This window comes from Calonectris borealis, chromosome 2, assembly GCF_964195595.1.
Source record: "Calonectris borealis chromosome 2, bCalBor7.hap1.2, whole genome shotgun sequence".
Taxonomy (NCBI): Eukaryota; Metazoa; Chordata; class Aves; order Procellariiformes; family Procellariidae; genus Calonectris; species Calonectris borealis.
This window is the reverse complement of record NC_134313.1, coordinates 130,818,317-130,962,495: the sequence shown is the minus strand read 5'-3', so window position 1 is coordinate 130,962,495 and position 144,179 is coordinate 130,818,317. Positions and strand designations below refer to the sequence as shown.

Sequence of the window (144,179 nt, the reverse complement as noted above, 5' to 3'; positions counted from 1 at the left end):
AAGAGTCAGAGCAAAAGTCAGAACTGTAAAGAAAATTAATGATTTTTCTGTTCATGTATTTTGCTGGGGTTTTTCTTTTGCAAAGCATTGGGGAAGGATTGGACCATAAAAGCCTACCTTTTAGGTGAACCTATTAATATGGGCCAGGTAGTTGCTAGGAATAAATTAGGGAAATCCTGTGATAGCTTTTATCAACGTGTTGAAGAGTTATATTTTAACTACTTATTTGTTTTCAACCAAAGGAGCTGGTGTTAGGCATCAAATTTGGAAGAGGAAAGAAATCATATGCTAATGTAATTCATGGTCAGATGATACAAAGTCAAAAGAAGTTGCAAATCTGAGTGAAGATAGAAAAATTACAATAGGCTATAGAGAGGCTAGAAGCATCGGCAAAAACAGCATAAAAGGATTCAGTGTGAGGAAAAACAGTAGCTCAGATAGAACAATAGAGGCAAGTGATCCAGAACATTGAAATTCAATGGAAAGCAAAAATATGGAAAGCAATTGCTCTGTAAAAAAGGAAATGTTGTTACTGGGCAGTAATTAGATATGGGTTTGAATTGCAAATAAATCAGCCAAACAAAAAAAAAAAAAAAGGAGGACAAGTGCAATATCAGGCTGTATACGTCAAAGTGCAACATGAGCAGAGACAGTGGTTCTTAAGAAACTGTGTTTGGGTTGACCCTTCCTTTCTGAATGTCACACCAGCAAAGGAAAAAAAAAAATCCTAGCAAGTCATTAACTTCTTTGAGTCTTTTGTGAGGAACTTCAGATTTGTTTTATCTTTTATCCTCCAATGCCTTACAATCAGGGAGGCACTATTCCACTCTGATTTGAAAAATGCTCTTGCCCAAATTGAGTCCAACAGACGCAAATTTGTTGGACTACCCCAAGGCCTGACTCTCCCCATCCACATGCAAGCGTTGAGTGTTCTTCCAGGTACCTCTGTTATTAAATAACTTCTCTGCTGACATTCCGATACAAACCATTACTGAGGGTTTTTTCCTGTCTTGAAGAAATACACTAGTCTCAAACCAGTCATCTGCATGTTAAGCTGTATTTAGAACAAATCATTTTAAAGCAAAACAACAACAAAAACAACAAAAGAGCCATGCTGATTTTTTCCTAGATTTTTAACAAAATGTTTGATGTTGTAGAGATTTCCAAACAATTAATGTGAAATTGGGGATTGTTGTTCCCATGATTTATTTACCATCTATAGAGAACTCAGCTGTGGTGCTGCTGCTATTGCTACTTTTCCCTCTGCATTTAGAGTTGGAAACTGGTAAGCTCTTTGTTGGGGCATGTTTCCATTGAATTAAAGTGTGCTGGAACTGCAAAGTTCAAGCTATAGCAGCGTGAAACGGTCATTTCAACAAAGCACATGCAGAAGAGGCTGGCTTGGAGTCTTTTTTGCTTCTTTCCCTCCCTGATACACTGTGTAACCTTGGGAAGGCCTGGATTCATGTTTTTAAACATGACTTGTTTTTGTGGTAAGGAAGGTAGTGCTGTTCCCACATGAGGAACAGGCAGATCACCTGTATCCAAGGGCTGTTGCTCAGGGACACTGTTCTCCCTGCCTGTTCAATGCTCACCCCTTGCAGTTAAACAACTCATCCTCAAAGGTAATTTTGTCTTGTAGGCTTCACATCCCCCTCTAGAAAACTGCAGTAGTGAACTTGTGACATCCTCCATTTGTGTCTAAAAAGTGCAAAATAAAGAAAGCAAGGCAAATACCCAATTTTCTTTGGAGCACTGTGGGCTTGCTGTCAAAAAAGGTGCTTTTCCACAGAGGAAGAAAATGTCCAGGTTGCAGCAGATGCAAGGAGTAACTTGCAGGATGCCCTGAATTTTTGTGCTGTACAGCTTAATAGAAAAAGAGTTGTGCCATCAATGATGCATTTAAAGTGAGCTTAAATAGTGGGGGATATTTTCATGTCCCGTCTTAGCTGAATTGCTGTAATTTTGCTCCAGTAAACCATCTCAGCGGTGGAGGGAGGGAGGAAGGCAGGCTGGTTGCGGGTTCGTTGCAGACCACGCCGACCCTCCACCTTCACCTCCAGCAGATCCCCTGAGCCACTTCAGGCAGGAAATCTTTGCCCTGGCCTAAGAGACTTTTTCAGTTACTAGTTTCCTTACAACATGATTCATCTGGAGCTGTAAATGTTGAGCTGTTTTCACTGGGCTTTCTTTTCGAAAAGACAAATCTCAGAGGGCAGGGGTAGCCGCCGGGCCCCAGCTGCTTTCTGCTTGCGCCAGCCGGAGTCAGGCCTTCCCTGTCCACATGCTTGATAAGCACCTAAATTACCAGATTTAGTTCCCCCTACACTTTGCCGGTCCCCCGAGGGGAATCAGTTGACTGACTGGTTTCTATCTATATGTAGGATAGAGGGAAGTGATGCAAGGATTAGTGGCAGAACTCAATGGGAAGGAGGGTATTTTGTTTGTCTGTTCTTTCCTCAGCGAGAAAAAACTTTTTTTTTTTTTTGCCACTGCTACTAAGAATCCCATTTCCCCTGTCTCTTGTTTTAATACTGTAGGGCTGCTTTTAATGGTGGCAATGTAGCCAGAATTAGATCTAATAACAGCCATCGTATAGAGAATCCTAGATACAGCCCCACATAAATAAACCAGACTGGGTATTCTACAAAATTGTAAAAATGAAGTAAGGAAGGTGTGAAGTTAGGGGGTTGATTTATATGTGGAAAACTAGTGCCTAGAATGTTGTTATGGACCTGGCTCCTAGAGGCAAGATTTGTTAGCAGAAACTGTCTCTAAATATTTATGCTCAGCTAAATAATTGCTAAATAATTCCAGTTCTCAGCTGAAAATTCAGGATCAGGCCTAGCCCGAATGAGTGGCTGAGTAGGATGGTATATCGGTATTTTATACAGCAGTCCTCTCACTCAATGACACTTGTAACTTTCAGGATATAATTAATCTCCTTTTATAAAGTGCTCTTCATGGTCTGTCATTGGAACACTTCTTTTAAAGTATTTCTTTAAAGTAAATGAAGCACTTAAAAGCAATATATTCGGTGTTATTTATTTGGGAATTAGTGAAGAAAGTTGTGCTTTTCTGCTCTGATTGTGTACTCTGCTTTGCATGAACTCTATTTTTGTCAGTTAACAACTTTGTGTGTGAGAGTGAGATTATGCTATTACTGTCATTATTTAGGCTTCCACAGCTTAGGGACAAGATTTTTTTTAATGTTCTTTTTACCATGTTGGCTAATACTTACTGTGCTCAAGATTAATGGTGGGCTCCCTGTAAGGAGTTTTTTATGGAGAGACTCTAGAAGAAATTACCTCTTATGAACATACAGGGAAGAGAGAGCCTCATCACTCAATGCAGCTGGGAGACAGACATCTACAGTACAATATTCTTGTATTTTCCTCATCTCAGAGCAGTGTTACAGTGATGTGGCAAAGGGGACTATTTTGAGTTTATGATCATGAAACAAAGAAACATTTTAAAGGGACCTTGTCAAGATTGGGAATTCTGATATTGGTACAGGCCCTCCAATGGGCTGGCTTTTGGTTACCTCTTTCCTTTCCCCCAGACCATCCCCTCCTCCCCACATGACCCCTTCTGTAAATCTGTTGAAATACCCACTGTTGGGATTTATAAAAAAACTGGTCGCAGCAAAAGGGAGAAGAATTGCTTCTGGGCAGTTAGCACAGGACCGCCAGGGCCTGAGAAGGAGCAGCGGGCATCGCGGGCTATTCTACACACGTGTTGTGGGATCTGAGGGCTAGGAATACCAAATGGCGTGCTCTTGACATCAATGAGTCAATGGCTTAGTGTTTTCGAAAACCGAGCCCTTATCCTCAGAGGTGAAATGGCAGTGATCTCTCTTGAAAATCAGATGCTAGGAAGAAGATATATTTTTCCCAAATAGAGGCTGGGGGATTTGTCCAGGTTTTCACATGCTTTGATCTGTAACTCGCTGACGCCACCAGACTTTTGGACAAACCTGCCATGGTTTGCCACAATAGAACCAAAATCTTTCCTCATCTTCCCTTCTCTCAGATCCCTTTTCTAAAGCTCTGGTCTGCTAGAAGCACTCCCTCTCCGAAGGAGGGGGAGACAGTTCTGCAACATTAACAAATGACTGGTCAAAAAAAGCACCCTAAAAACTTAAGACTCTTAATCTTCTGGAGTCTAAAACTTTATTGGATTTATGGAAGATAAGGTATGTTGTATCACTTACATGTACAAAGCAGCACCTATCTTTTCAACTAGATATATTTCGAATATTTATACAGAAACAGCTCCTTTATGCATTTTCAAATGTTCCTGATCTAGTTTAATCAATTAAAACAACATTAAATGCATTTGAATATCTCAGCTCTTTCTCTTATCAATATAATTCTCAAATGTTTTCTTTTCAGAGCCCAAGGTGATGAAAAATAGATTCATTTACTCTATTACTTCTTATAATTGTGGCTCCAAGAATTTTTTTCCCTAATTTTGAAGCCACAAGAAGTCTTTATGTGGCTCTAAAACTGCTGTTGGTTTTCATACCACAATACTCAAGGGCATATCTCTCCTTCAGGCTGCTATTGTTTGCAATCTGGAGATAAAGGCACACTTGATAAAACTCTTTTAATGATGTTAATATTAATACTTTGGTGGAATACTTTATCCTTTAGTAATAGCTTTAAAGAGTTTGTTGAGATTTTGTCATCTCATACATTTTAATAGAAAATTAGGTTTGTGATTAACAAGAAAAATATATCTACCTGTTACTTTATTTTACTTACAGTGTCATATAACGGCTGCCAGTGGAATAATGTATACCTTTCACCATATGTAGCTCAGCACTCATGGTGAATACTTGATGCTTCAGACAGAAAGCAAGGTGCAAACTAGTTACGAGCATTAGCATAGGCCATGCTGTTCAGTGTCAGTCCCTCGGGAAGCTCTGCACGGAGGTAACCTGCTCTGAGGGCAGGGTGTGAAGCACTTTTTTCTGAAGAAGGGAAAGCTTCCAACCTCGTAAGTAACCCAGCTGCTCTGATACTCCCTTTGCAGGGAGAAGGTCATTTTCTTATCTGTAAGCCAGCAGCCCTGTGTACGCTCTGGAGCTAAGCCAGGAACTCGTAGTTTGTCCCTCTCTGCTCCTTTGAAAACTTATGCTTGAGGAAGTAGAAATGGCAGCTTGAGAGCACTTAACTGCAGGGCCGTGGTGAGGAGGGCAGAGGAGTCTCCAGCTGTGGAGGGTTTTGTGGCTGGAAACACCACCAGTAACTGTGTGTGATTGCAGTTGCTGAAGCCACGCAGTGCCCCCATGGAAGAAAGCTCAGGTTAGTTCCAGGGCAGGGAGATCCCACACTGGCTTCAGCTCCTGAGGAGCTTGGGCCGCAGAGCATGCCGCACAGCATGACATCGGGATCATTGCAGTGGTGTCCACTTTCATAAAAACCAGGATAAATAAACAGTTCAGGGGTTGCTCAGTGCTTAGGGACGTGTCTTTACTGCTGCATGTCTAACAGCCATGATGCATACTCTGCTGACTCCTTTGGCTCCCATTTCTAACCCACTTTTGCCATATTTGTCATGGATCTCCTGAGTCTCAGCCAAACCAGCCATCCTCTGGGCTTTCGGTTCAGGTAGTCACAGTCACTTTTCACTACACTGCCTGCTTTAGAGATAGGAATACTGATGACATTAGCTATTGAATCTGCATCCAGTTCTCCAGCAAGTACACAAGCAGGCTAAAGCAAAGGCTTCACTAAGGGGACTTAAGCTCCTACGTGAGAAGTCCTCCTATGTGCAGTAGTACTGCTCACTAACAGGGTTTCTTAAGAAAGCTGGAAGCAGACCTGCTTAAGGGAAATCTTATCGGGACATCAGCATCCAGTGCTATTGCTACATAACAGGAGGGAAGCAGCATTCTCCAAATAGGCCAGATTTACTCACGTGCGGAAGAGTAGGGGACCAACCTCCAGTCCCCTTGGCGGAGGGCAGCACTGCTCTGCCTGGCATGGGGCTGCATCACAGCGATGTGAGCGACACCACTATCCTTGTACGGGTCAATCACTTCAGATGCTATCGCATTCCCAGCTGCATAATTTATTGTGGCTGCCATGTGAGGGCTAGTGAAGACAGCCAGAATGAAGTGCTGTGCCAGTAACAGCCTTGGTAAATTAAGTAGTGATGGGGCTGAGCAGTAAGATTTTGATATGGATCTGAATTTTGAACAGCTCGAGTTCAAGGGAGCTGGGATCCTGGTTTTGGGCTCTGTCCCATTTAGAATTACAGCAAATGAACCCATCACCATTTTGAACCCAATGTTTCACACTGTGATAGTGGCTGTGGGAACATTTGATCAGCTGCTGTCAGTCAGAGCAATAAATTGGCCAGCTTTGTCAGCTGATGAAAATGCTGCAGGAAAAAGTGCAGGCTTTAAATGTCCTTTGGTCTTTTTACTCTCAGGCCAAAAAACAAAAGATCTTCATAATAATATAAATAAGAATGAATTCCCCAGATTCCCCTCTCTTTCAAGCTGGTAAAACAATCATCTTCTCTTCTTGCAATGCTCATCAGAGCTCAATTCTTTGTGTCGCAGCCAAGTATAGCAAAGCCACTGCAAATTAGGGAAAATAAACATTCTCTTCTTGTTTGTCATTTGAGGTTATCTTAACCTGATTCTAGCTGAATGCCACTTTGCAGGGCCTCATTACACAGCCCAACTATTTCTTCACCTGAAGGAACTTGCCTCCTCCTGAAAAACTTCTCAGAGAGGAAGAAGTTTTCATCCCTCACATATGGAAGGATTTTAATCTTGATACTAAGACAGCGTGCAGGACTCATGCTTCATAATGAGCTTCCACTGTGAATCAGGATGGGACTTTAAAGCTGTTAGGGGTGGTGAAATGTGTCGATGAAAGATAATCCTGCTTGGAGTTCCCTAAAAAGACATAATGACTGTTGGGCAAACCAGTAGGACTGACTGTGCTGGTAGTTCAGCAAGCTCAGTCTGTACGAGTCTTTGGGCTGTTCTGAGTGTGTCTTTTTATCTTCCAGGTGCATTATCCAGTGTGTAACTTCCAGGTGACACTTAAATGGTATGTTTAGCCTGAGAATAAAGCTTCATTGCAAAATTCAATATATGTTGGTTACCTTGCAGGAGTTGCAGGGAAACTCTGACAGGGGGTATAGCGCAACAGGAAGTCTTCAACTTGCATTAAGAAAATATGATATGGACTACATGGTAGCCTTCTTTTATTTAAGGAGGAGCTGGACTATTATTTCCACTAAGTTTGGTGATCTCAAGTATTAACAGTCTCCTTGACCCACATTAGGTGTCTTATAGTTATGTGCATGAGTACTAGAAATATAGAACTAACAAAAATGAGTGTTTTCTTGCTGAATGCCCAGTATTCATGACACTAACATTTTCCTTTCTCTTTCTGCTTGCCCAGGATTAATTAATACTATTTTCAAGACCTCTGTGGCTGGGGAAACTATTTATCAGTTCATTTATTGTTTGATTTTGCTATTCTAGATGTAATTGCTATTCCTGGGATTTTTTCTTTCTTTTCAATTTTTCTTCCAGCATCATTTCTCTTCCAGATAGTTCACATTGCCCAGTGTAACCTTGCTATCAAAGATAATGGACTTTCTGAAAGACTCTTTAAGTCCCTTCTTCTATGAATAATCCTAATTGCCTAAACAGCCCATATGGCTTCCATGAGATTACTTGTTTAACTAATGGTTTCTCTCTCTTGCCTTACTGTCTCTTTCAATCCATCTGGTAATCCAAGGCTATAATTGGTCACAAATACTTTGTTAATTTGTTTTTGCAATTCAAAAAGAAAAAAAAAATCACTGAATAAATGATTCTTCTTTGCTCACCTTGTAAGGCTATCACTCTTTGACAATTCAAAATTCTAATGAAAAGCTCTAGCAAAATTTTGAAATATTTTCATCTTCTCAGCTCTTCTGACTAGTATTTTTAAACTCCATTTTCCCTATTATGAATCTACTGGACTTACCTAATGCGTATGCATGACAGTAAGTCTGACAATATCAGACTGCAAATATGATTTAGTAAACATAGTTATTCTGAGGAGGGCATTTCTGTCTTGACAGTACCATCATGTATTGTGGTCCTTCACTGTCCTACAGTGCCTTTTAAGCAGTCACCTTTTTCCAGTATCAGAAGAACTTTTCAAGTGTGACGAGGTGATAATCTGTAATAGGATTTCTGCCTACAGAGTACTCACAGGGTTTTGAAGCTAATAACTTTAACTAAAGATATTAAGCGTTCTTGAAGGAAGCATGCCCAAAGAAAGAGTAATCTCAATTCTATGTAGAACAATAGATCACCAACTTAAAGGCTAACTGATGAGTGCAGATGTTCAGAGATCATGGCTAATTACATCAAAAGCTGGCAACCACTGGATTCTAAGTACCATATGTTGTTTCTCAAAAATAAGTGATGCTGCTCCTATCCAAGAGGCTGCCACCACTGTCAAGAAGCTAATAAAAGAGTTTGGGGTCTCAGTGGATCTGTACTGGAGCCAAGGATGTAACTTAAAAGCTGTCATTTTACAGATACAGCCTAATGTTTGTGTGCCCGAGACCTAGACAGCAGTGTGAGACAGTCACAAGTGTGAGAGTTGCTGTCTGTTCCTCTTGAGAACAGTCTTGCTTGCTAGTATTTGGTAGGAAATTTGGTAGGGAAATAGGGTGCCTACGGTAACGGTAAAATGTTACAACATTATTACAGGTGCTCTGCAAATACTTTAACAGTCCACCATTTGTTCTGTGAATCGTATCACCAATCAATATATGTTTATTCCATTATGCATGAATGTTTGGGATATGTCTTCCGTCTGCAGCAGCAGGGAGTGGATTGACTCTGTTGACCTCTGTACTCTTAGCTGTACCTGTCTGCAGGCAGGAGTTGCTCCTCCATGTAGTTTGACACAGTTGTACCTGCCCCACTGCATGGGCACGGCTGATTTTTCAGCTCAGTTTCAGCTCAGCCCAATTTTCTGCCCTCTCTGGGGGTGAGGTCTTCCCAGGCACAAGGGTGGCTTGTCTCAGCCAGGGAGTTAGGCAGGCTGGGCAGGTGGAGAGTCTGAGCTGGAGCACTGAGTTGGCAGGACAGTGTAGATATGTCCATGTTGGCTGAATTCCCTTTTCTTTCAGTGAATCTTGGAATGGACCCCTGGAGGTCTGTGCAAATAGAGGCGCGTGGGTATTAGCTGTGAAGGAAAGAAAATATTCTGCAGTAGTTTTACACTAATTATTTCAAGTAGCCCAGTCGCAATGATCTGTATTCTGAGAGAACATTTGTGCAAGCAAAATTGCATATTTGGTATAAAACAGTGACCATTTTTATTGTTGGTTGGATGTTCTACTTATCCATACTCACCGTTTTTGCCTCTTATATCAAAAGCTGACCATAGAAATTAAACACCTAGCAACTGTAGTGAAAAAAACATAGCGAAAAAAAAGAGTGGGTGCTAAGGGCTCTGAAGTTTCAGTTCCTAAACACAAGACCTCATCTTCTGTTTCATTACAGTAAATGGCAACTTGACCAGCAATTTGGGGAATACAGTCCTTATGAAATGCAATGTTAAACATCCATTTTTTAAAAGTTCTGTGCAGTTTTTATGATACATTATTTTCTCTGAATTTCATATGTCAGCTGTCTTATGAAGGAAACACTTTCTTTGAAATAGATCTAAATGGAGAATAAAAAAACGGGGTTTTAGCCAAGACCAGACATTGTAGAAGTAACTATACTTCAAGTCGGAGGAGCTGTTACCTGTTATAAATTATGACAGCAATTTCTAGCTCATAACATCTCACATAGTGATTCCTATCAAGAAAATCTTGATTTGGAGTGAGAGATGATTCATCAGGTGTGCTGGAGCACTTGCTACTCTTGCACCTTCGTGAAATTGCCTGTAACCACTACACTTACTATCCTGCTGTTTACTCACATTTAAGATTAAGAAATTATTCATTGTTTAATACAGCATGTAATGCCTCCCCTAGAAAACACCTCCTCTGTGCAAACATACCATGTATTTATTATGAATGAAACTCATTAATAAGTAGTGCAATCAATATTTGAGCTCTTGCAAATATCAAATTCTAGAGGTTACTGTTTGGCTGCTATTCGTCTTAATGTCAGGATTTGGAGAACAGGTTGTACTTCAGCAGAGGTATCAATTTCCATAAGTCAGAATGAGAAGTTGTGTCACCTATTTTGCCATCTACCTACTAAATCTTTCATCTGTCTCTTACACACACGTATACATGCTGCAGTCACTAGTTATGGCTGCAATACTTACTGGCTTCAGTTTTACACGACTTTTCCTCACTACTGTGTTTATGCCCGAGTCAGGAAGAACTTTTTCAATGACTCCCCATTCAATTGCCTTCTACTCAAATTGGTTTCCTCATTCTTAACCAGACTCTTATTGCCATCCACACTTCAGTCTAGTTCAACTCTCAAAAACTTCGGAAAAGTTGAAAATGTGAGTAGGACTGGTCAAATTTTTCAGTGTAAACTTCTGTGTATTCTTCTGTTGGCTGTTTTTCTTGCTGTATTTTTCTATTATGAACTCAGTGCATGGAGACTGCCTTGTACATCCAGACAAATCCAGACCTGATGAACAAGCAGGGCTGTACTGTGAGAGGTGAGTGAAGTGAGTATGAGTAAATGACTAAATCTGTAGGAACTGAGAAAGGATCCCACTGGCTGAGCTATTGGCAAGGTGTGAGATTTAGCATAATTAGAGAATGACTGCCTTTAAACCAGCTAAAGCCCTCTCTGAACATGGCTGGAGGTCTCATGGAGAAGAGCTCTGGGGGTCCTCAGACCATACCTGGTCTTTGCAGGTCACTGCACAGATTTTGGTCCCAGACATGTGCCCCGTACCATAGGGCAAGCAGCTCCTGTGGTGAGCAGTCCACTACCTTTCCTGTCCTCTATCCCTGACTCATCCTGGCCAGGCTGCTCGCTGCCCGGCTCTGCCACTGCCCCCTGCAAGAGCCCATCCTCTGATGAGCTCACCACAGGGGCCAAGTGCCTCCTCCAAAGACTTCTGCTGTGCTGTTTTTTTCTGGTGTAACCTTTCATGAAGAAATACTTGCCTAAATAAATAAGCTGTACAATTCGCAAAATGTTTCCCAAGTACAGCTCTCTTTACTATGGTCAGGACAAGAAATACTGTATACAATGCAAAATTAATTCAGCTGTTTTTCAGTGTTTCTTACATTTCTTCTGACAGGTGAGTCAGACTTTGATTGATGTCCTTTTGGGACCCTAAAAGATTCCTTTTTGTAACTTCTTCTTAACCTTTATAAGCTCAAATTTCTTTTCTTGAACATGAAATGACACATATTCTGTTCCTTTTTTGTTCTTTATCCTTACATGAATTCTTTTTAAATGCCTGTTCTACATCTCTTGTCTTTGTCTTTTCTTCTGAGAGAAGAAAACCCACTGCACCAAACCTTATTCTACATAAAGCTAGGCTGGAGCCATCCTACTATTTGTTAGGCTGATCTGTTCAGATTATTTATTTTATTCAGTTTATGAGCAATTTAATACCTGACCCATTCACAGGCAGACATCCAGGCATCAGGCTTCATAGCCTCACTACAAGTAGATATATAATACAGTAAAAACTAAGAACGTAGCAAGATCAAGAGTGTAACCAGAGTTCATAATGTCCAACTTAACTCATTAGTTGTATGAAGACAGATACCCCAAACCATCTCAGGAATATATATGCATGCAATTTAATTCTGTTACACAAATATTTTAAAATGTTATTGTGGCACTTTCTAAATTGAAATTTCAGTCTTTTATTTTGGGGCTGTTAAGCAGTAAAATACCTATGATGTGTTCCTGTAGGAAACATAGGTACAGATTTCCTGTCTCATTTTCTGCTATAGACCCAGAAACCTTTCCCCCTCCTTATTTTTTCAGATTTTTTTTTCTTTAGGTATGGAAGAAGCACATTTGCACAGCAGTCCAATACAGCCTGTGTAAATCAGTGTCACTCCATCCAAATAAGCAGAGCTATACTGATTTACACCAGCTGAGGCACCAGCTGAAGATGGTCGTAAATTTTGTGGTGGTTTTTGACTTCAGACTTCCTCCTTTTTCAAGGGTATGTGTGATGAGATCTCTCATGTAGACCATGGACAAGTGCACTCTGCCTTTCCTTTTGAAAAGGTGTGTGGGTTTGTGCTGCATGTAACTCCTAAAGGTGTTTTTAACTGTCCTTGATTGTTCTTTTACTAAGTCGGCAGTTAAGCATAGCTCTGAAGAGACACAGTTTTCTTACTCTGGCTATAGTTTTCCATGCTTTTTCTTTCTGAATATTGACATCCTTAATGCATAACATGTTAATTGAATAAATACTACTTCAAGCAGTGCATAGCTGAACTTAATTTTTAAGGAAGAATATTCTCTTCTCTTAAGCATCACTGAAAGCTTATACAAAGAAAAAAGAACAGTTATCTGCTGAACTGTATCAGCGTCCTCTGATATAGCCATCTTTAAAGCACTCCTTTGGGTAATAGTACTAATTAAATCCTGCAATGCTTATTCAGTCTTCTGTCCATAAAAACTCCCACTGATGGGATCTGAGATCCTCTGAAAAGCAGGGCTAACTTTATTTACGTGTATAGATATGGATTCAAATGCCTAACATTACACAGTCTCTTGGAAAATGTTGGCTTCCATGCTCAAGGACCACAGAATAAGAGACTTCAGAGCTGGACTGACAATCAAATAAGGTCTTTCTCAGCCTCCTACCAGTATAAACATGCACAGTAAACTACAGTGTATATTGCTGTGTAGAATTTCTTTCTTTCAAGGAAAAAAAAAAGAAGCATTGAAATGATAGAAAAGGAAATCAATAGTGACTGATTCCACAGTATAGAAGGAATTTGTGGGACATAACTTGAAGGTAATGCACAATTACAAGAATAAACTATTTCAACTACTCATACATAATGCTCTGTTCCAAAACATTTGTAACTGCTCTGGAGAAAATCTCTACACAAAGCTATCAATACCAGAAAAAGTGGTTTGTTGAAACACTGTTTTGATGAAAAAAAACACAGAAAAATGAACTATACCGTAATGTGAGCTGGTCGTATTTTATATGGATAAATCCTTCTTAAAATTTTGTCACAGTTGGATGAATGGCACATGACACGATGGTGATTCTAAACTGCGGTTTGTTCTCTCATATCTTTTCCTGTCCAGATTTCTGTGATTTGAGCAGTCAAGCTTTTTTCCTGACTGAAATAGATCTTGTTAGGAAGTGTTTCATGATCTGCCTGGATCTTATTAGGTTTTGAGGGTGAGTCCTATATTCTGCATTGCTGTTTAGATGCCAGGTCATTGTGAATGTGACCTTCTTCAAAAGGTCTTGGTAATTCCACTTAACCTTTACAGATCCTGGCACCCTTGTTTTTAAAAGCCTGATGGAAAGTCAGTGGGACTGTGACTCCTAAGACACAGATTTTCAAAACTGCCTGTTTACATTTTGATGATTTGGATTTCTAAGTCCTGAATGTTAAGCATCTAAATCCCTTTGGCCTTGCAAAGCTAAGAGGACTGAAGAGAAATGGGGATGGTTTCTGTATAGCACTTGGAAGAATATCAGGTAGTTTATTTTTGCCTGTTCATCCAGCTGCTCAGCCATTTACCATCCTAATAAGTCTAAGTAGGCAACCTTCTGTTTCCCTAAGGAGTCTAGATTGCCTGCGGCTACGTGGGTTGGTCTCTAATAGACGAAATATCCTATACGCAGAGGAGGTCGTGCTGGTGCATTGACATTTGCTTGGGGAGGGGAATTTGCCATCGCTGTCCATCTCCTCAGCTGTTTTGCAGGCCATTTGTGTCTCTTCCTCAAAGGCTGTGGATCCCGAATGTTAGCCCCCCACCACCTGCAGAGGTAAGCCTCTCCCCTCTGCAGGTGTGCGGGCACTGTCCTGTCCTGGGATGCGGGAACTCTGCACCCCGACGTGGGATCGGGGCCGATGCGGCTCAGGCATTGCCCTGGAAAGCTGCTTGGCATGCAGTGTGCCTGCTATGCTTGGCAGCCCAGTGTTTCATGGCTAATCAGCATGTGCTGGAGCACAGACAGCACAGTTTAGAGTGGAACTGACCCCCAAATGTCCCTTTTTGGAAAAAAGCAAGGGTCAGATTAAAGTAAATCTCATGACTGAGGTGGCTAGGCTGGAAGCTCTCTTTAGTCTTGCTCCTGGCTCCAGGTGGCCCCTAGCACAGCAAAGGCCAGCTGGGAGACTGCCCAAAGACTGGCTTTGGACCCCCCTGGCAGCTGGCCCCCATAGCCACGCTACCTCTGTCCACAGCCCCTCTGGGCTAGCTGGTGGGCTGGCAAGCCCGTGGGATGACCATGCTCACCCCTCGGCCTGCCACAGCTTCGTCTCTGGGGACAGCGGACATTTATCTGATGTCAGCTATATCAGTTTGACATTAATATCTCTAGCAATTAGTGCTTTTACAAATCAGTCATGAACTGCAGTTTTAAACTGATTTTAACAACCAGAGAACACTGCCACTAGGAAATGAAAGCAAGTTTTTCGACAGCAATATTTAAATGAATAGGAAAGAGAAACAGACTGTACCTGCTGTACCTGCACCTGAGTACCTTGTATCGTGTTTTGAAGAAAACAAGAGTTTTGTTGCATTTTCTCTTTTTTTTTTTTCTTAGTAGTAGAAGATCAGTTTTTCTGGCTGGACACAACAAAGGAGAGGAACTCTCAGGCTTGTAATTCCTTCAAACAGGCAGTGAGCTTGCAAAGCAATTATGGGTTTCTGTGGATTAGGTTAAATAACCTCTCTGAACTACGGTGTTGCTACATATAAACCCAAAGTATATCCTACAGCAATCTCTGCTGTGCTTTGGTCTAGCTTGAACCTGCCAAAGACTAACACGATATATGACTTTCTCATAAGCTTAGGAATAAGTAGACATATTTACAAAATTTCCAAACAATTAACGCAATGTTTGCTCTTCCTCACTCCTAAGGCACAGAGAAGCTCAGTGGTGCTGTTTTTTCCTGCAAGGAGGTCCAAGGAGACACTGTTTCAGCATGATGTTATGTTCTCACGAGCACCCAGAAGGAGCTGGACCTGTGTCTGGGGGTGGCGGGAGACTGGCAAGAGCAAAGCAAGAGGACATGAAGAATTCCTTTTCCAAATGAAATTTTGAAGGAATTTTAGGAAAACAAAAAACTGTCTCAAATTTCCAGGAAGATGCCAGGGTATGTGACTGACTGAAGGTCCGCTTGGATCTTAGTGGTGCATGGGTACCCAGATGTCATATCCTCGATTCCTCTTTATCTATGTGTCTGTCATGACATTGCTTTTATTCCCTGGCTCAGAAAGAGATGCGCCAGTATCCTCTTTCAGGCTTTTGAGGGATTTCAGTGGTAGGGGTAGGAGGAAGGAGCAGATGTCATGATTCAGTAGTCTTCAGGGGCTCCTGGCCTCCAGATAGTGAAATAAGGAAGCGGGAAAGTTAAAGAAGGCAGAGGATAGGGAGCAGCAGAACGCTCCTTACTGCACAGCTTTTCTCCTAGGATCAGGAGATCCTGCTGCAGGTGTGTAGGAATCCTGCTGCCGGACCAGGGTGCTTCATCTGAGCCCTCATCCACTTACCATCATTAAAAAAACCCACAATCTTTTAAATGAGACATGACTTAGCCATTACTTTCTGGTTATGTTCCAAATGAGTAATCATATTTTACACAGGTTGCACACTCTTCAGGGAGAGTTTTTGATCTATACTTAGGATTCTTACTATTAATAATGGGGACCTTTGCAGAGGCAGGTGATAGCTCATTAACATTCTTCCCAGGACCTTCTATGTTTAGATGTTGTGTTGATAACGCTGTCTTCTGGTACAAGTGCTCAGAAATAAAACTCTAATATAATCGGCAAATTAGCTGCAGAATAATAAGCTTCATTACAGCTAGCCAGCTACTCCAGCCTTCTGCTTTTATCAATGAATTAAAAGCTCTTCATCTGCAGTTATTACTGTAACATGACACGGCAGCAGTGCTGAACAGTTGAGAAGGCGATTTTGCTGCGATAAACATGGTCCCCCACAGACTCTGTGGTTCTGTAGCATGCATCCCTAGCCATGGGATTGTTCTCCATAATCAAAGATTTCATTTAAAAATAAAACTGCATTACATCCAGTGTGCCTGTAAAGGCAGCTTTTAAAATAGTCCTCCAGAATAGGACAGCGTCGGGATGTCAGTCTGAGTCTGCAGGCAAACAGGGAATTATCAAGCCTAATTCAGCCACTGCAATCCTCCATGTATTTTAGGCAGGGGACAATGAGAAAGTGCTCAGGTCCCTGCACAAAGAGTAACCGCAGTAGTTAACGTTTAGAGAAACCCTCATTTCTCTTTGGACTTCTGGATTCCCCAGTGGCTCTTTGTGGAGCATGGGATCTTCAGTGTTGTCAGTGTCCTTTTCTGAGGTATTTGTATTTGTCCTAGGTAAAGATTGTAACTTTCAATCCTTCTCCTTTCTGAGATTTCGAGATCCTTATGTTGACACTTTCTTTCTGTGATGGATTTCCCATGATGTTTGCTAGAATCCTATCTGACCTTTTAGGGCCGACATGACTAAATGGATGGAGACAAACATGTGATGAAAAACAGCTTGAAAAAGATTTTGAAAAATAATTCAAAAGAGTTGTCAGCTAAAAATCTGATTGGAAATCCCTACTGATTTCAGCAGAAGTTACCCCGGACTTACATCTCTCAGGTACCTAACTACAACTTTGCTCATTTTGGAAGGGATCTTGTCATTCTTTGGCTTTGGCAATAGCCAAACCCTGGCTTTTTCAGGTGGAAAGTTCTTTGAATGGTGGTCACCAGACACAAGGATACAAGGGCCTTGTGGGAGTGCTGGCAGAATGGAAGTCTTGATGCCCAGGCCTGAGAAACTCTAACTGAAGCAAGAAGACTGGAGAAACTTCTACCACATTTCTCCTATAGAAAGTCCTCCTGCATTTCTCCTGCTCTGGGCAATGGTGGCAGTGATACAGCATTGTGCTGGTTCTTCTTAAGGTTGAAAAATGCTGCAAGAAGCAGGAGGAGAAGGTAAGCCCAGAAAAAGGCAAGAGAGAGGTGTTATGCCGAGGCTGGACTGCAGCCACCCTCTCCCCACTGAAACTTTTCTCAGGTGTAAAAAAAAATAATTGCTAATAGCACACTAAGCAAGCGGGCATACAAAATCTTTTTCTGAGGAGGAATTTCTCTTAAAAACCTCATTCTCCCACACTATCTCCAATAAATTTAGTAACAATATTTTTGTTCGTCTTCTCCCCCTTCTTTCTTAAACTCTTCTGAAAGTGTTCCTGCATGGTACATTAGCTGAGGCACTGGAAACAGCCTGTGTTAGCTAAGTACAACTTAATACTCCCTGCTGGCACAAATAAAGGGTTGACACGAAGGTGTAAATGAATATCCAGCAGATGCTCTTTAGGCTGCATTACAGTTCAGGAAAAGTTGTATGTACTCATATGTTACGAATTTAAAACTTTGAAAAAGCCATCCCTTCAACATCTAGAAAGTCCTTCTTCCTTTTTGGAAGTTTCTAGGCTTTAAGCTTCTTTCTGCAAGGATAAGCATATGCACTGAGCGCACCCTATGGAGTCAAGAACTTGGAAGATTTTTACAAAGACCTTAAATCTTTTTTAAAATGAAAAACCTGAAAGCGATCTCAGCCTGAGTCTCAATGGCTTTTGAATGCTTTAGACACGACTATACAGTTCAGTATCTGGAAAACAATAGCTGCTTTTTTTTTTTTACTGAAAATTGTATTTCTGCAATAAATGCTTTTGCTGAATTTGATTTTGTGTATGTGAGAAAAAGCATCATTTTTCCAACAAAAAAGTTCAGCTGCTGTGCAAGAATGCTTGAAGAAAAAGATTTTTTTCTTTAGTTTGCATGACTTTTTTTGTGCATGTATTTTGAAATACCAGTTCAAAAATGAAATGCAATTTTGAATTTCTTCCAGACTTGCCATGGGAAAACAACATTTTTCTATTAAAACAAATATTTTTCCATTGATTTTTTTTTTGTATGAGAAAATGTATGGGGGTTTTGTTGTGTTGTGTTTTGTTTTGTTTTAATCAGCTTTAATAATGATTAATATCAGACATCACTTTATACCAAGTATTTTTTGGCACATGCCATAGATAGCACGATATATTATATGTTGGCTTCAAAAATAACCAATTCAATCCAGGTAACATTAGCCTTTGCAGGTGCTGATGGAAGGTAGGATGGGAAATGCTCTGCTCCTCGGACAACTTGGTTGCTCATTGCCAAGGAGCTGGTGCAGAGGGGGCCTGGCGTCGCCAGCTAGCCAAACTTCTCCTCAGCTGAATCAGTAACACTGCTGATATGCCAGCATTTGTGGGCTTCCAGGTTTTTGGTGGCCTTCCTGGTCACTGATATCCTGTGCTGGATGAAGGCCAGCTATTTTCATCCAGGCCAGGGCAATAGTTTTCCAAGTGATGGTCCATTCAAGAGCCAGTTAATATCTATTGTATTAACTCCTTCAAGGAATTTTTATTCGGCTTCATTGGGGCTGAGTGTTGGTTTGATTTCTGTTGCACATTCGCCTCTGTGTAAAGATGAGGCAGGACTATTTCTGCGCCAAGGAGAGGCCCATCATTGCAGGAGACAAGAGAACAAACATTCTCACAGTATAATCAATCTTATAGAGCAGATGGATACAGTAATTAGAGCAAAAACAATTTTGCCAAGAATATTAACATTTCAACAGTTTATCAGAAAGGGGGTGTTGACACCGGTCAATAATTTTCTGATTATTGCAAAAACATCTTAAGTTGTTGACTATTTTGTGCAAAATAGGACAGACTAATTTTGGCCTCCTGACCTTGTTTACAGCAATGGGAGGTAGCATTGCCACCAAAATCTTTTTTAAAAAAACAAACAAACAAACATGTGTTTTTCCATGATTTGAAGGTATCGTAGGCCATAAAGATGTATGGGGTTTCCAAAGAGCATATTTATTTATATTTTACTCAGTCTCATGATACTTGGGTGCATGTTGCAAAAAATTAAACAACTGTTGCCAACAGTTAGCACAAGTCAAGCCTACCCATTCCTCCCCCTCTTCCCATGCGTGGATGAGATAAACATCATGCCTATGAGCCCAAAAGAAAGAATAATAACAAAAAAGAACTTAGAAGAATCCAAGCCCATTAAAGTTTAAAACACTCCCTTCACTGGGGAGGAAATAGCTTCCTATTTGGTTTCTACAGCTGAGTGAAAAACTGGCAAATCTTTGTGAGACATGAGAGGAAATACTGGAATAAAATGAGTATAGATGAGGGGTGGGACATTTTACTGCCATTAGTGTATATTTCAGTCATCTATTTGTTTGTCTATTATTTCCTTTTTTCCCTCCTCTCTTTATTGTTTCTTCCATTTTTTCAGTATCAAGGTAATCCTTCCCATCCACATGTTTTCTCCCCTGTGCTGTTCCTCACCTGTCTCTGCTGTTTTCCGAGCGCACCTTCACCGGTAGGCCATTAACACGCTGTTACACAGCCCCAGCGGATCGGATCATGAGGCTGTGCTGAAGGACCCTCTCATCTGCTGGCAGGAAGGGATCCCTCCATGGGGCAGCAAGGTACCTTGGTGTAACTGCAGGTTACACAGCTGGATGTGAACATTTGAGAGAACTCAGCACAAATCCCCTGAAACAATTTCTTGCCCCTATGACCAGCTCTGTAGCTCACATTCAGGTATTGTGAAAGGACTGAGGGTGCGGATATGAATTCACTTTGTGTCTTGCTTTCTCTCAATGAATCACACGAGTCGGGCTTTAGCAGAGCCCAGGAAGGAGAAATCAGCAGAAGGAGGGAATTTCCTTGATGTAGCCCTCCAGCCTACCTGCCAGACCCAGAGCTGAAGAAGTGGATAAAAGACCACATGGCCAGGTAGAAAACTGCAGTGTCAGCTGCTCATCTTGCGTGTTGCATACAACTTCTTACTAGCAGTGATAACACTTTGCAGCTATAACTTCATAGCCCTAAACTATAGCAGTACAGATGGTTTGATACTGATGAGCAGTGCTTGCAGCAAAACCAAAGAGGTGTGGGGTAGCATTGCCTTAAATCAAGTATTTTTAGCCCCAGTCTCAGTGCTGGGTGAATATAAGGCCAATTCCTATCATAAGTCAGAGCAACACAAAGACTGTTTCAAGTTTTGCTTGGTGGCTCATGACCTCTGTGAGGCCACAGCGGAAATGAGGGCTCAGGTGGCTGCGCCAATGTGTTGGTCACACACCTTTTGTTGCCCAAACACAATCTTATCCTTGGGAAGCGAGGTGAAGAGGTACAGTCCAGTGGCCATGAGTATGTCTTGGAAAGGGTGAGGGTTAGTATCAAATCGCTTGATCCTTTTCAGTAGAATAACTATTTGTGACATGTGGCACATTTGCTCATTTGTTTTTCTTCTTGACATTATTCCAATGCGTTTGGTGAAGCCATGCCCCAAGGCAGCCAGTGAAGTTCAGGAGGCAGGTTTGAAAGAGCCTGCCATAGACCCTTGCTCAGCACGTAAGTTGAAAGCCAGGAGCTGTGGGATCCTGAGTCTGAGACTGCTCCAGGTATCTTTAGGTTGTAGGAATATCTGCCCCAAAGCCTCTTTAAGAATAAGCTGAGGTGTGAAAACCGACAGGCAGGCAGAGCTTTCCTGTCGTGTCTTGTGCCTCTTACTCATTTGCTGGCTGAGTGCAAGGTAGAGCTGCCCTAGGCTACTCTACATCATGACCACACTGGGTGGGAGCTGGCTGTGGCGTTTCACCTCCTTTCTTACAGCAGCAGTGCATTAATTCTTCATATTATGATGTCTAGAAAAGAAAGCAGTTTTTCCTTTTGCCCTAGCAAAGTAGCCAGAGACCATCAGGAGAGCGGCTCAGCAGCTGCAGTAGAAAAGGGGCAGCTGCTACTCAGAGCTCTTGCAGCTGCTCCATGCTGGACCCCGTGGGTTAAAAGTCTGGACTTAAAAAGTCCTTGTGAGAATAATTGTCCCATCTACTAGCTGTCTGGCAGTGGTTGTGTTCAACAGCTGACGTATTGATTAAACAGGGGAGACAATCGGTAAACAGATAGACTTATATTTGCAAAAATAAGAACATGCGAAACTGAAGCTAAATCACTGGAAATCTGCCCCTCTGAACCTTTAAAGGTCAGGAGTGTGGATCAGAGATCAAGTAGTGCAGGAAGTGGCAGGGGAATAAATGCCCTGAAGGGCCTGAAACAGCCTGAGTTTTGGCCTTCAAAGTTTGTGCAAAGCATCTCCCAAAAGGAGGTGGAAAGGAGGAGGGCAGTCTGAAGCCAAGCCCTAGGGCAGACGGTGGCAGATGCTGCACGCTGGAGCAGTGCTCCACGGGACATGATGCCAGCCCGAGGGTCTGCCTGCACAGGAATGATACATTGGATTAGGCTATTCACCCTGGCTTCAGGAATGAGCTGTATCAAACGTGAAATGCAATCACATTGCTTTGATCTGCTTTCCCACGGTGCTTTTTTTGTCCAACAGTGAGCTTGCAAGTGGTGTCATGCTCATGTGCTACACAGCGCCCTGGGGAGGTACGCCCAGCTGCAGTGACCGTCCCTCTGCTCGTGGCTCCCCAGAGTGTGTTGCAGAAAGCCCAGTAACCACTGGAGGACACCTGGGATCAAACCAGTACATTCCCGTGATTGTTCTCCTGGCCATCCCATAACGCACACTAAAAAGCTTAGCAGCAATGTCTCATGAGGGGATGATGCAAATATATACATCTTTTTTTTTTCCAGTCATCCTGGAAGCCCTCACTTACTTTTCCTCAGTGTGAACCTTTCCAGTGGGCTTTTGAAGAAGAGAAAGGAACAGGTCAGCTAAACCTGAATGAAAGTGGGATGTGCACAGGGGAGGCTGAAAGAAAGGTGATACCACATGATAAAAAATGGCCCAGTTTTGTAGACAAATGGGGTCAAAGGAGCCTTACTTTACTCTTGCTGCAGTTAGAGCATAGTTGTGAATAGTGACTGCACTGGTACCATGGCAATGACCAAAACGATTTGGGTATAAATTTTTATGCTGGCATGTGTTGGGAGGGAAAGTTTTGTAAATATGAGATGACCTACTCCTCAGTGAAATGATTCAGATCAGTTGTTTTAAAATCTGGTTATGAACAAGATAGGGAATAAAGTGCACAAACTGCATTTAACATACCTGACCAAGTACACAGTGCAAATTTCAACCCACTCAAATTTGTCTCACTTGTGACCATGAAGGACTCAAAGCAACCATGTCCCTGTCTGGACGCTGGACACTGTCCACATGGATACCATCACCGAGTCACAGAAAAAAACAGTATAGCGTAATCTTCACATGTTGTCCGGCACTACAGAGTGGAAAGCTGTCTTTGACCTCTTTAAAAGAAGGTCAGATCAACCCTTTGCTTTCACAAATTCTTTGAACTGTTTTTTAAGCCATTTGTGCTTTTGGTGTGAAGGGGTATATATAGCAGCGAGTTCAGCAGTGAAATGTGCAGAAAATTGCTCCCTTTTGCTGTGTTTTAATCCTGCTAGTTGATAATTTCAAACATTGTCTCTAGTTGTGTTACAAGAAATTTTGCATTTTCTTTATGTGTTCACCTTCCATGCACCACTTTAGAATTTGCGGGTATTTGCTAAAGAAGCAAGCTGCCACTACCTTTTTGCAAGCCTTCTCTATTTAATCTTTCCTCTGAAACAAGTCCATTACTCTGTTCACTCTTTCTGCATTTTTACAGGACATCCAGTATGTGAACCACAAAGTGCTCCTCACTTAGTTTTTCCTGGTGGCTAACTCAGTTCTCCTTCAATTTAAACTAGTCTTGCAATTCTCCAATCATCTCTAGGCATGACTGCCCCCAATAAGTTTTTATCTAGATATTTCTTCTCACTTTTCCTCCTTTTCTGCCTCCTTCAGTCTCTCAGCTGATATTAAATCCGTATTAGGCTGGGGATATAGCATTTTGCCTACTAAGGCAAGCCACAACAACACCTGTATTTATTTCCCAGTCCAAGCTGTCATGCTGGTAATGATAAAGAATCACTTTTCCTACACTTTTGAAAGGACATCCTTGTTTACCTTTCCCTGCCGTGGTTTGCTCTAAGGTAAGTTGTTTTCTAAATTGCTTTCCCCAGGTAAAAACGTTGACTGCGGATGAAGGGCTATGTTTAGATTGGTGATGGGAGAGTAAAGAAGAGTTAAGCCGTTTTGGGTCATGCCACATGCAGGGGAGCCCCCTTGAGATGGGGCAAGAAGGGACGCACAGCTGCAGCCAGTGATGCTAGTTACCAGAACGGTGTCCTGCTTTAATGTGGATGTGGGGGGGCAACAACATCTGTTGGGTTGGCCTGCAAAGGCTGTGCATTTTGTAATGCAGGTAACAAAACAGAGCTCTCTTTGCTTTAAATTCTGTTTTGGGAGAAAGTCCCCTGCAAAGTTAGTAGGACTCTGCATGAATTTTTCTGGCCCCAACAATTTCACATCATTGCAACTGATGCTTTAAGACAACTACAGCAGTATGAAATCTCTCTCTGAAGCCTCTTGGAACAACTTATTTGCCCCAAAACTTCAGAACTGTGCGTGCTTATATAACTCTGTGTGCCCACAGAGGTAGTGTTTTTTCTGTTCTCTTGCACTATGATAAACATCTGGGCCATAAAACATGTTTGATTTTTTTAACTCCTGTGGCACATCTGGTCCATGGAGGAGCAGGGCTGTAGGAGACAGCTCAGAAAAGTAGGTTTGAGGCTGCAAACGTGCTGCTTGTGGTTGGATGTGATCCTGGAGGAAAATTAGAGGTTTTACAGCCTGGATGTTGCTTTAGCATACTGTGTAGGCAAGCAAGTAATCTAGAAAGAAAGTTCTAACTGCAGCTGCCATGGTAGCTGTCAGTCTCCAGCTGATGAAAAGAATCCTGCATGTCCTACACGCAGGGACGGTACCAGAGGACAAATTGTTAGGGGACCTCTTTTGCCACGGAGGAGGCTTTTGTGTTATCCTGGATCTTGCCTGCCAAGGCAAATCCCATGATTGGAGACCATTGTACATTCAGGTCAGGAACATTTTCTATGGAGTCTTGGCAGTACTTTGAAGTATTTCCGGGTATCACTGTAGCACAGCTTGCAAAACGAGCCCGTTCCTCCATGCAAGGGTAGCTATTGTGGCTTTACTGATGCTCCATCCTTCTCTGGCACCTTCCTATTTCCTTTTCCTGCTCCCCTCTGGGATGCATGTCCCCTTGCTCCCTCTACTCCATCAGCTCAGGAACTACTTGCCTGCTGGTGGATTTGCTCCAGACAGCACTCTCTTTCCAGTGAAAGTGGCCTATTCTAGCAGCTCTGCAGGGCTCACAGCAGGAATGGTGAGGATAAAGGGTAGGTGACATCAGGTACACACAGTCCTTGCTGCCTCATATTAAACTGCGGCACATATACCTGAGTGCTGGCATGTAACCAGGAGACATGACATTTGGGCAAGATGACCCAGAGCAGGAAGGGCGCCTGGGCCAGGCCAACGTGAAACAATGCGGCATGGGATAGCGGGAGGACTGCCAGCAGCAGAGCGGGCAGTAAGGCTCCCGTATGAACCTGAAAGCAAACAAACTCGCTGCCAAGTAGCGCTACTCCTGCTCCAAGGAGGATCACTTATTGCAGTTTGAATTATTAGCTCATTTGTTGTAGCAAAAGACTGTGTGGACGCAAGGCGCTGTGAGGAGACCAAACTAAAATTACATCTGTGCGCAAAAAAAGGCCTGGGAGTATATTTATATCCCTGCTTTGCTATGGGACTGTTATTCAAAGCACAATATAAATCATTATGTAAAAATCAAAATACCTTTGGTCTCTGCAATGTACCTGACATCAAAGCATAGGTTCAATAAGTTAAGCAGAATTGCTAATAACTTGATGCTCAAGTAGATCTTCTGTGGTATCTAATTTATACTGCTCTTAACGTATGGGGCATTTGCTTTGGCAAATGAACTTAGCAATGTTTGAAGCTTTCCCAGCACACAACCAAAGTACTGACTCAGTAAATCACTAAAACAAAATCACTGGTTGGGGGAAGCTTCTCTTCTTTCTCCATTTGCTGCACCTTCCCAACATAATGAAAAAATTAAGTGGAATAATTTACTTTAAAACCTGGACATTTTTTTCTGCATCACCTGACCAATTTAAAGTAGCTATACAAAACACAAATCTAAAATCCTGCATTGTAGGGTAGGGAGTCTTTACAATGAGAAGCACCCTTTGCATGTGTGACTGAGGCTTGAGACTGTCCCCAAGCCATGGACTTCTCGGAATCTGGGGCCTCTTTGGTTTTCTTTCAGGCTTGAAAAACATACACTGGGGACTCTAGCATATACACATAAATCTTGTCAGTTAAATATAGATTAATGGGAATCAGCAGGGAGTAAAAATACTCCACTTTTTATGGTAAACACCATAAAACATGGTAAATACTTAACCTCAGTTTTATAGCAAAAACTGAGTCCTGCCATCCCCACCCAGCACTCCATTCCCTTTTTTTTAGGCATTTGGCTTTCTTTGCTGCTTAAATTTTATTCCTAGTAAGCAATACTCTTTCCCATACTTCCCTAAGTATGAAATACTCGTTTCGTACACCCTCAGTGAAGACCTACTCACCAGTGAGTTTTACTAACAACTTCCCAACTAATAGTGTTTTGACGTCTAAATTTGTGTTCTTTGTTACAGAAGTCCAGTCTGATTTCTTAATCTTTGCAGAAATTGAAAGTTTTTTGTAGGATTATGCCAGATGGGGAGAAAAAGGAACAGAAAAGGACATAAGGTAATTTTCTAGGTAGTCTAGCCGGTCCATGAGTCAAGGTGGCATATGCTTGTAGTAGCTTAACTCCTAACAGTATAAATCTCTCGCATCCACATAAAGTTGGGATCCTTAATACCCATACCACCTTTCAAAATGCTGCTAAGGATTTAACAAAAATGCTTTTGGTCGCTGAGGCCAAGTTAAAAGACTGTACTTGCAGCCCACCCACCAGGACACAAAGATGCACTGATTCAAACCTCTGTGCAGGTAATATGTGACTGCAGAGGCTGAACTACTTGGAAGATAACTTCAGCTAGGCTAGGAGAAAGGAAAACGAAGATAATGGAAAAGAAACAGCTATAATAACCATCTGCAAACACACATAGCCTCTACTTCAGCACCCATAAAACTTAAAGGATAAAAGAAAAGGAAATTGCTTTCAAAATAGCAAAGACAATTTTATAAACATTTCTTCTTATGCTTTTATAGGGTGTTGGACTTCTTGCCCTGTTTCTGGTATTAGGAGTGCTGCATGTATTAGCTTTTAGCATGAAGAGAGGTATATTCCAGGAAAGTCTTTGCTTTATTTTCCCTTCTAACCTGCATATGCACACATATTAAAGTTTTTCTTTTTTCTTAAGCAGCCCTATTGTAATGGTCACTTGGCACTTCAGCCAGCCCAAGGGTGCAGTGGTACTGTCCTGCACGTTAAATCAGCTTGCATTGCCTGGGCTATATTTCATCCCGTCCCACGGCTGTGAACAGGGATCTGTCCTAACACCAAGTGACTGTGTGGCTGTACAAAGCAATGATCTCATTTGAAATAAGTGAAGAAATCCAACAGTGACCACAGTGGCTTCCCTGGACTAGGCTTAGATTTTGCCCTTTTGCAACCAGCATAGCTTTGGGCTGTCCATAGCTTTATAGCTACTACAAGTCCCTTAAGCAAGGGCACAGTTTGACTGGCCTTCCTTTGGACTGCAATGCCAAATTACACATCTGTGTCCCTCCTAAGGCTTGTTTCCCTCCCAGAGCGGTACTAAGGCTCTTTTCTTTTAACTGGACTGGATCCCAAGCCCAAATCATGGTGCAGCCCCAACACAGTCCTGGGAGCAGCCAAGAGGTGCCGCAGCTGGGAGCTGCTCAAGGAACCCCAAGGGTGCTGCGACCGAGGACCTGGGTAACCGGTGGCAGTTTTAAACACGTGGAATGAAAACCTGCTGTGTTGCCTAACACGTATCTTCTTTAAGAACTTAATGGAGCTAAAAGGAGAAATTTGCTGCAACCTAAGAGTCATTTGTGCCTTTGAAATTCATCCTGAGTTTTGCACACTTTTAGTCATTTTAGAAGAGCTGTGCTGAATTCGAATCCCGAATCGCACCGGGTGTAAGTTGTTTCTCTCCTAGGAAAAGAGAACAATGGTGTGTACTTCACAACTTTCAGCTGCAGATTTCCCTCTAGCCTAGACATGAGCTTTGCATAAATTCAGAGCTCACCAGTTATTATGGCTTTATCAAGAACCTTATTAGTGATCATTAAAAATAATCTTGCTTAGAAGGGACTGCTATGTGCAAAGCCCATCTTTCCTATTTACTTTGTGACTATTAATGTTTTTTTTTAATGTTTATACATTAGTGCAAGGAATAGTGTTAGCATAATTCTAGTGTAAAATAAAACCAGCTGTATCCATTATAAGTGCATTACTGCCAGGAACTGTAAATATGTTTATGCCTGATAGCCTTTTGACTCAATAATATCCTCCTATCTCTGTTGGGCAGGCAAGTTTTTAAACCAAGAAAAGACAGGTTATGATTTTCATAACCAAACTGTGTTTCTTTTTGAAGTATGTTATCTAAATTCGAATTTTAAGAAGGTCATTAAAAAAATCTGCCTGTGATTTTAAAGGAGAACAATTGAAATGTCATCTTCAAAGTGGTGGCAAGAAGGTACAATGTGCACTAAGAACAAGTTATTCCTCCCAGATATACACATACGCAGACAAACCCTGCCATACCATACCATACAAACAATTTTAATTGTGTAGTTACAGTCAATAACCACTCCTAGTCAGAACATTTCTGCATAAAGAAAATTGTGATACACTTATAAAAACAGCCAGCTGTAACAAAATAACTGGTGTTTTCATAGCAATAAACTCATAAAAAAGAAATACACCTTTATACAGAAAATTTATACAGCTGTAGCTTTAAAATTGATTGTAAACCAAAGGAAGACACATTGCAAACATCAATTATTTTCACATTAATTGCATAAGTTTCTAAGGTGATCTATTAGTTTTATTTACCTAAGCTTATTTGCATGATAGTAAAAATTGCATACAACAATAAGAGTGAAGCTTATAGTATGAATTGCTTGGATAACATAGAGCACTTTTTATAGGCAACTGTGTAAAGCACATTTTCTCTATTTAAAACTTTTAAGACACTTTGTTTTACTGCCCATCAAAATACATTTATAAATAGAAAAAAAATTCAGTATGATAACAAGAGAAGCAATATTACATTTAACGGAAACTTCCAAAAAAATTAATTACAACATGATGCTGCAGGATCTACAAATAAATAATGAGGACTAAATTGTGTTTCACATTTTCTTTTTCATTTTCTTTAAAACCATGTAACAATGAGAATGGAAAAAAAAAATACAGTGACCTTTATTTCCAAAAGAAAACAAATCTGAATTACGGCAGTGCCATATAATACAAGGCATTTGTTGGCATATGTTATCTTTAAACTGCATTCCACAGTCTATAGTTCTTTTGTAACATACAATAGAACAAGAGTAACAAACTCTTTTTTATTTTATTTTTTTAAATAAATGTGAGTTTCCAAAGATCAAGTGTGGAGTGCTACAGTAATAATTAAAAAACAAGAACAAAACAGAAACAAAAAACAGTAAATCACAAAAGTTGTAATGCTTGTCTGAAGGCTCCAGAATCAAAATCACTGGTATCATGCTTATTGGGTACACTCACAGTGTATCCAGTGAACACAAATTAATATCAAACAATCCTCAACGCTTCATCTGTTGCTGCGAAGCAGTTTGTAAAACAGAGTAAAACATCTAGTGCAGTCTGCATTATCCTTTTTTCAACTTTTGTGCAAGTTTTGGAAGATTCATTGGCCAAACAATGAATAATAAAGGTTTTTGACAGAACGCAAGATGGAATTTTCATTTCATTAGTAAATACCAGTGGCACTGTTGAAAGAAAATAATACTTTTAGATCAGTCTTTCAATTCAGCATTAATCTCTGTGTTCCCTTCTACCGATAACTCTTCTTCTAGTTTAACTGAAAAAAGTGTGTTTGCATTTTTGTCTTGGACGCTGTCTTCTAAATCCTTGAGCAACTCTTCCTCTTTGTACTCTGCAACATCCACCTCCAAACCAGAATTGTCCTTCAGCTTCCCATGGTGCTTGAGATAATATCGCTGGTTCTGAAAGAACTTGATAATGGTGTACTTGGGCAGGTCAAGCTGAGCGGAGAGAGTCTGGATTGCTTCTTCATCTGGATACAGGCCTACGTCTTGTATGAAACTCTGTAGGATCCCTAGGGCTTCAACAGAAATCTTTGTTCGCGGTCGGGGTTTCTGACGATTTTCATCCTCAGATTCAGCTGGTGATGCTACTGTCGGTTGCCTTGGGGGTAGTCTGGGACCTGGTTGCTGTTGCTGCTGTTGTTGTTGCTGTTGCTGCTGTTGCTGCTGCTGCTGCAAGACAAAGCACAGCAATTTTTTTGTATGTGTATTCTTTCTCATATTTTGTGTTACCAAGAAAATCCGGGGGGGGGGGGGAATTGCAAAGCTATAAACAAAGGCTTAGTAAGTTTAAACGACAAAAAGGAAAAAAAAAAAAGAAACAAGAAAAAAAAAGGCCCATTATTGCTGAACCAGAATTAAAATACGAGTTAGTAACTCTCTGCATATCTTGCATGTGTCCATATGTATGTGAGCAGAGGCGAGGGATAAAGGGACAGTGGGATATGGACAGAGAGGTGGAAGGAAAACACTGGCTTTGTCTGACTGAAAGCGCCGATGACGAGACATCGGTTTAGCTGACAAATTTTAATGAACATGCTCCGTGAGTCAAGTGCAGACAAGACAAAATGCTAAGTAGGTGACACAGTATAGGATTAACTTGACCAGCTTAGCCAGAACTGTAGCAAGGGCAAAGTGAGAAAAGTGCCAGATGAGGGCAAACGCATAGGAGCTCTGCCAGCAGCAGCAGCTGCTGCCCAAAAACAAGGGCTGCAAATCTCTAGCAATAGCTAGACTAAGGGACTGGGGGGATCAGGGAGGAGGAGAGCATTTTATCTAAGTGCGGAAATACCCCGCTACTGATCTGACCTTAGCATGCACTGAAGTCTCATCAAACTTGCAAACGTTACGACAGAATGCGTTAGCTGGAAGCGCCTAACGTCACGCTGTCAAACCCAGCCTCGGCAAGGACAAAGAGATCTGGAGGTAGGAAATCTGTATTTCCCCTTCTGGTTCTGACCTCTCTTGCCTGTGCTCAAGTATCCCAATGTATAAACAGGGAAAAAACATATTTACCTGCTTCTGTGTTTGTGCCGGGGATTATTTAGTTAATATTTATAAAGCACTAAGATGCAAAGCTCTAAATAAGTTGCACTATTATTATTAGAAGGGAACATGCTGCATTCCAAAAACTCAGGCAATAAAAATGAGCCAGTATGCACATCAGAAGAATAAGATAAAGCAAATCATGATGTAAATAATTAACAAGAGCTTAAAACGAAGTTTTGCAAGCATGGATTCAGAAACATTCTTAAAAGGTGAGGCACTGAGCCCCAGGGACAGAAATGTTTTTCTCATCCACCACTGGAGTACAGTACATTATAAGATCATGTTTAAAATCAAAAGTAAATTTATCAGCTACTGTTTTTGTTGACAATTCTTTTGCTTCACAGCACAGGAAGCATTGGTTAGTAAGATATTTTGGATCAGCAAATTTCTTGTCATATGGTACAAACCACCAGTTATTATTAAAAAACAACAGCAGCAAAACAAGCAGTTGCTATCACTACATTTCATCTCCCTTTGCGAGTCTCCCCTCAACAATTTTTCGTGTGTCGGTAGCAGTGCCCAAGCTTCCAGTTGCAGCTCACTTGCAGACCCTAAGAAGCACAAAATACTGTACAAATAGTATAAATATTGGAGGAATTATAATTCTGTCCATTTCGCAGTGCCACTCGTGGTTGTGGAGACTTCGCATAGGTCTCAACACCCAGTTTAGAAGCCACTGCTTTAAGTGATCTTCTTATTGTAAGATCTGCCACAAATGCTAGCGGAATTAGGGCTCTTGCCTCATCCCTATTCACATCCTTTCATGTTTTATGGTCTGTGAGCAGTCCCATTCAAGGCTTCAATCCCAAAGAGATCCAAGACTACTCCCAGCACATGAAATTCTTACGAGACTGGAGGCTTTGTATATACAGTTTGAAAACTTGTGACTTAGCTACATATCTATGCATCTACAACAATTACCATGTAGAAGAGCAGAGACAAAACTCAGGCCCAATCTCCCAATCCTTACTCTTACAAGTCATATTAAGAGATTACAACGCAACTGCTTATGTGAATAATATTTGCAAGATCAAACGCACAACTTCTATCAACAAGGCAAGAAAATCTAAGTAAGTGGCATAGTGGTTGAATGCTTACACTGTGCATAAGCTTCTCCTTTTATCCCCTTAAGAAGCGATTTTATTAAAAACAATGTACATTTTCAAACAAGTGCTGTTTTATTACTTAATATAGATCTTTCTCTCTCTTTTTGCTAAATCACACAGCAAGTTTCCAGGCTTTCACAATTATTTTAGTACTTGATATCCTAAGGGATTGTCTTATTCAGTTTGCTTTATCTTTAATATACATCCGTGTTGTCTATCCTCTCTAGCTTCCCAAATATTTTTCAGTATAGGTAATACAAATGATACACTGGGTCTCAGCTGAGGCTGGGAAAGCCCGGGGTAATATCTGCCCTTTAAGAGGGAGCAGTTAAACGGCTGACCTCAGGTCTTTTGTGAGAAGGGATTAAAGAGTCCCCAGCTCAGAGAGACAGCAGTCCGCGCTGCCGACCTGGGCTACAATATTTAGCAAAACAGCCAGCCACGCTCCCGGTTCACGGTGCCCGTGCGAGCAAAGGGTGGGTGCAGACCCCGGGAGAGGGGGCACGGCCGGGGCTGCCCCGGAGCAGAGGGCGGCTGTTTCCAAGCCCCGTGGCGTGGGTCCTGCATCCCCTCCTCTCTCTCCCTGACACGGTGCCCTTGTGCCAGCTCACCTGCGGAGCAGCACCCAGCCAAGGTCCAGCGGTCAGCAGGCCTGGTAAGAAAGCGCCTCTATGCTCTCCTTTCCCAAGGGTGGTGGGAGAGGGGCTCTGAAGGAAAAACAAACAAATATTGACTCGCCCCAGCCTCGACTGGGGTTAAAGTGGGATGAGGAATCCCCTTCCCTTCACTCCTACCCGGGGCGAGCCGCCGCTGCTGAGGGTTCGAGCTTAGCTTTTGAACAGGAGCGCAACAAGGTCCTCCCGCGTTGCTGGTACGGCGTTTGACAACCGGTGCCAAACGCCCCCGCCGTTCGGTCCTGACGCCTGTCTAGCCAGGGACAGCCAGCACGGAGGCTCGCCCTGCCCACGCAGGTGCCCCTGCGCCACCGCGTCCACGCACGTTTGCGAAAAACCACCGAACCGAAACAAAAACCCGTGGGTGGTCGCACGCTCTCCTTTGAACTCTGGTGGCGGACGGCAGCGCGCTCTTATCTCGTACCGGGAGACCTGCATTTAGCCTGGCCGGGAGGAAAGAAACACTAATTTCCTTTGCTCCGTTTAAAGCTTTATTTACTTAGCGCTCTGTGGGATTGGCCAAGGTAAACTAACCTGAATCTGTTCTGCTGGCACATGGATAATGTGGGAAGGCCTGTCACCATGGTGATGAACTGCATTGCTTTCTTGTTCATAAATGGCATCGCGTTCAGGCTGAGGAAGACTGAGGAACCTTCGGATCATGGAGAGATTCTCCCAGAGGGTCCTGTTCTCTGGTGAGGGATCTTCTTTCCAACGTAACAGCTCACAGAGCCACCCCTTGAAGATAACACCAGCAAAACATTAGTTTTTTCCCTCACTTCACGAGGGGCAAAACGAAGGCGAAACGTGTACTTTAGCAGCGCTGCATTCTCTCACGCTCTGCCCCGGTAAGAAAGGGCTTTCACTGTAAAGGCTGGGCTTAAAGCAAACACCGATACACCGAGAGGCTGCCGCGCTATTTCACAGACCCTCGCCAACCGCCAGCGTTTTGGAAAGCACCTTCCCTTTGGTCCCGCACCACAGCGCTGTCGGTTGTTTGCTTAGAAACAAACCAGTTGATGAAGGCAGAATCCCTTACACGCTCCCTTCCGCAGGACAGGGGTTTCACTGATGCCAGCATATTCTCTCTGCTGCCTGTTTTATTGTATGCAAGGCTACACCCATCCAAGAGCATCAACACCGTGTTTCAGGAGCTGGTAGATTGTCTGCTGAGCAATTTTTAAAATCCTGGTGCTACTACTGAAAACAAAGAAGTACTTCAAATATCTGCCTTGACCGTAGGGCTGCCTAATGTAAATCATAGCCGTAGAGGAGCTCCCTAATGTCCTTTCGAAAGACAGGAATCCTTTGACTGGACGCAGGCAAGTAATATCTTCTTCCTATCTGCTACGAGTAGAGGTGCCTCTGCAGGTGAACTTATTTCAAGTGATAGATCATTATCTGTTTCAGGATTTTTCTCACCGACCCAGAAAAAACAGCCTCTCAGTTTTATGTACATTATTAGGGCTTGGGGCAGGGGGACAAGGTACGCTCAAACTTTTGATATACCCTTTATACCATTTCCAGATCACAGGACAGCAAGTTGCCTGAGAGTGTACCTACTTTAATTCAGACGTGGTTTTGGGATACATGCTATGAAGTCGGCTACAGAATCCCCTGCAAGAACTGCAGCGGTTGCTAATTTGCTTCTGAAAGAGACAAACAAGTTCATCTTGAAAATTTAACAATTGTTTTCTTATGTCTTCTTAAAATCTAATTGAGGATTTTTTTTTTCTTAATTGTGCACTGTAGTTTTAAAAGAAGAGTGCAAACACTCTAGCTAGCACAGTGTGCATCAGCAGCAATTTTTTGGTATATTAAAATTTAGAAACAAAATATTACATGTATAAAACATGCATACTTCCTTTCTTTTAGCTTCAAGGATCTGTTTTCAAAACTAGGTCCATGCAATTTTATTTCTTAATGCTGTAGGAAAGATAATGTGACATTTTATTGAATCAACAAATAATATAAATGTACAGAAGCTTTTAGATCCTTTTTATATGTACTGGTAGTTGAAAAATGGTTTACCCAGACTAGTTTACTACTAGATACAATAGATACATAGACACAATATAGATATGTATTTTCTTGAAGACATTCATATCTTTTGCTAGCAGTTAATAAATGCAGTGTAAAAATATCGCTACAATAGGAAGAGGTGAAAGTAAACAAATAATCTTAATGCATTCATATTGTATACGAAAATATTTAGTGAGGTGTGTATAAAAATTTGAAGTATATTCTCTTGGATATAAGTGGAAAACTGAACAAATGACCCAGGAGAAAATGCCCCCGAGAAATAGAAATAATCAAAATGACAAATGTTAGAGAGATGGTGGTAGCAAAGCTGAGAAAGCAAAAATTTAAATGGGGCCAAAATCCGCCGAGTGCTCACTAGGTGTGCTAGGGAGGGAGGGGAGAGGGAGGAGAGTGGCGGCAGCAGAAGGGGCCCCTTGCACCCCGGGGATGGAGCGCACCCCATTCCTTGACCACGCACTAAGGGTGGATGCCGAGTATTGCCCCAGGGCTTAGCAAGCTGGGCCAAATGCCTTCATACAGAGCACATAACGTACAGCCTGTCCCAGCTGGAATTGTATGGCATGTTTTTAAAACAGTAGCAAGGGTCTGTGAATCCTCCCTTCCCCATCGTAAGGTGCCCTGGGATGCGTTAGCAGGTTAATGTACGAACTCTCCCTGCCCCTAACAAAATCAACTCGTTGCTCGTGGTTCTCTGCCCACCTTGCTTCCACAGGGATACGTGCTGGATTATGCTTAATAGCAGTATGAGTTTTCTGCAGCAAGTTAAGAGACATGCAGTCAGAAAACATAGGTAGTTTGTTGGGGATGGAGGGGAGAAGAAGATGAAGAGAAACAAATCTGGACTTTTTAACTGAAATGCACTTATAAAATTTTTAATTAAAAAAACCAAACAAAACAGCCTGCCCCGAAGCACGAAAATTGTCCTTTGGTTGTCTGGAGTCTGCACTGCTTCACGCTGAAACTGTTACTCCTCTTTCTAATGGTGGTGAAGCAGAGAGCAGAGCTGACTATCACGGCAGTTCGGTGAAAGCAAAGACAAGACAAGACCACCTGTCCCCTGCCATGATAGGTCTCTAAGGTATACAGAGTATAGACAGAGTGAAAAGAAATTGCACCACGCATTTAGAAGCTGCACATATTTTGTCTGGTGACCATGTGAATCACACATTTTTTTGGAGAAAAGACTGTAGAAACTCTTTTTAAAAGTCCAGTAGTAAAAATAATTCCTAAACAATCACATTTTATGCTGATTAAACATATTTCACCACAACAGTTTTTGTTAACTATGAAATTCTTTCTCCCCTTACTGTTTTTTCTGTTTCTATATTTACTAGAGCAGACCTTATTTGTATTAATTACTGATGATTAACATTATATTTCCAGTATTTTTCTATCAACTTTTGCACTGAAATAATACTTTTAATTCCTTATCTAAAAACGATTTGATGAATTGTAACCTGCAGCATGTCTCTGCTAGCCTTTCAGGGAAGCAGTGATTTTGAGATACTGAAATCAGATGCTTCTGACACAGTACACAGAATAGACAGCTATTATACCAAAATGTCTCTTTTCCACTGGGTTCTTCACGTTTTTAAAGAAGTAGACATACTCTAATGAAACATATGATGGGCAACGTGGCAAAAAACAACTGAATTCTTCTAAAATTACAAGGATAGAAACAATTTTTTGGTTTTGATGGTTTATTTCTGGAAATATTTATGAAAGTTGATCTCAGAAATATTCTCAGGAGAGAGAGTGAATGGGCAGTTACAGAGGCTATAGGGGTTTACTTTGTTAGGAGATTACAAACTTTATACCAATATGCTTTCTTTTGGTTCAAAGCAAACAAACAAAACCATATTTCATTTAGTTTCAGGTTCAGAATTCTGTATCTGACATAAAGGTCACTCATAGAAGTCAACTAGATGAGAATGTATGAAATGTTTTTGTAAATTTTAGGAAAAGTAATCATACAGACTTTTCTAATGGTGAATTTTATGTTACATAAAATTTGTAAGTTTTGTTTCCATTTGTTCTAAAGAAGTATGAACAGCTGTAGCTGATGCAGTTGAATTTACAAGTGAACCTAACAAGGCTGATTTTTCTCCTCTTACACTCATTTAAGTCCAGAGCAATTTCTGTCTAGTTCAAACAATTTATTCTGAAGGAGGGCTTGGACCACTGTTTTTTCATGTCTTTATAGTCTTACAGGAAGAGGAAACGACCACAAAATAATAAGGAAATAGTTATAACTCTGATTAGATCACAACTGGTTTATACATATATAAGCATATATAGTACATCGTTAAAAAAACAGCCTTAAAATAATTAAGCCAATATATCTATGCAGCAAGGCAAACCCCCCAAAACTCTGCAATGACATTGGGAACAACCTTGATTTTAAAACAGAGTAAATTTGCCAGGCAACATTACACTGAATATAAAGAGAGTACAAAGCAAAATATAAACATTAGCCGCATGTAAATATGTTTGGAGAACTTTCAGGATGTTACTACTTTTCAAACTGACAAAGTTTAATTTGACACCTTCTGTTCTAAAACCTTTGTTTCTATTCAAAATCACGCCTTTAGCTGCTATCAATCACTATGCTCTCCCTATTACTTAAAATACTGGCATGGGCCCTGGATAAGCTGAAAATGCCATGCAGATGAATTCTGAGATAATATGTTCAAACCTGTTATATACAACACAAATCCTGTAAAGTTATGTATTGTAAACCTACATTTATTGGGAACTAAAAGTCTTAAATCCATCTGCTACAAAGAAAATACTGTTATGCACTTTCAAGTAACCAAGTACCATCTGCAAAGGTCTTGCTACAGTAAGCAAGAAAATGGTGGAAAAAAAAAAGATGCTAAACCTAAGATATTTAAAATAAATAAGAGTCTTCTGTTTGGTTGTCTGATAGGGATTTGGTAAAGAAGCATAAGACATTAGAGGAAAAAAACCTGTGAAAGCTGAACTGCCAAACTATTGCAGGAAAAGCGCAAAGAGGATAACTGCCAAACATTAGACTCTGCAAGACCCATGAGCATGCTTATTTTAAAGAAAGCATCTATGCATTTTATCTATGTATCCAAATGCTATTTTATTCAGTCTGATCTCTGCTGTGTTTAAATAAAATCTTCTGCTCTTTCACGTTGAGTTTCTAACAAACTGTTCTTCCATTCTGGTATCTTTCTTATTAAAAGAATAAAAAAAAGATAATTGAAATCTGCACTTAAGGTGTAAATACCAATCCTAACTAGATCAAAGAGGGTAGCATTACAATCTTGAAAGATGTTTTCTGGGCAAGGCTTTCCAAACCAGCGATAAACACACCTAGTCTGGGAAAAAAGGGCTTCAAGGTGGAGAAATTGAACTCTTTTGTTTGGTGAATTTCTTATAGTGATAATAATTTGCCAAATGATGAATATTTCTTATAGAATAACTAACAAAGACTCCAACATTTTTTAAAAGAGCTGTAATGTGAATCTAAGAGGGCAAAACATTTTAGAGTATCAATGCTAAGATATGAACAGTTTTTCTTTGGTATAGTATATCTAAGATTATTTTGTCTCATTCTCTGGGGCATATAGTATAATAAAAATATATGGTGTTAAAAGAAATCAGTCTAAATAGGGAGATATTTGATACAAACATTTTAGCAGAAAGTGTGAATTGCATTTCAGCATCTACTGTGAACAAAGACTAAGTACATAATCCATTAAACAGTACTTCTAACTCAAAAAAATGAGTATTGTAGACTAAACTAAAGTAGGCATTTTGAATGAGCACATTTTCAGCAACTAACTATAAAGCTAGCAATTTATCATTCAGCAAATAATTTTCTACTTTTAAAAGAATCTGTAAGTGTTACTTATGCTAATGAAGACTGTTTTTAATCTGCCCACAAACATGCTAATAGAGGGCATTTTTTTTTATTTACAATGCTGAAGGCACTCGAGTTTATAGAACACAGATATGAAATTACACATGGTAAAATGGGCTCTTAATTGTCTGAGCAACCCAAATCCTTCACCTTTAACACAAAAGCATATAGATAAAACAAAGGAAAAGAACTAATGAACTAAACTTTAAATATTGACTTTTTCCCCTTCAAAAGCCATCCAACTTGCTTTACAAATCTCATTTTTGTTCCAAATGGTTGTGTTCATCATAGATATTTCCATTTCTTTTCAAAACAGAATCCACGTATAAAAGAGAAGAAAAAAGGGTGACATCACCACTACGGTATATGCATATAGTCTTAGTCTTTAGTATTAAACTTGTAAGCTGCTCATTGTACAGAAAGGTTGCTTTTGGAAAAGTCATAATACTTTGAACGAGATACATAATGGTAGCAAAGGAGTACTGAAAGCATTTTAAATTATTTACTAGGTTAAAAGGGTGAAATGGTACTTTAAATACATCAAATTTCATCATCTGGGCCATTTTTTGGTGGCAAAGTGGTATTGATCTTTCCAAATGCTTAAAATTAACTATTTCCAGAAGGTCATTATTTGATTAAAGGCATTAAAGTTGAGGGCAAGAAATGATGCACTTTGTCTTCTTTCCCATTCAAATAATCGTGTAATTTAATCAGAACTATCCCTTCATGTCCTGTAATAAAAATGTTTGTCTTAAGATATTGTTCTTTACCTAACATATTAACCTTTAAATGTTATGAAGTTCTTAAGAATAATCTCTGCTTAGAGAAGATTCTTCCATAATGCAATGAAAGGATCTCCAGCATTTAAATTGATAAGGCCAAATTTCCCCTACACATTGACTGGAAAACACATTAAACCCTTCAGCTGAGATTTCTCACAGTGTTCAACAGGATCGAAAATTCAGAGTGTCCTGAATCAGTAAGCTCATGCATATGGCATCGAGAAGCAAAATAAACAAATGTCACTTCAGCACAAACAAACACGACAAATAAGTAACAATGGATGCTGCTTTAATTTACCTGGGAAATGTCGTTTGCGTTACATTTGTATTATCTGGAAAAATACAGTAGGGAACACCCACCACGAGGTAAGAACGGAGCATTTAATTCAAAACTAATTTTCAGGCTGAGATTAGTTAAATTTGACTTCTTTCTGGGTGAAATACCTGTGGGTCCAGACATGGGAACAAGCCTAGATAATGAGAGCAGTCCTTTTTAGCCTTAAATGTTCTTCTGGAATTTCCTGACTGCAGGAAAGTTTATTTTGACTGCAAGTTTATCTTTCCTAAAATGCATAAATTGTCCTAGTTACCTCCTATGCAAAGCTGAGTAGACCTAAATGTTTCACAGAAGAACGGAAGTCTATTAAAAGAAGGACCACTGGATATTTTTATAAAATCTTAGGAAAACTGATAATCTACCAGACTTAGTAGTTTTTGATACCAAACAACACATTTGTTCGTGAAAATCTTTTCAATTTAGCTTATATTTTAAGAACTGACTTGTGAGGCACATACTTTCGAGTAATTTTAAAAACTGCTGTGAGTGTTCAATACTTCGGGATTTCCCTATTTTGCTCACAAAACTGTGTATCTTCAATTCAAGAAGAAAAAGCTGGTTTTCAGCCTGTTCCAGAAGATGCGTAGAGATACCAAAATACAAATGCCTCTTCTTGGGTCGTGGCCTAAAGTGATAATAAATGTCCCCAGAAAGATGGTTGCCTTAGTATTTTATTTACATTAATCAGCCTTAAGTTTCAGACTTTGCCTTTGAGCATTCCCCTAAATCAGAGAAAGTTTGAAACCTGAAGCTGTCCTTTATCTCCAGATATTTCTGGTTTATCTATTTTACTGGCTTTCATTACTAGAACATTGAAAGGGGAAGCCAGATGTGAATTTTAAGTAAATCTGTATCTGCCATCATAATAGAGGAGATTTAGCAAAACAAACAAACTGAAAACCCCACAACCTCACAGGGCTTTTCAGAAGAAAGGTAAACTTCACTAGCAGGAAAAACTTCCTTTGAAGAATACTGAAACAGATTATGCCATTTCCTTAAATTTCTTATCCAACCTATTATTCAGCTGCACCATCTGTCTGGATGTTACCTCCACCTCTTCTCTGGGCTGTGAAAGAGAAATGACCAAACAGCTAGCCCTGGTACTGATACTATTGCACTGCAATTTTTTGGTGATATTTTAGGGGAAAAGGATTCCTAACATCTCTTCTTCTCTCTGCCTTCTCTCCTCTCTAGCTGCAGCACTTAAAAATTAAATACATATTTCTATTCTTGTAAATATCCAAACAAATAAATAGGAAAAGGAAACTTGCTAAAGCAACTTCCAAAATTCAATGACACGCAGCAAACAAGTACAGAAACAAAATGACCTGGAGAGCTGTGGCCCTGCTCCCACAGTCTCGTCTGTCGTATTAGACCTCGCCTTCTACCCCGAACCACGGTGAGGGGCTAAGAGCCAGCGCTACCGAAAACTTGTCGGATTAAGGTCTGAGGCTGTAGCAGAACTGGTAGGTACGTTCCCTGTGTATGAGCACTTGAGACGTACCACCAGCTCATGGAAAGAAAAAACGTAACCCGTAACGCTAAAACTGACTGAAAACATGAGTATCGTTATTTTTTAGTTGAGTACAGAGGGAATTGAATAATCTAAATGAAGGGCTTCTCCCAAGCTTGGTTTCTCTGCTCTCAGCCTCCTCCACCTTTCCTTTCCCGTGTTCAAAAGTATCTTTTCTACAGAATTGCCTTCAATTGCCTAGCAATGATAGATAGGCACAAGCCCTAATCAAAAACATAATGTGCATGCCTTTGAAAATCTTACATAAAATGCAACTACATTCATATATAAAAAGAAGGGAAAAAAGTAATAGATGCAAAAAAACAGTGGGCGAAGCTTTATTCTGCCTTCCTCTACTCCAGATCCTTCCTCACACACAATTCAATTGGCATTGTAACCGTGAGATATATGTGACAAAAAAGGACTTAATAAAAAAAATCTAAACAAGAAAAAACAACTGCTAATTATTAAATAAGTCAGTCTTCATCTGGTACATTACTTTTTATAGTACAGGCATATAAAATGGGTCAGTGGGTTTCACAGAGGGTGACTGGTAATATATGGCCCTTTATCTTTTATTTAAGTAGAGAGAAGTACTCATTTCACTGCAATACCGATGCTTCCCTTGAAAGTAAATACAACCCTAAATCCAACCACGACCCTTAATAGCTCATATTTATTTATTCTTAAACATACAATCAATTTTTGTATGGCAGCTATATCTGCAGTTTAGTTAGAGAAGAGTCTTTAATAGAAAAAGCCCGGCAGTTTTAAAAATTTTTTTTACTACTATCAATTTACAAGTGAACAGCAAATGTTTATTTTTACGTTGCTTACAGAGATTTAACATTTGCTTTGGGGGAAAGACCTCCAGTAAAAAGGCCATAGGGCCAAAGTGTCACTTCCGTAACTACTTATATGTGTGTATATCATGTTGTTAGATTTAATTTTTTTAAAAATATTATAATTTCCCAGAGGGAGTAATTTAAATCTGTAGCTTCTTGTCATATGCTTTTTCTTTCCAGAATTCATTTTGGATCAGGGGAAGATCTACCACACACTGAGGAATCACAGGCTCATTGATATTTGGACTTCATTGTAAATTCAGTTCAGCTGACAAGATGTTCCAACAAGGGACATCATTCCAAAACATACACAGCTCAAATCCGTTCTCAGACATCCCTTCACATTTTTACGGGCCTGACTAAATGTTTTTCTATAGATTTGAATTAGACATTTAAATATTCTGAGAAAATGTCTTTTAATTTGTCTCTTGCAGTTTAGCTGGCTTCTGTCGCTCTCAGTTTCGTAGTGAAGAACGCTTAATGCTCTGATAATGCCAGGGGTGAGGAGAGTCTTAAGGAAATTGAAAAGAAACTTTTCCCTAACTTTCCTCCAGATTTTGTTAACCACAGAAACAGTCAGAAAATGAATAACATCCAATACCTCAATGCAGTTTAAAAAAAAATCTTTAAAATTGTGAAAGACACAAACCTCCCAGCAAAGGAGAAGGGAGCAGCCAGAAGTGTATATCTCAGTTATGGGAAAATAAAGGCAGTGAAGCCCTTAGAAAGCTAAAATACCCTTACTTGTAGCATGGTTGCTTGGGGCATAGACTTAAAAGAATAGGAAAGCTGGATCAAAAGGGCAGCTGGAGAGATGGTATTTCTCTCTCCTGGGCCGAGGGTGAGAACCAACACAGGAGTGTTTTCAGGTAGTTTGCCATCAGGTTGGCGACAAGAACAGCCACAAGGGAAAAGCTCCTAGAGAGAGCAGTGCTTAGCTTTAGACTTTTCCTCACCAGCCAAGAAAAGTGCCAGCGAAGCTGAGCTCCAGCCGTATTTCCAGGCAGCAGCTTCAGCAGCAGCTTCTGCCCTTAAATCAGGCGCTGCATGGAGCAGGCGCTCTTCTTCCTGCCCTGATGCCTCCGTCCCACCCCCTTTCCCCAGGTGAAAAGGATCAATCCCTTTAGTTAGGCTCTCACCTCATATTCAATAAGAGTAGCAAATGATTTCTTAGAGGTGAAGCAAACTGGCCGCCCCAAAGCAAAAATGAAAAGAATTTCATTTAAGCCCTTCACAGCTTTTTTAAAAAATAACTGGTTTTATATAAACAGTGGAAAGTTCCTATATCTGTAGAGCTTTCTCTTGCGTGTTACATATACACATATGTCACATATACATATATACATATACACAGAGATGATAAGCACCAGGCTCAGCAAAATACCTAGTCACCTAAGTAAACCCACAGATGTAAATGATAGGTGTGCACATTTGCTCAGCTGAGGTCCAAAACTTCAGGGAATTCTGCTAAGGAACACTCAGTCCAAGCATCTTTACTTCACAAAGATCCTGAAAACTATTTTCATTTGCTTCTCAAATGCCATCCTGAAGTAAGGGAACATGACACTGCACAGGAATAAAACCGAGATGACCGCTGAATAACAATGTGGATTCAGACAAAATTTGGCAGATTTAGAATGACATAAATATTTGCAAATTGGAATTTTTCCCCCCTTAGCTAGCTGTGTGCTTGCACTAGTCTATTCATTATATGCCAACAGTTTGGGGTAATTCATAACTAAAAATCTGAAGTTTGACTGAGAGGTTAAATTTAAAGAAAATAAAAAAAAAGGAAATTATTAGGAATAGTGAAATTAAAAACTATCTGGAACAAAACTTTGACTCCTTTGCACCTAGAAATCCTGTAACATTCTTTTGGGTATTGTATGTTTTGAATTATTCAGTTTAACATTCAGGGAGAAAACACTTATCTATTATTACTGACTCCTTCCTTTGCCCAACAACCCTTCACCTGAATTGCAATCGGTTGCTCCTTTAACAAACCGCTTCTCGGACCGTTACTGTATATTTTTGTTTGCATAAGACGCCTTTATTCTTTGCAGTAACGTGTTTAGCAGCTCTCGTTTTTTCAGGAGGAATTTTACCCTGTCGTTTCCTGTTTAGTTACGGGTTGAGCTCGCTTTTGTTTTCTGCGCTGTTTACTTGGTACCCTGCTTCCCCCATTGCCGGGAACCACGGGCTGCTCGCTACCTCCTCAGCCTCCCTCTCGGCTCTGGCACTACAGCTTTGTTTTCATTTCCGTACGTCATTAACTCTCGTACAGCTCGCTCAGACTTTCCCCCCTTTTTTTTTTTTTTTAAAGTGCTATAGTTTCTTCATGTTAAAACACCGATACGCTGAATCTTGAAAAGCCTCCCGAATCACTGATCTGCCCACAGCAGGCACAAGAAACCTGAGAAATCAAGAACGCGGCTCTTTTCCCGGATATTTCCATGTTGCCACATGGGAAAAGGAACGATGTTTCACCCACGAAGCCGGCAGTGCTGGTGACCAGCCCTCGGCTCCCCACCACCCAGCAAAGCCCAAGGGCATGGGGTGCCCAGGCTGCGCCCCATGCACAAGCCGGTGCTTGTGCAAAGTGTCTGGGTGCGGGGGGATGCACCTGGGGTGGGGTGTCCCAGACACAGCTCCGGCACGCAGGGGACAGCAGTAGGACAGGAGAAAGGGGCAGATGGAGCTAGAGTGGATGGTGAGGGCGTACGTGGTGAGGAATGGGGTGGGAAAAAGTCAAAGAAGGGCTGAGAGGAGAGCTATAATGAGAGGAATTAGTGAAGGTGGTGAGAGGAAAACAAAACAGAAGGTGAGGATACAGAAAGCGGGAAGAGAGGTTAAGAAAATCCATCCTGCCAGAAACAGCACCTCTTGTCAGGCAGGGAGCTGGTGCTGCCTGGGGAAGAGCTGATTCACCTATCTGGAGTGTAGAACCGAAACACCTCTACCTCAGAAAGGAAAACTAAAAATAAAAGGCTCAAAGGGGGTGGGAGAGGGTGCCGCGCTTTTTTTCTTTTGGCAATCCAGTGCTTCCCGACTGCATGACGTTTTTCCAATAGTTTTGTGAAGAAACAAGAGCTGGATTTCCTGACCCTTGCAAGAATCCTGACGGTTCATTTCAGCATCATCTCTTCCAATGCGAGCCCTTCCTGCCCTCCTCTTCGCCTTACTCCAGACTCATTTGTGAGACATCTGCAGCCACAGCAGCTCGAGGTCTTCGGCTGCACCTCCAGGACAAGATTTCCCCTTTGTCCGGGGTCTGCACGCACCCCGGGGGAGTCAGTAGCAGAGGTGGCACTGCCGTGCAGCCAGGGTCGGTGATGGCACACCTACGCTGACCTACTCCAGCTCGGCTCTGGGGGACTAGTAATGCAGTCAGTAACTGCTGGTCAAGTGGTACAAGCATGGGTCTTTAACACTCTCTGCAGCAGTCCGGGGGGCCATCTATGTAGCCAAATTTTCTGCTACAAACTGTGCCTTCAGTGGCTTTCAAAAACCATTCTGCTCACCTTCTTCTGACTGACTTTGAGTCTTAGTTCCCTGTCTCCTGCACTTTCAATATTGCCACTGCATCACAAATCACTGGCAATGGATAAAACAATCTCTTCCTAAAGCTACTTTTTTTTAAACCTCCCCTGGAAGCCTTATTACAGATTAGATTTGATGCATTTCTATCAGATGCACTCCACCACTCCTCTCGCCTGACAATACCTGCAACAGCTTTGGGGGAATCTGCTCAGTTGTGTTCTGCACACCTACATTTTTTTCCCTGCTGTAAGAATTGTTATAGAACTTTATAATTAAAACTTTCTATCAAAATTGCATTATTTTTTTCTCTGCGTAGAAAAAGTAGCCAACAGTGATCTACTAAAGTGTAGACGGTTTCAAAAAAAACCTTTACTAAGTATTGAAGGCTATTTAATTAGGGCAAGCTGAACAATTTAACTGAAAAAATGGGTTTATAAAAAAAGCAAAACAATTTACAGACAACATTTAGTTTCCTAAAAACTATCCATAATCTGTTTTCATAAGAAATACTGGAATGTTTTCATAAAAAAAAAATAATCAGTTTTCCATTTGCCAAAATTCTAGACACTTTGAGGATTCTTTTTTACCTCCACCAAAGGAAGAGGTAAAGGGAAGGGTTAGCAAAGAGACAAAATTCGTGGTGAAAAACTTTGGCAGAAAATTTTATTTCTGCTAAATTCTGGTAGCAGCGAAGACTACATTTTTGGCTAGAATCTCTTCTTAAAGCGAGGTGTTTGCTGGCATGTTATTTTGAAAAACAGCACAGTGGGATGACTTCTTTAATAAGTGGGCATAAAACCCAGAGATTAGAAAGTCTCAGAGTGAGAGACAAAACCCCCGTGCGATATCCAATTTCTTTGCCAAAGCAAGGAAGGTTTTTAATAAAGGTCACGGAGAAATAATCTCCAAAGACGGCAGTGTCTCTTTCCCCCTGTATGTTTACTCTTTTATTTCACTCCTTTACAGTGAAAGGCAGACCTTAACACACGCGCGCGCACACATGCACACACAAAAGGAAACAACAACCAAAGAGGAGGGGAAAAAAAAAAAAAAGGAGCCTGAAATTTTAGTTACACCACATGTGGTTTTCATTTGTGAAAAATGAACAAGCTGTTTGTGGTTAAACTGTCTAATCTGCTGTTATCAATCTAGCGCTGCATTCAAGATTTACAGGATACATCAGCTTCTGTGCCACATTAGCTGTAAAAGGGAGAGGGGGTGGGAGGAAAAAGGAGGAGGAGAGAGTTTATCCTGAGGAATAATATTTCCAATGCAGCCACACTCACACTACATCTGGTTGTGCTGGTAGCGGCAGTTAAATTGAAATATTTCACAGCGTGTGTCAGAAACATGCAGAATGGTAATTATGACAGATCTGATTAAGCCTGAGTGCCACTAGCTCCCTGGCCAGCTCCGGTTGTGCAGGTGTGACCTTGTGCGTGCCTGCGTGTGTAAATAAAATTAATTACAAGCGAGAGGGCGAAGGCTTCGGTGACATCACAAAGCGGAGAAACTCCCAAGGGGGAGACCTAATGGAATATTTTCCCTCAGTCTAATAATACAGTTCATATTGACTTGAGGTAATTAGTGGGATCATTAAAGCAGTTTTCCCGGCGTATTTGGCTGCCTGATCAGATTAGTGAAAATGTTCTTCAGAACAAGCCCTGTGTGGTCTGCCAGAGAAGGAGGAAATAAAAAGCAACAAAGCATATTTTGGAATGATAAGCAGCGCTGGACTTTTTGCACGGCATTTTGCAGGGCTGGTCTCGGGAGCCTGGACGCCCGACTCTCCTGACCGATTCAATCTTTCATCCCAGGCGCACGTGCTCCCGCCGCGCGTCATCTGAGACTTTTTAATTTTTGTTCCTCTATCCTTCAAAACTACGCCGTCCCTATCCCTCGCTGCTTAAAAAAAATCAGATAAAAGCCTCGTGGAAGTGCTAGCCTTAGAAGAACTACATTAAGATAACTGGGGGAAGGAAGAATAAAAAATACGTGATCAGCAACCCCCCACCTCTCCCCAAAAAGCTAACAGAAGATCGAAGGCACCGGTTTGAGAATTAGTAATGTTTTCATTTCCTAACAAGCTTACCCCAGCAAAAACAAGGAAAAAAAAGAAAAAAGTTTAACTGTGATATAAAGTCTTCCACGGTAACAGAACACAGAGCCCTAATCAAGAAATGGACCATTTGTTTAAAAACAGTCTATTGAGCATGCTCTACCTTGCAAATGGAATATGCCAAGCTCTGTCACAGATGGCAAGCTTTGACAGTTCCCATCCGTAGCGTCGATACTCGACAGTTCAGCACAAGATCAGTGACATTCTGTCTCATTAGAGCCACGCTAATTATCACAGCTAGTTTCAGGGGAAACCATGTGTTGCAATGGTCAATTTGAAGGAGTCTGTGCATCAACAAACTGGTAATAAGGATCAGACACCTTATTATATGACAGCATGCTGCCTATGATCTGATTTACTGAATCAGAGGTACTGAGGCAACACTGAAGCCTGATGGGTTATGGAATCGCGTGTACACAATGCGTATCTGAAATATGCTTTAAAAATGAAAGGGAGCTATATAGAAAAAATACAAACAAAAATTTTAAAATGGTGAAGTTATAATGAGGACTTTTTTCATTTGTCATTAAGACATGCAGAGATGTTCAAGATCTTGTCAGCCAGTTTTATCTTTAATCAAACCATATAAGATAAATAATTCAAAATGAAAACTGTAAAATTATGGATTATGTTAAATTATAATTCATTCCATACTCTGATTTTTCAGTTTCAATAACATGTACCAAACATTCCTTATGTTGTGCCGTCTTGCTGCTTTAACAGAATTTTGTATTTTGTAAAGCGCTTTCTCTACTTGGCTCTCTTTTTTCATTTGTACATTTAATGACTTAAACTTGTACTTCTCCTAGCTTCTCCCACACATTCGTGCTCCTTCCACCAGACAAAAACCATCTAACCAAGAGCCACCCTTTGCTGTTTCTGGCCACCTGCGGGGCCGCATCCTGCCAGGCGCTCAGCGGTCCCAGCCCCACCGCCTCCCAGGGATGCGCTGCAGGCTGAGGCCGTGAAGGCGTTAAGCATTAACTCCCGAACGAACGCAGGGCAGGTGTGCACCGCATCCCTCCAGGGAAGCTCTCCTTAGGGCTCAAATACACAGCATTTCCTGAAGCTGCTACCAGTTCTTTCAACGGCCTCCACGCGGATCGGAAGCGGCGTTTGAACAGCTCCTGCTGCCACCCGCCTGCCTGGGAACCTCCAGCCGGAGCCGATTTGACCCCACGTGTAACGCACGCTCGGGAAGCACACTTTTTCATCGGTGCGTCAACAAATCCAGCCTCTGCCTTACGTGTCGAAAGGGCTGCCTGGCCCCAAGGAGCTGTTTGAAGAGGTCAATATAATCCTCTTACCAGTTAAGTATTTTCCATTCTGTACCTTTTTCTTTGGCTTGAACTATTTCAGGCTTTAATGCCTTTTTTCCCTCTATACAGATTTCCGTGGGCAATTGCACACTGATATGAACCACCTCGGAGATTTTAAGGCAGTTTCTCTTCACTGCATCTTTGTCGATTCAAGACGTTGCTATCTACTTTTTACTAGGGGGAACCCAAGACTCGCTGAAGTCAACCCACTGCACCAAGGTCATGCCAATAATGCGGGATCTGGCCAGGATCAATGCCGGCCCTTCTCCAGGTCTACCCAGATGAAGCGATAAGTGAGTTAACTGAACTCAATTTTTCTACCCACTTCCTGAGAAAGAATTAAAAAAAAAAACTCCTAAAGAAATTTCCTGAGGCTTTAACCTTTATTTTTGCGATGAGATGTTGTAAAAGAAATGAAGACATGGGGCAGAGGAAGGACTTGAAGCGCTCTAAGCATTCATTTTGCTCCCGCAATAGAAGCCCGAAAATCTCTTTCCCTCCGACCCGGGCGAGACAGAACACACTATGACTCTGCAACCCGATATTTTGTGAAAGAAAGAAATCAGCTCTATCTGCCAAGTTTCACAGTTTCACTGAATGACATGCCGCTTTATGGGGCAATTCTTGATCGCGCGCAGAAGCCCGTCTTGCTTTCTCAATTCACACTCTTCCTCTCCCATCCCTGCTGACACCCGATCCCGTCCCGACTCCTGCTGCTCGTGGCACCTCTTCAACTGCCAGAGCAATCACCCCCGGGTAGCGGAGGGGGGAGGAAAATAAAAAAAAAAAAAAAAAAAAAAAAAAATAGAGGCTGTTGTGTGGTGTACCTCTGCAGCTAATGTTTTCTAACTACTGTATCTCACCTTCCCACGAGGGCAAGGGGTTTATTTCCAGGTGGACCCGTGAAACAACAGCAGACCTCAGAGCACGTTTTGTTTCCACCTCGCGTCTCCCCGTGCAGTATCCCTGCCCGCTCCACAGAGAATCCATTGTACGCCGAGAGGGGAGAAGAAGGTTTTTAAGCCAAGATTTAAACCCAGGAAGTGACTCAGCTGCTCTGAGGGAGACAAAGGCGGGAGACGACTTGACGGAGAAGCAGGGTGACGGGCGAAGGACCGAGCCCCCTCCTGCCCCCCAGGCTGGACCCCACCGGGGCAGCCCAAGGTGCAGCGCCCCGAGGAAACAGCTTTGGAAATAAATTTCAAGACTCTTGGTGATAAAAAGGTTTCTTTCCCCCCTGCTGGAAAATAGTTGAATAGATCATTCTATATCTGCGGTAATAGCATGTTACATCTTCGTGCCAGATCCACAATACCGTGCTTGTTCAGTGTGGGAAGCTGTTTAAAAATGACTTTCCTATTAGAGTATATAGCTTAGTCTCTAGATGGAAAAAGCCAGATCAAAGATATAGCATTTATAAAACTGCTGGTTAAAAAGATAAAAGTGAGATAACAGACATCAATTTTTCACTATAAATCTCTGGGTTTACTACAACATTAAAATTTCCAGTAAAAGCAGGGTTTTATATACCTGAACTCTAATGGCCTATTCTGAAAATATTTATGTCAGGAAAAGCATGGTATTTGCATGCCAAAAGCAATTTTAGTGCCAATGTTTAGCATTCCCTTCCCATTTAACTCCTTCCCATCTACTCACGAGTGTTAGATGCTCTGCCTACCGCCTACCTGGTGCACCTCCCCACGCAGCATTTCGGAGGAGGATGCTTCAGGTGCGTACTAAGGCAAAAAGTTGAACACTTCTAATAAAATGCCACTGCATAAAATACTTGTGTGATGGCTTAGGATGGAGTCTCTAGCATGGTCTGAACCACTGATTTTACCTCCGTGCTTTGCATGCCAAACGACTCATTTCCAAGGGGCTAACTGCCTAACCAAAGTGAAAGATGGGGACAGTAGGACAAGAAATTGGGCAACACGGTGCAACAGCTCAGGTGCAGCAGCTCAGAAGTAATGAGATGAGGTTTCTGGAGGCATGGGTAGTACTCCATTAATTTTATACCAAAATCTAAATCGGAGCATGATTCTGAGAGAGCCAAGTGTCTCGCCTTCAACATACAGGCATTTTGGTTCGGTGAGAAGGGAGAGCATTTGGCATCTACCTGGCCATACACAGCAATCGGCAGGATTGACGCTGCAGAAAAGTATCGATTTTACTTATTTATTCTACTATAGAGTAAACTTATTTAGGTATAATAATGCAGGCTAGCAGCCTTACACTGTAGCACATAGGACTCTCAGAGGTACGGAAGTTGGTGTTACTTCAGTTTTTGCAAACTGTAATTTCCTAAATTTAAGAAAGCTTTAGCTTTCACGTAATCACGTGAAGCTGATCTTCAGCAAAGTTTTGCTTTCTTCCCTACTTCATACTAGCATGTGCAGGCTGCAGCTTTTCAGGATAAGCCATTAACATAAATGTAACTTCTCAAAATACAGCACACATACAGGAGCACTGCAAGTCTCCACTTGCCTTATCTCTCAGGGCTCTTAGGTTTGGGGTTTTTTTGGTTGCTTGTTTGTTTGTTTTTATGGAATAAAATTAGATTTCAGCATCTGTCACCATCAAGAAAAAAACTCATCCCTGGCTCCCACATGAAAACATTGTAACCAATGCACGGTTACTGAACCATGATGCCTTAATGATCATCACAGAAATCAACTTTTTTTTGTTTGAAATAACGAAATTAAGAATGTGCTTTCATAATTACTTGAATCAGACTGTCAGGTTATAAATCTAATAAAAACCCAATATGATCAAACTGTAAAAGTAACGCATACCACACAAATTTATATGTGTGGATTCTTTTCATTTTGACTTACTCAGGTGTGCTGATAAAATTTTAGTAAACAACTACTATTAGTATTTGCCGTTCTACCACTAAAAAATAACAATCTGGGAGCAGACACAAAGCACTTGGTAAACCTTTCTGTCTTCCGTTTGCATGTATTTTTCTAAAGCTCTCTTTTCAACATAACCTAACAAAAAAATACGTAGACCTACTAGGCAGACAACTTGCAATAAAAATGTAAGATTTTAAATACTGACGTTAGGTGTTTTGCCAATTACAGTTCTAAAACTCCCCAAAGATATGATGTATTCAAGCAATTTGAATTACAATATCTTCTTCAGCTCCTCAGTATAACCATAGTAACTTTTAATGTATATATTTTGAATTTAAGAGAATTTGAATTTATTCTGCAGATAATATATTGATCCTTAAGAACATAGAAATTTTAAAATTATACAGAATGCATACATTCCTGTATGGGAAAAGAACTCAACATTTGAAGGAATCTTCTAGCTAAGTCCCCAAACTCGTTCAAACCCATGTGCCGGACAGTCCCTTTTCTTCGGGAAAGCCAACAAGCCACAAGGCAAAGTGCAACGTGAAACTGCAAGTACGCAAATCATCACTCACCTAAGCCAGAGCAGGGTCCCACTAATATCACTGCAATCTCTTCCTGCTCCCGTCACCCCTTCCTTGCCCTGCGCTATGACCTCTGCTGCACCGAGCCCCTGTAGCCAGCTGGTTTGTTGAGCATCAGGCCCATATGCATCAGGTCCTCCGTCAGTCAGGTAACTCTTGCCAAAGGCACCAACGCAGCGCAAGGGAAGATGCTCGTTTTTTACCTCGGTGCTACCTAAATGGAAACTTCTGTAGCGCATCATTTAATAGCTCTTCTGTGCAAAGTGCTCTAGTCAGCAGAACATTGTCTGCAGTCTCCTGGCTCAGGCAAGCCCAGCCACCTTGCAGCTGCTGGCTGCTTCGACGCCCAATCTAATGTTGACCCAAATCAGTTCCTTAAAAAAAAAATAAATAGAAAGGCCCTCCAGCAAACAACTATCTTTGTCCACTGGCAGAGCTGCTTTAGGTCACATCCTGGTTTGTACCGTAACTCCAGACTACACTCAGCAGTTAATCAAGTTTTTATATCCAAAATAAGATAAGAGCAGCAACGTTCAATTTTTGTGGTGTTTAAAAACAAAACTGCTAACCAATGCATCATTTTCTAATATGTGTCCTCCAGACTTTTCACTATAACTGGAAGTGATTATCCCAGGATTTCCAGTTCTGAGCAGGAAACAAATATCCCCAAATGAAAAAAAACCAACGGATCTCTCTCAAGAGAGGTTCTCTTAAAGAATATGTCTGAACAAGCCCCTTTTTTTGTGCAAGAAAGACCTCTTTGGTCCAAGAAAGAATTGTCTGTACCGCTGACAAGCTCCAATGCAGAATCTTTACATGACAGATATCTCCTTTAATATACATGGCTTTGCTACATATTTAAAACTTATTGACTGGCTGACTAGTAGTCAGTTGGTTAGACAAGACCCAACATATTCAGTTTACCTAAGAGGTTACTTCTGTGAAGCAGATTTCTACTACAAATGGTACTGAAAACTTGCTTAATACCTAAATTAACATTACATTACTTAAATCCGGGAGAAAAATAACCTCTGAGAATACAGGCATAATCTCCATAATAAAAGGGAAAAGAACTATGTGTTTGGTGATGTTTGTTTTCTATGCTTGGTAGCAAAGTTTGTACAAGAATCTAGATTTTATACCAATACTCTAAAAAAACTGCACCGCATCCTCTGGAAGCTTTTGTGCTTCACTTTGATTACCCGTCCCTTTTAAAGTCAGGCGGGAAGAGCTGTCCCGCCTAGAAATTTTAAGACTACACACTTAAATAAACACACTATCACACAAATCAGATCAGATCAAAATTACATGGACCGATAGATTGGCTTCATACCTTAGTTTTGCAGAGAACTGCAATGGAAAGAGGAAGGTGTAGAAAACGGACAGTTCTCTAACCCCGAGTCTTGACATGTAAATAAAGACATCTGAGGAGCACACAGGTTGGAAGCTGCTGTAACATTCTATCATAATTAGAAACATTTCAAGAGCCCTGTAATTTCCAATCAAAATTACAGTAATTTCCGATATACAAGCCATGATTCATGACAGAATTTTTACATTCCATGGGAGATTATAGTGGCCTGATGTATGACACACTGAGTGAAGCACTAACATAAACAATTCAGTTTAATGTTTAAACAGCACTTGGTGTTTAGAATCCAACAATAAAAGAAACATATTATTGTAGAAATTATCACTTTGACAGTGATTGAAGGGTAGGCAGGCATGTGGCCTATAAAGCTATAATTTTTACAGTCCACAGCTTGAGTTTAATCATTTTGATATAACATTTCCAAAATATCCCTTTTAATGCTCCTTACAGCATATAACTTAAGAGACAACATCCTTTCTGTACAATGAAATGGAGTAAACTCCAAAACGTGAACAACGCATAAGTCAAAAGTTAAAGACTGTTAAAAAGAAAACCAGCACTAAAATGCTGACGGCCCAAGAAACATTGGTCTAACTGATCGTTATCAGCTTTCCCTGGAAGATGCTGTATTCTTCTATGACGCAATTTTAGAAAAGTAAAGGAATAGTGACTAAGTGGACTGAACATTTAATCTAACATGAAAATCCAACGTTGCAAGCATTGGTGCCTTTACCATTTCTTTCAAGCGTTGGTATAACCGTGGTTCTAATCTTTTCTGTATGTTTTTCCTTTACTTACTTCTTGAGTACATTCTCACTTAAATCAATGCTTTTGCATACTCCGGTGATCTTCCTCAGAAGACATGTCACTCACAATAATCACACCCAACAGGTGCTTGCTGATTTCCCTCTCTTGCCACTGAACTTGACAGAAATTCTTCAGTTGAAGAAAACAGAATAGGAAACCACACAACAAAGGCTTAAAACTGGATATGCAATATGTATGTATGCACACACACAGGTAACCAAGCAGCCATCGTATTCCACAAAGATCATACATGTTTTCCCAGATATAACTTGTATAACCGTAATTTGTTGGGTGGTTTGTTTTTTTTTTTTGACATGGACAGAGCTGCCCCACCCCCCGTGCACCGCCTCACCAGTGGGTCTGACTAAATATTTTCGCAAAAACCAGAACCCCCGCGTTCCTCATTACAGCGCATGTAATTGCAAAACACCAAAACACTCGAGATGAATTCGGCAGCAATACATAGAGCTCGCCCACAGCTTTTGCCACATCCGCGTCAGCTAAGAACTGATGAACCTGATGCCTTCTGAGCCACGCAAGACCCACGGGCGCGCAGCGAAGGCATCTCGCTGGCGAGGAGGAGGGAGGGATGCGGCTCGGGAAGCTGCTTCTCAACCCTGCCTGCTCAAGGGTAACCAGAGGTTACCTTTGGACTCAGCAAGGAGCTCCGAGTTGTGGTACCGGGCTGGTGCGCTAACCCGGCCGCCCGTTGTAACTCACACAGAAACAGATCAAAACCGGGGGAGGGGGGCAATAATCACACTGGACGGGGAGGCTGTTGCGCCCTGGGAACTTTACCTGGCTTTTGGTTGCCGCAACCTTTGCAAACAGTGCTTGAGACACCTTAGCTCTCTTCATTTCCTGCTGAATCTCATCGTAAATGGAAGCATTAATGTTCATGGAATTATTTTCTGTTTTTCCATTCCTCTCCGTAGCAATAGTAGCAGTTTTGACCTAGAAAATATATTTTATGAGACATTTTTCATTATGAAAAAGTTATTTTCCTCTTTCCCTCCCCAAGTAGTTCCCCTTTCCATTTTATTCCTTTTATTCAATCTTGCTCTGATATTCTTTCAGCTTTTCAGAGATTTAACATTATAAGTTATCCGTGGTTCAGGCAACTGGGAAACAAGAAAATTCAGCATATTGTAACAGGTGAGTGCATCTGAAATATGAGTTATCTTTAACTGACCACTGTGAATTTCAATGTCATAAAACAAATTAGGTGGAAACCTGTCAAAGAGTCTTGTAGACACTTGTGAATCCTTACATGATTTCTTTGCCCCACGCAAATTAAGTGAAAATTTTAATCGCAGCATAGAAGAATCTCTAATGAAACAGAAACCTGACAGATGTATCTTGATTCATGCCTTATGTCCAGTACACTCAAATGCATGATAATGTAGAAAAGTTGTGACTTTAGATTTAACTTTTTAAAATACTACCTTATCAGTTTAACTCTTAAGCTGCTTTTAAAAAAGCGTTAATTTAGAATGCATATTTTAACCACTCATTCATGAAATCAAGATAGGACTTTCTTAAAACTATTAATTCTAGTTGTATTTCACTTACATACATCAAATATTTATTCTTCTTGCAGTCCAGGTTAAAAAAAAACATGAAAAAAAGACAGGATGATTATACTACCACCTCTGTGCTGCATCTGCAGCATTAAGGAAAACAACAAAAAATACATCAATAGTAACATGATGTGCAGAAGACTATCCTTTCTTTCATCCTCTGGAAATGATGGAAGTGATGTTTCAACACCAAGAATCATCCCACCAAGGTTACAGTGCAGTTTCTGCAGTATCAGTTGAGAGGTACAAAAAATCAGGAGGTACTCAGTTTATCCTACAATATTCTCAATACTTAAGGATAACGTCTTTCTTTAGCAGCTACTCTAACAATGCTTGCCCAAGATTAGTGGACCTAATGGACCACTAATCCTAAAGTGGACCAGAGGAAAGGAAAGACTGGATTTCTGCCAAGAACCCACAAGGTGATGATGCAAAATCAAACCTTTAGATTTCGATTCAAACCTACTGGTTCACACTGAGGTTGTTGAGAGCTGAATTAATTCAGCCATTCAGAAGTTACCCATCTCATCTAAGTTAGTCATTCAGGCTACCTCTAAATCTAATGGACAGAGCCTGGCACTTCCAGGGGGTGATTCAGCTTACTCTTAAGTATGTGTCTAAACCCACACTTTCACTATCAGTTCAATCCAGTGCAATCTTCCTGTGCTCTAAAGTCCCTTGAGGTTCAAAGGGAAATCATGACAACATGATAATTCATCTTCTAATCTCACTCTCCATGAGCTTTCATATGTCACAGGTCTCACGACATGAGAGTCAAAGGGTTTGGGTGAGAGACGTACTTAGGCAAATCATCAGCCCATTTTTTCCTAGAAATGTCACGCTCAATTTGTGTTAACTATCCTCTATAGTGGTTTTAAGATAAAATAATCTAGCCCAGAAACTGGGAGTGCATGCCACTTTTGCTGACCCTGATTTGTCGATCAGGCTTTTCAGGAGCTGTGCTAACACATGCCCATTAGCTGCAAGGGGCGAAACCCCAGCAAGAACAAGGCGTCCATGCGCACTTCCACCTGCCTCCTGCTGGCAGGCATTAGCACTTTCTGGTGTCTCAAAACAGGAGTCTTGAGTGAAAAAGGAAATGAAGAAAAATCACAGAACGTGGCATACAGTTTATCACGTGATTTGCTTTCATCTGAAAACAACTGGTACTTTGCAGCCGTGACCTGGAGAGTGAGGCGTTTCCTCTTCTGCAGTGTGACATTTTACAGGCGACACTGCAGTAGAAGATGGCCGAGCCTGGGCCAACGGCTGCTCAGAAACATTTGAGGCACCTGGCAGTGGGCAGCATGAGGAGCAGCACCACGAACCTCCCTTCTTCCCATCACAGAGCGGGAAAATGCATGCCTCACACTGGGCAAATCAGCGTGGGGCCGCAAGAGCAGGTGCATCTCCTGAACACCATACGGTGAAATCATTTGAAAATTACAAAATCAGTGGCAATTTTATAACCTTTAAATGAAAAGTATTCATTAAAAGGTAACTGGCAACCAATGGGGTTGTTAAATATACAACTAGGGACAGGCTTCTCTGCTGGCATGTAAAAATCAGGCTAAGCTAAATTAGAAAATGAAAAAGTGATAGCTTTGTCAACACACCTTCTTGGACCTTGGGTTTAAATTTTGACAAAGTTATTTCAGTCCTTCCCAAAGAAATATTTCTAACTTGTAACTAATCTTTGAGGGTCCTGAGGGGAGGATGAGAAGACGAAGGTATTCAGCTAGGATACACAAGTCCACGGTATCTTTTGGGAAGGAAACACTTTGCTCTTGTGATCCTGATCGAAATGCCCCTTTTCCACAAGTACACTGTCTTTTTGATTGCTACTCGGCTTCAAAAGACAGCTTCATGTTGTAGCAGCACTTCATAGACCACTCAACTAAGCTGCGAAACACCCAGATCATCAAAAACCAAGACTCACACACCATGTTGGAGACATAATTTAAGTTGTGCATCTTGGTCCACACTTTTCAATGCCCAGTTTAATACGGATATGCACTTAACCCAGGGGAATTACTGAAAATCCTCATTCTGGTTGGCAAATCACATCTATTTTTACACAGGTACAACAAACTCAACAGCATCTAATATGTCACTGAAGTTAAAAGAAAAAAAAGACTCCTATTCCCCTATTGCCTTCTGTTGATACTGAATTAGGAAGTGAACAACAGGAAACACTAATATCTGCATCAAAATGCCATATTAGTCCAAAGAGCTTCAGGAGAATGAAAGTCATAAAATGATGGGTTTGGGGATTATCAAGAGATGTTGTTCACAGCCATATCCTCTCCCTCTCCAATTTACATCATTGGCCAAGTATAAAAATTCTTCCCCCGCCTCTTCACAATTTCTTTTCAAAGATCAGGTATAGACTGTGACTGGACTAGATGGACCATTGGTCTGCTCTGGTCTGGTGAATTCCATGCAATAATGCTAATTAACCTCTTGGAGAATATCCATACATAAAACTGTTTCATAATTTATACATAGCAAGCATCTAGGCTGTTGTGTTGAATTTAGAATCGAGCTCAAGACAGAGGCTGTTTGAAGCTGGATTGAACAAACACCCTCCTCCTCAAAAAAACCCAACAGAAAACAAAAAAGCCCCCAACAGTGCAACTTCAGGACTTGGGAGAGGAGGTGGAAAAAGTATTCACTTTGGAGAGAAAAACAAAACAAAACATAATCTCTCATCTCATCCACACTTAAGCACAACCTCTCACCCCACCCACACTTATAGCCACATTTTCTGTTTAGGAAAGAAACCACAGATCAGCTAAATTTTTTTTTACAGTAACCAAATTTTGCAAACACTAACTGAACAGGGGAGCATTATTTTACAAACATAACACACTGAGAATCAGAAACTCATTTGGCCATCTTCCTACCACCAATCAATTTAGTCATTTAGAAAGACTTGAAAAAAACCCCAACACATCCATCCCCTCCTGGCCTGCCCAGATATATATCTTCTCATCAAATAAGACTGATTACAGTAGCAAGAAGTTCTGGATTAATTCAATTTTCCTAAACAAAGGACAGGTTGTTATAGAAGGAATAACCAATCTGAAGAGGTTTTCACAAACATGGAAGCTCATTTCTTCCCTTCGAAACTGAAACAAAAAAATCTTTTATAACGCATTCTTACAAGTACTGTTTTAGCTTGGGAACAAAAATCTTCTTTAATCCCGGTTTAGCTTTTAATTAAAATTCATATAGTAGTTCATACCAGGCAAAACAAACTACTTTTCAGTTCTGCTCTGCAAATAGCACAGGAGGTACAATAAATGCTGTTGCTTTCAGAACAGCTTTTATCAGGACAAGGTTTACTACTCCATTATTAGAGTGGCGCCTGGAAGTGCAGTTATAGTTAAGTGTCAGGGTTTCCATTAACTCTCCTCCATGGTGGTTTTTGCAGGGGGGGTTTGAGAGGGTTGCATTTATTATTTTGTTCATTTTTATTTTTATTAAAATGCAACTTGGCACAAAGACTATCAACCTAAATCTCAAATTTTGCAGACTTAAAAATAAAAATTTTGCTGGTGGTGATGTATGGTGTGCGCATGTGTTTGAACTCCAGGGCTCCACCATCAAGTTTCACAGGAGCTGGTGTTATCCAGAGTTCCTTGCAATGGAGATTCACTGGTCCTCAAACACCAGCAAAGCAGTATCCTCCTCACACCAGTCTTTCAAGAGTGACATCATATCTCTGGGACCCAAGCTGAAATTGCTTTAGCATGAAGGAACTGTAATTTATCTGTAGTCAGAGGGAGGCCAGGATTTATGAAAATGAAGGTTTTTGTCAATTGAGTACCCAGAACCATGACTCATGCAAGATTTGTGGATACTTCTTAAAACATTGCCTTTTTAAAATTATATTCTGCTCTTGACATTACACGTACTCTATTTTTACACAGAATAATGATGGGCCCCAAGAGTTAGCTCAAATTTTCTTTGGGGAATATGGGTGGCGAGAAGGATTTCTTCCTCAGCTCTGCTGAGATGGACATTATTGTCCTGAGAAGGGAGTGTTCATAACTGCAGGATGGCTAACAAGCTTTAACCAGAGTATTTTGGAAAAGAAAATCTGTGACTTGGTCACCTGTCTCCATCCTCCCCCCAGGTTGTACTAAGGAGGAGGGAGTCCTCTTCCCCCCACCCCCCGAACTGCCCGATGAGAGGGAGAGGCCATCCCTAGCACCTCCTTGGGGAACTCCATCCACCCTGAACATAGCTCCACACTCAGGGTCCTCTGAAGTATCCCCACATCCTCTCGTTCCCGCACAACGTGTAATAGATTTATCCTCTGAACTTAGGGATACCCAGAAAGGACCTCTGTGGGGTGATCTGCAAGATGAAGGTGTTGGAGAGGGAAAAAAAAAAAAAAAAAAGAAACAGAACAAGAAAGGACCCTTTTTAATTCCTTCTAGGTTGGAGAGGTTAAACTATGTCTCCATGCAATACCTACCTGATGGAGATGCTAATATTTGTAAACTTCACTGCCCCAGGAAAGAGCCTGACAGACAGGCTTCTGCCCCAGGAGGTGGCAAGATGAACAACATCCAAGGGAAAAATTCTTGTGTACACGGTCTCCTCACACTCAGTCCGCCAGTGTGGAAGATAGTAGCAGACTTCTACAACTTGACCAGCTTAGAGGGCTATACATGTATCCCAAAACCTCATGCATTAGAGGCTAATGATTTCAATTAAAAAAAAAAAAAAGTAAGTTTTTGCTTTTTTGTTTAAGTCAGAGAGAAAGGGAGAAGTAAGGAGGACAAAGAGCTTCTTAAAGGATTTCAAAAAAGAATTGGAAACAATCCAGATACATTAGCTCAAGTAGCAACTAGTAAGAACGCTGTAAAAATGAGATAAATTCAACACAATTTCTTCTAACTCAGACACCAGGGTTTATGCTTGGTGAGTTCCTACTATCCTATCAGACCTCCAAGGTCACGCTTTCTGTCTTTGCATGCAACAGTATGCAAAATTCACACAGAACAAGCTCAGCTGCTAAATGGTTAAGTCTGCTCTACTGTCTGGCCACCAGTTGGCAACACAAAAATGCAAAATAGATCCTTTTCAGGATGTTTATTTTCACATCCTTCCGAAACTGATAACTTGCAATTGCAAAATAAACCTTCATGTGTGGCATATTAGTTCCCATTTTTCATGGTTTCATAGTTTAATTGTTTCAAATCTTACATTGGTCTAAAGATTTAATATTAAATATGTTGGCTCTTGCGTAAATTCTGTTGTCAGGATAAACGGTCTGTTTTGTCTTTCAATAGTTATCCAAGAAGCTCACGGTTAAGCTAGAAAAATATTATGCTGTATCCCTGTATAGTGAACTTTAAATAATTGCTTATAATAAATCTAGTAGTAAGGACGTAGTAGTTTTATTTCCTTAGTATCAAATATTCAATAAACTGTGGACATTTGGGGGGGATATCAGAGTAGTAGTTTGCATTAATAATTTTGCAGTATCCTGACTATAATTTATTTCTGCTACAATTTCTAAAGATACACTTGCCAGTGCAACAACTAGAATAATTTCATTATTATTTCTAGCATTAAGTATTGTACTTACGTTACCAACACAGATATTTCAATTTTCAAACTTAGGGCTCACACTTAGTAGCAGGTGGCAAGTGCTACACATGTTAATAGGTGAGTAATTCTGACAACATGTAAAAAGGTCGCACAGAATCTCAACTCAAAGGTTTCTACATCCTCGGTCCATCCACTAGGTAAAGTGCGTATGTTTTGCTGAATAACAGAGAACAATATAAAAACTAGAAAAATAACTATTTTGTTCTGTAGACCTCAAGTATTACTCTATAAGGTTTCCTTGTTAACCTGTTTTCCTTTTGAAAAGGATCAAAACAAAATCGTATGCTGTTTCCACTTTGAACTGTCGCGGTTAGGTTAACTATACTCCTGACTCCCACTAGGAAAATGAAAGTAATTATGAACAAGAGCACAGTAGAGACAGATAGATCTGCTCCCCCCACCCTGACCCCTAAATTTGGACTTACAGTATGTTTTGCCAGTTAAGAAAACCCCTATGTCTCACTTTCTTTCTGGCTGCAAGGGATTTATAGAGTTCAAAGTGTGAATTAAAACCAATACAAGGACTACCTCTGACTCGACATCTTTCTGGAAAGTCCTGTAATTAACTCTGTTCTTTAGCTGTGAAATTGCCCAAGACCACTTGAGACAGAGTGAGACATTACCTTGGCGGAAAGAGATAAGTTAAGAAGGAGAGTTAGCCTTTGCTCTGAATTACCTGGGCTGTGGGAGCAGGTACAGATATTAAAACAAACTCAAATGTTATTTTAAACACAGTTATCTATATTTAACTATTTCCCACTAAAGTATTACTATATAAATAGATTCTTGTCCTTTATCTTGAAGAGTATCTGTAGTGGATTTCACAGACTAAACTCAGTTAATGATAACAAAACTAGACCATTAGCACAGTCTGTTCTTTCTGCTAAAATTTTTTTCTCTTCTTGTGAAAATTACTGCAGCAGGTCAAAGTGATCTTCAGTCCTCCCTTTTCCTACAATTTTGTTATCGTTACTTCAGTGTGGTCCTTAGCATCCATTAGCTGCAGGAAAATTAGAAAAATAACCTGGAGGAATTTGTAGCGTTCAGAATGGGTATGCAATATAGTCATAGGCACATGCCTGAGCCTGGTTAGTAAAAAACTGCTCTGTGTTTATATACTCCACCATCACAAAATTCCCACAATCCCAAAGCCTTACTTTATATAGCAAATTTGGACTGCATATACTGCACGATTCCCACATATCTGTAGACCAGTTTGTTTTGTCTTGCATAGGTACAATCTTGAGCCACAGCAATGCAGAGTATTTCAGAAAAGGTACGCTGTTTTTTGGGGTGTTTCATTTACAACTGTGTTTCTTCTCTGTGGAAATCCTATGCATTCCTATGGCTCACACCTATATTTCTCACGTACCCTAAAACCAGCATCTGAGTTTCCTCTCCAGACACAAGGACTACACCACTGAATTTCTGGATCCCACTCTATCAAACTTCATAATTTTGGGAGAGTTAAACCAAATAGTCCCACTAGATTTTACAGAAATCAATAGGAATTTCATTTGAACAAATACTAAATGAAGCTTTAGTGAACATATCCCAATTTTTCAGAGCGATGGATATAGCAAGTCTGTTATGTTATCCAGTTGTCAGTAGCTCGACCTAGTAGCAAAAGTGTGCCTAGCATTTCGGGATGGAGTCTTCTATCCTCCATCCCTTTAGTTTTACCTGTTCATTTTCTGGATGATAATTTTTAAGGCAATACGATGTACTCATACTTCTGCTTTCATTCCCACTCAGTTTAGTGGTCCAAATCCTTCAAAATCCCTACTTGAACCTCTGACATTAAAAACAACACCTGAGAATTAAGGGAGAAAAAGACAGCTAAAAGCCAGCATGTTCCAGGCCCAGTAAAGCTCGTATCTCAGTAAAACGAGCAAAAAACTCTGTAGGGGCCATAATGGATAGAATTTATCTTAAAACTAGAAAATAGGTAGTAATAAACTGCTACTACCATTCGTTATATTTCTTAAATTTAATTTGCGATATGCACGGCAAGTAACGATTCTACGAGCATTTAAAAAATGCAACAGTAAAAGCTTTCTTCTTTTTAAGAAAGGTTCCACCCAGCAGGACAGTGAGAAAGCGCAAGGAGCAAATGTAGAAGGCAGAGAGAGGGGTTTACTTGTGGAGGCCGGCTAGGCGGTGTGCTTATGAGAGGTGCGGGGCCCATTGCGGAGGCTGCGTTCAAGCTCCTTTCCCTTTCGTCCTGGTAGATTCGATCTCGTTCGGCTTCTGGCAGCTGCAAGAAGTTCTGCATAGCCCGAAGGTTTACCAGTAAGGACTGCGAGGCAGTCTTGGGATCCTCTTCCTTTCGGAGGATTTCTGAGAGCAAGCCCTGTAGGGAGGGAGGAAAAAAAATAGGCTGGAGAGTTAGCCTAGGTGAGCGCCTGTAAACCGTGCTCTGCAAAGCCACTGCTCTTTCTTCTTTCCACTGGGCTGAGAACGAGAGCAGCAAATGCACTATTCACTCCACACAGGAATATATTAATGGCAATTTAGGTAGCAGAGAAGAGAGCCTCAATTGTACCCTTAATTTTATTAAGCATCTGTTTTACATACAACATAAACTGAATCTGCCTAATAGGTCTCTTTCCTTTTACTGGCTTAACTTGCCATGAAATCTTTCACAGTCGCCAGACAATCACAAGACGTTAAGAATAAGTGAAATACAGATAATCCAGAGGCATGACACTGGGGTGTTCTCAGGCTGCCCAGACAAAACGCATAGCCAACCCAAAGAAACGGCTTTCCACATTTCTAGCAACTTACACAGCTTTTTGAAAGGAAGTGATATTTCACAACTAATCTGAGACAATAAACTCACAACGTTCCTGAAGTACTGCTTAACTGACTCAGGTCCAAATTTTTTGTTAAGTCAGTATTTTGTTTTGAGAGTTGTACATTGGCGTTTAACAACAAGTGAGGAAACTCACTGTTGGATGCTCCCCCTCCTTCGCCTTTCTCCTCCTCCCACCGTCCCCCTCTCCTCACCAGGACAACCCTAATCCTCACCCAGTCCTATTTATCTGAGCACCTGCTGTGCAGCTCCCATTTCCTAAGTCCATTTACCATTGTTGTCCTTTGACCACTTTCAGAGTCCAGCAACGACAGATAAAAGCGAGCACTGGGGAATGAGAGGAAAACAGCATACAGGGCATCCGTAGCAGGGAGCCAGAGATGGGCAGGCTGCAGACGATAGCGTGCCGCCAGCGGCTTGTACAGACCACACCAGGTTTCCTACGTAATCATTTCATCTCGGTTCTCAGCAATGGAGCAGGCCTGGCGGTCTGGGACACCTAATTACTCTAAAAGATGAAATATTTATGAACCTGTGAGTGCAACTAGAACTTTAAGGTCAACAGGTTCTTGAAACCTCCCCCCTGCCAAATTCTCCTTTTAAATATGTCAGGCATACAAAATGCTCTACTGTCTTGAAGTAACAAGGCGGTGATAAGGAAACTAACTTTTGCAAAGGCAGATGTGAACTTCTTTTTAGAATAAACGCTGTTGCCATGCTGGGACAAGGAGAGGGTTGGTATGACAGGCTTTTATTACTAGTGTAACAAGGGAACATGGATGTGATTTTAAAGAAATAACACAACCCAATGTTTCTTTTCCTAAAGTTGTAAGTTATTTGGGATAATGGAGGGGTGAATAGAGGGGGGGGAGAGGCAATAAAAAAGCTAAAACTGAGAGAGGCAAGTTGTCACCTCTCCCAAGGTCCTATCCTATCGGGCAAAAGCACCCTCTGAAGGTGCTGTGCTTAGGCAGCCCACCCAGTGCGGCTCTGAGCTCTGCATTTGCCCCCTCACCCCTCCATCTCTCAGGGATGGTGAGGACGGAGGTGCTAACCGCTACCCTGGGGCCAGTGTGGTCCTCAAGGCCCTGTCTGTGCCTGCGCATGTAAAAGGGAAATGGGATGGAAAACACAAACAGTCTTTCCAGCACTAAGCTTGAAAAATACTTTGGAGGAGGATTTAAAAAAAAAAATCCTGGGGAATACGTTCTTACCACTATTCTTCATCCTTCCTCTTTTCTGGTATCCAGGCAAAAACTACTTAGAAGGTAAATAAATGAGTTACAGACAAAAGTGGCATTTGGGTGGAGTGTAAGTTTTAAAGTTTTTCTGAATAATTAGTCTAATAATAAATTTACTTATTAGCAAATATGGAAATTAAATTCTTGTCTGCCATTTTTTTTTTCTACTTCTAAGTACTCAAACCCACAGTTACTATTGTTTGTCAGTGGTAGGGTTACACAACCCATCCTCCAAGGGAGGCAAGAAAAGATTTTGTGCCACTTGGAGACAAGGCAAAGCTGTCTGCAGAGCACAGGATGTATGATGGACGTGTAAACACATGTGATTTCTGACTGCTACTGTGCTGAAAACAACCGCACCAGGATTAAAAAGACGAAAGAAAAACTAAACTCAAGTGGACTGATCACTGGCAGGAGAAGAGACTCCTTACTAACAGCCATCCCACTGTCAGCCACAGGAAATGTCCTTGAAAAATACTTTAGCCCATAATAGAAAATACTTGCTCATATAAGCCTTTGCCACATAGTGGGCAGCTAAAAAAAGCAGAAAAGGCTGTTTTTCTTGTATAACTTTTCCCCCTTCAGTGAAATAAGTAAACAAGGAAAATTGGTTTTGTATTTTTCCTGGGTTTGTCAGCATAACCATTGCTGCAGGACACCTCTTGGTGATTAGAAATGCCATTAAGTATTCATTCCCCTCGCCTTCCCCCATCACTGCCATGACTCTTTGCATGAGCTGGGAGCAGAGTAGAGGACACAGACGTGGAGACAGGAGGGGAGATGAGAGAATGGGGGGAAGGCAAGGAGGAGGTGTTTGCTTCTAGGAGCTTTGAACCTAAAAGGTCAGAATATGTGAGGAAATAACATGAGAAAAAAGGTGTAGTAACCAGGTGCAGGCAAAGTCTTACAATGCAGTTTGACTGCTTCAAATATTAGTTCATTGCTACTGCTTCAATTTTCTGAGCACCAAACTTCAGCTAAAGACTGTTAGACAAGGTGTAAAACGGGAAAATCCTAGAAAGAAAACATCCGCTCTCACATCCTGCCCCATGCTGATGTGCAGAGATTTACTGTTCGTTCTACCAGGCTTGAACTGGTTTGCCAAGATACAAGTCTTGGTGTGATCTCCTGATATTGTACCTCGGGTTGCATAAAAGCTACGTGCTGTTTTGCATAGAGATTATAAACACTGTCAGGCTCAGACTCCTCCTCTCTGTTCCTCCCTTGTATTCTTTTTGCGATGGAAATGTATTTTCTTAAAATGTTACAGGTCCCATTGAAAAAAAGAAAGTTTACACATCATCACAAGTATAATTCATTACTAATTGCACAAAAATGTTCAATAAATACTATCAGGGCTTTCAAAAGCTAATTACGAATTCTTTAAAACTGGAGATAAACGAAAGTGTCTGCCAATATGAAAAAAACCACTGCCTGTCTGGCCCCCAGTTCGTCTCCTCTTTGAACGTAATCACTGATTCGAATAGATTTTATCAGCCTGATAGAACTTCAAAGCTCCCAGAAGAAAAATGCAATTTGCCCAAACCTCCCCAAAACACGCAGAACATCCCTGCACGCTATCCCTCTCCTTTGCAGGGTGCTCCCATCCCATGTCCAGGTGGAAGATTATTCGCAAGCTCCACCCACAAGCCTGGATCCCTGCCAAGCAAGTTATAAGCAGACACATTTATCTGTGTCGCTTAGTAGCAAGAGGAGAGCTGTCATGATAGTGTAATAGCACCTTTTTACCTTTTATTCAATAGTGATATGGATAGTGTGCTTTTTCTTAAATTACACTACGAAGAATTATATGAATACAGTGGCAATTTCTGTTATACTTAAGCAGGCAAATTTCTCTCTACCACATAATTTACAGAACTCAAATTCAATAAAACATTACATGATGGTCCATTACTGTTATCAATTTTGAATAATCCATCTTCATTTTTCATTTTACTGGAAAATAAAGTGTGCCAAAGACAAAGTGGAAGAAAAAGAAAGTGCCTGAGAAGGTGGTTTGTGTAAACTTAGATTTTGTTTTAAAATTACACGGAGCCGTTTACTGCATCCAAGCGCTCTCCCTCGAAATAGCAATTGCCCAGAATTAGCATGAGCACAATCCTGAAGACACAGAAGTTTTCACATATGAGAAAAGGCATTACACATGAACGAAAGGCAACGTATCCTGGCAGCTAATATTTTAAACGAGCATGGGGGTGAAGCAGAAAGGAGGGGGAGAGAAAAGGTATCTGGCAGAAACGCTGAGAAGTACTCAAAAACCTTGAGATGAAAAACTGTCACTGGTGGGAAGATTTAAAATTACAATAGTCAGACATGGCAAAAGCAGCAAAAAGCACTCCCCCTCCTTTGGCGAAGATGAAGCCGAGAGGTCACCTCCGTACAGCGGCACCCGAGTTCATGCAGCAAATGTTATGGTTGAAAGTGTACACAAACAGAGACGGGCAGCCCCGAGTTACAGTTCCAACCACAACCATGACTAACACAATTCCTTGCTCCTACATACATGTCACCCTGCCATGCACCAGGTTAAGCTACGCCTTCAAGTCAAATGTCAGACTTGCCTGTGGGAACCCAAGCTTTCCGTTTCCTGACTCATGTTTACATTTACAAATGCACCACAGAAATGGTAGAGGAGTTTGTTTATTTGTTTAGGGCTCTGAAGGTGGTTCAGCCGAACAAACTCCGATGCTCCGCTCCACCTCTCTCAAGGAGAGCAAAACAGAGTAGAGAACCTCCCAGTTTAACTGCAGATTTGGAGGGGCAGGCTGAGCCTCTCTGCTGACGGGAGGCTGCGGCAGAGGCTGGCACGGGGCACCGCGCTTTGGGGGGCTGCCCCGATGCATCGGCGCCATCACCCCGCAGCTGCCCGGTGCCACCCGGGATAGTGAGCTGATGACAAATGCCATTTTCTGACCAGCAAAGCGCAGGAAAAAACTGAATTCGCTCTTTCAAGAGAGCGGAGGTGTCTGCACAGTGCGCTGACATCAGCTGGAAAAAATACGTTTATTAATTCGGCTGAACGGCAACCGAAACATAACCAGCTCAATTTACTGAAATCGCCCTAGCAAATAGAGAGTGGCACACACATTTGGTAGCCATGCTTGAGGCGAAACTCGGATCTGCTAGCACAAATCCTGATTCAACAAACCTTTCCATGGTGCACTACAAAGAGGTGCTAACAGGATTCAATCTGTTTCTTTGCAGCCAGTGAGCTGGAATCGCAACTGCTGAAGGACTAATGGCACTTCAGACCCCACTGCACTCCGAAGCCTTCCTAGAAGGACCACTGTGAAGTTTCTCACGGGGAGAGGTGCTCCATCCCCCGAAACCACTTCTGCTCCCTACAACAACTGTTCTGCTGTGCCTGTATAGACGCTAATTTTCACTCAAGTTATAGCTTTCTTGGACTCCTCTTTGATTAAACTTTGCAAGGCACATTCCTGAGAACTACACGTTTTTGAAACTACCATTTTGAAGTTAAGCGTAGGGGGGAAGTTACCCAAGAAGATATTAAGGACACCCTTTCAATTTTCTGAGGTGTGGCTGAGGGTTTTTTCCTGCCTTATAAATAGATGATAATTTAAAAAAAAGACAACCTAGTTTTCAGAAGTGATTTTACCAAATTCTTTCCTTTAGGTGGGGAGGAAGCAGAAATATTTCTAGTCAACATTTTTCCCCAAAATAAAAAATTCTTGGAAATTAGGGCCAAGTGTTGAATTACCACATTAAGCTGGTAGAACCCCCTCTTCCCACCCAAAAACCTCACCAAATTCTATATTCATATTGCAGAGCACAAGTCTGTAAAACAAGAGGTGCCAACCTCTTCAGCCAATTCAGCCAAAGTCCATTTTTATTGCCAAAACATTAAGCTAAATTACTCTTAGTTTATGGTTCACTTCCTTCCTTAACTTTTATGCTGAAAGCACATCTCTCCCCTCATCTGAGACCATATCTTGACATCAGGGTTTTTTTGCACACTACTCCTAACCGATTTCAATGAGATCTTCTGCCTTCAGAAACTGATGGCATGATATGGTCCCTGGACACAGCTCAAATATGCTTATGACAGTTTCAAAAATGTCAGTGGTAAGCCTGAGTTAGCTTTTTATCTCAGAAAACAGTAGATTAATTTAAACAGGCATTTTCACTTGCTCTAGCAAAAGAAAAAAACCACAAAAGATATTACATAGATATTAGAAAATAACATCTACATGTCATCAGTTATTAAAGTGCTGCCCTAATTTTAGTTAAATGTGATGTATTCTTGAATAACCTGAGATAAATTCCAAAGTACAGCAAGCAAAACAAATTTAAATGCTTTCTTATAAGAATCACAGGTATCTCTACCTGTATTTATTCTTGGACATTAGCTGTTACTCTGGGTACAATTAACAATTTTCAGTTTTGCAAACGTGAAACGGACCTACAACAAACTCCTCTGGATTTCAGTGGAGCTTCGCTTCATATTAAAAGCATGCTGAGCTATTTCTTGGCAACACTGGGGCTAATATTGGCTAGGCCCCTAGTATTTTTCCTTTCTGTTCCCTACGTTTGCCACAATACATAACAAATACTGCAAAATCTTATGTAGCTAACTGCAAATACTAATTTGACTAGCTAACACAATTTCATAGAATCATAGAATCATTAAGGTTGGAAAAGACCTCTAAGATCATCGAGTCCAACCGTCAACCCAACACTACCATGCCCACTACACCATGCCCCTAAGGGCCTCATCTACACGTCTTTTAAATACCTCCAGGGTTGGTGACTCAACCACTTCCCTGGGCAGCCTGTTCCAAGGCCTGACCACTCTTTCAGTAAAGAAATTTTTCCTAATGTCCAAATTTGTAGGACATAGGGATACTACTCTGTGTTCTTTCAAGTAGATTTGGTTGAAAATTGTCAAAATATATTACATATATATTTCATATCTCTTCACGGGATTTGTTTTCAACGTTCATTTTGGGGTTTCCTCCCAGTTTTGGGTCACTTTGAACACATTTTACCAAGCTGGTTAACCACAACGTCTGTGGAAGAATTGAACTTTAAACAAATATTTAATAACATTTGTAGTAAGAAAAATATGTAGTCATCAGGAATCAGTATTTGCACTAGAAATATGGTTCTACAGGTGCATTCATCACATCTCAAGAGCATCTTTTTATGCTGTGTCATATAAATTCAATGTCCAGTCAGAACCAATTGTCCTTGTATTTCAAGTAACAAATACCATTCATGCACAAATGATAGAGACCAAAAGCTGTATGCAAAACCAGTTGACAAAAACCAAACAAATTACTTTGGATGGGGGAGGGAGCGGAGAGAAAAGAAGCTGCTTTTAGGCAAGTCTGAGAAAGAAGTAAATATCTAATAAACTATTTATTTTCTGATTTATTTGCTTGGCTTTTTGCCCAGGTATGATGGCAGCTGCAAACCACGGTAACTTGAAGCTGCCATTATTATTTCAATATTTTATAGTATCAATAGTTAAAATATTAAACATTATATTAAACGAAACTCTGTGTCACTTATTTGTAAATATAACAGCTGACATTGCCTGAACCTAACTCTCATAAGTAATCCTTGCATGGGTCCATGTATCCCATGAAATTTGGTATGAAAGACCCAGATCTTGAAAACCTCCTCTGCTGTTAAGAGGAAAGACACACACACGGAGCTCTACAGAGAATTCACACCATGAGTCTCCTTTCTTTTAGTTAAAGGAGGATGTAAAAATTTTTAAGGCAATAATAATTCAGAACAATTACAAATGACATGCTGATTCAAACCTGGTACCAGTGCATTTGAAACAGAATTTTTATTCACTAAGCTATGCAGGGAGAAACATCGTACATTTCAAGAGAAGACCAAATTATGATTTTTTTACTATATTCTACAATGGACAAATACTTGTTCCTTAAGTTTAAAAACGTGGTATCAAAGCAAATTTACCTACACCTTTTTAAAATATCTCGTTTTAAAAAAATTCCTATTTTATTTTCTGTTAAAACAGACTTCTAAAATTTTGAGATCTTATTATTTGCATTGGATATACTGATATTTCTTCCATAATTTCTGCTTGATTAAATTCCATGCAACATGGCATTAAGTTAAATTCATAGAGCAGAATAAATTATAACAGGGTTAGCTTCTAAAACAGGTGTAAAAAATAACACATTTTAGTGTTACTTATCAGCTTTGCTAGGGCTAGTTTTTTCTGCATTGAAGAGCTGAAGTATATGTTCTGACGTGGACATCAGCAATCTCAGCAACTACTGTTTTTGCAACACACTACAAAAATACATGAAAAGAGTAGATGATCTAAAAATAAAGCTTTTATTTTTTAATCTTTTCAGAAGCCTGATAAGATGTTATTAAGACTTTCACTAGAAAATAATAAAAATAAACGCAAACAAGAATAAAAGACCACCTCAGGTACACCTGTGAAAGAAGACAGGTTGTTCAGTGCATGCATGCGGTCAATACGGATATACCTTTGCAGCACAAAAGGTAATCTGTTGGGTGACTTTGTGAATGGTTCTGCATAGAGCTGTTCATGTCCTTTGCAGGGAAGATTAAGTTTAAGATATTCATAAACCATCACAACTGGAGAGGAACCAAGATGTCTGTAAGAACAGCGGGTATTGCCACAAACCAATCACTGAAGATTTCTTTACTGTATCAACATGGACACTGGTCCTGCAAGGAAGCATCGTTCCTTCACAGGAGCTAAGTGACAAGGCAGAAATGAGGAGAAAGACTTAAAAGGTGATAATTACTCAACAGAGAGAGAAAGAAGGGACTCTTAGATTTAAAAAAAAAAAAAAAAGAAAACAGACAACTGACCTGAGTTCGGTTAAAAGCCACACGTGCAAATACTGCCTGTGAGATTCCTGCTCGTTTCAGTTCGTCACGGACCCACTGGTAGATTTCGGAAGACACCTCTGTGTTTGTTGAGACCTGCTGCTCCAACGGCTTGTTCATGGATCTACTGACAGGAGGAGGGTGGTTCAAGTACTGTTGGTTTAAGGACTGCTGGGCTAGAAGTCTGTTCACTGCATACTGCTGGTTCAGCAACTGGGCCATTACCAGCTGCTGATTTACCAGCTGAGGGCTAATGGGAGTAGATACAAGTCCAGGGTGCAGGTTTGGAAGCGGGGTCCGAACTGATGGTTGACTACCATGAGAAAGCTGAACAGGGGACGGAGGCTGTTCGGCTGTGTTCCCTGGGACCGGCTGCTGACCGAAGTTGACATGGTTGGCACCTTGCTGGGATAGTTCAGAAAGGCTATCCATCTCAACTACGGTGGAAAAGAAACATTGAAAAAGCCAACATAAGACCGAAAATCACAAACTTTACGCTCCTCGCAAGACGTGCTAATAAAAATAAATGTAAAATGGCGCATTCAGGTTCAAGCTTACTGTACTCTCCAGCCTAGATCAGCAGGCCCATAACATCACCGTTGCGGCTATTTGCCTTCAAAATTTACCTACAAATGATGGTGTAGCGAATATTTAAAAAAAAAAAAAAGAATCCAACAAACTGCCCATCGTCATCACTGGGCCCTTGGAGGAACCAGCAGAACACCAGAGGCTGGAAACCACGTATGGCAAAGGAGTAACTTCCTGAGAGTTTTGCAAAGGCGCAACGCAACCGAACCGCGAGCGTGCGGCTGCAGAGTGAATCCCCGCAGCGATGGATGCAGGGGACTTCAGACAAGGCAGCAAGCAACTAGAGAGGGGGCAAAGACGAGAGACAGGAAACCACTCGGTGCGCTGCAGAAGATGCGGGTGAAATGGTAAGTGCATCTGCGCAAAGGGCAAGGAGGGCTGTTACGGGAAAGCACACCCCGACCAGAGAGAGAAGCCCCTCGTGACTGGTTTTGTTCCTCCCATGGTGTCCCCCCCACGACATCTGCAGTTCCCAGCCACTGGAAATCTGTAACAAGCAGGGTGGGGGGTGGACCTCCCCATGCTCTGCTAATTTCTAGATGCTGCATCAATTGTATGGGACTGCTAGGAACTAGTATAATTTATGTAAATTACACAGATGGGCTGCTTTATCTTGCAACCATGTATGCATGGTTTTTTTCAGTGACTTGCAACATGGTTGATTTTTTTTCTTATATTAACTCATCTGCCTTGACACACCCTCCTTTTTAATTAACAACACAGTTTTTTAAACTACAAGAGTTCTTCCAGCTCCCCTCTTGTGCGTGATAAGACAATATAAAATAACTCCAGGCTGATGTAAAGGAGTATCCTTTTTATCAATGTATGTCACTTTTTCATTTTAAACAATCTCAGTTCCAGAGCTTTAGCAATGCTGCTCTGGAAATAGTTTTAAGAAAATATGCTTTATTTAAAAACCCAAACTCCAGTATCTTCACAAAAGTGTTGTAGAAATTTTTTTCTTATACTAGTAAATCGTATTTTTTTAAAAAAAAGGCGGTGTCTGAGCTTTTCGTAGTAATTATGATCTTCACAGTCGTAATTACTATGAAACAGTCATTCAGTGCAAGACCACTTGCACTGAACAGTCATTCAGTGCAGGACCACCCCTTCCTCCACAGGGATGAGAGCTGGAAGAAGAAATCGGCACCTGGATTCCCACCCACAGTCCTGCCTTCCCCCTCTGTCCTATCATGGGCAGAAATTTAAAAAAGAAAAAAGCGAGTGGGTTGTTCTGCAGAGAGGTCTAGTGCCCATAGCCTGGATCAGTCCCCCAGCGCAGCACCCGCTGCTCCTCGCCCGTGCGGCTTTGGGGTGGCACGGCCTCCCCCCCAGCATTAGGTTACCCAGGAATACACACGCACGCACGCACGTTTCCTATGCACTGGTTTCACTGTTCCCGAATGAACGGATGGTGAACCTGTCTCGGAAGATCACGTAAGGCAAATTTGGCAGGGGTTGCCCCATGCAGGAGCACTGCAGCAATGGCAGTGGGAGAGGATGCTGCGGAAAGGTCATCCCCCCCTGCAGGCGTCTGCTGCCTCGCACATGGACCACCTGAAACCAAGTGAAGTCTTACCACCAACTTCGGTGGTCTCAGAAGAAGGGTTCAGTGTTGCACAGAAGGTACAAAGTAGATAAAGGAAAGAAGCTGCCTTTTTTCACTAGCAGAAAGTAGAGATCAACCCAAGTGGGCCATTCACTTGGAATAGTAATTCAAGCAATTATCACAAAAGTGATGCATTGTCTTCATTACAGCCTTAAGCTATAAAAGGCAAGGAACCCGTTTTGGTAGATGAATGATTTTGCTTCAAATACTGAAAGCTAAGTCAAGCTCAAAATTCAGTCCAAACTGAGGTCCTAGTCCTTCATTCTATTGAAAAGTACGTAGAAATTTTCTGACATAAAATGTTCAAAATTATGTTAACAGGTTTAAGAAATAGTTTTAAAAAGGGACAATACAGAAAGATAAAAGGTATTACAGAATGAGTATGTCCCACTGATGGATTTTTTTTCTCCAGTAATTTACTTGTGCTTACTACAACAAGCAAACAATTGTCACAACTATTTGTTAAAATGAATTGAAATCAGGGTCCCAAAGTTAGAGAAAGATATGAATTTATAATATTATAGCATTCTTGTTGGAAGGCAGTGATAGTTATAGAAGCCTGTTTCTTTAAATATACATTAGCCAGAGCAAGAAAAAAAGACATACATTAAAAAAATCAGTCCGTCACAGTTCAAGGAACAGGTTTTTTAAACAATTATTCTGGGTGGTAGAAGATCTCTAGATTTACAGAATGACAGCTTTACATCTCTGGCAACCCAAGTCAGTTTGGCTGTTTCAGTAGCAAATATTTATTTAAATGAATTCTTTCACTATATATGTACTTTCTACATCTACTCATCAAAAGCATCCTAAACTTATCATGAAGGGACCTGGCTTCTTGCATGACTGTGACAGACCTCAACGTGACACATAATGGTATGTATCCACCATCACAGCAATTTTTTTTTTTTTTTGCTTACCCATCATATCTTTTGCCTTCTTGAAATGTTTATACCACCTTCCAAATTCCTGACATTTTGCTGCTGAGACATTTGCATAGTAAGTGCTGTTCACAATGGAAGAAATCATACTCTGTGTGAAAAGGGGAGAAGAAAAAAAAGATCTGTAATACAGAGCAGTACAAGTCAAAGCACAATTTATTTCAGTTGTTGAAACCATTATATTTTTAAAGTTTGAGAACCATATTGCATTTTTAATCCTATCATCCAAAGCCTTTTAAAAAACTCATTAATTGAGCATAAAAACAAACGAAGGTATATGGTAAATGGGAGCAAAAAAAGCAGATGTACTAAGGGAAGAACAAAGTTATCGACCAAGAAACATCAGGCAATGGCATGGGCTCTGGACAGAAGATGCTAATCTTGAAAGTGCATTTTGTTCGTACTATTTCTGCTTTTAAATTTGATTGACCCTTCACATGCCCACACAAGTTTACAAGCATACAAATCCTACACTGACTCCAAAAATGCAAGCAATGCCCCAAGTTACCCATGCCCATTCCCTTTGTGGCACTTATGACAGGGCAGACCCCAGAAAATCATAGGATGAACGTTTATCTAAATGACCTATTAGTAGGATAAAAAAAGGGGTTTATAGTAGAATAAAATATGTATGTAACAACCCAAAACAAACCCAGACTTGCTTTTTCTAAACAGGGTATTTTAAGTGATTCACAGAAGCAGGCTTATGAAAAGCTCTTATTGTCATGTCTAATTCTGTAACTGAGTATTAGCTGTAAAATAGACCAAAGGATGATAGAGATGATTTTTTCTCAAAGGTTCTCGAGATATCAGATAGCTACAGTGAGAAATTTACCTTCTGCTCAGTTTTGACCAATTTTAAAATAGTGGAATTTACAATGCATAAAACTTCCAGTTCCAGTACATTCTTTTACAAAATCAATTAAGACTAAGCCTTGCAAAATGAGATAATGCTCCAACTTGAAAATTATACTAAGTATATGATGTATGAACAACAAAATTAGCTAATGTTATTTCAATAGACTGAACTTTGCCACCCTTTAGATTTCTATGTGGAAAGTAGTTACTTTTAGCTTAACTACAGGAATTGTCCAGCATATTGAGAAAACAATGACAGTCAAGAAGACAAAGCCCTGATTACTGTGTTTCTTTGCTATTCAGCGTGTACCATTTAGCTATATCTGTGCCGTCGTAAAATCGATGTACAGCATCAACCCTTTGTTACACGAACTGCAATAACCACTAGAAGAAAGAGTTTGGAGTAAAAATGCAGTAAATATAAGTCTTCTTTTATAAGGCTAGTTCAGCTTCTGAGTAAAAGTACCTTGATTATTGATCTTAGTGAAGTTTATTATAACCATTTTCTAATGTTACTCAGTAACAGGCTATTTGTGGAGGCTCAGAACTGCTAGAGTGAGGCAGTATTATGTATGCCAAATGCGGATACCCTCTACTCACCAGGCAGCTATTTTAATGTTTCTCTGAATCACCAAAATTCTTACCATTCCTTGATATTAATCCAGCATTTCTGAATTTAGCTAGAAGCCTTTTGTCAGTGTTATAAAAGGAGAATGAAATCTTAATAGACTACTGCAACTTTAGCCCGAATGACCTGAACCAAGCTCAGCTGAACCCAATTTCAATTTCCAATATAATAGCAGTATCATTAATGTCTAATACTTAGAAAATTATTGTTTAAGCTCTTTTACAGATTAAACCATTTTAAACATGGGCATATGATACATAAGGCACAATTTAAAAAGTCCTTTGAATCTGAACTGGTAAATTATATGAATGCACAGTTACTGTACATGCAAAACCTGCAGATCTGCACGTGCAAAATGTGGAACTGCACATGTAATAGGCCACCATCCTGTATTAGCATGTGCATATTTTGTGGATGTCATTTAGACTTCAAGGTGGTTTCCTCTTATTTTACTTTGCCCCTTTCAGATGTCTTCTCCTGCCCAAATAACTTTAGTAAGTATAAAACCATGTATGTTAATAATAATTTTAGTAAATTACCTATTGATGAAAATATTTGTGTAGAATTTCACCCTAGTCCTTCTTTCTACGTCATTTTACAAAGAAGATATGCCAATGACATGGCAGTCTGTGACATCCCCTGCTTCTTCAGGAATAAATTTAATGCAGTTACTTTATTTTACAAGCAAATAGGGGACTGGTCTGTTTAAATAACACTGCTAGGAATTTTAGCTTCTTTGACACAACGTGAATTTCAGGCTCTGATGGCTAATATTGGGATTTTACTCCAGCTCTTCAAAGCAGATAAAAAAAAAAACCACAGACATTATCAACACATTTTAAAATGAAAATTATCCTGCTTTTTCTTTGAGAACACTTCATGCAAACATTCAAGTGATATTACCTACGCTAAGAATCCTCATCAGGAGGAATCAATGATTTATTTACTAATTCACTGAAGGCAAAATTTTACAAGCCAGATAAAATATTACTACCTTGTTAACTCAGAAAATAACTTGACAACATTGAATTTCATTGTTTCTATGCTTTATTTATTATGTTGTCATCAAACCTGCAGTCACATCAGTGCAGAGAGATGCACTTTGCTATAAAAATTCCTATATAATTCCTATTGCTGTAGAATTCCTGTATGTTTTAATGGCAATCTACATATATGAATGCCCTCTAAGCTTAGGGCCTAAAACTGAAGATTAACCCTATGAGTTAGTGGTCTTCAGAGATCCACGATCCAGACTGGAGGCATAAAAGAAAGTTTTTCTTATTTCCCGGGTCATTACACGTGAGGAGCTCCCCACGTCTTGGCTTGTACTTATCAATAATCAAATGAAAATTATTGTATTTGAAACACAAATATATTTAGGTACTGCTGTACATAGGCATTCCTTATCTGTGAGGCACAGAAGCAGATGCTTTCCATGTTCAAGGATGACGAATATAAATATATCATACAAATATTCAAATGCATCACATTCATCACTCACAATCTGATTTCTTTTTCACACGTCGCAAAGAAAATTGATAGAACACAAAAACTGGTCACAGATTCACAGTCTTAATGTATCTCCTAGAAGTTTATCCTTGAAAGTAAGTTGCGAGACTTCGAGATCCCAAAATTTCCCTCTTTCCCCTCTCTCCATCCCTCCCCGCCCCCAACCACATTACTTGCATATGTCCTGTTCTGAGAATCAGGAGATCTCATCTGAAATGGTGCCACCTTCACAGAAATCCCACTATTCTGGAATGATACCATCTGCTGCAGCCCAAGTGCTCTTTTTTTAGCCAAATAAGTTAATTATAATTAGGCATCCAACAACTGTGTGGAGGTGGGGGTAGAATTCATTCTGAAGTTCAGCTGAGGTTCACCCAGTGTAGTCTGAACCAAATCCCATTCTCTCAGGAGGATTAAATACCGGAGATTTGAAAACCAGACACCATCATTTCTCAAAGAAGTTGGGGAACTCCCTGGGGAAATATCTTAAATCTCAACCAGAAATCTTTTCATATGCCCATCCAATAAAACCCAGTAAAACGGTAGCATCAGACACCTTTCGAATTGTGCCAGAATCTAACGCAAGGTGCGTCCTGCAAGACACGGGAAGGACCTGAGTCCTCCGTGCCGGCTGGTCGCTGCAGCCACCGCTGCAGGGGCTACAAGGGAGGCATTTCTGAGCCACTGCCTCTAACGCTGCTCTCCAACCAGGTGAAGTATTGTTCGATCATCACTAAAAGTATACTGTTGTCCTTTTTGCAAAACAACAAAAACAATGTTAATCAGGTTAATTCAATCATCTAAACCAAAACTGTTCATGCTTTTCTGCCAAATCAACCAACCACAGCAAAATCTGTTATCAGTGATTGCTCAGCTTCCAGTCAAAAAAGCTTTTAACCCCCACAGTCCCAAAACTTCCCCTAAATAACCTTAAAATTATTTTTATATGGGCAGAATGAGGTTGTTTTCATGCCTCATGAAGGGGTAGTTGGGCTGCAGTATTTACACAGAACAAATACATGCTAACAGACTTAGCAGAGAGTAACAGACACAGCAGCTTCCTAAAACAACTCGGCTGAATTAGATATTGGGGATTCCTTTGCAAATGAAACATTTCCCTCGAAAGGAGCATTGTAACCAAAACTTATTTAGGCCTTCCAGGTTGTTTAACTAGGGAAAAAAAAAATCCAAGCTTTTTTGCAACTCATTCATCAGTGTTTAAAGCTTCAAGCCTGCTCAGTGGAAGGGGCAAGGGCTGCAACAACTTATTTACACAATTATCTAAATACGATTAAACAGCTGATGGACAAATATTAAACTGGAAAATGTATAGTCATTTCAGCTTAATGTAATCCTCTTTCTGTAAACACCCAAGATGATTTTTTTTCAACCAGAACAGTCCTGACATCTCATAAGCCTAAGGGTGAATAGCAAGAGATTGTTTTTGATAGTTATAAATATTCAAAAGACATGCAGACCATCTGCTTTCATAATACAGGTAAAGCAAGACTGAAATGGTGACTGCTGTATAAAAATGGTTCTTTTAACAAAGTCTTCCTCTCCTCGAAAACTATAAAGACAGATGTCAAAAACTGTTTACACAGGGTAATCAGGAGCGTGCAAAATGTAATATTCCTTTTACACACAGTGCTTGCTAAAGAGATTTTTTTTTTTCTTTTTCTTCCCATCTGTGTGTTGCAACACATTTCTACAAGTTAAAAACATTTTTTCAAACAGAGATCTCATGAATACCCAAAAACATGCTATCTGGTTTCTGAATGCTAATTAATTTCAACTAAGGAATGTGATTTTTTTTTCTGTAGGAAGGAATGCATGCTTTTGAAATGGAGTACTTCAACAATAACAGACACTGAAAACAGAACACCCCACAAGTTTAAGTTTGCGCTAGTTTGACACTGGCTATTTTCACAACTGTTTTACATTTAAACCTGCATCTGCTAAATCTGGCTATAAGACAGACAGGAACCATTCTCCTGCTTTTCAAATGAGATTTTATTTATGCTTTACTATTTATCAAGTTTTTCAGTATAAAGCCTTGTAACAACATAATGGTTTTGTCAAGTGGTAAGTAGAAGATACCTCATCTTCCAAGCAGAGTATGAACAGTGCTGCCCATAAACCCTACAGTCAATTTTCAGAGCTGAAACACTAATCTTGACAGTAACCTTTTAATGTATTATATTAATGGCACAGAGGCGTTAAGCACCTTTTTTATAATTCTCAATAAAATGAACATTTACTGAACAATCTGTCAAACTACTGGCTCCATTTTTTAAAGCCAAACTTTTAAGGCTCTATTCTATTTTGTCGTCTATAAATCCTCGACTTTACATCCCCAGACACCAGCAAGGTAGCATGTGCCAATGCTGCAACCCTAACATGCCTTTAAAAAAAAAAAAAAAGAAAAAGAGAAAAGCTACAAGCCTTTGTCCCTAGTGGCAGAACAGAAGAGAACTTAAAGATTTTGGGGGGTGGGATGGGGGCGGGTGGTGGAGATCTTTTCATAAAAGACAGAGGAACTTTGTTTCCCTGACCCTAGCCACTATCAGTGGCTTTTGTTTGCGTAGAAATTGCAAACATCAGTTTTAATACAAGCCGAACTCTTAGGAGTGCTTATTTCTCAGGAGAATCTACGTTAACATTTTTCAAATGAGAAGGGAACATTCAAGCCCCAACCGGATAACACAAGATTATCCCCAAATCAAAGATTTCAGTCTGCCTGAGCCTACGCCAGCCCATGTATTGCAAAAACCCAACCAGGGCAAAATGTTGTTCCTAGTGTTCTGGTATGGCAGAGAATTATCATCTGCCACTCTGAATAAAAGCAGACCAAATATATCCAGCCGCTAGCTGTTTTTTGGACAAGGAATCATGAAATGGACAGTTTAATTGCATATGAAGAATTATGTTAAATTCCTTGGTCCATTACCTTGAACTATAGCAAGTAATGCAATGCAATGGAATTTGTTGTCATATGCTCTATAAACACGTAGGATAAGGGAAAAACCCACAGATGGACAGAGAAGAAAAAAACTTTTGTTTGTGCCTTTGGCATTGCACTTGGATGGCTATCTGACCTCCATACTGTTGCCAGGGTCAGGAGAAGTAAGGATCTGCATGGCAAATGCTGGTCATATAAGTTAAAACTGCCTAAAGGCAGATTGAAAATGACGGCACAAGCTTTTCTTCCAATACACAAGCATGTCTCTCCTCCTCTCTCCTATCCTTGTATAGCCTAAATTGTCTCCTCCTCCTTTTCTGCCTTATGTTGTCTTTAAGTATTATAAATGTACATACTAATGTAAAAGTAAAGCTACATTGAAATGTAATGAGGGAAGATATAAAACAAAAAGGATCCAAATCATATATACATATATATATGTGTATAATAAATATATATTTATATATGTATAGAAATATACCATACACAAGAAGATTTTGAAAATCAGAAATGAGGATTCAGCATCTGAAGGAACTGATCCTTGCACTATTTTTACCATTTTGTAATATAAATTCCCAGTTGCTGCATGACAGAGCAGCATTCTCCCGATGTTTTCCGAGCATCTCCCACTGATGGATATAAATAAAGCTCAAATAAAAAGCTGCTTCCCAAGATACTAGTCTTATATCTACAAAGGTTAAAAGCTTAAAAGAGAGAAAGATAGGTAGGTGGGAAATGTTAATTCAGATTTGAAGAACTTCATAACTGCTTTACAAGCTTTATGGCATAGTGCCTTAGACTTAAAAAAAAAAGAAAGAAAAAGAAGTCACAACCTCAACCTATAAAAGATAAGGAGACATAAGATGTTTTCGTCTTCATTGTCAGATGTCCAACATAAATCTTTTTAAGAATCCTGATTTTTATGGCACAGTATTTGTAAATGGCAGGTACTTAGTAGTAACAGTCCTGGCTAAATACTTCCTAAAATCAACCTGGATAAAATATAAAGTGTAAAATAATCAATAATTAAGAAATTAATTCTTGGTTTACTTCATGGAATGAAAATGGTCCTATATTTTGAGGGGTGTATTATTACACCCTAAGGTTTTGATTCTTCAAGTGCCTTTGCCAGAAGAGCTCTGAAACCAGGGAGCTCCATGGGTAAGGAAAGCACTATTCATTCTAGCCAGGAATCTGCTTGAAAAAGCTTTTATGAAGTAACTACATTGCTTTAAAGTGCTCTTTTAGCTTGAAGTAGGAATGCACATTTTCAAGGGCTGTCCCCATTGCTGTTACTTCGGTGCCCGTCACAAAGCCATCTCGGGGCACAGAGGCAGAATTTCTGCTGGATTAAGCTAAACGCAGAAGCCGTGCTCCAACCGTGGCTGGACAGGACCAGAGCGGAGCTACTGCAGGGTAAGCTGCATCCCGCCTTCCAGTCCCGTAATGTGGAGACAGGGTCCTCAGCCCCAACCATTTCCCTCTCCAGGCTGCTGCTGTTCCTATGCTAGGCAACGCACTACGTGAAGCCTTACGTGCCTACGCTCAGCTCTTCTCCTCGGGACACAGGGAACGAGACTAGAGGGAGCTGGAGCCTAGGAGGGCAATCCAGATCATGCACAACAGATGTGGACAGGGCAAACCAGCATCTCTTGTACAGGAATAAAGGTTGGGGAGGTGGGGCCTTGGAGATCTCACAGACTGATCTGGTGAAAATCCGGAGTAAGAGATACCTTCGGCCTTCCTCTCAGGTGGATTGCTTTTATTTCCAACACTCTGTTCCAGCCAGGTCAGAATGCTTCTGACTTGTTTCCTATCTGGAAATGCTAATCTTAATACACATGCTTCCAAATGCTATCCTAATGCAAATGCTTCGTGTGATAGGGGACATTTTAGATATATTAATGCATTAAATACAGCTTTTCCACAAGAATGAAGTATACACATTCTCCTGATAGAGATGTTGGTAATTGTTCTATCTTCAACCAACCGCAATGGTTGTTTTCCACTACAGTTTTTGTAAAAGGCTCTTCAAAATTGCTTAGCATTATCCACCACATTAAGGAAGATTTCCTTGCTGGGAAATAGGACATGATTTTCAGCAAGTCTCTTCTCGGATTCCACTGTTCTGCTAGGCAAAGCATCAGATGTCTGGCATGAAGTTGAGCCCTAAGGCACAATGTCCAGACAAGAAGTCATCAGACTCAGTAGCACTAACAGTTGTCTTGCTGAATTTCTTTTGGTGTTTAGGATATGCCTTTTCTTTGATCTCTTCTCCTGTTTCTACACAAGTTTTTGCAGATTTTTAAAGACAAAAGGGACCATTTTGAGCATCTATTTGGACTCTACATAAAAACAGACCCTAGAAGTTCATCTAGCAATTTCTGAATTCAGCCAAGTTACCTGTGGCTGAGCTAGAGCAAACATCTGATATTGATCTGAAGACTTCTTGTGCTGGATCTTTCACCACATCCCATGGTAATCTCTTTCACTAGATACATACTTTTTTTTTTTTTTTTTTTAAAGTGTATGACTAGCTTTTAGTTTGAACTTCATTAATTTCCGCTCCTAGTCAGTGCATCTCTCATGCTTCTGATTGCTTACTTAAATACCCCTCTAGTGCCAAATGTAACATCCCCTGCCTATCCTTTGTTTAAGTGGTTAAGTGTCAGATTTATTGTTTCAGGCCGTGTGCCTCTTTACGAGCCACCTGTACTTCTGATTATTCTTAACCATATAGACCCAAATTCTGTGAGGATGTTTATGCTGCTAAAAGAACATGAACAAACTTCTTCCTATCCTAAGCAAAATATAAAAAAATGCCAGGAGAAAAATGAGTTACAGCATGAAATTTGCTATGGATTCTTAACTTCTGCTAAGTTAAATCATATGAAGGTGACATTTTAAGCAGCTATGTTAGCCAAAATACTAGTTTCGCCTCTTGTGCTTTTCACTGACAAGAGTTTGTTGAAAGTATAGATGCTCTGAAGAATTCATAGAAAGATGTAAAACTCGATGAAGGTATCTTGAAAGAGAAATGTTCCAGCTAGCTTTCCAGGTGGAATATGCACATGCACTTTGAGGGTCTATTTATGCAAAATTTTTTCTTAGTTACCCTTATATTAAAACATATAAATTTAAAAAATATAGCTAGATTAGGTTTAGCACACAAAGCTCCTCCTTACAAAAAGTGCAGAATAAGAAACACAGCTTTAAGAGATTGGGGATATACAAGCTAGCAAGTATATTTTCGTAGGATTTTATTGTGATACATACGTACGTATATATAAATAAACCTCCACAATTCTGAGAGAGCCTAGATATACTGATTCAAATACAAACACACTAGGTAAACTTCGGGAGCTGAAATCTCCTCTCCATCTGTAGAAAGGCCATTGACACTAATGTTCTTCGTATGTGCCTCAGTTTTTCATCATCACAAAACCTATTCTTTTCCACGACAGTTTGCTAGAAAGTATCAAATCCTTTAGAAAGGTGGCACAGCCAGCAGGCACAGGTTATGCTTTGGTGCAGTTTCCCCCCTCTTCTGGCGCAAACTTAGGAAAGAACTGCAACTCTTAGTATAGGAAACCTTAGTACTTAAAAAATAAAATAAAAATAATTAAGAAACAGGTGTATATGAGGAGAACCTTTCATGTGTTCCCACCCCTGGGGAACAGAAGTTTTCCCTTTTGAGTAGTTTATTCCATGGCTTGAAGTGAGGCAGGTTTGAGGTTGCTGCTGTCCTGAAAAACCTGTCCTCTGATCACTGCTGCAAGGCACCGGGGGAATCTGATACTATTTGTGCTGTTCTTAAAGAAGCGTCCAAGGAAAGAGAGACAAAGCTCACCCTCGTCTTACCATGTTTCTTGGAAATAAAAAGGAAGAACCTAGTTATTAATTAAAAAAGGAAAAAAAGTGGGGGCGAGGGAGCAAGCTTTGAGAGTTTTGCTCAGGGTCTGTTTAAGAAACACATCTCTTCTTCTAAGTGGAGATTAGAGCCAAGCACTGCAAGGAGCCTGGTCTGACAAGGTGAGAGTTGCTCGCCTCTTAGCATTGCCTCTCAATAACTGGGTCCTGCTTTGCTTTCATTCCTGTCAGGTAAAAGATTATTACCAATTCAAGTATTCTCTCCAGACGCATCTTTATGCCTACACCCCTGCGTCCCCTAACACGGATGTACCTCAGCTTTAAATCTGCTGACAGTGACGCTACAGCACCTACAGAATTTGCTCAGCCTTTGGGTAGGTTTTATAACCACGCTGATCTCTGTGCCTCCCACCACTGCTAGTAATAACTGAACCAGTCAGGGAAGGTCTCTGCAAACCAGTCGCAGCAGTGATTAAGATGTAGACATACGTATCTCCTCGCCCTTTAAATAGAAGGCTTAATTGGTGATGTGGATAGCAGCTTCCTAATGGACAGAAATTAAACTCCATTTAATTCCTGAGCAGACACTTCCAATGCACAAGGTTTACCACACATTTGGAGCGGGGAGGGAGGGGGGAAGGAAGGAGCCACACACACAACTCTCTCTACCTCTGACAATCACTGAGGAAAAGCAACATGAGGACCAGAATGGCATAAGTGTGGCAGGTGTGAATTGACCTGCACTGGCAAAGCTGCGAGCTGGGAAACTTGCAAATCACATGGTTGTGCAATACTTGGCTCCAGTCAGTGCTATCATGTTCTTTTAAAAAAAAAAAAAAAGAAAAAAAAATCTTAAAGACATGTACATCAAGTTAAGGGATTAACTGTCAAGTGACATTACTGAAACAGAGACAATATATTTCTTTATTGTTAATGAAATTCAGTTAAAAGTGAAGGAAGTGATAAAGAAAGTACTGTTTTGTAATGTATTTTACATAAGAACGTAATATAGAAAGGGAAGTGCAATTAAATCTTAATGTGGACTTTTTTATTTTTAGTTTATCATCTGGTTTACATTTTGAGCCCCTTTGCAGCAGTAAATTATGCTGGCATTTCTTAGGGAATAACTGCCATGTTAATTTAGTTTAATAAAATAACTGACAGAAAAGGGGGAAAAGAAGCAAGAAGAGACAGCACCCCCCCACACACGCACTCCTTATCTTTAGCTAAGTATTCAGATGCTTTCTATATGAATTGTCCGTGGTCCAACTCCAGCACCATGTAATAATACAATACATTACAACACAGTACAATACAATCTTGGGTTTCTGTAGCGCCCTTCATGCAAGCATCCCAGGGTGCTTTACAATCATTATGAGTTAAAATTAAAACTGAAGCACATACAATTCCTAATAGAATCATTTTAAAAATGCTAAACAGAACAAATAACTTTTAAGTCTAGATTTAAAAGTCCCAACAGCCAGAGCTTTCCTTACTTCAATTGGCAATGAGTTCCAAAGCTGGGGAGCAAAGCGTCTAAAGGCTCTCTCATGTTATGTTAAAGGATCTCTCATGTTGTTTATACTTGTGCAGTACTCTACAGCCAACAATTTGCCAATAAGAAGAAAAAAAAGACTTATGTGCAATCTTGCTTTAAAAAACACTGTAGGAGTGGCTTGTTAACCCTCTAATAAAAGTTATGGAAAAAATAAATAAATCAGGGTTCACACTCGGCCATAACTGCGTTAAGAAGTATGCGAGAAACATGAATGAATGAATACAGAAATTTGTAGCAGTGCATTACTTGACTGCCTCTTAACCCACTAAATGTAAAAAGAAAAATAAAGCATGGCGCTATATATATAAAAAAAGAACATCGCTGCAAATATTTAAAACGCGAGTTATTCTATATACCATTCTCAGGACCACTGAGTGAAAACAGAAGTTGAGTGGGGCTCAGTTCTACAACACATGCACATTTTAGAAGGAAATCGTATCAGAAGAAAACATGTTGTGTTCCTTTTTATTCTGTCACTTCCCTAAAACTTGAAGTCCATATGATGCAGATAATTGTTCACATGAACCAGTTCTCAAAATTGCTGAGATACAATCCCAAGTGGTTAGCACACAAAGTGGGGAGGCATGGTCCCAAAAATGTTATATCCTTAAAAAGAATGAATTTTGTACTTTGCCCACAAGACAGCCTGGCAGAAGACGGCTGCTTATATCTCCATACAGCTGACTTTAAGGGTGTTTTTTTTAAAAAAAAAAAAAAAAAAAAAAGAAAAAAGAAATCAACACTAGCACCATCCCTCTACTGGACTCTTCTTCACTTTTTCAGAAGCAGAAACACAAGACCTCATGACAGAACAGATACTAAGGGACATGCTGACACCTTACAGAGTCCTCTGAAGTCAGAAACTGCACTTATTTGAGAAACAAGGTACGTTCCCCTCCTTGCCACAGTAAGTCCAGGCCCCATAACTGTTTTGGAAAGGGATTTAGACGTCCTCATCACAGTTAATTCTAATGAAGAGGCAGAGAAAAAAAGCTATATATTTTCTCCTTCAGTAGGGCACTGCCTAGATAAAACCGTTGTAGACTGACATAGGTTTAACACGGAGAGTGTTTAGATGCATCTAGAGAACATAAATCTGCGGCCAGAAGATCAGGCGACTGAAAGGTTGAGTATCCCGCGAATGTCCTCACATAGCTCTACCGACACGCGCATTTCATCCTCCCCGTCCCATCAGCAAGAGGCTCTGTACTGCCCGTTCTATCCGGATGACTAAAAATCACAGGCACAAATTTTAATAGTTAATGGAAAATGTTTTAAAAATCCAGATACCATGTCAGCTTGAAGAGACATCAGAGTGAATGCTCTTGAGCAACTGAGGGGTGGGTTGAAAGGCCCTGCCTGCCAAAACCTGAGCTCAGGCCCTCAAGGATTTGCTTCCCTGAAATAATTAATGACATCTCTAAAATCTGAAGTATAGTAACTTCTAAAGTAGAAAAAGGAGCTGCATTCCTTACTCAGGTTATTAATTATTGGGGGAGGGGAGGAGGAGGAAGAGGAAAGAGGGAGAGAAGAGAATCACAAGCAACAAAGAAATCCAAGGACTTGATCTCAGGTCTAGGCAGGTAAAATTGAAAGGGGAGGGCAAAAAACACCTTTCAGTTTTGTAAAGCATGAATTAAAAATTGCTCTTAAAAAGAATGCATTTTGGCACCTCTTAATAGCTCATTCCTTGGTTATTTATAGGGCTGGAAATTTTAATTTTAGCAAATGCAACTTTTTTTGGTTGGGATTTTGGGGGGGTGGGGGAGTGAGAACAGCAGCAAGGGAATGCCAGAGGATTTCTATTACGCTGCTTGCTTGCTATGATGGCCAGGTGCCTTCAGATCAGGTGAACTGAGAAACACTGATGTTCCGAGCAAGCTTTCTGTCTGGTGTCTCTGCCAGATCACATAAAGCCTGCACGATGTCTGCATAAAACAGCATGCAAATTCAGGGCAGGATATTTGAACAAAAAGGAAAGTATATGATCTATATTGCGCCCATGTCAGATGCAGACAGTCATTCACTACAGCACGGAAGTTTGATCAAAATGCAGTCAGGATAGCTATATTTATCACAAGTGCAAAACTATTCAGACTTCAGTATCATACCAGCACTTGTTCTGTGTGCGCACACATTTTACAGAATGCAAGCGTATACCCCTCTAACTGAAAAAAAGCGGTTCTCTCATCATCAAGAGCGAAATTATGTAAAAGATATTACAGACATGGGTGTGTGTGGGGGGGTGGTGCACACAAATATCTTCAAAAAATCAAAAATAGTAATACAATGCACGTGAAGTACTATGTCTGTAAGTATCACAGACTCTGGATATATCCCATGGAAATATTGCATGTCCCCTACAAATATTTTAATGCATAATAAACCATGAGATTCAAGATTCTGCTATACATCAGGCCTGGATTTTCTCATGTATAATGCACTGGCTATTGGTTGTCCTGAGAGTTAGGCTAGCTGGGGGGGGAAGAAAAAGAATGAATACCTTGCTTCAGAAGTGCTTTTGCAGTGGTTTGATAAAGTGCAAAAAAAAAAAAAAAATTGAAAAACCCAAGCCTGTTTGTGAATACTAACAACAATCATTTAGAAAATCTTTTTGTAGAAAAAATTCAGGTGAGATAACACCAGTGGGAAAGTCAATATCATTTGATCACTGCCATATTTTTAAAGGAGTGCCCAGATACCAATTAATCTCTACAATCTCTTCGTTTGGTAGGTAACTTGTTATCTTTCTTTCATGGAAAAGGTTACAGGAACTCAAGATAAGGGGTACATCTAAATGTTCAAAAGCACACAGTGAGTTTGTTCCAGAATTATCAAAAGAATTGCCAGCCTTTTCTTGGGCCAATAGCCCATGTTGCTCTCCTCTCCCTCATAAAAGCTTATCTAACCATATATACACTCGGAGAGAGTGAGAGAGACGATAATTCAATAGGGACAAAAAAAAAAACAACCCTCTTATTAATATCAGCATAAATACGGTCTGCAGTATTTCGGTTATTTTAACTGTGGAAGTAATAAGAGACTTCTGCACTGAAAACCAAAACAGAGCAAAACTCTGAAAGTGAAGTATGAAAATGTTAGGACTAAAGCTGAGTACAGAGATGGAGAGACTAACATTAAATAAATAAATGCAACAGGCCTGCCTGCCTGATCACTTTAGAGCAGCTCCCAACAGACTGAGGTAGAATACAGCTTCTGTGCAAGGGGTTGGAAATAAGAATTGATGGTAGAACAATTTCTTTATGACCCTTTGGAGACTGAAGAGCCAAAACAGGAGGGAAATGAGATCTAGGCCACTCGCGAGATGTGCCAATTTAATGGAATGCACAAGATGGCCCAAAATTGAGCCCTAGATTAAATTCCAATTTGCCTTCCCCATCAAAAGAGGTCTGGAGAGGAAGCAGAAATGAAGCGAGCCGTGCGTATCAAACACAAGAAGTCTTCAGCCCGGCATCTCCGTATGCTACTAGTCTCTAGCAATAAAAATCTGCAAACCCAAGGTAAAGCATGAAAATACAGACTGCAGCGCATAATTCAGAACAGGCTTTGCTTTTCCATGTGAAATTTGCAGCGTCCTTTTACCTTGCTTGCTTGATACTGAAAACTTGAGACTAAACCTCTGGACGGATGCTTGCAATTCCATGGCAATTCAGCGCCATGCATTTGCTCCGGTCCATCCCGAGCACTCCAAGTCATGTCAACGGGGATTCCCCGTCACGCCGGCTCGTATACTGAGTGATAAACCTGGCCTTCAGCGGTGGCCACAGCAGTCACAGAGCGAGGCAATTACAGTAGCTTCGAAAGAGACCATGTATTCAACTCTCCTAATGAGAGCAAGAGTCACAGTGGTATTTTACTGAGGAAAGCATGGAGAGTTTATACCTGTACGCCCCAAGGTTTTAGTTGGACAAGAAAGCAAAGGGCAAAAAAAATTAAAAGAAAAAAAAAAAGAAAACCCACTCAAGTAGATGATGCTATTAAGTACTCAAGACTGTATAATTAAGACAAACTGGATCTCAAAGTTTGTTTGCTTATGTATTTTCAAGCTATTAAATATATCTGCACTATAAACTGCTTGGCTTTTTTTGCAGTACATAGAATATCAGTATTTGGAATAAATATGAGCAATTTTTTAATACACAAATGCAAGATTAATTAAGAAAATACAGTAAATTCTAAGTGACGATGATGATTCTCAGTTTTCCATGCTTAGATGGGGCTTCAGAGATGCCACGCATTGAGCACAGCAACTTAAATACTTTACAACAAATCCTTCTGTACCTACACAAAATAGAGTACTGCTAATGACAGTGACAAAAAACGATAACTACTCTCGTTTCCAGTTTGAGTCATTTCTCTGTGGTTAATAAATTATATCCATAACAGTGTTAATAAGTTATGGTACGGTGTCACTGCATTAGTTTGCATTTGTGATGAAGCACTTCATATGGCATTACCTATGCCCGTGGAAGTACATAACAGGAGAGACCACTTCTCTGCTCTCAGAAGAGTCTCCCATGCTGGCATTTTGACGGACCCCCTAAGGAAACATTGCCTCCCGACCTCCGCCTTGCTCTTACTTCTCACCTCTGTTGCAGCAGCGCACCACTGCAGGGCAATTCTCCAAATTTAATATGTTTAATAAAACACAGACACTCTTAAATCAGCGTCCCTTCCATAGGAGCGATATACAATGAGTTATTAGTTAGGCAAATGCGGGAAGCATTCAGATCAATTTAGTCATGTGAAAAGGACACCGTCAAATCAATGCGCCCTCCCTCAAGCTCCCGGAGGGAAATGGGAAGAATTAGACTGACTGATGGGCTCTCGATCAACCGCTGTAACAGCTTGTTTTTCCAAAAGTTAAGAATAAATAAATGTATTTTAAGCTTAATGTGATTTGGTCTTTAAAGAAAAAAGAAAAGCAGAAGCTATTTAAATTCTTGCAACCCAACAACCGCAGTGCTGGTGAAGATAGAGATGACAAAAGTAATAAGCATTCTTTTAACAACAGAAATAAGCTCACAGCTTTAAGTATATTCTTTTACAAATAAAGAAGTGCAAAACAGTAAACAAACAGCCCCAAATCAAGAGTTCTGTAATCTGGGGTTTTGGTCATCTCAACATCATTTTAGGGAAGATGTTTTTTGTCGATTAAAATTATTATATAAAAATTCAGTCGTTTCAAAACAACTTTTTAAAAGAGTGTAATTATTGAATTGTCTCCAGTACCATGATATCGTCTCTAGTGAAGTATTCCTTTTAAAAACTTCTTTTCTGCTTTATCATTGCATCATCTACATATATACAGAAGCTGCTATGTGAAACACGATGTCCAAATAGAAATGAAATATTCCCTCTCGATAGAATTTACTTGTTTTCCTTCAGTATCAAGTAAAAACTAGCACTATTAGATTAAAACAGAGAAAAATCCCAAATTCTCTGCAGCCTCCATAAGCCAGCAGTGCAAAAGCTCACAGGCTTTTATAGTAGGTAGATAACTTTCCAGTAATAACCATATTACTGGAATGGTTTGCAACCAGTGAAGATAATTTTGATTATTTCCACTTCAAAACTTCCTATATTGGAGCCACAACACTGAAAACAATCTAACCATAGGGGGAAAAAAGTGATGGGAAAACAGTCTGCTAATATATCTGCTGGAAAGACAGACAGAGAGAGTAGTCCTCTATAGATTAACTGAAGTCTTTTGGAGGCAAAGACTCCAATATTCTGAGCAAGAGAAATAAAATCCCCATAAAAATACCTTGACTTCCTTAATTTCCTTTTTCCCCTCCCTACCACAACTAGCATCATTTATTTGTATACTCAATTTGTCTCCGCTGCACCACAACAAAATGCATTTTAAAATTTAAAAGGTAAAAATAAATGTGGTGTTCCCACCACAGCATCATTGGACACCATACTGCGTAGAAAAATAAGTTACGCCTTCACAGTAATTTGACAAAAGAACGACCAAAAAAAAAGGCAAAAAAGAACAATACGACTAAGGCTTGAGGAAAGCATCAGTTCAATATTTAGCAGTGCATAAATTGAGGTTTCATTTTTGTTTAGGTATATTTTGATTAGAACTAATAAATGGCTGATTTTCCTTTGGTTGTTTGCAACAACAACACATCATCCAAAGAGCTTTATTCTTTATTCCTTTCTCATATAGCACGCCAAAGACTGTCTCATTTTATGAATTAGCATTTAAAACTACTGTAGGTTATCTAAGCAGCATTCAGATTCAATAGTACTTTTGACAGCAGTAAGTAAAGAGCCTTTTAACATCTTGAACACATGTGCTTGAAAAAAGTAGTTACATCAAAGCAGTTCAAAGACTGAAGACAAAAACCAGTTAAAATCCAGTTTGTTGTGAGACAGTTTTAGTGTGGTGTAAACAACCTTTCACGACTCCCCATGGGAAACGTTGTAAGACCATGTTCAAAATGAATCAGGCATATTTATAAAGATCATGAAGTGGTCAAATGAATTTGCATTTTTGGCAGATTCACTCCACGGGTACTACTTGCTACAGTCTGTAGAAATCTCAAATCTCACATCAGCGTTGCCTATAGTGCTTTATTATTTATTACATGTTATGCTAAGTACCTGTGAAAGGGGACATTCCTTGGCCAATGAACTCTGGTTCATATCCTTCAGTAAGTCCTTCAGAGCATTTCTTACTGTTGTGTGAGACCATTGTTCAGGAGGCAAGTCTTCTAGTTTAGGGCAACTATTTGAAACACAGATTAGAAAAGGGATTATTACAAGATTGCATCCTGCTGCAGAACATTCCTTTAAGACAGACAGATTTCATTTTGCGCATCAAGCAGATGCATCTGGAGATTGCTCTCGGTCTCCTGATTGTTCCGATTAGTTAATTACTTTATACAACACATCTGCTGTATTGATGCATGAATTATACATCAGCTGCATGTGGCGACTATTTTTTCATGTTACTTCTACCTTCCTGCTCTGATGCGCTTGGTAAAACAATTTAAGGTGTAATGCTTTCTCACGACTGATCATGAAAAGCATTAATATATTAACCGTTTTTTTCTTTTTTGTTACCGTGAAATTTAAGAACCTAGACAGCAACAATAAGTGTGAGCAAGTCATTCTTTTACAAAATGCACACAGATGGTACTGTTCATGATATGCAAAAATATTTTTCTCTTAAGTAAACTTTATGTAAAATGCCTTCTTGTAATGCATCATTTAATTGACTAAAATGCAGTATAGTTTTAATGAGATATCCAAAGAAAACCTATGTATCAGAGCTATAAAAGTTTTCCGCAATAGTATACTGTAAGTTAAAGAAGAATTAGAGTAACTAAAAAGGAATTTAGATAAACCTTTGTACTTTGAGCACACAGCACAGTGGGAATTAAATACAAGCAATATTAACAGTAAGAGCAGACAAGTAACAGTTCACGTCCCAGAACTGGTATGCAACTTACCTGTGTAACTGGATTTTCAGTGTGACCACATGATACACGTCTTGCAGCATGTCTGCTACTGTAGCATCAGGGGCATCTGTCACATAGGAGAGTGGAACTGGATTCCACTTCCCAACCTGGATAAGCCCTGTGGGATTTTTATTTTTGAAGGCGAGGGGGAGTGGGCAAGAAGGGCAGGAAAAATTGAAAAAAAGTAATTTACCTGTTAATTCCTAGGGGCAAAATAAATATCTGATTTTAACAAGATCACCACCTTTGTTTCTAGCCTCTTAAATCTGGCAAAACAAAAGAACACCCCCCCCAAAAAACCCCCACCCACACACCACCAAGGATATGCTTTATCTATATTATGAAAGTATACAAATGCATTACAGTAGAGATTTTTTAATATGTATAGAAGTGTATTTTCCTAAGTTCCCATGAATTCAATAGGACATGATATAATAGTTAGCATTCCTCTTAATAAATTAGAAAGGATTTTGCAATGCAAGGACCGAGTTAAAAAAACAAACAAACAAACAAAACACCAAAAAAACTTTGCAGTCTCTAAAACCATCAGGAACAAAATAAAAGAAACAGAGCTGGATATTCAGTCATAAATGCAAGTTGACTCTCAACAGTCCATCTGCTCAAATATGCTTTACACTTCCTTGTGGATCCTCAGTGGAGCAGATTATTAAGGTCAATAAGCATACTAATGATTCAGTTGAAGTCTTTTTTTTTTTTCTTTAAACAACAACAAAAAAAGAATCTACCTCCACGTTCCCCATGAACAAAACGTGCACTAACTAAACAAAAATACATTAAGGGAAAAAAAACCATACAGAGACAGAATCTGCAAGAAGTTTAAGAAGTAAAAGCTGCATTGCATTCCTGAAAGAAATCCTTCCCCTCCCCCAAGACCCCACAAACAAACATAATTCATTGTACAATTTCATAATCTTATTTACCTTTTGCTTGGGCAGCAGAGCTGTGAGAATATCCAAGTGATAGCAATGCCATTTCAATCAGTTGGTTGAAAAGCATATCCTTCCTCACCAACACAAATTCTGCATGCTCCTCCTTAGAATCATACTCAATGGCATTTTCATAATGTTCCACTACACAGAACACTGGAAGCATACTTCCTATTAAAAAAAATTAAATTTAACGTATTAAACTTGAGTTATAGTAGAGTAGGTGGGTCTATACAGCGTTATGTAAATAAAACCTGTACAAACAGGCAGAGGAGGCATCAAGAATCATCACAAATATTTGATAAACATATTCCCTGAGTCCTTTCCCCTCACCCTCCCCAAAAAAGAGAAAGTTCTACAAAACATACATCTCTCTGAAAAGCAGAAATGCAAATTTATCTCACTTGATCGGATACAGATTAAAGAATTACCTTCTATAGAAATAACAAGGTTGACTGAAGAGAAGTTGATTCTCTCTGTCCTGCCTGATTTGTTGTGAGTAGCAGGCAGCACGAGAACCTAAATACATACTGCAGATGTCTTCACTGTAAGCCATTTTAGTACCAGCTACATAATTTTGTTCGTTAACATTAAAACTTCCTTAGTCCTGCCAAAAATATTTAATTGCCTTCAACATCAACAACAAATCACCTTGCGTGTTATACATTCGCTCTGAAACGAGTACACAAGGAAACAAGGCAAAAGTTAACACTAATTCGTGCTTCATTCATTGAGTGCACTTGAGCTCTACTTTCACTCGCATCTTTAAGAAACAAGTCATGATTTCAATGCCGTTTTAAGAAGTGTACCTGCAGTTCGGGCTTTTTTTTTGTTGCCTCCTATACTTTACATTCAACATTTCTGGTATTCATTGCTATTTTCTATGCCTGAAAGTAATTACTAATTTCTAGTTTTGTAGCATCATATGACAAACCCTTCCCTACGCTGCACAGAGTATTAAGCAAACAACCTTTTTCCCTTTCCTTTGGCTTTTTTTTTTTTTTAATTTTTTTCGTCCCTTTTGACAACAGACAGAGAAGTAACAAATGACCCAAGCTGTTTTAGGGACAAAGTCTCTCTCAGCAATCAGATTTCTAGACTTTGTGAAAATCCCTCCTGGCCTCCCAGACGGATGCGGATGACACGATGACCTCAGACCCGCGGTTTCAGGCCCCGGTCCCGTGCCGCTGTCTCCAGCAGCGCAGGTTAGGATCTCTTAACGACAGAAAGCAAAAGGGTTAAAAGCAGATGTACAGAACTGTCTTATGGCAGCCTGCCAGAGGGGTATCATCTTTAGCATAAATGATGACAAGGGTTATTTTAACAGGGCACCCAGGAACTCCAATTAGTCCTACAATGTTAATGCCTCTATAACCACTGCCCTCTAGACTTACAGAAACCTCCTAACCTGCTAAGGTGCACCAGACATACCACAGTCGAAAAAGAAGATTTACTCTTGACAATAGACACACGCTTTCACACCGTGTCTGTTGATTTGCGCTCTAACGTATAGCAAGAAATCACTATAAAAAAGATACCTCTTAAGCACGTATATTTAAACTACATCTGTTCACCAGAGAGCCAATCTCTGGCAAACAAACCCCTTCAGGCTCGCTTGGAAAAGCTCACAAACTCACTCCAGTTTGCCCAATAGGCTCAGCATGAAAGACAAGACTAAAAGCTTGCCAATATTTATGTAGTGCAGGAAGGAGCTTTTTTTTTTTTCTTGTCTTGGTTTTTTTAAAATCTAAGCGAGACTGGTCAGGAAGGGAGAGAAGACCAAAGCAAAAGCAGTACATGCAAATTGGCGATTTCTTCATTGGTTTTAATTAAGCTGTGGAGAGCTTTCTAAAACACACACACGCTTCATCTGCAAAAAGGTGGTGGTGTTTTTTTTTTTCCTTCCAGGCTCTCACAATTGATGTTTGACCTACTACCGTCTGACGCAGACTAAGGGCTCAAAATTCTCAAGTAGTTTCACCGTTAATACCTGAAGACAAAATGTAAACAAAGCTTAATTTTAACAAACAGTGCAGATACACTCAAAAACAGCTAAAGCGTATTTTTTTTTTCCTTATCAGTTCCTACAAATTAAGCTATGATCAGACACAAAACTAGCAATGCACAGGTACTTCGCTGCACGTCAGCACACTTTTTGCCAGGTACATGGTCTCATAAGTTGCAGCATTCTGAAAAATGTGGTACTTTAAACAACACGGGAGAACCTCCTGGCCAAATTTCGATGTACAGCGTAGATTATCAGAGGTGGATCCTGGTAGTGCGACACAGGTATCATCTGACTACAAATCAAGCCACTAAATCTTTTAGCAAACTGTCACTAGTGTCCTTCTGTTAATGTGAAAAATGTTATACAGGAGAGCACAATCTCAGCTGGCTGATCACTCCTGCTAGCACTTGGCAAGACCTCCAAGTGCAGCAACTTCATAACCTTCTAGTATTAAAGGGGAGAGCATTGGTCAGTGCTCGCTGCTAAAAATACAGCATGATTTAAACCTGAAGGCAGTGTTAGAGCTTTTGCTGAAGGTTTACGAGTCTGTGTAAACAGCACGTCTGCCATAAGGAGCAGTGAAGTCTGTAGAATCCTTGTCTAAAACTGTCCTGGCATTAAAGTTTGCTGTGCAAATATCACATAATACCAGAGACAGCTGAAATCTCCTATTTAGGAATTTATGGAACTTATATGTTTGCAGGCGTCAGAAAGTCCTTTTTATACAGCCCCTCTGCTTCACTGTACAATATTAATGCACTCTGCTTGAAAAGCCGTAATAAATTATATTTTTAATGCTCTTACCCTGGCTTTCTTAAGATGCATACATTCTTGGCAAACAATCAATAAATAGGGTAATCATGAGCAGAGGCCAAAGAATTTGCTGAAGTGCTGTTTTTCCATTTTTAATAGATAAAGATCTAACAATACGGACTGCTGTGTCTGTTCATTTCAGGATCAATATATTCTTTGTTTTCGCCAAACCGAGGAAAAAATAAATGATTGTACGATAAATGTTATGCATCAGACACAATGAAATTCCTCTGCCTTCTAACTTTGTGCGTTTGATAGTCTTGGTTGCATTTTGCACTTTGCTTAGCAAATGCAAGAAAAATCTGGATTATAAACATACACTGATTATATTGAGAAAAGTAGAGGCTGTTTTAAAACAAATGCCAAATTACATGCAGCATATTTTGATTTAAATTAGCAAGCCTGCAGGACATGGTCAAAAAGACTTACACATTTTGATAAGCAAAATTTATAGATTATTGTCCATTAAAAGTATTTTCAGTGCAAACAAAAGCCATCCATATACAAACATCAATGATTCTAAATGTGCCTTTTCCTTGTGTAAATGTCTAATTACAGCAAACCAGCCACTGAAAAATATGACACCCAAGTTGTTCATTGTTCAATAATGAATTGTACTTAAGAAAATAAACTGCGAAGATTGACATCATAAATGACTTTTCCAATGTGATACCTAAAGATTTACACTCTATCCTTTAAACCAACTTGCAACTGTTATGGAAATACTGCTGCCCTTCCAAGCTTGGACCATCATTAAGAGGACAGGCGAGAATTTGTTTTGGGGGTTCGGTATTTACTCTTACATATTTTTGCGTTTCTTAGCCCAACACGTACTTAAAGAATTAATGCATTATATTACTTCTATTTCAATGTAGGAATTTGCTTTAATCAGGGCAGCTAGCCTTTACTTTAACAAAAATCAGACTCCACCCTGTAAAGCAAGATGCTCCACCCAAGCATGAAGCTTACATTTCCCAAATGTGATTTATATCAGAGTTGGGAATATATAGTATTTTAGAATGGAGATTTAATCCTGAAATATAAATGAAGTAGAGTCTGCAAAAGTATGCTTTCCCCCCCAAATATTATAAATCATATTTCTCTAATGCAGAATTATCAAAAGTGTTACCTTTTCTAATATTAGTTTTCATCAGGTGTCCAGAGTGTTTTAAAGGCACTCCTTGCATTTTAGTTCCTGTACTTCCAAGTCTTCCTCTTCCTAATGGGCTCCCATTCTGTTCCAAGCGCGCAATTTTGGCTGGTGGACCCTTCGGATCGCTTACATTGTTAGACATTTCTGAATGTTCTTTCCCCTGAGTTGCCTCGTTCAAATGATCCATACTCAGTCCCGCCTCTAAAGATCACCTGCCATGATTCAAAAAAAAAAATATATATATATGTTGTACACGTGTGCGCATATGTATACGTACACAGCCTGCACATGTACAGAGAAAGAGATATATGTATCGTAAACTCATAAAGAAGAATAAATAACTATTTTAACTGGAAAGAAGATGCCTTTTTTAAAAGAAACAAACTTATTCTCCAAAAATGACCTCGTACCCCAGTCTACAGACAGATCGCATCATAATTTGGTGGAATTATTTTTTAAAAGCCAAATAGAGTGCCCCTTTAAAAAAAATCTTCAGAGATATTCTACTAAATCTGGGAGAGACTAAGACTCATATAAATGATGATGATTGTCAAGGTATGTGCTCCAGCACAGCTATTGTTACAAATCTCACAGAAAGGTTTGTTATTAATCCCGGGTGTTTTTATTGTGCTGAGAGAGAGAGAGACAGAAAAAGATTCTAGTGAAACATTTCTCGATCTACTTGATTAAAAAAATGGATGCACAACAATAGATTGCTAAAACTTTAGTTGAGGGAGCAACAGATTTATTAGAGATGTAGAATATTGTCCACCTACAATTCCTGCCCTCCTTAAAAATAAAAGTTAGAAGAGAATTTAACATTTAACTTCGGAAAGCAGTGGCGGAAGATGGTTGCTTTTGAGTTTCCTAACGACTATTATACAAAGAGTTTATCAACTTTTGCAAAGTTCAAAATATGCATATGAAATTTTTCAGATGTTAAGCTTTAAGTGTTAAATGGAGTAGTTTACTGAAGTAAGAAAAACAACTGAGAAGAGAAGGTAGCATCTCACAAAACATAATGCTGGAAAAAAAACCCCACAATTTCTACAGTACTTTTGAAGCCCTTAAATATAAAAAACAAAAAACCAACACCCTAGGTGATGCTAGGTTACATGCTGGAACAGCTATTTGAAACCAAAAAACAGAAGTAATTTCAACAGCAAATTAAGAATAGTTATATGTTAGCACGCTTACGTTTCCCTTTTTATAAACTTTTGAAACCTCCGTCCACGAGTAACAATTCCAGTTAAATCACTAAAAATCTCCCAAGCCTAGAATATAATGGAGTAAGTTTTGAGGATTTTTGTCACTCATCAGAATCTGTTTTGCCAAGTATATAAAAAGAAAAAAAAAAATCAGTTGCTGAGAACAGAGACATCTTTCTGGTTATGATTTCATTCATCAGTACTGTTCTGATTGTTAGGTATTTTACCCTACCTTTCTCTGACTGAGAAAGGTGTGACTACACTGACAATTATGTTATGTATATAATATAATCACTAAGGACAGGTGACTAGACATTAATTTATGAACTAGTATTTACATTAGCAAGTACAAATACTAATACTGGGGAAGTCATATTCAGACAGACTGGTGTGAATCTGATAATTGCTACTTTCTTTCAGTTGCCTAGTAATTCAATACATTTTCTGCACATTTCATAGCAAAGCTATTAAAGCCTAAACATCTTGGGATTTTTTTTTATATACTTCTATGTCGTTGGTATATATGACAATGGCAATTCTGTAAACTATTTTTTTCATGTTTGAACACCGTGCTGCTTTTCCCGATATGGTGAAGAAAGAGGTAATATATTAATCTGAACGTTTACAAGCAACCTCAAGAATGCCACTGAATAGCTAAAGTTCAGAAAATCGTTATTTTTCCTTATGCTGTAAAGTGACAGGCTAAGGTTTACCATTCATCTTGATCCCATCTGTTTTAGGTCGTGTGTCTCATTAACAGTAAACGTGCCTATTTTAGCCACTTTTCAAAAAGATTTTTTTTTTTTTTACTGTGTTAACTGCAGCCTAGGCAAAGAATTACAGACTCAAACCGTTAACATCTTCCGATGTTTCCGACGATGCTAACATACTATAGGACTGCTTCTCTGAGACTGGTCTCTCTCAAGAATAAGAGGATTAACAAAAAAGAAGAAAAAAGAAGGCGGGGGGGGGGGAAGAGTTAAAAAAAAAAAAGCCTGAAACAAGAAAATCTTTGTCACTTTTGGCAACTTCAGAAGTACTCTAAGGCACCGAGGTTCTTTGCTACAAAAAGTATCTAGTCATCATGAGTCAGAATCGCACTACATCATGTACAGTGAATAAAAGTGATAGATCGCAGTTTAGTTAATACACTGACTACAACCAAAACACCAAATGGGTCATTCTCGCTTGGCCTGAGAATACCCACCCATCGGCATCCTTTCACCGCTTAGTCATCTTGTAAAAAGCTTTATGTTACAAAGCAAAATTACATGCACATAAAACACCTAATTTACTCATTTAAACTCCATGCCCAAGGCTAAAGTTCACTGAAACCTCAGTTTGGAATAGTGATGAGCAACAACCAGCGTGGCCTGCCCAGGGAGAGGGTTGCAGGGAAGAACTATCATCTCCGCCGGTTCCAGGCCAAGAGTTTCCCCGGGTTTCGCATTTAGGCATCTCTCACAACTACAAGTTTTCATCACAGGCATTGAGAGAAGAGCACAATTTCAAGGCACAGTTTCCCAGAGACAGCGTACACGTACGGGCACACCGCGCAATTTCTGAATGAGAGTCGGTGCGGTATCTCCTTTTGTCGCGATGTAACGCCGCCGGTATTATATTATTTCTTTCTCTCCTCCTGAATCAGCCCCCTCCCCATGCTTTTCCCCTCCTCTTCCCTCCCGCCCCCATAAAAAACCCATAATCACATTTGAGAGAGGCTCCGCACTTATCCGTTCCATATGGCTCTCACAATCCAGGCCAAGCTTTCCCTGTGACCTTTTAAAGAGACAAAGAAGCAAAGTACTTATCTAGAAACAGAAACACTGCAGTTTTCTGAGTGAAATTAGCAAAACCGACCCGAAACTCACCACTTCAAAACTTGACAGCATATAAATAACAAAAACAAAGGAGGTTTCCTTTGCAGCCCGAGCTCTTGAAGAGGAAGAAGTTCAAGACTGATGTTTTCTAGGTCCCCCCTTTTTTTTGGGGGGGGGGGGGGGGAGCAGACCTGAGGACTACTTCCCCTAATATTCTCTTATTTTTTCTTTTTTTCGTGTTGCTATTTTCCTCTAGGCGGGGAGGGGCAAAAATAGATAGCGAGAAACAGAGTAGCCATGAGCAAAAATGGCAATAGACAAAAAATACAGATTAAATATCTTTTTAGAGAGCCAGTTTTCGAGGTTTAGCAACGGAAGAAGGAGCTGAAGATCAAATTGATCAGACAAGTGTAACGCTCAAAACGAGGAATTCATAATAATAATAAAAAAAAATAAAGTAGCAGGTTTAAATTGAGGTGGAGGGTGACTTAAGTCTAGCTACCCTTTCAAAAATAAAACCAATGCGTACAGGAGCAAGTGAGAAAGGGGGTTATTAAAAAAAAAAGCCAAGGGAAAAAAAAAAAGGCAGCTTTTCTATCCAGTGTGAAGAGCAGAAAGTCTACTTCTAGGTTGTCACTTACACTATTATTCTCCAATAGGCACCCAGAGGAGCAGCACACACAGAAGGAGCCCGCTCCCCTCCCCCTCCGCAAAAATACACACCGTAACAGCCCCCAAACTTTCTGCGGAAACCTCAGCCCCAGAGATCGCTACTGGAGATTAAAAAAAAAAAGTGTAGAGAAAATTGCAGGAAAAGGCACTAAAATGCCACTTTTAATCTCGCCTTTGCGGTCCGGGGAGGGGGGGGGAGGAAAAAAAGGCAGAGAGGACCTGTCTCCTCTCATTTACCGGGGGCTGCTCTGCGAGTGAGGGGGGAGAGAGGGAGCGAGAGGAGGGGAGAGAGAAAAAGAACAGAGGGGAGGAAGGAAACACACACAACAAGGCACACCACCACCACTACAAAAAGTGACGAGGTTTCACTCCCTCCGAGTCCAAAACCGGGAGAAATTATAATTTTAAAAAAACCCCAATCCTCTCTATTAAAAAAAAAAAAGAAAGAAAGAAAAAAAATCCCAACAAAAAATTGATTCTGCTTCTGCAAAGAAAAAAAAAGAAAAAAAAATCTGGGAACTCCAAGAAGAGTTACTCGCAAGAAGGGGTAAAAAATACAAAATAGAAAGGTTGCAAAAAGCCAACAACAACAAAAACCAAGCCAGCAAAAACCCAATAATAATTGAAAAAAAAAATAATGGTAGGCTTTGTTTTTTTGTCTCTCTCTCTCTTTTTTTTTTTTTTTTTTTTTTAATTCTCGTTTCCCCTGGCTGGCTGAGTATGGTTGTTATTTAGGCCGGTTTGGTGGTTGTTGCTGGATGTTACACGGATATATGTGTGTATGTGTGTGTGTGTGTGTCCCCGGACGGAGCTGCCTTGCTCTGCTCTCTCTCCCCCCCCTCCTCTCTCTCCCTCTCTGTTTCTGTCCCCATTAAATTATTAGTTGACTCATCACTACTCCTCCTCCTGCTGCTGCTGCCGCCGCCGTCCCCTGCTCAGAGCCTCCTCTCCTCCTCTCCGCTACCGCTCGCTGCCGCTGCTGCCGCTGCCGCTGCTTCTTCTTCCTCCTCCTCATTTTAATACAAAATAACACCGAGGCCACCGGCTTTTTTTTTTTTTTTTTTTTTTTTTTTTACAGCCCGAGACGGGAGGAGGACGCAGCCTCCCTGCTGCTGCCCGGAGCCCTTCCCCGGCGGCCCCGGATCATCCAACGCGTCCTGGGAGAGAGAGAGAGAAAGTGGAGGAGGAGGAGGAGGAGGAGGAGGTGGTGGTGGTGAAGGAGAGAGGCGGGGGGGAGGGGAAGCCGGCGGAGGGGGGGGTCGGGAGAAGAGAGATGGCAAAGGGGGGACCGCAGTGAGGAGCGGGGAGGGGGCGCCGGGCCGGGCCGGGCCGGGCCGGGTCGGGGGGGCGGCCGCCGCCGGTAGGTGAGCGGGGGGGCCGGGGGAAGAGGGCGTGCGGCTTCCGGGCGCGCACGAATTTGCAGCCAGCTGGGTGCGGGTGAGGCGGCCCTGCCTGCGCCGCGCACAATGCCCGCCGCCCCGCGCAGGCAGCGCCGCCCCGCGCAGGCAGCGCGGGCCGCGCAGGCAGGCACGCGGCAGATGGGGGCCTGCGGCGGAGGGGGCGAGCCGGCGGGAGCGTGGTGTGGAGGGAACGTGTGGGGGGAGAAGAAGAAGAGGAAGAGGAGGAGGAGGAGGAGGAGGGGCGGGTGTGAAGGCTGAACAATATCCTGCCGGCGCTGCCGAGCGCGCCGCGCCAGCGCAGCCCCCGCCCCTCGGCGCGGAGGCTGCGCGGGCCGGGCCGCGGCCGGCAGGTGCACAACGGCGGCGGCGGCGGCAGCAGCGCGCTGCGGGGCGGAGTTTCCGCCGGGGAGGAGAGGGGGGCGGCCGGGGCGCTCGGCCCCGCGCACCCGCGGGTGGGGGCAGCCCCCGGGGAGCCAGCAGGCCGCGTGGGGAGAAAGGAGTCGCGCGCGCGTGTGTGTCCCTTAATATCGGCAGAGGTGAAAGAAAAGCACCAGGCACATGAGAAGGCGGCAAAGGTTGGGTGAGCGTGTCCCCGTTCAGTGGAGGGCATCATCCAGGCGACAAGGGTGAGGCGGTGGGTGCCCTGGCTAGCCAAATCGTCCAACAACATACCCTCGGTAACAGCCATAAATCACTCCGTGCTCAGAACGGTGAAATACTACGGCCCCAGCACCATGCGGGACATTACAAAACTGTCCCTGTATCAGGTCTTCAGAGCGGGACCGAAAGCCACCGGTAAAAGGTGAAAACTAAAAGGTGGTTACTATTGACAAAATAAATAACTGCAAGAGAGACATAACTTTTTCCCACAATGCACTTGGAAAAAAAGTAACCCAACTAGACAAACTTGAAAGCAACAAGTTTGTACAAGCTATGAGATAAGAGAAAAATTAAATTTCTTTATTGATAAAATGCATAGTGTTTGAATATACTGTGTCTAAAAGGCAAGTTGCATCATCAGCCAAAGAAAACATGAATTACTGCACAGGCAGATATATAGCCAAAATGTTTAAGGTAGTAACTTAAAAAAAAAACCAAACAACCCACCAACAAAAAACCCCATACTGAATTGCACATACAAACTTGAAGCAGCAGCAAAAGTAGGCAAATGGGGAGGCTAATACCAATTCTGTGAAACACAAAATAGCATGGCCTCTGAACAAAGAAAAGGCGAATCAATAAATCTATGAAAAGCAGAATTATCACTACTCATATATTACTTACTATAAAAAAAGAGGAATGCATCGAGACTAGGTAAAGAAACAAGCTGATGTTTACTGAAATAAGCACAAACAGCATACAGGGCATGCAGGAAAAAGAAAATGGTAATAGGGTGAAATACATGAAATATTTATCATATTCAGCAACGCACAAAATAGATTATAATCTCAGAAGCAAAGAAATGCAACACTCGAAAATGAATGCACTGTTACATAATGCTGTTATTCAAAGCGGAGCAAGTGGAGGTGGCATACATAGGAAACATGAAAAGTTGTACATGTGTTGCATGTCCTGAAAAAGGTTACTAAGATTGTTACCGAGAGTGCTGAAAAGAGAAAAAAACCAAGAAACATGTTTCACAAAGAAAAGCAAAGGAAAATGTAGATGACATCTTCCATAACATATGATCAAGGGATAACTGTCTAGCGGGTTGTTTATTTAGAAACCAATCTTTTTCCAACAAGATAGATTGAGTATTATTCAGTCCCTCTAAAAAAGAAAGAGGAGAAAAAAAGAGAGAATTATTATTTCCCGATACATTTGGATACTTGGAGGAAAAACGGTGTTAACTAGTTGAATTCAAACTTTGCAGGCACAATGGACAATATCAACGTTGTATCATTTTTGATCCTTTTCAGGAAAGCCTGATACAGTAAACTTCAGCAGCGAGCAAGACTGACGGCTAAAGAAGAAAATCGTGAAGGATGAGAGTTTCAGCTGGCAGTATGCTGCCTGCAGTATGACAGAGGAAAAGGACAGTGAAGATAATTTCAGAGATGCAGAGCTGATTAGAATAGAGTAGATATTTAAAAATATGATTTGGAACAAGATTTGGGACTAAAACACCGCCTTATAAAAATGATTACCTGATATGACAATAACAAAAAATACCAAACCAAACCAAAAAGATTAAAATCTATTCTAAAATAACTTTTGCTTTGGTGTTCATAAACCATTCCCTTCATGGTCAAAAAAACCTTAAAATGTTCAGATTAAAACAAAGTGATTAATCTAAAAAGCAGAGGCAGTGAATTAAAGGAGCAGGGAGATAACAATCTGATAATACAGGAGCACAGAAGGCCTAATAATGATATTATTATGCACACTAACCAAACACTGACAAACAAATACTCTGTTAATTATATAATCATGCATATGCTTCCTATGCTTGAGATAAATGATTATGGAAAATAACTTTCTTCTTGAAACTGCATATATGTGCTAAACCTTATAAACTCCCTACAACATGGATTAATCTAATTCCCGTACATCACTTATGCCTGGTAAAGTATTTACTACAGGCTTGGAAGGCTGAGCATGGAACCCTTGCTTTGACTAGAAAGCACGAATTACTGAAGGCTGCTACGTCTTGACATATAGACAACAATCAGATTTCTCTTATCAATACCAAACTACTTGGAATAAATTCAAGATGCAGATATCTGATTTTCATTTGACCTATTCCAATTTGCACTTCACTGTGTCAACTTTGATATTAAAATGTTCCACTAGAATAAAGATATTTATAATAAAAACATATATAAAGAACAGAAGATGAATAGATATTGTCATGGATACATATGCAGGCAATCATTTAAACATGCGGCAATAGTAACATCACATTTTTCATAGTTTCTAGTCAGCATACAGCAGACAAATATATGCTTAATAAAGCTTATTAATCCTTAATAAAGTTGCTGCACTGTGTTTATGATACATAAATGCATTTTGCACTAGGTTGTGTTGAAATAAGACAAATATTTTAAAAGTTGGACTGCGTTTTTTCGACCCCATGGTGAATTAACTCTCGAGCAGCAGTCTCAGTAGCTGCAAAACAAAACAAATTCTCCAGTGTGGCATGCTGCCTCGGTGCCTCCTAAGGTCTCTATTCCAATCTTTTCTTGTTCAAAATAAATTAGGAAATATGGGCCCAAATCTTGAGGCTTGGCTCTTGTGCAACACAAACAGAAATGACCTGGCAGCAGAGCAAACCCAGCATGGCTGTGTATTCTCTTTTATCAGATTTCTTTGGGGAGATCAGGCTGATTGGGTTTTATACATACGTACTCCTGACAACTCTGCGGCCCTTTGGGTAACTCGTAAGCACCAGCCCGTGCTGGAGGTGATGCAGAGCTGCGCAGCGGCAGCGGGACTGCCAGGAAACTCACTTCGGTGGGGATTTGAATGCGTTTTCCCCACTGCAAGGGGTGATGCGTGCACATCTACGGCTAACAGTAACTGCTGGACAGCAAGGCAATGAAAATAGCCTTCTATGGCTTTCTGAAGGTAAACATCAATGGCCAAAAGGTGGATGGCTCCCCGGTGGGCTTATGCCTAATTGCTGCATGGGTTAGACAGAAGTGTGGGTGAAGGGGAAGGATGCGCCCTACTGTCCTTTCCCACATCTATCTGCGAGCCTTGTCACGGTCACCGCTGTGGTGTGGGAACAGTCCCGTGGCCCTACAAGTTTTGGACCTCAGATTGAAGTTGCTCTTCAGTCTCCTCAGACTGACTTCCCCTCCGCTTTGCCCTGAACAGCAATAGTTGCCTGACACCGCTCAAACACTTTAACCAACCTGACTGTGGCAATCTCAATTTACATATGACCCAAGAAACCGATGCACACCGATGTGAATCACAGCATTCTGCGACATCCCCCACGCTGAACTCAAAAGTTACATACCAACCTAGATTTTTTTGACTGCAACCTGCCCCAGCCTGGATAGGATGCCTGTCAAAAAGCAAAAGTGCTATGAAATGAAATTCATAGCACTGAGAGGCATCGCACACAAGCTGTCGTCCCCTCTCACATTTTGCATGAGCAATTTCTGCTCGTTTGTGTTCTCTCACACACGATGTCCTGAAACAGTTACGTAAAATGAATATTTAACTTACAATAGTCAGCTGTATTGAACTGCACTTAATTGCTTATTAAGTGAAGTAAATTATCCTTACCATATTCGTCAGAGGTGAAAAACCTACATATATGGCTACATGTAGTGCATTCATTAGTTTACGGACCCCAAATCCCTTGGAAAGTATCAGATATCTACACAGTGTCCCATGGTGCAGTATTTTGTAGTTGGATGTCTCAGCTAGCTTGCAGATATGTAAAATCATATACAAACAGACATCTCCCTATTGATTGCCTCTGTGACGAGGCTCGTTTACTCCTGCAAATATTTTCTGCAGTGTATTTCAATCCCAGCATCTTCTTTTAAAAATAGAGTTGAATAAGAATATGCAAAATGTGGTTTTGGATGAAACAAGTTACTTTTAGTCGAACTACCACACCATTTTGCGTAAGTCCCTTTCATAGCTGTATGTCTATTTTAACTAAGATGCTTGTACAACTGAGGTAAATACATACACTTGCTGATGTGGCCCTGACAGTCATTTCAGTTCGCCCCTTGGTGCCAAATGAGTCACAGAGAGGAAAAATGCTGGAAGAAAATTACGGAGTAGAACCCAACAAAACTGTTTGGCATGATGAAGTGAAGGGTGAACATGACCGCTAATGAGAATAGAGTGTCTTTCACCTCTGGGTGCCACGAAAAATCCCAGCTGGTTGAAATTGTAATAGACAGGTGTCCACTTTCCCATAAAAGATCACAGCAATGAATATTAATGGCTTAATCACATAAGTCTTACTCTGTAGTTGCACAGTCTTTACCTGCTATGTGGACAAGCTGAGTTCACTTCCTAAGTGTGTCAGCATTGCAACTTCCACAAACACTATCTATGTGTTATTTAATGCAAGCCAATATTTTTATGACTATGGATTTTGGAACTACTTCAAATAGAAAGCTTCAACTTAAAAAAAAAAAGCATTTTGTGGACCATATCCTCTTCCATCCGTAACAGTAGACTAGATCCTTGATGAGTCATGCTCGTAATTTCCATGTGGCAGCTACAGCCAACTGCTTCCACAAAAAAGAACAAACAAAAAAAAAGGAATAGAACTTTATATAATGATATTTAATGCAATTAGGCAGCTGGAAGAAAGGAGGAAAGCTGGCATCTTAGGATCAGCCAAGTTACCTATGTCAAAAGTGTAAGTTCAGCAGGTCACTAATTTCACAGTTTTCTCCCCAGAGGTATAATTTTTAGGCCTATCATGTGAAGATGTTAAATGTGGGACATGAGGAGATGAAGAAAGAGTGGTTCCTGTTAAAACCCTAATCAACACAGCACTAGATAACTCCTAGGCATGAGACGGGCATATAATTGTTACCTGAAAGAAGAGGCAGTTGATAAGCAGTTATTTTAGGGATGTGTCTGAATAGAAGCTCTATTAATTTAATAGTATGTAAACCATGATCCCCAGACATATAAATCAGTAGAGCTCCAGTTATTTTTACTTGTTAAAAGCAAAGTAACGCCAAGTTCTCTCTGAAATGTTTTGTAATGTTGTTGACTGATTCAGCTTCTCTCCCCTTTCCTGACTTCCTCCAACCACAGCATTTCTCTCCCAGTCAAAAAAAGGATGCTTTTAGGAATACAGAAGCTTAATCCAACAATTCTGAGTGAGGATGAGTTTCACACAGCCCAAGCAAAGCTGCACATTATGGCAGAAAACAGTCTGAACCGTTGCGGTTAGCACTACAGAAGGATTACTCAAGCAGTATTAGCTAGAGCTTAGATGCTCGCGCTGTTGAACTCAAACCGCAGTGACTTGTTACATAGGAAGACTTTGTCAACAGGACAAGCAATCATCTTTTTCTTTGACCTGATAGTATGAATAAAATCTACTGACAAAAATTGAAAACATGGAAGAGTTTAAGTCTAAGGAAATGGTTAGAACTGATTGATGACTTGAACTATGTCAAACTTTCATTATGAAACCCAAAACCACATGAAATGTCCTGTTTCCAGTTTCATTGTTAACTCAGAACTCTGCCCAGATTCTGCTACACTTTTTCTAAGGTTCAAAACCTTTTAAGTAGAACTGTGCATCTAATTATGGCCAAACTTTACAGGAGTCAATATTCATTGTACATAAAATACATGCAAAATGTGTGGTTTTGGTGTAAAACAAATTGAAAGTTGGTGGTTTTGGCCGAATTCGCTTTTTCTTCTAGGGCTCGTTCCAATCTCAAACTCAGATGATTCCACAATAACAAAGACTAAATGAATGAGTTTTTCACAGTTCTTTTCAGGAACAATTAGCTGTAATATTCACAGTTCTTTTAAGGAACAAGGTACCTGTTAATATTCAGGTGTTAACATAAAAAAAGTTTAGCATATGCAGTGTCACTAAGATAAAGGTCATTTATACCTGTGTCAGAGTATGCTTAGTTTAAATGCAAACAACATAAGGCAAAACCAAGTAATTTCAAAATGTTACTCCAAGTACCCTGTAAATGTTCAAAATAATTGTCCTGATTTAGAAAAACAGCAAAAAAAAAAAAAAGGAGAAATTAACAAAAATATATTAAAGTACTTTATGTCTTTATTTGCTAAACCAACTGCATTTCTAGATTTTCTGCTAAGTGGCTACAATGGAAACAAACTGAAATGGAGAGCAGCAGTTGGGAACCGACTAGAATACAATATTTTTAGGGCAAAATGAGATTAATATTTATGATAGTTCATTTATAGTCATGCAAGCACTAGAAGGAAATGCCTGAATAAGTGTGTAAAAATCAGTTCCTGCATTAAATACAAAAATTTGGGGGAAAAGTTTGTATTTTATGTTGACATAAGAATAGCTGAGTAAGAAGAAACTGAGGCATGCACATGGAGTTTCCTAGCAGAGCTTCAGCTGTGATAGAAGAAATAACATTTGAAACTAATTATTTTCGCAGTGTCTGCGTTCATTTCCTTAGGATCTCTTCTATATAATTAGTTTCTGGCAGTTTATACTACAAACTCCTTCCTGTATTAAATTTTTTTTCTTCAGAAATGTTGGTAAGATGCTCATGAGAAATTTTGAAATATTCTGCTCATGAAATGCAGCGCATTCCCTCAACTCATTTTTCTTTCATAGGTATATGGATGGAAATGCGCCACATCTGAAAATGTGCCGCTTCAAAGGTGGGTGGAGCCAGGTGAAGAAATGATCCAAATTATTCAGTCATAGAAAAGTAATGGCCAAATCAACTTACCCCTGTGTTTCTGAAACACTGGACACTTTCAAACACAAGAATCCCCCAACAGACTGCCATGAATGAACTACACAAAAAACCCGTCATCTCATAACCAAGCCCATGCTTAAAGCTCCTTCAGATGTTTTTGTGTGTGTGTGAAGAGAGAAAAAACATATTTAGCTCTTCTTTTACTTAATACCAATGAGTTGTTGCTGTGGGCATATCGCAAAGGGTTATCGTCTTTTTTGCTTGATTTAGGTCTGTGAAAATCTTTCCATGACCAAAAGAAATATTATGCCCAGTCCATACTGAACTTTTTAATAAAAAGCAGTAAAGCAATCTGCTTCATTGTCAAATGACTGAAAGAAATTTAATTAATGCCTTTGGAGGGAACGCCTATATAAGTATCACAATCACAAGAATGTGCGTATACGCATATATGAATACATGTGCACAGCCACAGTCTACCCTGTTGCTTTAATGTCATAACACTATAGGCCATGAGCAGCTGAAGGCAGAAGTGAACTCATACAATTTAAAATATCGTGCTGACATAATTTTAAAGCTAAATGACATTGTATAATTTATTAGAAGATTAAATGCTGGCTTCATCACAGGACAATTTAGCCCTAGAAAAGGAAGGCAGTATAGAAATGTTAGCAGACAAACAAATTAAAAATAGTAAGTTAGAAACAGGGGAAAATGACTTTATGTCATACCGACAAAACCAAAAAGAAACGAAAAAAGCCCAAACCCAAAAAGCGAAAAACACAAAGATGCATGAAAAGCAGTATGCTATGTTAGATGTTTATCTATACATAAGAGACAGGTGTCACAAAAACAAAACAAAAAAATCACGAAGCTAAAGAGAAACTTTAACTCACCAGTTTCCATCTGTTATATCTGAATTCATGCATAATTGATTATCCATGACTGGTAAGTTCTTTTTTTTCACTAGCCTAACACAGTTTTCTAAACATTATGTGTTAAATCACCACCAAAGTAAAGGGTGTTTGAGAAACCGTAAGGGCAGAATAAAAATTTTTTAATGAAAAATAACATGTCAGTTAATAATAGAGCTGACCTATGTTTAAGAGAGAAATTTTAATCATGTGCATATTAAATATTAATAACCTATTCTGTTATTGTTATAATAAGGTTAAGTAAGCTTCTCCATGCTTAAGGAAAGAGAAAAAGTAGGAATATCTAACAGTGAAAAAAAAGCACTGAGAAGCAGAGACATAAGGAAAATGTGTCAACAATAAACAAGAGGAAATGAGAAAGAAGGAAAAGATGAAGGTGGAAACTAATCTCTATGTGTCATTATGACTGCCAGAGTACTGGCAAAGAAGCAGCATCCTTTTATTTCAATTTTAATCATTTCTGAATTTTAATACCCTGCTCCTTTTGTAATTCTCCTGGCATTCCCTATATGCATCCATCCCAGCCAAAACACCAGTGTAAATTAAATGGCACGCAACCACACCACTGATGTAGTTCTCCCAGTAGAACCAATTGAGTGACCAAAAAGCAGAGAAGGTATGACTACTTTGTGTCCCTGTAGACCACTAGCCAATTAAGTGACTTAATGTTCTTCAATTCCTTTAATTTTGAAAAGAAGGGCAGTGGTTAGGTAACCCAGCAATATAGAGCCATTAAAAAAAAATAAAGCAAGCCAGTAGTAATACAATAATCAGTGACCATCAGGGCCTGGAAAAATGAGTTTGCTCTCACTGGCACTAAGGAGCATCACATGATTATTTAATTACAGCTCTAATTTTTGTCTCGTGGATGGCAACATATCAACAATTAATAGGGCAAATAGAGGAGACTGCATTTTTAAAGAGACAGAACCTATATGAAATACTGCTTGAAAATGCAATTTATCAGACAGTATAATGCTTCTCAAGGCATATCTGTCATCGTGCCACACAGTATAAAAAAATACTATTGGTTCAGTTTTCTTGCATGGTATCTAGAAAATTCTTCTGGAATGCTTAGAAAATAATAACTACACCTATAAGTATCCTAATTGTCATTTTAAGTGGCAATGCAGAAGTCAGTTTCTCATACGACATGCAATCCAAATAAAGTAAGTCGTGGAATCACAAGTTTCAAATACAAAAATGTTATTATAAAATTATTACATCCTTTATCTTAAAAAGATTATAACAAAATTCTTCAAGAATGGCCAAAAGGATTATGTATTCCGCAAGTCAAGTGAAGAAAAAAAGAAAGAAAAAGAAAGTCGATAAAATACAGTCAATGGGACAGAGATTGATTTTGATTGATTGATTTTACTGTGAGATTTTCTTACAAAGCATAACAAAACTAGCGGCTCAACACCAATATTGTACCGTTCCTGCACAATACTACTAGTTAAAAAGCGGAAAACAACACCCGAAAGAGGACATACATATGTTGGAATGGAAAGCTCTGCTCTAAAATGGTTGGATGCGGTTCCCATCGTGCTCGTGCTGCAATGACCACAGTGCAAAACACGGGGAACTGTGGGAAGTTCAGTATGTGGAGCAGCACTTTTCACAAGCTGCATAATTACAGGAATCTGCAAACGTATCAAAAGAAAAACGTGCATTTTAGGTACCTGATCTTCCTTGCAAACCTACTCACTTTTCTACAGCAATGTGTGGACCAAGTTACGAATCCCATAGATTTACATTATCCACAATGTGTTTCAGACAGTATTCAATACCTGACATGGGAAAGGCAAGCTCCAAATTTCCTCTAAACATTAAGCTCTACATGTGAAAAACCTACCAAACTACTCTTAGATCTTTTTGAATCATACTTCTCAGTATACAACTTAAATATGGTTTTTTGTTTGGTGTTCTAAAATCTATCTTTGAACATGCAAAGAAATGCTGAGTTTGGGCCCTTGCACAGAAGAAAAACCCCTGCTAAACAACAGTTCAAGGATTATTGCAAAAAGAAGTGTAACTACAGAAGAAATGCTATTACAGTAAATGCCCCATTCCTCCTCAAAATTGTGTAAAATTAAGTTGTTTTCATTGAAGACATGAACATTCTGGATTGGAGATCTTAATCTGTAATCTTAAAAAGAAAGCTGGCAAGCAAGAGCTTGTATGTTAAAGTATATATCATTCTTTTTATGCACTGGTTACTATACAGATAACATGTCTCACAAAGACTGTAATTAAATGTCTAGTGCAGAAGTAACACTAAAAAGCATACAGTATTATTATAGTACAATGAATCCTTAGAAGCTAAAACTGCCATTTTTTAAGTTTTAAGATGCCTTTAATTATTCTTGAGACTTCTTACATTTCTCAAGGAAGCCCACCTATGATGAAAAGCGTTAATGATTTAAAATTTTTCTAGCATGGCTCTCCACAAAAATATTAATTTAATCTTTGATTATAAACATTTTAAAACTCACTCTGCAATTTCTCTCCACTTCGTTTTTTGCCTTTGGTCCTTCTGTGAGTTTGCGTGCATGCACATTCTCTCACACTCTCTCTCCCTTCCTCTCTTTCTGTCTTTTATTGAATGTATTAGAGTTGTATTAGGGCGTGTATGATATTTAGAATTTTCCTCCTGTTCATTGCAAATGTTTTTAATTACCTGGCTGTTACAAACAGCCACATATTCTAAGTGCAGTTACTGAAAAGGAAATACCTTTGCCGTACCTTTGCATGTGGGTTTGAGTTCAGAGCAGCAATTCTTTGCACTTGTGCTGTACAATGTTTTCCACTCTAGGACTGATTTACAAATACAAAGAATTAATTAATCCTTCAGTGTTCTATGAAACATATATATTACTAATTTTATAGCTGGGTAAATAAACCAGGGGCATATTAAGGCCGCATTTATAGAAGGATTGTGTGCTGCAGCTTCCTTTTCTTTCATACGAAGTTGCGAGTGCTGAGCATTTTCAAAAGCAGGTTTACAGCATTCAGAATTGCGAATGGCATGGTCAGTTATTTACCCAAGATCACACGTTTTTGTCAGGGCTGAAACCAGAACCAGGACTCCGGACACCAGAAAAGATTACAAGACAATCCTCCAGATATATATGATCCGAGTGCATCACCACTTCTTCTAGTGAGCAGCAAGTGGAACGACACACAAATGATTGCTGCTGGCCAAATAAATCCTGTCAGAGCAGGATCCTGGGAAGATGAGATGCACTCGAGGTTTGAAACACCTCCCTCATCTCCTCAGGTCATATCATGTCATAATGTGCCAAGGGAAAGAGATAGAACAGATAGTCGCTGGGAGTTATGCAAGGCCAACACAGCTGATAGATGTGGCCCATCCTGATGTTCTGCACCCAGGTGCAGCTGGGGTGACTGAGGTCCATCTGCAGGCGAGCAGACTCTTCTGCCTATCTAACCTGCAGTTTACAACAGAAAAGCACGAGGTGGCGAGAGCTAACTCTTGTGAACCTACAGCTGTGGAGACGTGCTTCCAACGATGCTTTACAACAGCTCAGAGAGAGGAGCTCGCCTATGCTCCGGTGAAAGGAAGCCTTCTTGCAGCCTGTCCTAATCCTCGCATACACAAATGCCCACAGCCTCACAGGAAAATTGATCTCCAGCGAGATCGCTGCGTATTGCTGTTCTAAATAAATAGCTAAAAGGTGACCTTGGCATAAATACTAAGTGTTAGCGTGTCCCTCAGCCCCTCTGAACCTGTAACACTGATCCCCTACAAGAACCGTAAAAATGAAGGTCTACCAAACTCTGCAGTGATACACCAGTGTGCATGGGAGGAAAGTCAGGCCCAGCAAGTTTAAAAGGAGATATTTACAATTCAGACGGTGCCTGAGGTATGTTACTACGCTCTACAACTGTACTCTACTATTACTATGCCATTCCTACTACGCTGCACCAAATTAAACAGAGTAAGAGTAGATTACAGCTGGTACAGAGGACCAGATCAGAGCATATGAACAAGATCAGTACTGGCAAATCTCTTTAAAATTAATCTCTATCAAGATTTATACAGAGAGCAATGCAGTGCAGAAACCATTAGAAAGTTGACATTTGCAAAGCAACAAAACGGATATCAATTAAGTAATGAAGTGTTGGTGATAACTGTGGTAAACTTAGATGCAAGGGGATAGTAAATGTTCGAAAACACCTACGTTTTTGAAGGGAACATTATAGTATATCCTTTCTGAAGTAACAGTTACAACTTGTGGTCGGGGCTGTTGAGAGTTTATAATACCACTCACATGGGAACTGACATAAGCTGACTTAATGTTAAATGTAATAATTTCAGAATCTGAGGAAAAAAATGGACCTCTCAGGTAGAGGTTATCAATGGAAACCTCTGATGGAGAATTTAGGGGAAGCTTTCTGCAAACTGTGGGTTATTCTCTCTGCGGTTATCTTCAGTTCAAAAGCCAGCGACTTAAATGCCTTAGTCCAAGATTAAAAGTAACATCAATGGGGTTTTCTGCCATGGACTTTATAAAGTTGCAGAATTTCAGTATAACAAGCAGTAAGAACTGTAAGTTACACTTTAACCGTCAAACTGGTTTACTTTTTTTTTTTTTTTTTAGAATCAGTAGCAACTTTGTGACAACTAAAGTTTAAAAAACGCACTTGATTGCATAGTGACAGATTTGCAGAACATTTTTCATCACACACACATATGTGCTTTCAGTTATTAATAAAATGCTTCTGCCCTTAATCTGCCGTTGCCTGAATATACAATTTCGGTGACTTGGATAGACAAATACTGTTAAGGAATTCTGTTTTCCCTGTTTGAGATGCAATTCAAATACACCAAGTAAAACTGAATACTACGTCTTTAAAACTGGCTTCTGCATGCCACAGAAAGGAATACCGAATCACTTTTCTATTCAGTTCCTCTTGGAGTGGAATGATAACAAAACTTTCTTTTCTTGCTCACACCCTCCCACCCCTTCCTTTTTTTCTCATTTTAAACAAGGAAGAGCCAGCTGCCCTGGATAACACCACAGGTAGATATTAAAATGGAGACAGCCATTATTTAGTGGCGACAGGAATATAAATACATGCACTAACCTATAAACTGGTGTTTACTTCAGGAAAGTAAGTCATATTTTTCCTCTGATTGCCGTGCTGTCAGTTTAATGCAGCGTAAATAAACCGTAGGTGCATGATAGCTTTAAGTAGAAAGTGTTCATTCCACAAGAGGAGCAGATTACTGAAGCCTGATGCCTATAATGGCAAAAGCAGAACTTCCATTTTACCTGAAAATATAGCCTCCCATGCTAAAAGACTTGTGGCTTTTCTATTAAATTAATTTGTCAGGATTCTATGAAAAATATTACGTACTCAAAGAACTTTACCAAAAACATTCATTTTTGTAGCCCTCAACTTGAACCATTTGAAAAAACAAAAGCCAATCACTCCTCTGTAATTTCATCATCCCATCGCTCTAAATGAAAGCTTTATATAATCAACCTAATATAACAGAAAATAAAATGATATATAGAATTGCCTATACTTTGAGTTATTTTGTTCTTATAAATATATTCCCTGACTGAAAGTAAAAAAATTCCCTTTTGGAAAAAGCAATGATTTCTGAGAAGATTGTATATACACTCTACATCTATTAACATAAATTATAAGAAAGTAAAATGTTCCAGATGTGTTTAAACTGTTGTAGAAGGAAAGTTTGTGGCTTCATTGGATATATATTAAATATATCTAGAGAGAGCAATGGCAGTTATGTACAAGAAGGCAATAAAATGCTTCAGTAGTATCTATGTTAAAATAGTGTAGTTCCTAGAAGTATGACTAAAACATTTCAGAAGTCTTATTTCCTCCAGTTTTAATTCAGAAATCTACTTTTAATATATTTTTTCTATATATCGCAAGCTATTTTATTAATAAAATAGAGTAATCTTGATTTTTTTTCTCTTCAAATACAGCTGGAAACCTTAAGAAGGACTTCAAATTTATCTGACAATGCTTAGATTAAAAAATAGGTAACAATAAAAAGGTGACAATACTTCCAAAAATTGAGCAGTTGATACAATGAAAGGATTTGGGTTTTTTTTTCCAAGAGCACCAGACTTCAGCTGACCATCTTCTAAACGGCAGCCGCACACATTTAAACCCCTCTCTATCCCAAACCTGAAATGTGGGATGAGTTAGTGCTTATTCAGGACTTTCCTACTCTAAAGAGGTTTTCGTGCTGAAGGGGTGGATGTGCCCGCGTTCCCGGCAGGACTGAACGTGGCGGTGCCCGTGGGATGCTGGCAGGGCTGCAGGCAGGGCTGCAGGCAGGGCTGGGGCTGCCTGCCCTGCCTTGGGAAGCACAGCAACAGAGGGCAGGTGCCCATCAGCTGACCCCCTGGGCCTACGCTGCAAACCAAAAAGGTGCTGCCCTGCTCGCGTACAAGCTTGGGCTATGGTGGCAGACCCTCTCTGCTTCTCCTTCTGCCAAAGCACTACGTCCCATTAGCAAGTTACAGATCGACTCTGTCTGCTTTACGGTGCTTTCTCGGGAGCGCGCAGCAGCAGGTTAGGATTCATGTGTATCGCTAAAATAACAAGAGAGGAGAAACTGCGAGAGTTACTTTTCTATTTAAAGTATTACGAACAAAGAATATAAAAAGGAAACGGCCAGTTTTTCAAAGTGTACACACAAAAAGCATTCCATTTAAATATTTTTTGTTCCAGTAAACTCTTTTGCATACAAAGGACTTATTTATTACATATTTGAACTTGTGGGAAAAAGGGAAGGAATGCACTGATTCCTGAAATAACTCTACAGTCTTTTTGGAGACTTCACTCTTCTGTGCTCTTGTTCTACTCAGAACAGTTTTATTCCAGGGACGGAGGAATTCCTTGGAGTCAGTTGTTTCTTTTCCACTGGCTGTTTGTATTCAAGAGTGGGCATACATAGCATTCTATCCATTGATTTTAATTTCTCTTCTATTGCCTTATTATGTGCGTGTGCTATCTCTTTAGACGCATGCTTACACATGAACACGTTGCATTTTCTGCCTGCTCATTTTGTTACCTACTCTACGTTATTACACATTTCTGTGCAAACCATTGCTTCGACTTGAAAAGCAAGGTAATACCAAAAACAATCTCAAATAGAAAATGAATTAGAAAATGAGTGCATGTATAAATGTATTAAAAAGGAATATGGGACCGAAAAGAGCACACTCAAATTCTACAAATAGTGCTGCAGAGTAATTAGAAGATACAAGTTGCAGAGAACATCCTACATTCATGTCTTTACACTCTACGCTTACTGTTTCAAGTTGTTTTTGAATAGTGCGCCTGATTTGACACATTTCTATCTGGTGATTGTGTTAAATGCTTGAAGAGATGATAGTGAAATATCCAAGCATTCCTTGTGCTAACTACAGCTGAAATTTTACACTTATTGTAACCTTTTCTAACAATGTGAGAAAAACAGAGTAAATATATTAAATTTGTTTCACAACAGATGCTTAGGTTGTTAATATTTAAGATGCCTATTCATGCTATTCCTGTCTGCACATTTGTCAAAAATGTAAGCTTGAATGCTAATGTTTGCCAGCAGACTACAGCAGACAAATATACGAATGCACCATACCAAAATAATATAAAGTAGAAATAAGGGACTGCTGCTAACTCCCACCCGAGTAGCATGGACCAGAATGAAAGGGCACTACCAGATCATACGCCCTGGAGTCTCTGCATCTGAATTTCTGAATTATTTTCACAGAAGCGCTGCGCTCAGTTGGACAGACTAAAACCAGCGGGGAGCCTTCGTCAGCCTAAACTCATTTCAGCTTAGGAGCTGGTGCAAAGTATTTCATCAAACTTGCATTTTAGCGAAGTTTCTCTCGCAGTCAGAGAAGCCTGGGGACTGGCAGAGGGAAACTCCGGACCGGGCAGGTGCCTGTCAGGAGCGCTCCCCCGGGCAGCGAGCGGAGACGGCGACAAAGGGACGACGGTTTGAGCAAAACCTCGGGTGGCGGGTTTGGAGACGCAGCGGAAAAATCAAAACTAAAATCCTGGAGCACAGAGGCGAGTTCCTGGCACTGCTCCCCGTGGCAGCGGCAGCGCCGGGTCGTGCCGCGGGCGGGCGGGGGGGGACGGACGGACGTGCCACCCACCGCCACAGGGGGGGCCCCCCCGGTGGGGCGATCCGCCGCCGCTCGGCCGCCCGCGCAACCCCCGCGCCCCTCGCAAGCGCCACCCCACGACCCCCCGACCCCCCACCCCCTCCCCCCGCGCCCCCCACGCCCGCTCCGACCCGCCGCTTCGCCCCGCGCCCCTCGCCGTCGGGAGTGCCGCCGCCCCGCCGCCCAGCGCCCGCCGCTGCCGGGAGGCGCGCGGGGCCGGGGAAGAAGTTTGCCAAACTTTTAGGTTTTTTTTTTTTATCCTCTGCTCCCCCCCCCCGCCCCCCGCTCCCCCCGTGTCGGTGGCGGGTGAGGCGGCGGCGGGCAGGGGAGCGAAGCGGGGCCGGCGGCCGCCAACGGCGCGGCGGCAGGTGTGAGCCCGTGCCGGCCGGGAGGCTCCGGCAGCGGCAGCGCCCAGAGCAGCCCCCCGCCCTGTGTCTCCCCCCATCCACCCTCCCGGGTCGGCACCGCCGGCCTTGGTAAATCACCACGGCAGGTGCCCCCGGCGCGGCCCCGTCCCCCCGTCCCCGAGGAGCGACGCCGAAGGAGCGGGACCGACTCACTCATGGGAGCGCGGCGGGCGAGGCCGGCGACACCTCCGGCTTCCGAGGCGCCGGCGAAGTTAATTGCACTGAAGTTCAAGTTGTCTTTTCACCCATCAGGAGTGGGCGTTTAAAGGAAGGAGAGCGAGGAGGAGGAGGGGGAGGGGGAAGGGGGAGAGTCTCTCTCGCTCTCGCTCGCTCGCTCTCGCACACACACACACACACACACACACGCACACACACACGCGCACACGCATGCACGCACACACACACGCGCGCACACACACACCCGCCCGCTCGGCTCCGCTCCCGAGCTGCCTCAGCAAGGAGGAGCCCGGACGGAAAACACCAGGGCAGCAAGGTACCGGCGTGGGGCAGCCCTGCCTCTGTCTGTGTGCGTGTATCTGTGTGTCTGCGTGTATCTGTGTCCGTGTGTGTGTCTGTGTGTGCCTGCGCCCCCCCCGCCCGCTGCCTCGTACGGCCCCTTCGGGCGGGGAGGTGCGCGCTGCCCCCGGGGAGGGGGCGGCGGTGCCGTCGGGGCAGCACGGCGGCGGGAGGCCGGCTGCGGCCGGGGGGGATCCGCGCCTGCTGCCTCCTGCCTGCGCGGCGGCGGGGGGCTGCGGGGGTGGGGTGGGGGGGACCGAGCGCGGCGGCTGCGTGTGTGTGTCTGTGTGTGCGTGTGTGTGCACGGCGTCTCCTCCTCTCCGCCCGCTCCCAGCCCCGCGTGGCCGTGGAGCTGACTTGGTGGAAGTGCCGGGAGGGGCTCTGTGTGTGTGTCCATCCCTGCCGCCTCCCCCGCTCTGCATGAGGGCCCAGAACCCCCCGCCGCCCCCGCCTTGCATTCCCCGGGCACCGCGCCCCGGCCCCCTCCCCGCTCCCCCGCTTTCCCCCTTCCCTCCATCCTTCCCCCGCTCCTTTATTTCCACACCTGCCCCCGCGCCCCGTGCCCGCCCCCCGCCGCTACTCCCAGCGCCCCAGCGGCGGGCCCTTTCGGGCAGGCAGCGCCCCACGGCCACCAGCGATTTAAGGCAGCTGAGGCAGCAGCTCCGCGGCCGCGCTGGCGGCCTCCGCGGGATGGAGATGCCCGGGGTGAGGGCCGGCATCCCCCGGGGTCGCTGCCCGCCCGCCGCCGCCGCCTGGCAGCCCCGCTGCCCCGCCGGGGCCGGGAGCGGGGCCGGGTCCCGCCGCGCATCAGCCCCGGTTCTCTCGCCTGGTGTTTCACCTGGCACCATGCGCTCCTCAAAAACGCAGTTTGAGAATTGCCTTTATTCGTGTAACTTCTCCTTGGGGAGGGACTTGTTCTCTCTTCTTTTGTTTTTAAGACCTTCTTTCCCATCTTTGCTGATGCAGGATTTGGAAGTGGAGTTCCTGGAGAGTGAACCTGGCAATGAGTGCAGGTTTCACTGAAAGCTGAGGCTGTTTCTCATTCCCTAGGAGACTGAGAAGAGAGGGGACCCTGGATGTCAGCCCAATCTCCATTTTTTGTTTGTTTTGACTTTGAGGCAGATTTCCTCTTTCAGCTCTGGGAACTGACAAGTACAACTCCTCTAGGCACCTTTGCATTTCGCAGAAACAAGACCAAGACCATGAAGTTGATACGTCAGTGCTTTTCCTGATGAACCAGTGGTACGCCCTTCTATTACTCGCTATTAGAAAGTGCAACCTTGTAGCACAGTTATTGAATAATTGTTAATCTGTGGAGGATACATGAGCCCAAAGGTTAATAATAGGAAAAACAATTAATAATATTGACCTTGCCAGTGGGGAGAGTATTTTTGTCATAGTTATTAAAAGGCACTCCTATTTATACTATGTACAGTGGTGTAAATTTGGACCCAGTAAGATGAGTAGGAAATTACTGCAGCAACAGCAGAAATTAATTTACCCCATTATCTCCATGTTATCAGGCCTCTGACTTTTTCTCCCTTTAAAATGTATCATCCACTACTCTCTCATTTTAAATAGAAATGCTAAGTCTTTAATCAATTCTGACATTTGCACTAGAAAATAACATCTAGCTCTCTTACACAGATAAAAATTTATTTGCCTGCAGCTGATTTGTTGTAGTGCTTTGGACCTATTCATTTCTCAGAGAGGAGTTAACTTTTTATGGTCTTTAGGTACCACGGGGTAATAAATAGAAAGTCAGTACAAAGGGGGCATTCTCACTTTTCCAAGTCCAACTATCCGCTCCCTAGAGCTGCCTCCTCGCACAGCACTCAGACTGACTGATTGACTAACCGGCATCCTTTTATTGTCAAAGACCTATCTCCTTTATTTGTATCACACTCTTCTGAATGGCTGGCCAGTGATTCCTAATAATCATCATGTTTCATGTCTCAGAAATCTAATAATCGAGTTACTCATTCTTATAAATTGCAGCTAAGCTATTTGGGTTAGTCGCGTTATCCCCACTTTAAAGGCAGGGAAACTGAAACAGGAAAATTAACACATTTGCCTGAGGCCACACATGGATTTAAGAGTAGATCCAGGACTCGCACTGAATTTAGACCAAGCTCCCTCTTAAAGATCCTCAAGCGCACTATGGAAAATACTTTTTAAAAAAAGAACTGTAATATAAACCTTATTTTTCATCAATTTTGTATATTATTCAAAGTACCCACCCTTTTTTTTAGATCCCATTTCCTTTTCTAAATACAAGATTTATCCAGCTCTTTAGAAAGTGTGGTGATATCTTTCAACTACATAGGGCAGTTTACTTTGCAAACAAGAAACATTTAATATGAGACTGTGAGCAGTAATGGGAACAGAATTGCTCGTTATTAGGTTCCTGTAAACAATATGCAGTGGATATTATGGTGTAGTTACAGGCCAACAAAATAGATTGAGAAGTCCGGCATTAGTATAGATAAGGTGCTATTGCTTACCTATTGTGCATCGGTTTTCACCATAATGCTCCTTCAGTGCTTTCAGTATCAGCATGGGTCTAAAAATTGAAAAACATATGGGACAACCACGTACTGTGTTTGAGAGTTATGATTTATATCATTAAGCAGTGAGTTTTACCAAGTTGTGTCATTCATGTCAATGAAGCAAGATGTATATTGCCTGCCCTTTAGCTGTGGCATGTCATCAAAGCTACATTATGGTATGACTGAGCGCAGATGGCATGCCTAAAAAGCAGGTGTACAATATAACTTTCCTATTACTGACACGTAGATATTTCCTCTTCCTCAATGTCCATCCCCAGATATTTGCTTGCCCAACCTTCTACAGGAACTATAGAAAGTCCTGCTCATCCTGCTTATCCCTGATGGCTGGAATTGTACAGTCAAATCCCTATACAGAATAAGTGTTCACATATATTTTTATGTATTTATGCTGACAGCTCCATTCTGAGCTTTTTTAGAGTCCTGACTTGAGGGAAGTGGGTGCAGATCTCATTCAAATAATCATTCTCCAATGCCATTAGCGTTACCTACCAAAAATGGAAGTGGCATATGAATCACAATAATCCACTCATGAACTTGTGGATTTAGAGCCTGCCAAGGAACACCAGAAATCCACATGATTTCAAAGTCCCATGAGTTTTAGGGACTTTGAACAATTGTGTAAAAGTACATTTATCCAAAGACCGTCTTACTGATGACCCATCCTATAAGGACTACAGACATAACCGATTCAAGTGAAGGACAGTATTAACTGAAAATATTTCTGTGCAAATCTTTCTCTTCCAAGTGAGGTAGTGAAAGTGGTGAATCTGCTAATTGAAACTATGTTGGAGGCCCTTCCTGAAGTGCCCCTTATTGAAGTGCTACTGTGACATAACAATGTGGAAATATGCTTTTGTGTGAGAAGAGCTATCGGATCCTCTGGGAAATATCACAGATGCTTTCCAGTTCCTTTCAGACATGTAAATATCTTTATGTTTAGACATGAGTAGAGAGGGGTGGGAAGTGGAGCGAGGAGTGAAGTGGGGTTAAAAGCATCCGCATAGATCCAGGAACCAAATACATACATGTGGATTTTTTTCTGTATCTGATGTTAGCTGGGGCTTGAAATGAAATGTTCATTATTAAGAAGAACCGCTGCATGAACATGTGCATACTTGAGAGTTATGTTGACCCATGGTTGATAGAGAAGGCCATCTTCTGCCTGAGATTACAGATGATCAACAGAACTCTCAGTAATGCTCGGATACTTATGTCGTTCCCGAGTAATATGTACCTTACCAAGTATGGTTTATTTCCAGCTTGTAGTATATGGCTAATGCTATAGCAGTGAAAAACACTACATGCCACCTAGCACTTCGTATGATTGCTTGCTTTCTTCATGGTTTGCTTTAAGCTAAGCACATCAGAAACTGAAAATAACATTTGAGTCTTTTTTCTCTCTTAACATACAAAAACAGCAGCCTAAGTTTTGTCATCTATTTATATGTTAGTACTTGTGAAACATAGCAAAAAAACCTGCTTACTAGCACGGTCTACACATAGCTGTCTCAGCAGGTTGATGAAATGTTAAGACTTGGTTTGAGTTACTATGTTCCAACTGGTATTAGCGTTATCTATTGTAGATGAAAATGGCAGTGAACAAATACAACATGCTGGAGTGGCCCTCTGTGCATATTTTAAATGCAAGTGGCCAAATGTACAAGCTGTACCATGACCTTGTCTGATGTTTCAACTTGCTGGTGGCTCAGTGGAAGACACTCAGATGACTTTTTCTGAATGTGGCTGCTGCTTTCAGTGTATTTCTGCAGTCTTTTGATTATTCTATTCTTTGTTGGTTAGACACCAATCTCCTGAGCTTAGGCCTATGCCACCTCACCACCTGAATGTCTCTCCTGAAAATTTGTTCACTGCAATGGGCATCATGTCGATAATAACAAATTCATCTGTCCATCTCCAGACTGGCTGAAGTTCCCTCCAATCATTCATTGAAGGCTCATGTTTCCAGGCCCTGATGCTACACAGTACCTCAGTCCATTCAGCTTCTCTCCAAGATGGTAACTACTTTCTGCTCCACATCTCTGTTCTGTACAGGAGATCTTCTGATTACCTAAAAAAGTAAACTGCATCCTGTAGATTTCCTCTTAAAACTTCTGCTTTACGGAAGAGAAGATCAACTTCTTGCAGGTACATCAGTGACATCAAACTCACTTCTCTTTTGCCTGACTGCCCTCTCCAGCTTCTGTCAGACTAAAATTATCATTTTTGAAAGGACTGAAGGAGTTGTATTAATACTTGTGTGAACCACTTTTCCTGCACACTGTCTGTTCTTTTCTCCTTCCCCTTGGTGTCTGGTTTGTCTTGGCTGCTTTTAAAAATTCTGTTGCCTCTAGTGAGGGACTGCCAGATTAAACCAGTGAAGAGAAACCAGGTGACTGTCTACTTTTACAAATATAGGTTGTGTATAATAAATTCAGGTTTTACATCTATGCAAATTAAATCATCATATGATTCTGACTACATGCATTTTTTATCAAATACGGCATATATTTCACAAATTATATTTAACTTATAGTCATGTTGCTATTCTGAATACCTAACTAGGAGTTACAAGGTGTGCCACTAGATCTTAGTAAACAGGCTTATGAAAACAGAAGAAATAAGAGAAAATCACCTTTTTTTTTTGTATTCCTGGTAAGTCCAGTGGAAGGGCTTTTTCTGCTATAGGTGATAATATAAACACCTCACCACTGAGCTGTTTAGAGACACAAGTACATCTTGTTATTAGAAATGCAGAGATTTTGTAAAGGCCTAAACAGAACATGCCCAGAATAAGGAAGTTTTAAAGCAATGTGTCTTTGGTCTGGAGTTTACCGCATCTGGTTAGTAAGGCCTTCCGCTAATGTTTCTGTCATAGAGTGGAAGGCATCAGTCACAATGTCAAAATAAACATTTTACTTCCGCAAAATTGTATTTTCACCTCAGGAATATTGTGAAGTGGAAATAGGATTTAGCACAATTCTTCCTTTGGGGTTTATCTACAGACAGGGCAGTTTTAGTGTAAAGCCCTAAGCCTTGCAATATGATTCCCAACCATAGGTGCAGCATACTTTGAGTAATCGATCTGTCAGCTGAGCTGTGAGAAGGATTATGCTGTGAAGGTAACAACTCAATGCTTTCAATGTTAACTGTCCTCGGCAGCTGCTGCTGGTTTTTTCATAAATAAAAGGATATTTTGGTGAGCACAAAGATGTCTCTGTCAATACTTGTGTCAATAGGAGGGTCTGGATGGTGTGAAATGTGGGACTCGGGTGGAATTTAAGCATGTGAACAAACAGGTGTGATTCAGAAAACCTCTGCTAAGCAGTTGCCTAAACCTCAAAGCATTACGCTTGCCTCTCATGATTCATGCCTTGGAGTTAGTTCCTTTTCCACCTGGGACTCCTGAGCAGCCTTTCAGGAGAGCTCACGCCCAAGTCCTCTGGACTCCAGGACCATGACATTCCGCCACCCAAGTGTCCTGGTCGGCTTGACCTCCTGGCCGCTCCTGGAGCATGCCCCAGACTCCCTGACACGACTGGCTTCTTGACAAAATGCAGCAGGGTCACAGCGGTAATGATGGTAGTTACTCCCAGGACTTTTTTTTTTTTTTTGAGGGGGGCGTTGTGTGTATTCCACAACAATTTAACATAGCGATAATCCCGAGAAAACTCAGTGTGTGCTTCAGCCCTGGGAATAACCTAAACATTAGATTATGATCTAAGGAATCTTGAATTTTTTTGTGCTCAAGGGCACTGTTTCAGCAGGAGGGTCGAGACTGCCTTTTCTAAAATAACCATCAGCCTGGTGGTCAGAGTCCTCCCTGGGGTGAGAGCAGTTGTGAATGGGGGCCTTTCAGGGCAGGAGAGATGGATCCCATGATTGTGTGAGTGCTCTAATCACAGAGTTGGTGTATAGAGGGAGATGGGAAGCCAGCTTCTCCTCCAGCTATGTTTTAATAAAACATAAGTTTTGAAGGAAAGATCACAGGAACCTATTTTCATAAAAAGAATCAGGGTGTAGATACTGAGTGGATGGAGGCATCTCTCAGACAGCCCTGGTAGAGCCCTGTCTTTAGAGGTAACCCTCAGGTAGAGCCCTGGCTTTAAAGGGAGGCAGGATTCTAGATTTGGGGCAAACCTCACTTTCTCCCTGGTTAATTCCAGTCAGCTTATGTTGAGGTCAAGGCACGCTGTGCTGGCTGTTTTCCAGGCTTCCCAGGTGTGTCTCTCCATGTACACCGTAGGAAAGTCGTACTTTTAAAACATGATTCTGGATACCTGGTAGGGGACCATGGGCCAAAAAATTCAATGTTGGAGCACCAAAGTTTTTGGAACGCCAGAATCCTTTATAGGATTAGGCTATAAGCTGTATAAATCAGTATCTGTTTATTCATAACAGTTGGTTTCATATTAACACCAATACTTAGTATCTGCTGGTAACTGTTCTCTCAGAAGAGTTTCTGGTCCATTTTTATTTTGTATCACAAAGGACAGTGCAGGGAACTGTTGGATTGCATATTATTTATAATGAAAATTCTCGCTGTTTCCCATTAGAGGCTGTAATGGCTAGCATGGCTAGACACTCATATTGGTTTGAGTCCTGTGAGATACAAGGCTAGAATTATATTTTTATGGAATTTAACTAAATTAAAATGAAAATACATACTAAAATTTTGACCTTTTTTAGGAAAAGTGTAATGATATTCGAAGATGCTTTTTTCTCCTTTAAAAATAATTTCATTTTACCTATTTGCAACCTTCCAAAATCAGGGGACTATATATTTCTCCAAAACAAGGTAACAACATGACAGCAGCGCACAGATTTCCCCTGCTATGGCGTAACTGACTGCTTTTGCCACATGTAGGATGTACGGGCACAGTTCAGACAGTCTGTCCCATGCATGTTTCCTTCCCCAAACCTGCTTGATACAACTGAAGAGGAGGTTACAAAGCTGCCTTGGAATCCTTCCACTTGTGATCTGCATCCTACAATATGGAATATTCTAAATATCATGGGCTTTCCCTAGCTAACAAGCTGGTTATTCTGGCTATGCATGAAGATACAGATTTGGGTCTTAATTAACATCTGTAGTTTAATCAAACCATTTATGATCCTGAGAAATCTGAACTGTAGACTTTCTGGTTTTTCTGATGACAGACAAATACCATAAACAAAAAGGAACTAAAATAATGGTTTAGTACATAAAGCGTTTGCACCAGCTATGGCTGCAGTAACTTTTGTGGAAAACTGGGAATTCTGAAGATCGTATTTTTCAGTGCCTGACAAAGGTTTTAAAGATAATAGACAGAGAATAATACATTAGGGACCTCACAAAAGTTTTTAGTGTTTAAGTTTAAACAGTGTTCTATTTAATTTTACAGGGGCTAACTCTCCTGCAGTGACAATGCTGTAAATGTCCAGCTAGGCCCAGTTTTATTATAAAAGAAGTTGGCCCAAAAGAGAAAATCTGGAATAAATTGCCACGAAAGTGGATTGGCCTGTTTAGTCTGGTGACCTAGTGAAACAGTGCAGGACTTTATAATCTTCAGTGCAGACAGGTCTTCATTGTTGAAGGAAGCAGGAAGTGTAAAGAGGGCTGTAATTGCATATTCTTTAATAAGAAATATAATTGTTGCTTTCTCCAAACAGATCTCAGACAGATTTTAATAGTGTGCACACATTGAAAAGTCTCTGAAACACACCCTTCTACCCTAATTTGTTCATATACATTGATATATTCTAATGTCTTTACACCCTCTAAAAATGTAGTCCATGTAGAGCATTTCTGATGTGCAGGGTTTCTTACTCTTTTTTTTCCTTTTAGATTGACTATGATGTAGAGAAATATAATGGAGCAAGATTCAGTAAGAGGAAAAAAAGGTCCAGTAGATGTGTTTCTTCTGATACTTTGAAGTTTCTCTCTAAGGGCTTATCATCGCCATGGTTATAGTGGTCGGTCTTTACCGCAATGTCAGGGCCATGCCATCTTTTGTATTCATTGAAATAGTTCCAGTTGTGCAGCATGTTTTAAAACCCCCCAAAAAACAGTATTATATTTTGTTTCAGGAAACTTCAAATTAGGAAAATACATTTGTGAAGTAGTAGAATCTTCTTTGCTGAATTTGAAGGGATCACATCTTGTGTTAAACTAATATCAGTATAAATCTTGGTCAATATGAGGAAAAGCGGTGTTGTGCAAAGCCTATCGTAACTACTGAATATGAAGTTCAGCAAAAGCAGACATGAGCTTCTCCTAACACAGCTTTATCTTTGGTGGCTGAAATTCAGTTTTTCTTATTTCTTCATGTTCTTTACTCTTATTCTAGTCATCACAAAACAAATAGTCTTCCTAACTGGCATTAGGTGTATGACTTCCCATGAACCATGGTAACTGAGGCTTGAGGTTTATGAATGATTGTTTAGTGTTCATCAAACTTCCTCAATCTGTAGATCTAAGCAAAATCATGCCATATGTTGGAAATGAGTTCAGTAGTGACTATTCTTCAGCAGCTGTGCTAAAGTTGTGTTGTTCTGCAGCGCCATGGACAGCTTTTTTCAGGACAACTGAAATCACAGATATATATTAAATTATTTTTATTTCCATAAAGTATCATATTTTAAAAGCCTTGAATCCTTCTTTCTGCGAAACATGAAGTTAGGAAAACATTAGCTTTTCATCCCAGGAGACTTACACCTTCAGTTTATTTGTAGAAGAGATACACCATGGATAGTGGACTTGTAAGATTCTCCATGATGATCCGACTCTATAATAACCAGCTCAAAAACGTTAAAGGTTTCAGGCTTTGTACCCATAAAGCCCATGGGTTTTTTTTGTTTTACTACACACACACAACCAAGCTACATTCTCTTGTAAATTTGACATTGGCTTTAGAATATAAATACTCATCTTGATAGTAACTGGTGTGAGTTCATCAAGTCCTTTTGTATCTTCCACTAATCAGTCACCCCCTGATAAAGGCTTCACTTGCTCAGGTGACCTATGTGTGAAGTATCCCATTTTTAGTCCCTGAGGGGTATTCAATATGATCTACCTGATCAAGGAAGACTAGGACAGTCTGCAGTATCTACTGATGATATTTATATAACTGGGGTTTAGAAAGAGATTTTATAAAAGAGGATATCTGCAGAAAGAAGAAGAGGACCACTACTGGTTGTCATAATTCATACGATTTGTCTTTTTTAAAACCGCATGTCGAGGTAAGTTGTATCCGTGCAAGCAGGAAAATGAAATCGTGGTTTGCTACTACTTGGCAATATTCATGCAGTGAGTCAAGTCAACAATACTGAGGTTGAGAAGAACACAAACCAAGGAGGTTGCCCATACAAATGATACACCCTGGTTGCTTCCTCATGAACTCTTCCATGAAATCTTGCTGCACCCATCTTGATTGCATATGCTAATCCTGGCTTCTTAATTGACTCATAACAGATTTATCTGGATTTCCAACTTCCTCTTCTCTTTAGAATGTTAATTAAAAGAAAAACGATTACACTTAAGATATTCATGACAATAGCAGAGTTTTTGCTAGAGGTGTTCAGAGCCAAATTTTGCTTTTATTTATATGGGACTATTTAAAATCAATGAGCTTAAGTCTATTTTGCGCTAGGGACCTTTTGATATCCACATAGTAAAAAATGGCCTTAGCAGGAATGGAAGACAGTTCATATAGTATATTTTCCAAATTTTACCTCATACAGTAAAATTGAGGAAAAGCCCCCAGCTTTTAGAATAAAATAGATATAACAAGTCAAAAGCCAGTTTGTTTGGATGAAAATGAGCCCAGAAGTGCTCATGCAGACTTGCATATTCTCCCTCTCTTCCCCTAAATCAGTCACTGTCACCATTAGGCCTGCAGAAGTAGGAAAAGGAGGGCTTCGCTATTCTCCGTATGGAATATGGAGATTTTGAGGCATGTCCCTAGCATGAACAGATAATTGTCCTTTCTTATTTCTTATGCTAGATGCGGAACATGTTTATTTTTACTCAGGATTTAGGAACTCTTTAAATAACAGTTGTTAACGTTTTTTGTCATATGAACAAGATGAGATTTAAATAAAGATGAAGTAGAATGAAAATGGTCTTTCTTCCTTTTTTTTCTTAAATTTAATTCCTATTGCGGACTTGTACAGGGCTTTTTTCATTTGGTTTTTGGTTTTGTTTTTGTTTCTCCTTAGCAAGGCTCTTTGTAGTCATAGTCTTGCTTGGTAACCCACCATATTGTTGTTGGTGGTTTGTTTTTTTATATTCAGTAGATTAAATCATACTATCCTATTTGGGATCTTCCCACCATTACAGCTTTTGCCACCCATAACCTTATTTTATGATCAAAGGGGAAATAAAGGGAAAGCAGTAATGTTAATAGGCTTTCCCATGCAGTCTCTCTGGGAATGGTCTTTTTATAAATGTCTTGAACTTGACCTCTTCAGAAGGCCCAAAGGTCCAACACACATTTTTAAAGTTGCATTTAAATTTTAATATTTTTATTCTGTGAAGCCATTTAAAACCTGGCCCTCAAAACACAAAGCATAAATCTTTCAGGGCAGTCATACAGTAAAATTGATGTGTGCGGAAGAGAAGTTCCGGAAAACCCCTAAAGCTCTGTTGCTTTGCTTTTCATGTCATTTTATAGGTACGTTCCCTACAACACTACCAAATAATCAAAAAAAATCCAATGAATAATATTGTGATTTCATCACTCTGGCATTTGAACTTGCAAATACAATTTAGCAATGAATTAGGAGAGGAAAAGTTTTGCATTGCCCCACCCTCATTATAAAAATGTTCTTCAGAGCCAAATATTTGAGGCATTAGAAAGATTTACAGTAATAATATAAGTAGCTATAATGAACTTGGGAACAAGGGAGTCTTGTAAGAGATTCTCAGAATGAGAGAGAGGTTTTGTAAGCAATTCTATCAACACTAAATAAATATTTAGGAAGATTGTCTTCTCTTAGTGAGCCTGTATAATAATTGTAGTGCTAATAGGAAGTATATGATTTGGATATAAGAAGATACGTATCTCTGAGTCCATACTTGTTTGTGTGGGTGAATCTAGTTCTCATTAAAGGTACTGGTTTGACTGTCCTGATTGCTGCAGTCTTCTTTCCATGAAAATAAGTCAGGTTTGTCACCAGCTATGCAAGATTTGCAGCCATCCCTCAGTTCATCTGAGGGCAATCTCTTCTGTCTGCAACCTCTTTTTTTTGGATGGTCAGCAAGGCAGGCAGATGTGACAAGTCAATTTGATAATATACTTGGAAAGGAAAATGATTGAACTTGACCTGTAGGTGGGGGTCACACCGTTGCCCATCACTGTAATGTCAGTGTACACTCTCCAAGCTTGGTAACACACACAATTCCTGTTTAATTTTCCTTTGTTTACTTGTGCAACTTTCCTAAATCCAAATCTCTGACCATACTGGAACGCAGAGAAAACCGGGGAACAGGGAAAGGCAAGGCATGAGGGAGGCAAGTGAGAGTGGCTACCGGTCACCTCTGGCACATCTGCCTTGAGAGCCCCGTTCAGGGTCCTGCTGCAAAGGGAGTGGCAGGGATGGAGCGTGACCTCTTGTTCCCGACACTCGCCCTGGCTTCCCGTGTGCAAGGCTGAGCCGAGGATGTGGGCACAGAAACAGGGAATCCCGTTGAAATTGCTGGAAAAAAACTCTCATTAACTTAATGAGATTTGGAACATTACAAGGGAACTCCAGCTGGAACCAGATCTGAACCCGAGTGCGAAACATTCCTGAATATACTACCACAAACTTGTTTCAAGGAGAATATGTGCTCAGACATACAAATGGCTAGATTCTGATCTCGGTAACGCCAGCGTGAGTCTCTTGACTCATATAAACTGCACTCGGAGGACTAGCCCTGAAGACTATAAAATGAAGACGCACACATGCCACAGGAGACTGTGAAAGGAGGGTGGAGCTATGAAGATTTAGCCACACACCTTGCTGGAACACCTTAAGACAGGTAGACCTGGCAGCAGTTGGCTGAGACGGGACTTTCATCCTGCATAATCACTACTTTCCATAATTAAGTGCAGAGTCTGACTGGGTTCACACTTCGTTGTAGTCTAGCTACGCTCAGATCCTCAATACCATACTTCCTGCCCAGCTCTCTAACAAACACACTTCACTTTCATTTCTTTAAGATAAGTAGCCGAGCTGCCATGATTGTCAGGCTTCTTGGGGGGAAGAGGACTGCCTTGTGACTATCAAAAAGATAGATGGAGGAGAGAAGAAACAGATTCTCCCTCCAGCATAATGCGATAAGGCAGCAGGCTGGGCTCAAAATAGGCAGAGGAAGTGCTGAATGACCCAAGTGATGACAGGCTTGGTGGCATTCTCCTGTGTTTTGTCCATATGTCTCCATACTGTAGCTGAGAAACTACTGTAGTGTTCTCGTGCAGTGATATTCAGACTGCAAGTTCAGTCTGAAAGGGAAAGCCAGCCTGTTTCCATCTAGTTTATAAACTTCTGAAAAATGTCAGTAGAATAAAGATCTCTACGTTAACTAGTCTGTATTCTTTTCCATCTGTGGAAGTACCAAAAGCTCTCACTTCAATCAAAGTTAATGTGAGTTTTCCTGGAATAAGAGCTGGCCCTTGATAGAGCTTTGACTTGTCACCTATTTAAGAGTGTTTTCATTATTTTCTGATTACTTACCCAGCATTGCCAAATTTAACTTTTCTTTATTAAGTAATTTAATACTCAGAGCTCACAGAAAACTTCACATGTCATCCACCTCTTTCATTTTAACTGATTCAAAGCAAACTCCATTTCTTAAAGCAGATCCTTTTTTTTTGCATTGCACATCTGAACTTGCAGTGAGAGAGACTAATACAAAACAAATAAAAACTTTCTTTTTTGAAACTTTTGAACAGGTTAAAACACATCCAAAACTCTATTCGCAGTAATTGATAGTAATTAAAATGCTGAAGCTGCATTAACAAGAAATGAAAAGGAGTATTTTGGGTCTTATCTTTTGCAACGTGAATGTTTTTCACGCTCAGCTTTTCATAAATGCGGAAATATTATACCTTGTATTATTTCCGTGGTAAATGCTATTGCTGTTTGGCATTTTATGGGGTGTGGTTTATAATTTTATTAACACCATCTGTTGTTTAAAAGATAATATAGAATGTTTAAAAATTACCAAAAATGCTGGTGTACACAGAATCAGGAGCAACATTTGCAGTTTGCTCTTTGCCTGGCAATTTATCTGCACATAAAGCTGATTCATATTGAAGCCAGTTGAATTTAACTCCTTATGGTTCATGTGATGCTTTAAATATCTCCACTGGACTATGCATTAAACACTATTAGTATCATGAACACATTCTGTATCTGAAACAGCCTTTGCTGGCAGATCTCCTTGAAAATGCTAAAGGGTAAGGAGGGAAATGAAAGGCCATATTATGAAAGGACTAAGGACCCTGAAGATCACCTTCAAACAGAATTACATGTCTTTAAAAGGGAAAGGCGGACCAGCAAGATGAATGAGGAATGGATTTGTTTGCGTGACTTATGTTTCTGCTAGAAATGCTTAGACACATCTACAGGCAAAAAAGAGTTTTTAATTACTGAACAAACCTTTTTTCCTGAAGCTGAATGGAAACACAGCATCATGGGCAGGTGGTTTTACACATTTCACTCCACCCACAGCCTGAGAGCAGAGCCAGTTAAAATACAAAGGCAGGAGAGGTCATAAATACAGGAGGTAAGGGATGCTTGAGTGAACTTGGAGGAAGATCAGTGATAAAAGACCAGGAGAGATGCCTGTGGTTGGCCCGCGTCTTGGCCAGGTGGAGAGCTATTTCAGCTTTGCTTAACAGGCAAACCATCATGGCCTTCTCTGATCTTTATCTATTACCTAACTGCTTAAAATAAATAGCCAGTTGCATTTAGGGAGAGAGACAAAACACTATTAGGTAAGAGTTTGCCAGTCACGATTTGACTCTTCTGGATTTATGGGGCAGAGACAATTGCTCTCTTTTGCTAGAGATGTACAAAAAAGAAGATACCTTCCAGCATGATCCCACAAAATAAAATCTGTAACGCTTTGGCTTCCAGCTACAGATTTCCTATCTGGAGAATATGCTGAGGAGGACAAGTCCCCTGTTACCAAGGAAAGGAAAAACCATGTCAAGGAAAGGCCCATCAGCCTGCTGCTGGCTGCCAGCACAAATATTTTGGACTGAGAAAAACTGCACTTCAAACTAACAAGAATCCAGGTGACAGATATTTTATTTAACTCGATACCATAACTTTATCTATAAGGAAAAATGGCCTAACATAGCTATTCCAGGGGAAAAAAACATTCCAACTATTCTTGTACAGTATTCATATCCTGGGGTAAAAAACCCAAAACCCAAACAAACAGACAAAAACTCTGGCATGGGTGTATACACTTTATCTTGGAATTAGGCTGATTTTTATTCTAGAATAATTATTCCACTCACAATGCAGAGTAATTATTCCCGAATAAAGTCTTTTTTTTATTACAATGAAGTGTCCACAGGGAGCTATCACAGAGTAGTTATCCCAGAATTGCTATGCTGCTTAACTTCCCCCGTGTAGACAAGCCTTAAGAAATCATATCCAAAAGAAGATCGAGGAGGAAAAAAAAAAGTGTCTGTGCATGTGTTACAGCATAAAGTGTGAGTGCTAAAAGTTATACATTGTAATGTAGATGCTGTAAACCACACATTTATCCCAGGAAAGTACACGGTAATAGCAGCAGAAAAGGCTTTTGTGGAAATGTGTAATAAGAATTCACACCTTTTCTTTTCATTTAAAAGTTACTTTCAAATATTTCAGATTGAGCTTTTGTCTTTATTCATTGCAGATGCACTGTTTACTAAACAATTTTATGGTGTTCCCTCTCTAGATCTGCTGGGAAGCTGTGATTAACAGTGATGTTCAGCCTTCTGGAATATGGTAGCCCTGGTACAGTGCTGGGTGGTAACTCCTTAAATGAGCTGAAATGCTTGACCTTTGGCGTGTGCCTCAACAACAAATTAAATTCAAGGGCGAGAACGAGGAATGTTTTATTAGCTGAGCTGGTACACCTCCTATTATATTAATACTTTACTGAGATGCATAGTGCAGTCCACCCTCTCTCTTGCTTCAGGCTGAGTAGTGTATGTTGTAACTGTATTCATTATGTTTGGGTCATGTTTTCATGCTCTTGGAACTTGAAAAAAACCCTACAAAAACTATGCATAAGTGACAAGACTCCTGGAGTTTGTGGTCCTGGGCACTTTATATCACTCTCAAGGCTTCCTTAACTATGGGTGACCCAGGCAGGATCATCTCCTCTGACTCCTGTCATATCCCTGTGACAAAGGTACCCTTACGGTATCCCTGGAGTGTCCCAATCTCGTCCCTGGGGCATACTGTGTGATGTGCTGTTGGACTTGTGCTATAGTCACTGTGGTATCCCTGGCAAAGTCCTTCTAACACTTGGTCCCACGCGTCGGGGGGACCACCACCAATATGATCTAAGGCGCATGTGTTGCAGGCAACTCACACAGCTGGGGAAGGTAGGGAGGAGGAATATAATGTTCAAGCATGAGGTAGAAAGCACTAGTTCTGTTGGGAGCACCAAAACAGGCTGACCAGGCGTCATATCTACCGGCCAAGGCGCCCTGACAAGCACCGACGTTAACTGCGTGCCTGGTGCGCAGCGCCTGGCTGGTGAGAGCTGCCGCCTTGAGCCCAATGTTTCTCGGCTGCTCTGGGTACGTATCACAAGCCAAATGATGCTGCGGTGGCCTCCCAGGCAAGGAATGACTGACCCTGCTCCTGTAATTTTGGGATAGGTGGAGGAGCACCACTATGTTTTGTTTTGCTTTTTCTTTTTTTGCCTGGAGCAGGCAGGTCACCCATCCCAGGGCAAAGGCTGGTGGGCACTGTCTTCTGGAAGGTCACCAGGTAGCCCTCCCCGGATTGGGGGAGAGCAGCTTGCCGTTTGCAAACCCACCGGCCTTCCAAATCCAAGCGACTGCGGGGGGCGAGGGAGCTCTGTAAGGTCTCTGCCAAGCCTTGCCATGACCTTAGGTGCTGCCTCAGTGGACACGGCTCCGGCAAGGGGAGAGCCATGTGCAGTGCCATCTGGGCCCACGCTGGCGAGGTGACCCTCCCTCCGGCGCTCCGGCTGTGGACACCTGTGCCTCTGTCTGCCTCCAGAGCCCTAGCCCCTGCTCCTCTCTCAGATCTCACCCCGGGAGCCGCTCAGGCATCTCTCTCCATCTCTCTTCTCTGCAGAAAACAGTGACGAGCTGCTGTCTGTCCGCCCCAGCTAGTCCAGAGCTCGGCAACATGGGCGGTCGGGATGTGGATCTCCGTGGCCCCTGTACCAGGATGGCGGAGATGTCTGTGCAACCTCCCGGGACCCTCGCTTGCCCCTGCAGCCACAGAGCAGGTGTAGGCACCACCGGGGACTGGCCCGTCTCCTGCCACCACAGGCTCTTACAGCTCTCCACAGCTGTCCCAGAAAACAGGGGGGAAGTTGGCCTTAATGTGCCCTTGATTTCAGTGAGCTCGAGAGGATGCCCTCAGCAAGTAGGAATAAATAATATTTTAATAATCAGTATTGAGAAGAATGTCTCAAATCCTCTAGAGCTAATTTCCTCAATATATGAACACTCTTCCTAATTTCTTCTTTGGGGAAGTGCAGAAAAAAATCACCCACCAAGAAACCAGGGTTGGGAGGGGTTGTTTGTTTTCGTGAGTCTTCTAGCTCTTGTTGTGTTTTCATCTTGCTCAGCAGGACTGCCAGACCTTTCCCTTCGCGTTCTGATGCGTCTTCTTTGTGATCTGGATGCAAACAGTAATTGCAGAAGCATTTGAATTTTTAAAAAACATGTTATGAACTTTTTCTTTTAGAATTGTCAGTAATGTTTGGGCTCAAATTTGAGAGCTGGCTGATGAATCCCATGCTGGAGTGATATTATTCCTATTTTTTTGGCATGAGATGCTTGTTCCTATTGCTTTCAACTATTTTCAGTCAGAAAAAAAAAATATTTTTGCTGATTCTGATAATCAGCTTGTTCTTGCACAATTTCTTAACTGTGATATAGCCAAGGCCTAATCTTGTTACCCTTTCAAACATCACGAGAGGATGTCACAGTTAATGCCTTTGCAATAAATGGGGTGGTTTGTCCACAAACCATGGAGGTATTCCCATACTGTATTGCCCTTAGTTTATGTTTTTCATAGTTTTTCTTCCTGCAATCCTGATCATTAACACTAGGAAAATGAGCTATGCTACAGTCCAGGCTAATTACCGTGTTTTAACACTCATTTTAAGTGAGAGTAGTGCTGTTTAAAACCATGTCAGCAGGTCGCACCCTGATGGGAATATAACTCGCCTTTTTACTCTGTAACACTTGTATTACTGTCCACTCAAACCCATCTCTGTCGTGTCCTATATACCTCACCTTATTATGAGGAGCCTGCCCTCGGTCCATCAACCGTGTGACTGTAATAGTAAGAATGTTAATTATTTAGCCATGATTTCCCTTGTCTTGTTTTCCCTTAACTTTAGGGTTTCTCTGCCACATCTTTCCAAATTGAAAACCTGGGGGAAAAAAAAAAAGAATAAATGCTTCTCTTTTTGTTTTAAAGCTTGTTTCTTTTTGTTCTGCTATAGGTAAGGAAAGTATATCGTTCTGACACCTGAAAAGTCCGGGTGGTGCACAGACCTGCAAGATAATACCTGCTGTGGTTTTACCTTGCATGACTGAGGGAAAGGTCTTTTCCTTCCAGCATATTCCCTGCATTTCTGTAGGGGGCTCATTTTGTGAATGCAAGTTCTGTTGGGATTCATGTCCCCAACATTCATTTGCAGAGATGTGCAAAGCAATCAGCCTGACATCTCTGGCTCTCCAGTTGCATTGAGGGGACTGGGGTTGGTGTATATGGAATGATCTTGGCCTCCCGAAGAGCAATATGAGGATTGCAACTGAGACTACATTACTTTTTTTTTTCTTTCAGAGAATCTTGTTGGTCTGAATGCTGTTTTGATCCTGAGATGAAACAGGCTAAGAAAACTCGGCCTGCATTTTCAAAGTGGGGAATGACTGCAGTGAAATAGGTGTGCAGGAATCACGTGGTGATGGGCCTCACGCTATTCACATCAGTTCTTAAGTCCTCTTTGTCACGTCATTTAAAAAAAAGAACAACCAACCTTAATTAAACTCTGATGTTTTCTCCAAAACAGTGTGTTGCCATGTAAATCTAGTGGCCCAATGACAGTTACACAGGCTGCCTATATAACATAGCTGTGTGGAGACACCACAGTCCCTATGGACCGTCAGCCACAGAGCTAAAAATGGGATTAACCCTGGCATGGCATCTCGTGTGCAATGAAGTATATTTGTTTTGGTGGAATGTCCGTGACCCCCTTTATTCCTTGTTGCTCTTGATTTACCTCCTGATACCGAGGTGTATCAGAGTATAAAAATAAGTCTCTTTTGTGCACTGGATATAAACAGAATCGATTTAAATGTGCCATTTCGCTCTCGCAGACCCAACAAAAAGTCCCTTAAGGTTTAGGTTTATCAAGTGTGTGAACTTTACCCAAGACCCATGGTGTTGACATCTCTGTATGATTCATAAAGAAACGTTCTGTTTACACATCAGCATGAGCCTCAAGAAGCAGAGTTTAGACGTGGCTTGAAATATAGGACAGAAATTGAATGTAATAATGAAAAGCACTTGATTTTCCCATAAAAGTAGCAGACACAAGGTCAGCAAGTGAAACATGAATATGCGTATTACTATCAGTGCTTCAGTCCAAAGCTTTTGTTCACAGGCTTGTGACTCATCTATAAATATTTACCAAGGTGGCAAAATTGGCACCACAGAGCTTGTACTGAAAAGAGGAGGTTTTTCTAAACAAACATTTCATCAGAAGAATAGGTGTTCCATCTTGAAGTTTTGTGAAATGATATATGAAATGAGGTGGAGTATTCTAATGCAGAACATCCATAGGACTGCAAACAACAAATGCAGAAATGGACAGTTTTGCGTTTAATTTTTAATTTTTTTTTTAAACCAAGCTTGGGTCAAAACAGATTTCAAAGAAGAAAATAACCAGCTTTCAAATACATAAGAATAATTAAAGCATAATTCTACCGTATTTTCAGGGAAAAAAATATGTGTTATAATAAATCTCAGAAGCGTTATTTCACTTGGAAACACATTTGAAAGAGCTGCATGTTCTCAGAAGTGTAGTCACATTAGAAGTAGTTCATTAAAATGGTTCTAACTTTTTGAAGCGTGTTAAGTCTGCAGTATCTATTCATGTGAGGTAAAATTGCAGACTGAAAAACTTGTAGATGACTGATAGTACAGAAGTTACTGTTGTTATAAATCAGTCTTTTCTGTGGTTAAATGATAGGGTGGAGAAGGGTGAGGGTGAAGCCAGTAACTATCTTTCCTCCCCATCTAATTTTAGGGAACATTAAAAGATGAATGAGAAAAGGATTTTCTTAATTTTACAGCAGCTCCACAGCTCTCTTAGTTTAGCTGCTATTTTTTTTTTTTTTCCTTAACTTTCTGGTAGAATGGACCTCCATTGAGATAAAGCAATGTGTAAGATACTGCCTTTTTAGAGGCAGCGTGCTCCTAGACTGAAGAAGCAGGATTTCCAAGCTGCGTCAGATGCTATTTGGGAACAGAATCCTGCCTCTCTCTGCTCTGCCTCTCATATGTCTGCTGCTTATGTTATAGGACACTAATGAACACTAATGAACCTTAATGATAAGGAAGTTCTGCTCAGACCAAAGGTATACATGGGGCAGCACCACTTCTCTCCACAGCAGGACAACAATCAGAATTGATGTGCAAATGGCCACTGGCAGATGCTTGTTAAAGATCGATGACTTTTCCTTTTTTTTTTTTTTTTAATCTTATCTCATGTTTTTTATTCCTTCAGAATTTTTTTTTGGCAGTCTTTGGTGGCTTTTTAATTTAGATAACAAAATGTAAATAGGAGATGAATCTTTTAATCGTAGGGCTGCACGTCCATGATCCTCACTTTTAAAGAACAGCACATGGCCAACGTCTCTGAATATCAAAACAATTTTATTTAGGTGTCTCTTTTTGGGAAGCTGTGAGAGCGTTATCTGATTTACCATGATCTGTGAAATCGCATCCAGGAACTGCCTAAACTTTTAATTTCTTTTTTTCTCCACTACTATATATTTATTATTTAACTGCTGTGGAGCATTTGGTCAATAGTAAGATTATGTTTACATTCCAGCAGTGATATGTGGCCTCGGTCAAGGATCAGGGCTGGATGATGTTTTTTTTGCAAGCTGTTCTGTTTTTGTTAAATTAATAGGAAAAAGATTATTCTGACCCAGCAAGTTTATAACCAAAGTCTACAACAGGATGCAAGGGGCTGAGGCAGATGAAGAGACAGTAAACATGTCAAGAGGAAGAGGAGGAGGAGGAGAAAAGCATATTTTTTCCATAAGAAATAGTAATTTCCACTCTTTACCTGTTTGGTCACTGTTTCTTCTGCTATATAGATTCCAGGAAAGATTATTTGCAAGTGAATGAGTCCTCCATCCTGCAAACACCTGTACAGGTGACTAAATCCGCACACTTCCTTTAGAGGATCGAGGCTCCAGGGTTTTACACTTTTGTAACTTCAGCCTCCTGTTTGATTCTGTTTTTTGATTACCTTCTTGTCTAGTGTCATAGTGACAAAATGGCAATCAGGCACTTCTGCTTTTATATTTACAGTAACTTTGAGTGATCATATGAGGACTCACACAGGAAAGCATAACTTACTTTGAACCTCCTACCCTTTCCTCGTGTATGGCTTAAAATAAGTAGGCACAGTTATCAAACTCTTGTCAGGACTTGTAACTTGTCTGCAATAACAAGGTTAACCAGCAATAGCAGTCTATGCTCTGTGGTTGCATGCCAGTAAAACACTGACAAATTGAAAACTGTAATGAGAATAAACACATTATGAATATACCAAGCACATTGACACTTTTACATTAGGAACTGCGGTCATGGTAAGCTGCCTTGTCCTAACCAGCCCCGGCCTTCTGAAATAGGGCCCCATTTTAAACTTATCGTGTGCTCTAAAACAGTGGTAATAAATGTGTCCTGTGTGCCATAACCCGAGGTTTTCAAGACATGGTTTAAAATGATTTGCCTGCTTGGTGTATTCCTACTTCCCCCAGTAAACAAGATTGAAAGTTAATAACAAGAATGGTTTCATAAATGAAAACATAAATTGTCATGGAGCTGAATAGAGTTATAATTTATAGGCAATCAGAATCTTCAAGCAATAATTGTTCTATTATTTTTGTTTGGATTTCTTTTAGTATTTTTATTTTTTTCTCCTGCAGATATGATTTGGCATGTGTTGATTAATAAAACATTCACTGAAAATCATTTTCCAGCAATGAATTCTCCTAAAATGAGCTCAGTTATGTTCTGCAAATCACGTAGAGGATTCTACGGACAGAAAAGTGTGACTTCCTGGTTTGGTATATAGCACGTATACACATGGTAAGGATGTGAAAGGGTAGGTTACTATACCAAGGCTGACAGCTACAGGTCTGAATTTGGCTCTTTGCACGTAAAAGTGGAGTGAACGGGGTTGTTTGATTCCCCTTCGCCGCACGTATTGTTTCGGAGCGCGGAGCAGCGCAGT

General features: G+C 40.6%; 1 protein-coding gene across 6 annotated transcripts; it reads right to left on the bottom strand.

The window, feature by feature from the left end:
- Positions 1 to 27,920: 27,920 nt before the first annotated feature.
- On the bottom strand, positions 27,921 to 121,593 carry SATB1 (SATB homeobox 1). Of its 6 annotated transcripts, XM_075143439.1 has the most exons (13): positions 102,473 to 104,339; positions 102,311 to 102,380; positions 99,370 to 99,605; positions 95,414 to 95,590; positions 94,464 to 94,590; positions 93,613 to 93,736; positions 75,571 to 75,682; positions 72,436 to 72,890; positions 63,650 to 63,862; positions 55,100 to 55,255; positions 32,822 to 33,025; positions 32,225 to 32,320; positions 27,921 to 29,631 (listed from the first exon to the last, which is right to left on the bottom strand). In XM_075143439.1, the coding sequence occupies exons 3-13, from the start codon at positions 99,578 to 99,580 to the stop codon at positions 29,149 to 29,151; spliced, it is 2,358 nt and encodes a 785-aa protein (XP_074999540.1). In that variant the 5' UTR covers positions 99,581 to 99,605; positions 102,311 to 102,380; positions 102,473 to 104,339; the 3' UTR covers positions 27,921 to 29,148. The 6 variants fall into 6 exon arrangements, with proteins under 6 accessions (XP_074999540.1, XP_074999541.1, XP_074999539.1 ...); XM_075143440.1 differs by lacking the exons at positions 102,311 to 102,380; positions 102,473 to 104,339 and adding an exon at positions 121,530 to 121,593; XM_075143438.1 differs by lacking the exon at positions 102,311 to 102,380.
- Positions 121,594 to 144,179: the final 22,586 nt, after the last annotated feature.

Coding starts and splice junctions, on each gene's coding strand:
- SATB1 (XM_075143440.1), bottom strand. CDS start 99,580: ATGGATCATTTGAACGAGGCAACTCAGGGGAAAGAACATTCAGAAATG. Junction 75,683..93,612: donor AGGAATGTCCCCTTTCACAG/GTACTTAGCATA, acceptor CTTTTCACACAG/AGTATGATTTCTTCCATTGT. Junction 29,632..32,224: donor GGCTGGGTGCTGCTCCGCAG/GTGAGCTGGCAC, acceptor TTTGTCTTGCAG/CAGCAGCAGCAACAGCAGCA.